The 118,436-nt window shown below is 49.0% G+C and overlaps 2 protein-coding genes across 5 annotated transcripts; both read right to left on the reverse strand.

Moving 5' to 3' along the window:
- Positions 1–658: 658 nt before the first annotated feature.
- Positions 659–43,086, reverse strand: GOLGA3 (golgin A3). 2 transcript variants are annotated; one of them, XM_082853203.1, is made up of 24 exons: positions 43,033–43,086; positions 37,344–37,656; positions 35,106–35,228; positions 32,186–32,298; positions 27,202–27,860; positions 26,432–26,543; positions 24,266–24,572; positions 21,854–22,056; positions 19,142–19,279; positions 17,514–17,675; positions 16,876–17,244; positions 16,034–16,111; positions 15,022–15,285; positions 13,936–14,030; positions 13,005–13,221; positions 10,387–10,530; positions 9,545–9,742; positions 8,560–8,676; positions 6,534–6,673; positions 5,649–5,781; positions 5,304–5,426; positions 3,780–3,944; positions 2,239–2,402; positions 659–1,723 (listed from the first exon to the last, which is right to left on the reverse strand). In XM_082853203.1, the coding sequence occupies exons 2-24, from the start codon at positions 37,474–37,476 to the stop codon at positions 1,507–1,509; spliced, it is 4,374 nt and encodes a 1,457-aa protein (XP_082709329.1). In that variant the 5' UTR covers positions 37,477–37,656; positions 43,033–43,086; the 3' UTR covers positions 659–1,506. The 2 variants fall into 2 exon arrangements, with proteins under 2 accessions (XP_082709329.1, XP_082709328.1); XM_082853202.1 differs by having other exon boundaries at positions 34,986–35,228.
- Positions 43,087–50,250: 7,164 nt separating this feature from the next.
- CHFR (checkpoint with forkhead and ring finger domains) lies at positions 50,251–72,604 on the reverse strand. 3 transcript variants are annotated; one of them, XM_082853257.1, is made up of 17 exons: positions 72,525–72,604; positions 72,225–72,368; positions 68,728–68,827; positions 66,304–66,413; positions 65,358–65,417; positions 65,013–65,231; positions 64,464–64,631; positions 61,948–62,101; positions 60,836–61,153; positions 58,198–58,340; positions 57,036–57,152; positions 56,404–56,487; positions 55,890–55,960; positions 54,861–54,948; positions 53,025–53,132; positions 52,501–52,573; positions 50,251–51,345 (listed from the first exon to the last, which is right to left on the reverse strand). In XM_082853257.1, exons 2-17 carry the CDS (start codon positions 72,355–72,357, stop codon positions 51,303–51,305), a joined length of 1,989 nt encoding a protein of 662 aa, XP_082709383.1. In that variant the 5' UTR covers positions 72,358–72,368; positions 72,525–72,604; the 3' UTR covers positions 50,251–51,302. The 3 variants fall into 3 exon arrangements, 2 of the variants coding, with proteins under 2 accessions (XP_082709383.1, XP_082709382.1); XR_014326699.1 differs by lacking the exon at positions 72,525–72,604 and having other exon boundaries at positions 50,267–50,361; positions 51,043–51,345; positions 72,225–72,382; XM_082853256.1 differs by lacking the exon at positions 72,525–72,604 and having other exon boundaries at positions 52,521–52,573; positions 72,225–72,382.
- Positions 72,605–118,436: the final 45,832 nt, after the last annotated feature.

The following is a 118,436-nucleotide window of genomic DNA, read 5'->3' on the forward strand; positions in this document are numbered from 1 at the left end:
TGTACAAATGATATACATATTTTAGACGTTCCAATACTTGCTGGGGAATTTTTTTAAACACTAAACATCTTTGTGATTAATGTTACTTTAATATTATCAATTAACCTTCTAACAGCATATTGTGAGAGAACACAAGCAGGTTAAAAACACCACGCTGTCTTCTCCACAAGAGAGACCCAGGTGATGCGGTGATACGAGCATGTCTGGCCTGATCAGTAACACCGCACACTTCATCTTCAGACCAGCCGACCTGCACAGGGGGCCACACAGACCCGTTCTCTCTCTCTTCTCTAACTTGGAACAATAAACATTATTTTAGATCATCTTAGCAAACTAGGGGCAAGCTTACAAACCTCGAGTCTCACAGTCACTCTAGGCGGGACCTCGCACACTTGGGGTGTCTGATTTCAGGTAAACCTCGGGAGACCCTCTCATGCTGACCTGCCCCTTTCGCTGCTTTCCAGATGAGAGGGTCAAGGGCCTTCTCCCCCTTCTGAAGGCTGTCACCACACAGAGGCCAGCATATCTCTTGACGACCACACAGGCGCTGGTGGACGTTGCCACACAGGGCAAAGTGCTCCCTGGTCTGGAGCCCGCGGAAGCCCTGGCCCTGCCCCTCCTCCTTGCTCCCCCCCCCCACCTCTTGAGGCCTCTCCCCATGCCTCATGCATCAAGTCAGCGTGTGCTGACCGTGGTGTCTATGTGGGCGTTCTGGTGGCCATCAGGCCTGCCCGGGGGTTGGCCAAGGTGAGCGAGGCCATGCAGGGCCGGGGGTCAAACAGGTGGGCATTGTGCACTCATGGCAAGGAAAGACCCTCAAAATTAAGTGAAACTAAAATAACAAAGAACTTCTGCCTAAGAATATTTGGCTTTAGAAGGTAAATAAAATAATTACATTTCTTAAAACATAATTTTCTGACATTCCTAAATCCTACACATACGTTACTTCCTAACTGCAGATTTTCAAAAGGCAATCAATAAAAAGACAATTCAGGTCATTCTTAAATAATACGAGCATATACTTTTTAAAGATCAGATGATGATTTCCGGTATTTATATATACGTTCTACGGAGAGATGGCTATTGAAAACAAAACAAAATAAAATAAAAACCAAAGGTGCAAACGAGGTCTCACTCCTGCAGGGAGGAAAGCTCTTTCTGAATCAGACAGGAAAGTGAGAAGCCGGACGCAGCCACGCAACGCCTCCGCCAGCGGCCGTCCGAGAGCAGCGTCTGCAGTCAGGCCTAAGATGCCTCCTTCCGCAGATAACCCTTCAGACACATGCAAAATGTCTCGCTGAGCCCTAGGTGAGGTTTTTAAGATTTGGTCACTGCGTGGGAAAAGCTGGCTGCGACCTGCAAATGACTGTCATCAACTCTCGACTCTCGCTTTGTTACTTTACTCCTTGTAACGGCCAATGCAAAACTTAACTTCCATCTCTTAGAAAGACAATAGAGCACACAGTCAAATAAATAGCACGGAGGAGAGAGCATTCCTGCAGTCAGCTACAGACACTCGGGGTGGGGATGCTCGGCGGTCACCGCTCCAAAGTGCTCTCTCGTGGCCCCGCTCTGCCCGTGTTGCTCCGTGTCTCCTCTGGGGTTGGCGTGATCGCCCAGGCGGGAGGGGCTGGCGGGGTCCCCCTGCGTCCACGAGGACAACGACTGGTGCACAGTGACCGCATGAGCCTCCATCTGGCGCTGCAGGCTGTCCATCTCCTGCCTGGGGAGACAGGGGAGGTGCGCGGTCAGACGACAGCCGGGGGCGCTGTCCCCCCCAGAGACAGCTGGCCACCTCGGACCCGGCCCTGACGGCAGGTCGCTCACGCACACCCTCGGGGGCCCGTCGAGCCTCTCTCCTGGAACAGCACGGAAGAGACTCTGGCCATTTTCCTGTGCACCACACAGAGGCCGACAGGCCGATTGGGGAGAACGTGGGAAACACAGAGCCGAGGGTCTGTCCTGCAGGGCGTCCGCTCACAGGGCCAGAGCCACACCTGCCCTTGCCTCAGACACGGGCCTCCCACTGCCCGGTGTGCAGGGTCATTTAGCCCCGGGCAGCTCCCACCTTGGAGATGGAGGGAGAGGCACGGGACCAGCCCACCGCCAAGAGACACTACGGAGCCGCTCGCCAAGCGAGCGCACCACGATGCGGTGCTGGCAACAGGGAAGATTCTTCCAACTGAGACCTGCAGCTTATTTGTAGACTACGAGACGGAGCCCAGAGCAGAGTCATACTTGAGTTGCTGCAGGCAGCTGTTGAGGTTCTTGAGGGGCCCCTTGCTCACGGCAGGCGGGGGCCGCAGCAGCTCCTCCAAAAGTGAGGCTGGCACGGGGCAGTCAGGGATCTTCACCGGCGTCACGGGGCTGGAAGAGTTGGCTTCTCCCTTCGGCTCCTTTCTCTGTTTTTAAAAGCACACGGTTAGGTGCTTCCCCGGTGGCACAGTGATTAAGAGTCCGCCTGCCAATGCAGGGGACACGGGTTCGAGCCCTGGTCCGGGAAGATCCCACATGCCACGGAGCAACTAAGCCCGTGCGCCACAACTACTGAGCCTGCGCTCTAGAGCCCGCAAGCCACAACTACCGAGCCCATGTACCACAACTACTGAAGCCCATGAGCCACATCTACTGAGCCTGCACGCCACAACTATTGAGCCTGCACTCTAGAGTCTGCGAGCCACAACTACTGAGCCCGCGTGCCACAACTACTGAAGCCAGCACACCTAGAGCCCGTGCTCCGCAACAAGAGAAACCACCGCAATAAGAAGCCCGCGCGCTGCAACGAAGAGTAGCCCCCGCTCACCGGAAACTGGAGAAAGCCCGCGCAGCAACGAAGACCCAACATGGCCAAAATAAATAAATAAAATAAAAAATGAACAAATTTATTAAAAAAGAAAAAAGACACACAGTTAGCTCTCCCACTCGGAGGCTGACGCCCCTGCCCCTTCCCCGAGGGTCTCCGCCATCACACGTGGTCTTCGAGGTGCCTCCCCAGCTCCCCTTGGGCCTCTGGGGAAGCACTTTCCACTCGTTCTAAATCGGCAGAGCTGGCAGCCACGGGGGTTCAAGAAATGTTGGCTGAATAGAAAACCTTCTTCCTAACGCATGAAGCAACACTACAATCCTGGCTCCTCAGGAAGCCGGAGCTGCCGAGAGCCCCCTAATGAGAGCTCACGGTGGGAGTTTCCAGAGAGACCATGGCCTTGCCTCTGAGTTTCCCTAAGAAATTAAGTCAATTTTCCAACTCATAAGACTCCCCTTCCTAGGACTTCAAACTTTTTCCACAGATAAACAAACCGTGCTAAATAAACCTCTGAATCTAAGCGACTTCTTTGCACCTGCAAAATATTTACACAGACTGGTAGAAAAACAGACGGTGGGTAAACAGGTAACCTGAACAGAGCTCATGACGGCTGCTTCGGGCTCCCCAGGCCCCTGAGCCTGTTCTGGTAGCTGTTGTGTCCCAGCTGGTCTCGCCTAGAGGCCCAGGGGCTCTTGTTAACACAAGCAAACCATGCCCTCATTTGCTTTATAAAGCATAGTACAATAAAATGGCATCTAAATTCATAGAAAGAGGCAAACACTCTGTTGGAAAAAGCTCTGAATTAAAAAGATTTGGCCTGTGGTCCGAGGAGAACACCCCATCGTCATCTATCTTCACACAACCGTCACTCAGTGTTGGTTAATGTAACTCTGTGATTGGCTGACCGACTGGAAAGCCTGCCAGCCTCCCGCCAGCACATCCCCGGAGCCCCACCAGCCGCCCGGTGGCCCAGTACCGTCTTGGCTGCTCCCCGCCGCAGGTCCAGCTTGAGCTGCTGGTTTTGCTGGAGCAGTGTCTTCATGTTGCTCTTCAGTTCCGACACTTTAGCTTGAAGCATGAATTTATCTTTCTGGGTCAGGGACAGATCTTCCCGTACCATCTCCAGCTCAGATTTAATACTCTAAAGAAAGTAAAAAAGTCATAGATTTTTAAAACTGAAAGGTCTTGGGCTTCCCTGGTGGCGCAGTGGTTAAGAATCTGCCTGCCAATGCAGGGGACACGTGGTTCGAGCCCTGGTCCGGGAAGATCCCACATGCTGCAGAGCAACTAAGCCCGTGCACCACAACTACTGAGCCTGCGAGCCACAACTACTGAAGCCCGCAAGTCTAGAGCCTGTGTTCTGCAACCCACCACAGTGAGAAGCCCGCGCACCACAATGAAGAGTAGCCCCGGGCTTCCCTGGTGGCGCAGTGGTTGAGAGTCCGCCTGCCGATGCAGGGGACACGGGTTTGTGCCCTGGTCCGGGAAGATCCCACATGCCGGCGGAGCGGCTGCGCCCGTGAGCCATGGCCGCTGAGCCTGTGCGTCCGGAGCCTGTGCTCCGCAACGGGAGAGGCCACAACAGTGAGAGGCCCGTGTACCGCAAAAAAAAAAAAAAAAAAAAAAAAGAGTAGCCCCACCTCGCCACAACTAGAGAAAGCCCGCGCACAGCAACAAAGACCCAATGCAGCCAAAAATAAATAAACTAAATAATTTGTTTTTAAAAAGTGGTAAATGTATAACTCACATTAGTTTAAAAAAAAAACTGAAAGGTCTTAAACACACTGCACAAATCTTAGTTCGTACATCACAATTCCAAGGGGCTGGAACTCTCAGCCTTCATGAGTCGCTCCCCTTCCCCTGCCACTCCTCTCCAAGGGTCTACACTGCGGAGAATCTGGTTACAGTCCTGTCCTCAACGTTCCCATCCACACTTCAGAGCCTCTGCCGAGGGGCCGGTAACATTCCCATGTCCACATCTGACAGTGAACCCAACCCTTGTTTAAACTCCAAGATCAGCTACTAGAATAAGCCTAACTGTTCCTAAGACAGAATACAAGTCAGTTCTGGTTATCTCAAGCTGTCCACCTACAAGCAGGAATCCCAGTCAGAGTCACATTCCCGACCCTTTCCTCGAGCAGTCAAGACTGTGCCTAGATTTCTTCGTAGAGAAGCTTATCACAGATTGGCGAATGGAACCGTCTCATTTTTTGGACTTAATGAGATCCCGTTTCTGGGACACACCGCACAGCTCAGCCCAGGGTGGGGCCCTGGGGCTCTGGTCTCTGCTCAGCGTCCCTCAGCTGCCTGACCTGGGCTTCTCTCTGAAATGGGATAATGTCTGCAGAATGGTTTGGTGGGAGCATTCAAGCCATTGAGAACTGCTGCTGCGCACCTAGCACGCTGCCTGGCACAGTCCAGGGAGGAGCTGCTGCAGTGCTGCCAGGGGCTCGTACACGCTCCATACACAGCCCGTACACGCCCTGTACACACCCCGTACCTGCATTGACTGCTGTATCCCATCCAACTCCTGTTTACTCTGCCGCTCAGTCACGTCCAGCTGCTGCTTCAAGGACTGGATTTCTCTCTCCTTCTGATCCACCTCCCATTTGAGATTTTCCATCTAGAGAAGGGAAAAAGTCACACAACCAAAAGAATTTTAAAATGGCTTTCTTGCATTATAACATTGCTCTAACTATATCTCTGCGTATCATTTAATATCATACTTAGAAAACATAAATATCCCTTTCCAAGAAGGCAGAGAATGGAGTGAATGTGTCAACCAGCAGAGTCTAGCTCTGTAAGTCCTGTTAACTGGAGATGTAAAGCCGCCCCGGCGGGTCACCTCTTGGTTTCCTACAGGCTCTTTGCTCAGCTGCTCATCCAGCTGCTTCTGCAGGAGCTGGAGCTGGGTCCGGGCCTCTGCCAGCTCTGCCTGGAACTGTGCTATTTCCTGGGAATGTTTCCCCTCCTGAATCCTAGCATAAAAAACAAGGAAGAGTGAAATTACAGCGTTCTTCCAATTACCTTCCCACTCAAAAATGTTGTCAGTTGAACGTTACATGTCCTGGGTGGACACGCATCATGACAAAAACTCCCATACTGCTCACCCTGGGCAGGAACTGTTCTAGGAGCTCTGCAATGCACTAGCTCAACGAATCCTCACAACCCCCGGGGAGGGACGCTTTGTGAGCCCAGTTCACGGATTATGGTGGCAGGGACCGATGCACGTGCAGTGCCCAACACATGTGCCTGCACGGGTGCGAGCCAAGGCCACTCCAACGGGAGCCGCGCACCACAACGAAGGGAAGCCCGAGGGGAGCTGGGGAGGCGCCTCGAAGACCACGTGTGACGGCGGGGACCCTCAGGGAAGGGGCGGGGGCATTAGCCTCCGAGTGGGAGAGCTGTGTGCCTTTTTTAAATAAATTTATTCATTGTTTATTTTTTTTAATTTATTTTTGTCTGCGCTGGGTCTTCTCTGAGAAGAGGGCTCAAGATCTCTTCTCAGAGAAGAACCAGCAGGGCACAGAGTGGGAGCACACGGCATCAAGGCCAAAGCTTCAGACGGAAGCTGCGGCATCCTGAGACAGCAATCGGATCTCTCTCTCCTTCTCAGATCTGCCTGCAGAGTACTCAGCGATCTGCCAGGACACCGGGGCCCTGGTGCGCTGAAGGCACTAACTGGAGATGGAGAGGGTGGTGGCGCCCGGCCCCGCCCTCTCGCACTCACTGGAGCCCATCTGCCTCCGCCTGCAGCCTCTGCACCTCCCGCTCCTTGGCCTGCAGCTCCTTCTTCACCTCGCTCAGCTCTAGGGTGGCGGCCTTAAAATGGCGGCGGTTGTGCCCCGCTTCCCCCTGGGCGGCAGCAACCTGGGAAGAAGAACACGGCGTCACCGAGGACAGAGGCGCAGCCTCACAGGACATGCCCGGGTTCGTGGAGGCCGCCGCCCAACCCCTTGCATCCTAGCTGCTCTTGCAGGCCTTGCTTCCAAAGCCTTCCAAGGTCCCCATCAAGGATGAAAGTACTGAACACACGCTTGGCCCTCAAGCATGCAACGTGGTAGCAGCACCTGCTGAGCGAACAAATGTGCCCAACTTTCTTGGTCTGAGCAGTGGTTACAGTCTTCCTCAAGTATATCTGCATGTTTCTCGTTACATGCATTCACAATTCATGTATCTGGGAGGAACCCGCCTCTCCATCACATACCATCTAATAACTGTAAGAAAGCTATTGCTCGTCATCCATTAGGACGCAGCTAGCTTTCTGCATAGTTAACGACAGTTTATCTCAAGGTTTCTGAGAAAACAAGCAAATTCTCAGAATGTGACGAAATTTTCCATTTTCCTTTCCAACAGTTTAGTTTTCTTGCCTAATTGCACTAGCAAGCACTTCATTTCAAAGAAGTTTAGTAAAAATATTTATAGTATATTACAGATGAATATAGAAAGAACTCATACATGAATGGAAAAAAAAACTCCAATAGAAGACATTAGCCGTGGTTGTCACTAGGTAGAGATTCAAGATGATCTGTACTTTAATCTCCGTGCACACTAAAAATTTTTACTACGTGTACTATTTTTACAATCAAGACAATCAGACCAAACGCACTCAGAGGAATAAATAAGCATCATTTACAATTACTGCCCTTAAAAAAAGAAATCAAAGTGAAATATACATTATCCCTCCAGCACCTTTAGTTAAAAATCTCCTAGTTATGTCTTTAAGGTGAGAATAAAACTATTAAGTGATACCTGAGTACAGAGCAAAAGATAGGAAGGTGGGGATAGAAAAGTAGGGAGTGTTGCTGACTCAGTTCGGAACCACAAGACGTGCAGCAACTCCACGCAAGGATAAAATGTCAGCTGCAGGCGAGGCAAACGTGGGTCAAGAACAAGCCAATAATTGTTCATGTTAAAATATTCTTAACGTATCTTAAAACTAGTCCTACTTTAAAAGAATGTCTTACTGTCTCACCCAGGAAATAAAGAACTATCTCCTTCTATCTCTAGTGTACTTTCGTGGAGAAATTTTTAAAGAATGTGGCAAAGCCCAGGTCACATGCACCTACACACGCATGAATGCACCAATGACAAACATGTTCTGAGCATCTGCTCTGTGCAGGCACTGGGGACGTGAGGGTAAACAAGCCGCAGACCTCGTCCCAGGAAGCTGACAGTCTAACAAGGAAAGAGCTTTACAGAAGCCACAGACGAGGCATCACGACAGTAAAAATTTTCAAGTGCACGGTCTGAGGCCCACTCTAGCTCGCAGGGTGGCCAGGGCAGGGCCCTCTGCGGGATGAGCCACCTGATGCACTGGTGAACACATGAGCCAGGGAGACTGCTCCAAATGCAGAACATGGCCATGGGTCTCCAGAACCACCTATCTGGGTTGCATTTTTAACACAAATAAACATATACTACTCTGCAGTTTGCTTTTTAACTCCACACTACGTGCAGGGCATCTTTCCCCAGCAAAATACGTAGCTACGGAGCTCTGTGCACATATCTTAGAGCCGCACGACGGCACACACTCTTTCACTGATGAGCACAGGGAGGGGGCCCTCTCCAGCCTCGCTGTCGCCAACCCCATGACGATACCCTGTCCTTGGACACGTCAGTAAAGGTATTCACACGCTAAGTTCCTGGAAGGGAACTCATGTCAAGGGTACTAATACTCCGTTTTCAGACATTTAAAAATTACATTCCAGAGGCTCTATGAGGCTGCAATCTGGAGCCGGTTGGAAGACACACACCTGCTCCTTGAGGCTGTGCACCGTCACCCTTTCCTTCTGTAGCGCGGCCTGCAAGGCCTGGACGAGCTGCTTCATCTGGCGGTCCTCCTCCTCTTTGCGCTGCAAAACTGCCTGCACCTACAGCACATTCCAAGAGTGGTAAGGAAGGAAGGACGTCAAATTTCCAAAGCCTGAAGAGCCCTGGGAACAAGCAGGGGCCACTCTGATCAGTGCCAATGGAGATGGAGGGGGTGGTGGCGCCCGGGGAGTCTAGCGTCACGGGGGCTCAAGACATCATGACATGTTGCCAACAAGGGTACAAGCCAGGAAAGGAGTGAGAATCCCATCTCTGGAGAACGCTGTGTGCAAAACCGAAATCTCAGATCACAGGAGTATCATCAATCGTATGATCATATTCAAGCATCTCGTTAGGAACCCAAAAGATGCATATAAACCCAGGGTTATCAACGCAATCGCCTCCGTAGCAAGGCTGCCAGGGGCAGGAGTGGTGGGAACTAAGGAAGCGCTCTAAAATCTGGTGAATTCAAGGCATGGGCTGGGCTGGGCTGTTGAACACCATTTGAAGACTTCCCTGAAACGCCCAGAGGGGCTGCAGAGAGGAGGAGCTAACAACGGGGTCTGCAGGGAGAGCCCCGCTGGGATTTGAACCCCGGTGCTGAATCACAGGAGGCCCTCGGGTCAGAGTCCGTTACGCACAGCATGACTGCCTTGAGCTGGGAAAGGTACCCTCTACCCTCCGGGAGTCACCCACCCACAAGGAACCTCATGGGCTGAGCCTAGTCCCTCCACAGCTCAGCTGCGGGGAGACACAGGCTCCCCGGATCCACCCCCGCCTCAGGGCTGGCAGAGGGGCTGCGACTCCAGCAGATTCTCTGGCCTTTACCCTGCAGGTGGCTATGATGACCAAGTGCAGACCACACAGCCGAAGCCCTCGGAGGGCTGCCCCGCCTGCAGCAAGTCTCCTGCTGCAAAGGAGTTTCCATACCTGCAGGTTCAGCTGGACCAGGTCTGCTTCCCTCTTGGCTAAAGCTGTCTCTAAGATGCCGTTGTGTTCCCTCAGAGCCGCGCTGGACTGTCCAAGGCCCATAAGCTTCCCTCTCTCATGCTCTAAGTCCAGAGCCAACTTCTTATTCGACTCCTCAAGGCACTTTATCTTCCTCCTGAAGCCTCTGGACTCTTGCAGCTGAAACAAACCAAAGTCACCGTGACATCAGGGAGTTGCCCATTCTGGCTCGTGGAGCGCTCGCACATCAGGAACTGAACAGCTAACACCACCAGCAAGAACGCACAGGCGAGCACTGCCCCGGACATGAGGGCCCTCGTCTCACAGCTGGGAAGGTTGCCGCGGCCACGCCCCTTCTCTCGTGGACCCACAGCCGACAGCCCAGCCCTCCCCCGGGGACCGTGGGCTTGCAGAGAAGCATACCCAGGGTCGGAGCCCAGGCGGGCCCGGACTGAGAGTGAGAGACAACTGTCAACGGTGCACACAGCCCCGCAGCTCCCGACAGCCACCTTGGGACCCTGTGCAGAGCCCTAGGTGACACCACCACGCTGCTCGTGTGGCACCACCCATGACCGTCTGGGACTGAGAGTTACGTGGAGTTCCTCTAAAGGGTCGAGCCCCTTTGAGCCGGGTGTCTCGTCTGCCACACCAGAGAGGCAGCGGGCACAGCGGGCCCCGCTGCAGCGCGTGCATGCGCGGCTCCAGCAGGGCGGGTGCTCAGAGACCCGGGCAAGCGGCCGATGGCCCCGGAAACGCAGGGCAGAGGCCGAGCGCCCCGGCCAGCAGTACCGCCCTGCACGTGGGGCCGCGCAGCGCCCGCCTACCTCGTCCTCCAGCTCCAGCACCCTCTCCCGCTGCTCCTCCAGCTGCTGGCTGGTCAGCGCGATGACCTCCTGCAGCTCCCCCTCCAGCATCCTCTTGCTGTGGCCCACAGCCTGCAGCTCCGCCTCCAGGGCCTGGACCCGCTCCTGAGGGCCGGGACGGAAGGTGGGTTTGGTCACGGGTCCCAGCACGTAGCCTGGCTCGGACTGACCGCGCAAGGGTGCAACCAAGGTGATCGGCTCTCTGCAGCCTTCCCTCTCCCTTACAGGACGCAGTCAGCTACCGGGTAGCCACACAGTAATGACTCACAAACTCACTTTTTCACTTAATGCTTTGAAAACACAGAAAGGTAAGAGCTACCAATTACCGTCTGTGGCAACTAAGCTGTACCAGGCACGATGTAACCAATGCCACACGCGTGTGCACACACACGCGCTCACACACACACACAAATGCACACGCACACACACTCTTCCTGCTGCTGCTGTGGGGCAGGCGCTGATCTAAGCACCTCACAGGTGTCTCTCCACAGAGCCGTCCTAATGAGGGAGGCTCTACCATTTACCTCATTTCGGCCTCATTTTTTTTTTTTTAATAAATTTATTTATTTTTGGCCGAGTTGGGTCTTCGTTGCTGCGCACGGGCTTTCTCTAGTTGCGGCGAGCGGGCTTCTCATTGCGTTGGCTTTCCTTGTTGAGGAGCACGGGCTCTAGGCACGCGGGCTTCAGTAGTTGTGGCACGTGGGCTCAGCAGTTGTGGCTCACGGACTCTAGAGCGCAGGCTCAGTAGTTGTGGCGCACGGGGTTAGTTGCTCTGAGGCATGTGGGATCTTCCCGGACCAGGGCTCGAACCCGTGTCCCCTGCACTGGCAGGTGGATTCTCAACCACTGCGCCACCAAGGAAGCCCCATCGGCCTCATTTTTTTTTTTTTTTTTTTTTTGCTTTTTAGTTTATACTGGAGTAGAGTTGATCAACAATGTTGTGTTAGTTTCGGGTGTACAGCAAAGTGATTCAGTTACATATACCTGTATCTATCCTTTTTCAAATTCTTTTCCCATTTAGGTTGTTACAGAATATTGAGCAGAGTTCCCTGTGCTGCACAGTAGGTCCTTGTTGGTTCTCCTCGGCCTCCGTTTTACTGAGGATCAGCAAGGTGAGTGAGCTGCCAGAGACCCCACCTCACCAGGGCCGAAGCACAGGCTGAGCCAGGATTTTGGCTCCCAGGCTGTGCTTCTGCCCAGCTGCCACCGGCTGTGCAGCAAGGGGGTGACAGACTGCATGGCAGTGACACCCACTGCTGGTACCATGTAAGTCAAAGAATTGAACAGTGAGAGATTTTAAAGTAAAAAAGGAAATTGCAATTGAGTAAGTTCTCCCCCTCCCAATGTAAAAAGTAAGCATGTGACAGGGAATACTGAATTTATGTATTTTACAAGAGACCACGCTATGCTACAGTGTCCTCCAACTTACGAATTCTTAAACTGAGAGGAGAGAGGAACAAAGATGAGAAAAAAATACGATTACTAAGCATAAGGGAAATGACTCAAATCGGTGGGTGATAAACAAAACACAGAATTTTATACCCACTAGCCAAAGTAAAAGGAGGTGGTCAGATCCAGACTGCAGGGATCTGGGGACCAGGACACTCGTGACTGACAGAGTGACAGTGTGACGCCCAGAGGAGACCTGAGAGCCTCCACCACGTGCATACACCCCCTCCACACACACACACACACACACACACACACACACACACACACACACACACACACACACAAGCGTGCCCACCCTGCTGCCGGTCCCCCACCCTAAACAATAACCCAAAGCAAAAGGCTCTCTCTCGCCTCAGGACGCCATGGGGGAAGAGCAGTTCCCGCGGCTCTCAGCCCTCACCGCGTGCAGGTCCCTCTTCCTCCTGGACCCGAGCGTTTCACAGGCACTTCCCTCCACTACGTCGCACATGCTGTCCACCTCAAGGGCCGTCTGTCGCAGAGCCATCAGCAACCCGCCCCGCCTTGGTGCTGGCCTCCGAGACGCCTCCCACCGCCTCCTGCACTTGGCTCCCATCACCTCAGCTACCGTCGCAGCCTCTCCTGGCCTTAGGTCGTCCCGACAGGATGGTGGCCAGGTCTCGGCTCGCTCTCTGTCACACGGAAGCTCCACTCCAAACCCCCCGACCCCGGCTCCCAGCCCCTCCAGCCAGACCCCTACTTGGCCCCGTGCCCCCAGACCCAGCACACAGGAGCAGCGCTCTGCTGAGATGCCCACCGTCGCGCAAGACCATTTCAGACGCCACCTGTCCAAAAGGCTGTCCTGGACCCCTCGACCCTCACCCCAAGCCCTCTCACACCCCACGCATGGCGCTCACAGAACCTCCTCCCCAGACATGAGGAGGGCCGGGGCCAGCAGGGCGAGCGCCCCGCACGCGTTCGCAGGGGTCAAACGCAGCGTCAGAGCCCCCGGTCACATTGCTACCGCGAGGTATTCTGAAGAAACGCCCACACACCTCCTTTCTTGACCCTCCTAGAAGGGTTTCGGAGGGGAGGTGCCTGTACACGTCATGCCCCCGCAGCCCCCTGCACCGATTCTCCGCAACCAGCGGAGTAAGCAGGTTACCCACGTGCAGGGTGTGGTCACTGCCGCCACCGGCCACCCGGGCTCTCAGCTGGCTCAGCTCGGCCTCGGCCGCCTCCTTGGCCGCGAGGGCCTCCTGCAGGCGGCGGCTGAGGATGCCCACGGCGTTCTCGTAGGCCTTGTGCTTGGTCTTCATCTCCTTCTGTGCGCTGCTCAGGTCTGAGCCCAGCTGCTTCATCTTCTGCTTCTGTTCGGTGATGGCCCTGGGGCGTGGCAGAGACAGAAGGAAGTCTCAGCTCACCTATGACCCACTTGCCACACCAAGCAAAGGCCAAGTGCGTTTCCATCCAAGCTCCACCCTCATCTGCCCCCAGCGCCACCCTCTCCAGCACTGCCCTGCCCAGAACCCAGCTCCCCAGGATGCGGTCGGTGGGTATCCCCTACAGAGCCCATCACCGTGCTTTCGTCTGTCCTGCTCCCCTCTCGGAGCTGCTTAAACCACTTTGTGGAGACAGAGAAGACTCCTCTCCTACCAGATGGAAGCTTCCAGCGCTCTTCCTGACCAGCAGCAAGGAACCCAACACTCAGGCTCACAGTACATCAGCGGCTGACAGAGCAGAGCGGTGTGGGACACGCAATGGGAGTGAAAGGCCTGGCGCGGGCCGGGTGAGGACGGGCACAGGTGTCCACCCTGGGTAGTGCACTGGGGGTGCGAAGGGCGCTGCCACAGGCGCTTGACACGAAAAGTCAAATGAAAACAAAAACAAATGGGGAGTGTTTGTGAAAGGATGTGTTAGCACATCCACGTGTAACCGTCAGATCACGACGGAATCACTTTTCCAGCTTTAAACGTGGACTCTGACTTCCTAGGCCACCTGTTGTAGACCGGCAAGGGCTGGACAGACAGTGCTGGGGGGCCCGCACGGCTCACAGCCACCGCCCGGCGTCCCGCCAGCACGCGCCCCGCGCCCGCGTACCTTGCGGCTTCTTGCTGCAGCTCTTCTATTTGTTTCTTGAGCACCTCGTTGGCCTCCGTAAGAGCAGCCATCTGCTCTTTATCGAACTGCAAAGACTTCAAATAAAGGGAGGACGAGACAAAATGAGGAGTGCCAAGCCTTCCACCTGAAGCCCAAATGTGGGACTGGCTTCCTCTCAAGGCCGCCTTGCAGGGCACGGGCTTTGAGGAAGACCCTGGCCAAGGACCCCGCGATAAGCGGTCATTGCACGGAGGCCGAGGGTCCTGCACCACCCGTGTCAAGGCCGCTGGTGGGATAGGCGGGAAGAGCTGCCAACGAGAACGCCTCAGGAGACGGCTCCCGCCCGGTCCCCTCCCCAGCTTCTCCCAGTACCTCGGGGTAGCCTCACGCCCCCCTCCTGGACTTGCCCGCTGCCCCGTCTCCCCCTGTGCAATGAGCACCGTCCCCCCAGGACCGGCTCGGCCCTCGCAGCCGCGAGCCCTGCGTCCCACAGCTGCAGGGGTCCCACCAGCCCCTGGCTCCCCACAGCCTCCGGGCCCTCTTGTCCTGCCTGCACTCTCATGGCTCTCAGCTGCGGCCTCCAGCCTACCTGCCTCCCTGGACCCTGCCCGGCCCTCCGTGGGACTTCTGACACGTCACACGTTAAGATGCAGCCCTCAGTCTGACACCCTGCCATAGCTCTCCCCAGGTCTACCGCCTGCCTCAGAAACACTCCTCAGCTGCAGGCATCCGGCCTGAGGTCTCCCTCTCCCTGGCCCCGTGCCAGACACCCTCAGCAGCACAGCCACCACTGTCTCTCACAGACTCCACCGGCCATGGGGGCCCTGGTGCGTGCACAGCAAATCTGGCCCCACCGCCCTTAAAGCCCGGAGCCCAAAGCAGCTGCTGCAGGCGGCCTGGCCCACGTCCCCGTGCCCCCTGCTGCCTCTCTCCAGCGCCCACTCAAACGCCCGCTCGGACCATCTCAGGAACCCCCCCCCACAGCTCTCCTCCGCCTGGATCTGAGCTCCACAGGCCCCGCCCCACCCACCGTACAGCCCCAGGCCCGTTCGGCTGAACCTTCACAAGTCAAAGGCGTCCCCAGACCTGTAAGTGCGTCTCCATCTCGTCGCGCTCCCTCTGCGTGGACTGGAGATGCCCTTCAAGATCCACCACCTGCTGACGGGCCTGCGACGCCTCCCTCTGCAGGTGCAAGCGCTGCACCTCCGCGGCCCTCTTCTCCCCCTGAAGTCTGACGGCCTCCTGCCGCTGCTCCTTCACCTCCGAGTCCAGCCTCCTCTTTGCGGCCTTCAGCTCGCCGATGAGCTGGTCTTTGGAGGTGGCGTCCCGGCGGTAGGCCTCCACCATCACCTGCCCAACAGGCCGGAAGCTGCAGCCCGCGGGGCGGGTCTTCCAAGGGGTCAAGCCGTTTAAACAAAAATGCTCACCACTTATCTATATAACTTTCTGGGGCTGAAGATATATATTTCACCAAATCCGTGATACCACTCGCTGAGACACACACCTAAACAGGACTGGGTAATGGACAGGGGAGCCATGCCAGCCGCTGGGGGCCTGACTGCTTCACTTCCTCGGGGGAATGCGGCCACTCCTTCCCACTCCACTTGCCCTGCCTGGCTTCTGACAGGCACTCCGCTCGCATCTCAAGTGATAAAACCCACCACCGCTTACAACGTCCTCGGCTGCCCCTTCCTCAGACCCTTGGTGGTGCTCTGCACTCATTCCTCAGACAGCAGAACCAGCTTCACTAATGTGAAGAGCCTTATTTCAGTGCTGGGTCGTGGTGCGACATTTTTCAAAGCAACATTACGCAGGAGCCCCGGCCGCTGTGGAAGCAGCACGCACTCACTCTGATGTCCCAGCAGGGCATGTCCGCGTGATCCGGATGCCAACCCCACCCTGAAAATGCACCTGACTTCAGAAGCATAACAACGGGAGGGGTGAGGAGTGATCTCAGAATCAGTGAGGTCTCTTAAAAAAGCTGGAGTCTAGCTGTTACCTTCCTCTTGAATTGTTTCCTTCCAGTGAAGAGATTAAACGTACAGGATTTTCTTCATGCACTTGTTTCACAGAAAGCAAGCTAACCCCACGTTCTCACCTTCTGTTGAAGAAACTGCTCCTTTGTCTTCTGTGCCTGCTTTTTCAGGGAGGCAGCTTCTTGTTGCAGGTGCTCCACCTGTGAGGGACACGTGTGCAGACATTACACGGATGGCTCCGGGAGGGCCCTGTGCCTCAGGGGGACACGGGTGCACAGACCTGCCTCTGTGCCTCCTGTCCTAGAAGGGTACAGACGGGTCAGCACCTGCAGAGAAATCGCACCTACTTCCTGGAGGGAAAACGTGCCGACTTCCTCTTGTCCTCGACGCTCATGGAGCTGGATTCGAAGACAAAACCACTCCCGACACTAACTCTACTTCCTCCACACCCTGCAGCTTTCTCGTTCCGTCTGTATTTGTTTACTGTTCACCCACATCATAGCATGGCAGCTCCCGGGTGTGGCGTGCTAGGTCACGTGCGCACACACCCGGACCCTCGGCCGTCTCCCACCCTCACCCACCGTCATGCCGACACGTCCAGGGCGTTGCACTGGGTCAGGCAGTCAGGAAGGAAAGAACCAAAGCCCCACGCTGCTTCTCCCAGGTCTGAGCTCCTCCTCACAGGTGCACTGAAGCTGGTGTTTCTTGGCAGATTACTTTCAAAGCCCCAAACAACTCGGTTCCCAGTTCCCAGCCAGGTATCTACACACCCAGCCACTAACCTAGGACTGGAAGTACCCCATCAGCTGCTGTGGGCCCCTTCCCCAGCTGAGCCCTGGGCCCACCCCCCCGGAAGCGTTCTTCCATGTTTCAAAAAAAGAACAAAACAAAGGACCAAACAATCAGCGTTACTTCTTGTATATGTGATTTCCACACGTAAAAAAGTGACAGCAAACTGCATTACCTGGCTGGACTTGATGGCTAATTCCTGTGTCAACTGCTCTAAAGTTTCTGACGTGTCCTGGGCACCCTCCTCCAGGCATTTTGCCTCTCTATCAAACTCCTCCCTGCCGCTCTGGGCTGCCTGCACAGCCACCTCCAAGACGATCTTCTCGTTCTGCAGGAAACGGATGGCGTCGTCCCTTGCGGCGGCCTCCCCCCGCAGCTCATCCAGCCTGGCCTGCAGCTCGTCGTGGTGTAGCTGCAGGTCCCCGAGGGCCTGCTCCCTGCTCTGCAAAGTCTCCTGCGTCGAGGTGAACTGCTTCAACAGGTCCAGGTGCTCCTGCTGCAAAGCCTCAAGCTGCTGGTCTCGCTGATGCAAAGTCAGCTTCACCTAGGAAAAAAGGAACCGTAGTCAATGTAACCGCGCTTGAACGAAAACACCGCGTGTCCCAAGAGTTTGTACTTCTTCCGTGCTTGGGTTTTAAACAGTCTGGACGATGCTCTGGAGGCAGCCTTCTGCGTAAAGCTGCGGCACAGAAGACCACGAGCTGAAGTGAACCCCCGCCGGGTCTGACGACGTGGCGGACAGACCAGCGCCAACGAGCCCCGTGAGGCTGGCCGCGGCCCCAGGGCAGCGACAAGAGCGCCCGAGGGGCTTGCCTGCTCCAGCTGCTGCTCCAGGGCCGCCGCCGAGGCCGCCGTCGTCTGCAGCTGCTGTTTCTCATCTTCGAACTCCTCCAGCCTCCTCTGCAGGTCCTCCTCCACCATCGTCTTCGCCTCCTGAATCTGCACAAAGGCAGCTTCCTGGTCCAACATGTCAGCCTGGGCCCAGAAGACAGAGCATTTTTTAAAAAGCAGGATAACCTGTAGCTACAGCCTCGGCGGGCAAGCCCACCACCCTGGAGAGAGGCCATCGTCCCCATCACCATCCTGTCCATGACCCACAGAGAGAGGGCCCGAGGGGACGGGGGCAGAAAGCTGGTGCCCTCCCACTGCCAAGACAGGCCACCAGCCGATTCCTCCACCCGTGGCTCCCCTGCTGACCCTCGGGCCTGGCTGAAGAGAGAAGCAAGCAGACAGCCCAGTTTTAAGAACTGGGATAAAGTGGTGAATGAAACTCCACAGCCGCCACCGCCGCCACCTGCGTGAAGACAGGCTGTTCGGGGTGATGCACGGCACATTCTCTTTCACAAGATTACTTCCTTTTTTTTTTTTTTTAAAAGATTATTTATTTATTTTTGGCTGCATCGGGTCTTAGTCGTGGCATGCAGGATCTTTCGTTGCGACACGCAGGCTCTCTAGTTGAGGCGTGCGAGCTCAGTAGCTGTGGTGCGCAGGCTTAGTTGCCCCACGGCATGTGGAATCTTAGTTCTGTCACCAGGGATAGAACCCGGGTCCTCTGCACTGGAAGGCGGATTCTTTACCACTGGACCACCAGGGAAGTCCCACAAGATTACTTCCGGATGCCACTTGGTAAGACTAGAGACCAGGGGCCGTGGGGCAAATATGGCATTCCTTACGTCCTGACTATGTAGATAAGACGCAACATCTAGGAGTTTTCTTAGGGAAAAAACATTAGCTTATACCTTAGAATTTTTTTAGTTCTTTGACACTGAGCCCTTGAAGCATGTGTTTGACACAACACGACTGTCTTTCATCATCCACGTCATCCGTGAGGACAAAGGAGCACGTGCAGATAAGTGGGGATATGGGAGACCACAGTCACAGAACACCAACCTTCTGTGTGACCGTGAGGTTCTCGGTACACAATGCCAGGATGCCGTGTACCCCTTTTCTTCTTTACTTTTCCCAACAAGCCTATTAAGTAGGTATTATTATCCATATTTAATGAAAAGGGAACAAAGCCCAGAGAGTTAAGATATTAAGTCCAGGGTCTCACAGCTGACAAAGACCACAGGTCAAAGCCACGGCATCTCCCTACCCTGGGATAATCCACAGAGGAGGCTGGACACGGTCCTAACCAGTCCACGTGGCTGTTGGAGCGTAAAATGGTAACACAGGCTGAGGCCGGAACTAGGCAGTTCAGAGGAAGGCCCAGGTTACCTCTGAGCGTGCAGAGATGAGGGAGGGGGGATGAGCATACAGGGAACACGAGGAACAGAATCCCGAAACCTTAGATCACTGCACATGGCTCAAAGGAGTATTTTTAAAGATATGCATACGTACGCACGTATGTAGTACTAATGTTTACGTATAAAAAAAAAACCCCAAACCCCCAAACCCCATGACAACACTGACACCCCGCAGCCCCAGAAGCACGGCCCCACCTCGATGCCCTGGAGCTGGGCGGCAATGCGCTCCTTCTCCTTGATCGACCTCTGCTGGGTCTCCGTCAGCTGGTGGGACAGGGACACATTCTCAAGCTTCAGGTGCTCCAGGAGGCCCGCCTGGCTCATCTGTCCAATCTTCAAAGAAAAACACCACAAGTCGAAGGTTGCTAGACTCCAAGCACAAGCACAGCCCAGCCAGTCCCTGAGGCCACCAGGCTGAGGGTCTCTGTACAGCGCTGGCCCCTGGGAGGGCCGCTCCCCAGGACCACCGCCCCCGCAGGGCCTCCCTGCCCACCCTCCTGGCAGCCACCATGACACTCAGGCCATCTGTGTTCTGTGTACTTAAGAGGAGCCAGCCAGCAGCCCAAAAGTCAGCGCTCATCACCCCCACGATGGTGCGGTCTGTTGTAAGACCTACGTGACAGTTCCCACTGAAGGGGCATCCCTGAGTCCGGAGGTTAGGGGCCTCAGCTGGGCGGCAGGGACAGCCAGGAATCTGCCCATCAGATAAACTGACCCACGGCCAGACACACCTTAGGCCCTGCCCTCTCAGTCCCCGACTGTCCTGGTCACGCACCAGGCTGACCCTGGCCACTCCCAGGAAGTGGCACTGGCATCCGCCCCGGTCTGACCCAGGCCATGCAGACCTGCGAGCACGTCCCTTCCAGAGCCGACGCGAACGTTCCTAGACCTACAGGTGCCCAATGCGACCAGAAGCTGTGAGCTTCAGGGTCTAAGATGGAAGCTGCCCAGAGCAAGGAAAGGCGTCATTCGCCGGGACTTCATCTCAAGGCAACAAAAGAATAAAGACTACCCTGCGTTCTTCTCCAACCTGAACGTTCCTGGGACGCTTCCATGTTACTGGAGAAAGAGAGTGAAAATGTACCACACACGGTAATTAAGGAACGCTGACCTGGATTAAGGAACGCTGACCTGGGTGTCAAAGGAATTTGAAAAAAGCAGTTATGGTTCTCAAACTGCCATTCCCTTGGACTCTTTCTCCACTTCTGTCTTCCAAATGCCATTTCTGACTTAGCTCAGGATATAAATCTGGATTCTTTAAATATTTCATGCCTCAAATAAATGCACGACAGCTTCAAAATTGCATTGACTTGCAATTATTTCCAAGCACATGGTAAGTAGAACAAACGCTTATTTATGCTAAGGACGTATTTAAGCCAGGTCCTCTAGCTTAAAAAATACACAACATAAGGACTTCCCTGGTGGCGCAGTGCTTAAGAATCCGCCTGCCAATGCAGGGGACATGGGTTAGAGCCCTGGTCCGGGAAGATCCCACACGCCGTGGGGCAACTAAGTCCGTGCACCACAACTACTGAGCCTGCGCTCGGGAGCCCGTGAGCCACAACTACTGAAGCCTGCGTGCCTAGAGCTCGTGCTCCGCAACAAGAGAAGCCACCGCAATGAGAAGCCCATGCACTGCAACGAAGAGTAGCCCCAGATCACCGCAACTAGAGAAAGCCTGCATGCAGCAACGAAGACCCAACGTAGCCAAAAATAAATAAATTTATTTTAAAAATAGATACAACAAATTTTTTTTAATTCTTTTTTTTTTTTTTTTTTTTTTGCGTTATGCGGGCCTCTCACTGTCGTGGCCTCTCTCGTTGCGGAGCACAGGCTCCGGACGTGCTGGCTCAGCGGCCATGGCTTATGGGCCTAGCCGCTCCGCGGCATGTGGGATCTTCCCGGACCGGGGCACGAACCCGTGTCCCCTGCATCGGCAGGTGGACTCTCAACCACTGCGCCACCAGGGAAGCCCTAAAATTCTATTTTGTATATTTGTAGACTTTAGATTTCTTTAAAAAGGAGGATTTGGTGGAGTTAGTACTTTACATCCTCTACTTGAGAAGTAAAGTTTCGATGTTTTGAATATTGTAACAAAAAAGGTACAATATTTTACTTGGATAAAAAAAAAAGTGGGGAGATAAAATAAAACCCACAGCAAAATTCAAAAAGAAGACAGGCTGACCAAGGCACCATCAGCACCCTCACAATCGGTCCAATTAGTCCAAACACTGAGATTTGGAGCAAAGTGCATTTCAGCATCTTGCCTACTGCTCCCGAGAGCATGCCTCGGCCCCGGTCACCCTGCAGACCTGGACTCACACCTGTTCCCACTCACGCAGAATTAGAGGCTGACACTCTGGTACCCTAACAACACAGGAAGAAAACGAGGATATGGGAAATGAGTGTTCTCTGGGAGGATCTGGTGACCAGGCAGCTGGAGAGCTCTGCCAGGAGGTGGCGTGTGCCGCGCTCTGTGCACGTAAGAAACGCACCACAGGAGGCAGTGACGGCGCAGGAGAGCCGGGGAGCAAGCGGCCCGAGACCCCCGCAGGTGTGGATTTGACAGCTGGGTTCCAACGACAAAAGGCGACCCCAGAGAGGGGACGGGATGTACGACTCGGAGCGAGGAACACAGGACGTCCCAGAGAGGGGGATTTTAGTATTTAAAATCCCTAAGCAGAAGCTGTGAAACTCCCTGTGTCAGAAGGTCATAGAAGGCGGTGACCCCTCCCCGCAGGGCCTCCCTGCCCACGTGGTGGGGTGTGGGCTAGACGGGTGCTCAGCAGATTTTCAAACAACCTATGGGTGAAGTCTAAACTCAGAAAAGTCGCTTCAATTTAGGGAAAAAGCAAGTGTTCACACCAGATGTGCAGCATGAGCCGCTGGCCACGGCAGGGGCTGTACCTGGATGTGGGCCATCTCGCCCTGCAGCCGGACCCGGGCCTCCTGGGCCAGAGCAAGCTGCTGCTGGTACCACTGCCGGACACTCTGCAGGGACGCAATCTCGGCCTGGGACGCCTTCAGCTTGCTGGTCAGCGTAGTGCGCTCCAGCTGCACCTGCTGCAGTTGGCTCTGCAAGGCTGTCATCTGCTGCCGCAGGTCATGCACTGAAACAAGCAAGCAGAGACGCTCAGGGGAGCCCGGCCGCGCCAAAGGTCCCGTCAAGCCGGCTCCGCAGACAGCGGCGCACGCTGGGTCCCCTCCTCCTCGGCACGACGCCTTACACGCAACCTCAAGCGCCGAGCCACAGGTCCCGGGCATCCCGGCTAGGGTCTGGTCACTGCTTATCAACTGATCAACACACAGCCTTGTTTTGCGTGTGCTTCTGCTGAAAGACACCTTGCTCCACTTGCTTTTGATTCATTAACACTGAACTGACAGTCGACAGCGCTGTGCCTCGTGCCTGTGCAAAGCTTGTCTATCACCCATGCTTTCTCCACAAAGCACATCACGGCCTTCCTGCACTTAGGAACACCACACAGTGTTTGGGGTTAATCGTAAAGAGCAAAACCACCCCAAAAAGCACAAAAATGTAAAAAACGTGGCACTAAATCGACCATTAAAGGACACTTGTGGTACAAGAGCTGAACCGAGAAGGCTGAGACTTTTTGCACATCAGGTGACCGCAACCCTTCTCTGCTCTGCACCTATCTGCAAATGACCAGAAAGAGCTGTGAGTACTGGTGGGGGTACAAATACATTTAGTGAATCGGAGAATTCACAATTAGCAAATCTACAAACAATGAGATCGACTGTGTGTCCACAACGTTGCCATGGGAGCTTTCTGGCTCAAGACTTCGGCATGATGACGTCTGTGAGTCATCAACAAGCTCAGGAATGGTATACACACTAAACCCTGCTGGTCTGCTGATATGGTCAACACTGTTGAGGGCAGGGCAGGAAGGGGAGCAGACAGGAAATCATAGCAGAAACCCAAATCATAGTACAAACAAAACCAGTCAATTATTTAAAAAATAAATTACACCAGGTATTTAAGAAAACACTTATGATTCTAATGATAGTTTCCAAAATTTTAAAACAGAACAAAAAAACACGATAGGATCCATGACCCCTGATGTGAAATCCTTGGGGATAGATGTGCCTCAGAGCAGTGGGGCTTTAGGATGGCAACAGGAACATCTCCCCCGCATCCCCAAATCCCCCAGCCAGCAGACACACCGACAGCAAGGCGTGGGGAGGCTGGCACTGCGCTGGGTGCGGGTCAGTCTGATGCCTGCCGAGCTCTGGTCTGGCCATGCCTTGCAACCCAGAGCAATACAGAACTTCTTGGATTTTATAATTTTCTTAAGGGATTGGGTACCATAAAATGCTCAGAGACTAAAGTCAGTTGGCTGTTTTATTTCTCAGCTGGTGCTTTCCCCGCCCAGGATCCGGATAAAGTTTTTGCCACAGCGGTTTGTCACTTTTCCTTTATTTCATCAGACCTGAAACCTCGTCTCACAAGTCTTACGGCCAAGACTCCATGTCGGCAGACACCGTGGTCCTTCACAGAAGCCCCGCCGCACCCCGCTCACGTCGCTCAGACGCCCAGACCTTGGGGACAAGAACGTCATCTCTGCAGCCTGCACTGGAGGACCAGGGTCTGGGCTGACACGTCCTGGGCTCTGAGCGCTATTCTCCCACCCCCTCTCCCCCTCCTCCCGTCAGCATAGTGAGATGTCGTGAGCCCACAGACCACACTTCTTGGCGCCGGCCGTGTGTGGAGCGTGGGCTCTGGGAATGAAGTACGCGCCCCCAGGATGAGCAGAAAGCACGAGGGAAGGACACACAGGTCCGCTGTGCCTGGCCCACCAGCAATGTTCCCTGACTCCACTGTTCCATCTGTCTATCGTTCCAGAGGGGGTTCCCACGGGGATCCAGCTAGACCCAAAACCTGAACTTATGGAAGGGAAAATAAAGATCTACTACTCAAGTGATGCTTTTAAATATTTTAAATGGCGCCTGCAATTCTGGAATAAGCAGGCAGATCTAGCCCCCAAACACCAATGGACTGAGAAGGCAGAAGAGTGGAAACGATTACTTCTGACAGTCAGGGGTCCACAGTCCATTTCTAAGACCTAAGCCGCCCCCCGATGCGCATGCAAAAACGTGCAGAATTCCTCAAGCTGAACCAAAAACAACACTACTTTAGGCAAGTGGACACTTCATGTATAAATCAGAAGGGAGGATAACCCCCAGCACACTGATGTGACAAAGGTCAGTCCTCAGAGCAGACGAGACAACCCCTACCAGGGGCACAGCCCCTGGGAGCCTGCGCGCGACTGAGGGACAGACGTGCAGACGCAGGATGCTCACCTGTGTTGTCCTTGCTGAGGATGCTCCTCTGCATCTCCTCCACTTTGGCCATGAGTCTCTGGTACTGCCCCTCTGCCAACCGCAGGTCACTGTTGGAGGAGGCCAGGCTAGCATTCTTGGCTTCCAGCATGTTCTGCAGAGCGCTCATTGCCTGCTCGAGGTCCCAGCAAGACTGCTTTAAGGTGTCCACCTCCGAACTGAGCGAGTCCTGCCTCTGCTGGCTGCTGTGGCTGTGCTCCAGCTGTGCCCGCAGCTTCGTGTGCAGGGCGGCCAGCTGCGCTTGCAGCTCGGCCTTTTCTTTAAGTGCCTGGAAAGACCCAAACACAGCCACGCTGACATTCAGGAAAATAAGTTGCTTCCACCCTGCGTATTAAGAGGGCTGCCAAAACACAGCCAATGAGACAGAGAAACGTGTCCAACAGGTGAACTTTACAGGAAAGCACCATGTTTTCCAAAACATTCAGTCTCCTCTAGCATTAGTTATCCAAAAAGAAGGGGTTTCTCCAAACAGGCGCAAGAGGTAGGAGGGGTGAATACAGAGTCTGCCTGTTTTCCACACGGTGGCACCTGGGCAGGACAGCACGTGGGAAAAGCTCTGCAAGCACCCACTCACCCACAAGGAGGCTGGAAAACATATTTGTCCAAAAAACAAAAAAGCGCACAAGCATGCACAAACACACAGTGTAAGAATGCCCGGAGTGCTGAGGGGTCTCTAAAAGATGAAGAGCAGCCAGATTCAGATCTGGGGAAAACAAAATCCACAGAACACGTCTGTGGGGAAAGGGTGCCATTACATAGGAGAGGCTCGGAGGGGCTGCGGCCAGGGCTGCCGGGCACGGAGCAGCCTGAGGCACAGTCTGTTCTACGTGGCAGGGCCGCGGGGACCACTGTCCGCGGCACCCAGCAGGGAGAGGAGAGGTGGGGCCTCGAGAAGCCCTAGGCCCCAGGGGCAGCTGAGAACAGACACTGAGCAAAGGGCACGACCCCTATCCACTCATCAGCACCTCCCACCCACCCTGAAGTCAGCCTATCAGGGTATGTACAGCAATTTCAAAATGCAAAGAAGAGCAGACAGCTGCACGTCAACACGCAATAGCAGAAGACCAATGTCGTGAAGACGATAAATTCAACAAACGGAAGAATACCCAAAAAAGAGAGTTAACTGAGCAAACGCAGTAAGATTTTGTAATAAGTATAATCAGCATATTCACAGAAATACCAAAAAGTTTTGCACCCGTAACAATCCACAAAGATCTTGGCTTGGACACACTGAAGAGCAAATCAAATCCCAGGAGGATAAGGAGGTAAAGTAAAAGCCAGCTAAGGTGCTTCGACTGTTCAGGGCGTCAAACTCAGGGGAGGTGGACATGCACTTGCTGAGGTCACGTTCTATAGGAGGACAAAGTGAAAATCGTGTGCAACTAAAATTAACCCTGACACCTCGGTAATCACCTCTTCAGTTTAGAGGTTTATGTACAGAGTCTGCGTCCCAGGACTGTGTGAACAAAAAAGTCATCAGACGTGAGAAGCACATTCAGCAGAGCAAGCACTCTCGTGTGCACGGCTCCCCCGCCTGCACAGCGCAGGCTCCTGAGGGGAAGGGAGAGCCCCCTGCCTCGACCTCACACCCCCCAGTGCTGTGTGCTCTCCCCCGTCTCCGTGCCAAGTGCAGAGGATCAAAGGCAGCTGAACTGAGTTACTCTAATTGTTGATCGGAAAGCTGAAAATTAAGGGATGGAAAATGATTCTTTAGGCATATGCTAACCAGACAAAGCAAAATTCGTATCAGAAAAAGTAAAGAAGTACTAAAGGGGCAAAGATGACAATTTCACCAGGCCAGAAAAAGGTGAAATCCACCCCAAAGATTTCATTGCCATGGACTGTTAGGTCTCTGACAGCAGAGCTAGGAAGCCTCCCAGGCAGATCCTGACGGAGATACAAGGAGAAACCACACAGAGCGGAAAACCAGCACACCTCTTTCTGTGGCTGACAAATCAAGTGGACAAAAATGTACAGCTACAGAAGACGAAGCTGCTGCGCTGCTGCTGCTGCTGCTGCTGCTGAAGCTTATTCCTAAAGACACGTGTAAAGCTGTACGCACGAACAGGAGCTGCACATTCTTCTCAAAGACATGGCACATTGATACATCCATCAAATCTCCATTACCTGACTAGCCTCTAATGATAAAGCTTCCAGCTGTCCTTCGAGTCTCATTTTTTCTTTAAGAACCTGCAACATTTCATCATGAGTTTCAGCAACAGAGCTTTCCATGGACACGCTGGAGGATAAAGGCACAAAGGATCAGGCAGTGGGAAGATGACCGATCATTGTCTTTCCTTTACACCATCCATACTCTCCAAATTCCACACCCCTCTGCTCCTCTCCCCCAATTAAAAAAAAATAAGTAAAAAAGATTTAGCGGCTTCCCTGGTGGCGCCGTGGTTGAGAGTCCGCCTGTCGATGCAGGGGACACGGGTTCGTGCCCCGGTCCGGGAAGATCCCACATGCCGCGGAGCGGCTGGGCCCGTGGGCCATGGCCGCTGAGCCTGTGCGTCCGGAGCCTGTGCTCCGCAACGGGAGAGGACACAGCAGTGAGAGGCCCGCGTACCGCAAAAAAAAAAACAAAAAAAGATTTAGGTAGCGAGCCAAAGCTCTTAGGAATGCTACCGATACACCCCCGCCCACAGCATGGCCTTTTCAGCCACCACATGGCCAGAATGTCCTCATGGAGACATGAGCCCCCATCACATCTGTGCAGTTTTAGAGACAGGTCTACACAGATCCTGGAAGGCAGAATATCTTAACACTGCAGGTGATTACTCATTCGACCCAATTCCACTTCTTACAAAGAGACAGAGTGCATATAAATGAAGCATTAAAGACCAAGGGGGGACTCGGAGAGGAAGGCAGCGCCTCGCAGGCCCGGCGTCACCCACCTGCTGCAGATGCTGTCAGCCCGGCGCCGCGTCTCCCCGTTGACCTTCTGCCTCTGCTCTTGGCGCTCGGCGGCTGCGGCCTGGAGGACATCCGAGATGGAGGGCAGCTGGCCCAGGGCGCTGGCGGCGATCTCCTGGCTGCTGACCCCACAGGGGGCCTGGCGCACGCCCCCCGTGTTCACTGGAAGGCCGGCCGTCCCTCTGGCGGAGACGCTGCTATAGGAGGAGCTGTCACTCTCGGTCCCGTCAGCCTCGGACACATTGTCCCCCGTCAGGGACGCATCCTCCAGGCGGTCATCGGCCTCGGGACACAGGCTGAGCTCAGACACCACTGACGTCCCACTGCCTCGGTTCTGCTCCAGGGAGGCCCTGGCAGAGTCCGGAGCCGGAACATTTCCACCAGAATTCCAAGCGTCTGAATCTTCAGTTCTGTAATCAGCCAGAGACCGAATTTTGCTTGATTTGAAACTTTTTTTCTCCTTAGGATGTGCCAGGAGCCCTAAGCTGCCCACCTTCGGCCCCCGAGGGACGCTGGTGCGCAGGAAGGAATATTCTTTGGTCATAGCCACGGCACTGGCCCTCGGTAAGGTTTCTGGGTTCAACATGAGTTCAGGATCAAGTGTGCTAAAAAGTCTCGTTTTAGTTACAGGTTGACTTGACTGAGAAGGAAAAGAAAGTACAAAAATTATGTTTAAAATTGACAAGCAGCATTCAGAAATCGCCATCCAGAGAGGCCACGCCGATTACGCAACGAGGGCTCCCTGCACGCGGCCGCGGCACGGGCGTCCCGTGCTCTCTGACTCGCTGCCTCCACGGGGCCCCGGGTGAGAGCCAAGCGCACGCCTGACTCTGACCCGACGGCGTTTCCAAACACCCACCAGAGCACGTCCTTCCTCCTCACATCTGCTTCACACAATATTCCTGGCTATCCTCCCATGATAATTCTTTTACATAAACCTTGAAATTTTTCTTCAAGTTAAGAAAAAAGTCCTGTTGAATTAGAACTACCTTAAATTTATAATTACTGAGGGGATAATGAGCCACTTCCCCCCATTTATTTATATCTGTTGCCTGACCCTCGACAGAGGAAGTTATGTAGTGTTTTAGAGTCTAAACCATTTTTGTTGTCATTTAAATTTAATACTTAGATATTTTGTTATTTTGTTGATATTATAAATATTATCTTTTCCCACTAATTTCATAACTGGTGATACTAGGACAACTTGATTTTTCATATTTGTATTTGAAACTGACAATTTCTAAACCCCAATTATTTTAATAATTTTATATTTTTATAAATTTATAATGACAGCAATTTTTCAGTTGATTCTCCAGCATTTTTCCAAGGTGTTACCAACACCTGCAAATAACATTTCTCCTATTTTTTCAATATTTATATCTCTTACTTCTTTTTCTCATATCTTCATGTTAGCTAGAACTTCCCAAGTGGCCTTGAATGAGGCTGGAGATGAGGGGAGACACCATTCCTTGGCGCTGAATCAACATGACTTTCTCTTACGATTAATATTCTATGTTACTCTACAAAGTTAGTGCAATCCCAAAGTGGCAAGGAACAAGGTGGGCGAGGAGCATCTCAAAACGATGCTGGGATACAAGAGGAAGGATAAATGAGCCAGAGCAGCAAGGAAGAGTTAGGGGCGTGGTGCGTTGGACATGCCAGGCCTCCCAGATGGTAACACACACTATAAAGCTGCCATGATTAGATCCACTGAGAATGAGAAAAGAGTAGGTGGGCTGATGACACAGAACACAGCCCAGGAACTGGTCCAAGCATAGGTGGGGTCTATAGATATTTAAGAAGCACCACAATAAGGTAGCATTCCAACCAGTGGGGAAAAGAGAGACTACAAAATAAGCAATTTGAGATAACTGGCCAGCTGTCCACAAAGAGGCTCACTCCCACCTCTCACCTCCATCCAAAACATTGCAAGTGGATTAGATTTACACAGAAAAAACCACAACTTTTTTTTTTTTTTAAAACCACAACTTTTTAATACTTTTTATACTATCTCTTACTTATAGCATAAGAAGAAAACAGAGGTGAATTTACTTATATTCTTCAAACGGGGAGATCCTCTCAAATATGACATGAACCCCAAAAGAAGTAACAGCAAATACTGAAAGTTCTGACTGTAAACATTCAAATCTGATGTGCAGGGAATTCCCTGGCGGTCCAGTGGTTAAAACTGCACTTCCGGGACTTCCCTGGGGGTCCAGTGGTTAAGACTCCGCACTCCCAATGGAGGGGGCCCGGGTTCAATCCCTGGTCAGGGAACTAGGTCCTGCATGCTGCAACTCAGAGCCCACATACCACAACTAAAGAGCCCACGTTCGGCAACTAAAGATCCCGCATGCCACAACGAAGAGCCTGCACTCAGCAATGAAGACCCCATGTGCCGCAACTAAGACCTGGCACAGCCAAATAAATAAATATTTTTTAAATTGAATTAAAAAAAAAAAGACTGTGCTTCCACTGCAGTGGGCACGGGTTCGATCCCTGGTCAGGGAACTAAGATCCTGCAAGCTGCGCGACACAGCCAAAAACAAACAAACAAAAAAACTGATGTGCAGCAAAAAGTATGCCAGAAAAGAAGTCACGGCGAACTAAGAAAAAACTGTTTGCAAAAATACTAGAAGGGGATAACTTCCTCATATACAGTACCAACATAACAAAAAGACAACCAACAGAAAAACAGACAAAGACCGACAAAGACACCCAAACAGCCAACACGCAAAGAGGCGCTGACTGTTAGGAAGTACTGGGTTTTTTCACCTATCAGAGGACGAACATTCAATTTTCATTATTTCTAATGCTACCAAGGATCTTACAGACTGCTAACCGGAATGTAAACCAGTCCATCCTACGTGGAGGGCAATATATATCAACTAACATAAAGCCTTTTACCCAATAATTTGACAGTTAAGGATTTACCCACAAAAGTATACCAAGACACAAAATATTCCCTGCAACATTGTTTGCAATTTCAAAAAATTAGAAACCACCTAAAGTCAATCACTATGGCTTGGTTAATGCAATGCTGGTACATACACATGGTCACGAAGGATGAGGAGGGCCTCCACTGTGTTGATGGAGAAGGAGCTAAGGACAGGGGAGTGAGAAAGGTCATGTGAAGAGCAGTGCAGAGAGGGGGCTCCCCCGCATAAAAATTATCACCACCTCTACGTGAAGGCACATGCGTGGAGATGCTCTCAAACAGGGGAGGACTTTCATCCATCATGTCTACCATTTAAACATGAGGTTTGAACTACATTCCTAAATAAGTATCTTTCTACTCCTAGTTTGTTTTTGCTTGCCTGTTTTGCATTTTTTGAATCGAGAATTCTGAGTTTTATCAAATACCTTTTCAGCACCTACTGAGATGGTCATTAAGTCTTGCCACATGGAACGACCATTATGATGAGTTCTATCAACAGATTCTCCCATTTTGAACTAACCTGTACTCTTAAAGAAAACCTCACTCGGTTTATGCTACTCCATGAACCGACAGGCCATGCTGATGGGTCACAAGCACAGCAGTGGAGAGCACAGCTCTGTGCTCAGATAGGCAGGTTCAAGTCCCAGCTCAGCCGGGGGCACTGGCGGTCACTTCAGCTCTGAGCTCCCCTGGGTCATGGGGAGAACCCACCCAGATGCCGATCTGCATGAGGACAGCACCTGCCAGGCTGCACTCTCCTCAGCCGGCCCTGCCCCGAGGGTCTCCAGAGCTGGGGACAGGTGGGGGCCAAAGTAGCCGGCATCTTGCTGCCTGCCTTCCTTAGTGCGGCGCGGGGCGGGGAAGGCAGGTGACCAAGCAAGTGGGCCTGTCAGGTTGCTCAGACCAGTGTGTGATGAGCCCAGCAGCTGGACAGAAGTTATCTTACTGAGGCTAAGGTTTTATACACATATATGCATACATATAATTTTTAAAGATGGGAAATGATGTGAAACTTCACACTGAACTCCTGACACACTGCCTAACGTTGGATGACCCAGGCAGAGCTTGACTTGTGGTGCAAACCCCTGGGAGGCAAGCTGTGGACAAGCTCGGCACAGACACTGTCTGGTCTGTATCTTGGCTCTGCTACTTTACCGCAAGCTCCTTACCTGTCCGAGCCCACTATAACGTCCGTAGGGAATTTAACACAGTGCCTAGCACACGTAATTACTACTGACTATTGACCATCATTGTAATGTTTTCTGGCAGGCCATCTGGACAGATCCCTAGAAGCCCCTGACCGGGTGGGAGCCGCTGTCAGTGCAGAGCCTGGTGCTGTCCCTTCCAGTCCGCTTACATTGGCTTCAGAGCCCCGACGCTCGAAAAGCCAAGGTTCTCTCTTGGGAAAACAAATGGCCAACCTTGATGAGGACCCGTCACTACTAAATCAATCCCCAAAAGCGTTTTTTAAGTTTGTTTAGTTTTAAATTCCTTTAATTTGACATTTTTCAAGTCCACAGAAAACTTGGATGAAGAGTGAAATGAACCTTCATACCCCCCTTTCTTAGAGTCACTCGATGTGATTAAAAAGACTGCTTTCATTGGTATCCTAACGAGAGTTTCATACCTGAACAAAACTGATTTTAGCAAAGCATATGGACATACTTATCATATGTGTGGGACGTGGCACATATTCTAACACTGTACAGCAAAGTTCAGTAGAAACTGTGCCACTTATACAGTAAACAAGCCAAACCCAGGACTGGCCGCTCAAGCACAGACAGCAGTTCTGCCCAAGTATTTGTTGCCCCTGCTTTTCTAAAGGCAGCCTTAGAGGCAAGAAGGACCAGACGGGGTGGGAACCAAAGGGTGGGAACTACATGACAAAAATGATCCTTGCAGAGAAGCACAGAAGCCCACCCCCCCAGAGAGAGAAATAAACAGCAGATCCTGGAATTATGTCTGACAAATTGCTGTTTTTCACACGTGAGGTTTTCCACTAGCTCGTCCGAGAGAGGGAGACTCACTCTTTCCTGCTGGCGCTTCGCCCTGTACTGTCTGAGCTGCTCTTCCAGCTGCTTCCGAGCCTGCAGTCGGACCTGCTGTTCCTTCTCCAGGGGCACTGGAGCCTCTGTTGAGCCTGAGGTGGGGAAATGGCCATTTAGAAACTCACAATGCACCAGGGTACAGAGGACCAATCAGAACGGCAGCCTGGCTGTTTTGTGTTTTATTACCGATACGATTTAGCTTTGAACGACACACGGCTGTCTAGTTTGAAAGAAGTGTTTGCAGATGGAGAGAAAACTGCGAGCCTTGGACACTGACCACAGAGAGGACCCACCTGGTGGCAGACACACTGGCCAAGCACAGGGGCCGTGCTCGTGCCACGAGTGCATCGCCCCCTATGGGCACCCGGCTGGTAAAACAGGACACGCGCGGGGCTTTCCTGGTGGTGCAGTGGTTGAGAATCTGCCTGCTAATGCAGGGAACAAGGGTTCGAGCCCTGGTCTGGGAGGATCCCACATGCCGCGGAGCAGCTAGGCCCGTGAGCCACAACTACTGAGCCTGCGCGTCTGGAGCCTGTGCTCCGCAACAAGAGAGGCCGCGATAGTGAGAGGCCCATGCACCGCGATGAAGAGTGGCCCCCACTTGCCACAGCTAGAGGAAGCCCTCGCACAGAAACGAAGACCCAACACAGCAAAAATAAATAAAATTAATTAATATATATTTAGCCTGAAATTAAAAAAAATAAAACAGGACACGGGCAACCTGTGCCTTTTAGTAACAAAAGAACTGAACTTGAAATTGGTGCCAGTGTGAGTGTTCTGAGGTTCTCACCAAGCTCCAAGTCCGCTCCCTGACAGTACAGAGGAACGTGAGAAGCAATCCTGACTGGACAACGGCCGCTGAACTCGCCTTCTTCATGCAGTTATGTCTGGGCCCCTCACCTCAGTTTCCTGCCTGAGGCGACTCCAGTCCAGGGTCTCTGCTCAAGGACAGGAGGGGAACTACTCTGACAACTTTCTGGCTAATAACAAAATTTTAAATATCTAAAATCCAAACCTTTCACTTTGGGTAAGAAAAGGGCCGAACAGCGAGTGAAAGGGAGGAGAGCCCCAGGTCTCCCCAGGGGGGTCAGACAGCAGGCTGACGGGAGCAGAGTAACGCCGTAACTGAGCCCCTTTATGGGCGGAAGCATCTTCAACTGTGGATCCTAGGAGGTAAGTAGCTGCTGCTGAATTTCACTAGGAATTCAGCAGTGTTGTCACTAACTGTGCACTCATCACTCAAGAGGTCTCTCATACTTTTCACAACGCTGAGTGGTCCAGACAGCAGAGACCTAGGAGCTGTGGCCTCAGGCAGGGAACCCAAATCAGCAAGTGCAGCACCAGAGACATGGCCTCGGGGCTGGGCTGGGGGCAGGCGAGCCGGGTGGGTACCTCGGGCCAGAGCTAACATACCCCTCAGGTCAGGACCCAGGATTTCACACAACATCTTGGCTGACATGCTAACAGTTAGTTTACAGAGATGTTTAAAGTACGCTGTGGCCCTAACAAAATAATGCCTGTGAAGAACCCTCTAGTAACCAGGGAAGTGGGAGCTGCAAGTGAAACTATCAAGGCAGCATCACAGCACACCCATCAGACTGGTAGACTCAGAGGAAACAGCCTCTGTGTCCTCTCACAGGGCGTCAGCGCCCTGGCAATGTGACCACACATGATGGAGGTAAACACAGCTGTTGCTTCTGACCATGAATTCTGCTTCTGGGGTGGAGCCCACAGAAACGAAAGCACCAATGCTGCAAACATGCATGGGGAGATGCTCACTGCAGTACTGGTCACGTGGCTCTTACCGGCCACACGCGGGGCTCCTACCAGCCTTAAGAGAATAGATACGGAGTTGCATCAGCTGATCAGCTGATGTGGGGCAATATCCACGTGATAAAGCTAGGTGAGGAAAGCACACAATAATGTGAGGGACATTAACCCCATTTTAAAAAACAATGACCCCCAAACCTGGCTGTTTCCAGACGCCTGTAAAGGACTATGTGAGAACGTGGCTGACCTGGACGGGAGGGGAGGGGAAGAGGCACTAAAGGGAGGATGAGGCTTAAAAACAGCACGTGTGAAATGATCCCATTAAGTAAAATCACACAAGTCTGTGTATGAAAACCTACATGTTAGAAAAAGGCCTGGAGGTTTCTAGGGCTCAGAGGCTGCCAGTTTGCAACTGGTTCACCCATGAATCCCCAGGGATTGCACAAAATGTACACTGATTAAAGTAACTCATAAAAGAAAGCCTTCAAAGTGTAACTGTCGGGCTTCCCTGGTGGCGCAGTGGTTGAGAGTCCGCCTGCCGATGCAGGGGACACAGGTTCGTGCCCCGGTCCGGGAAGATCCCACATGCCGCGGCCGCGGAGCGGCTGGGCCCGTGGGCCATGGCCGCTGGGCCTGCGCGTCCGGAGCCTGTGCTGCGCAACAGGAGAGGCCACAGCAGTGAGAGGCCCGCGCACCGCAAAAAAAAAAAAAAAAAAAGTGTAACTGTCAAGATCAAAACCCCACTGGCTGCTTGCACACCACCCAGGGTGACAAAAGACACGCATGCACAGGCCCTTCAAACTTGGGCCTCAAGCCCAAGTCACCATCAGGCCATGATGAAGTGTATCTTGTCTCTGAAATGGAGCTAACTGTTAAATGTACGACCCACCACAGTGATAAAACAGCAAATGGAAGGGGGGTGCAGGGCCTGTGCCTCTGAAGGATGGTGGGTGACAAGGGCCCTGGGGTGGGGGGAGAGGGGGGAAGAGCCCAGTGGGAAGATGCTTACACAGTTGCGTTTCTTGCATAGGAAGACTGAGTCTGAGGGACTGCAAAGCTTCTTTTCTAACACTGCCCTCAGCACTAGTCCCCTGAGACTTCCTTAGGTTGTCATGGAAATCAGCCACACCTGGAGAGGCTTCAGGACCCACTGACAGCGGAGGGTCTGGGAACTGTGGCGCCGGCCCATTCAGACAGGTGTCCCCTTGGCTTCCTCCTTCATCTGAAGCTCTGTCTACCTCGACACCGGCACCTGGAAAAGAGGGTGTGCTGGGCCATCACGGTTTTAACAACTCAAGCAGGACAAGAGGGGATCTAGATACGTGAGCAATCTCCACATGCCATGGATCTGTTCACTCTGAGAGGACAGCAGGATCGCCCCCTCCTGTGGGCGGTGAGGTGGGACAAGTCACTCGGCCTCGCAGAGCCTGACACACTCACCTGCAGGACGCCCTCCTCACCCTCCGCGCTACGGCTGTGGAATTTAAGCAGTAATGTTTCCTTTGCATTTAAACAAGACCAACAAGAAATCTTACGAAAGTCTGTTTTTTAAAAAATAGCAAAAAAAACCTTACACATGCTTAAAACACAGCTGCCGATGTTTCTAACAGGCGTTGTTAACAGCAGTGCTAACCCGTGTCGCAGCCTCACGTTTTCAACGGGCTGACTCCAAATGAGAAATCAGAGGCAGAGTCAGCATAGCTGCTGAGAACGATCATGGCAAAGCTGAGCGCAGAACCTAGAGTCCGTGCTCATGGCTGACAAGCACCTGACGGGCACAAAGCCAAGTTGGCCAGTGGTGACTATACATGGCTACCAAGCTCGCTCTCCTCCACTAACACTGTTACGAGTAGACTTGTTTATGCTCTAACTGAAACCTATTTCTGTGCCAAAAGGAAACTAGAAAGAAAGCACTCTCCCCGTGACAGACCGGCCAGTTGGCAGCCAAAGAGCCAGGGAGACGTGTGGCGGGGCTTCCAGGCAGGTGCCAGGGCCCCAGCACTGCAATGCCCCAGCCTCGCACAGGGTCAGCATCACTTGGCTCTCATGACGTACCCAGTATGCATCCAGGAAGTTCTCTCTGTGCCCAAGCAAATTTAAAATGGGTTTCTGTCACTTGAAATGTGACTCCCAACTAACATAGCTACTGTCATGCCTCTCTGAAAGGAAAACCAGAATATAAACGGGGCACCCCAGACACAAAGCAGAGCGGGGAGACCCACCACCACCCTGAAACAACCATCTGTTGTTTTACACAAACAGCCCTTCAGTCTCCTGCTGGGGTCAGGGTCGGGGTTGGGGGAGGAATCCTGCATCTCAGATCCAAGTTAATCGGGTCAGTTCTGCTTTCTGACAGGCTTACTTACGGATCTAGGAGAGTCTCTAAACCTTCCTGTTTACAAAACAAAGTCATTTTTTGAGCATCATATTGCACTTTAAAAGAAACCTAAGAGAAGGCCCAATAAATAATAAGACTTGATTGTTTCCAAACACAAGGCTAATTATGGATAAACAAATAACGATGACGACACACACACGGCCAGCACCACTTCCCGGGTGCTTCCCAGGTGCTTGCATTTCACATGGGCCCTCACGACCATCCCGAGATGCAGGTACCATTCATCTTTCCGTTTTCTCAAGAGGAGAGTGAGACTGAGATAAATCAAGGATCTTGCTTGAGGGCTCCTTGCTGTTAGTGGCAGACCTAGGAGCCGTCCCACTGTAGAGCTCTTGGTCTCGGGCCGAGCCACACTGGCCTCACCTGGCGTATAAGGAGCAGTAACCAGCAAAGCCATTTCAGGTGCTTGAGCACTGTTTTACAAGAACAGGAATGCAGTTTCTGCTAGTAAATCAGTAAATACACATGGTAACGATTTTCAAGCACACACCGACCAGGAAGGGGCATGGAATGGAGTGGGTAATTCACCCTGTACTTCCGATGCACAAATAACACATCAGCTAACATGCAAATGTGATCCAATAATCCTCAGATCACTAGTGGACCATTTCTGGATCCCAGTTAGTAAAATTCTGGCAACCAACCAAAAAGGTAGAATGTTAGGGCACAATGATGTGTCAGTGAAGACCTACAGAAGCCTTAACGGTAACCATGCTGCTCTGTCCTGCTGGAGCAGAAAGTTCCACAAAGTTCCCGTTCTATTTAACACGCGTGGTGCTTGATTCAAGGTTGGCATCAACTAAAAAACAAAACCAAACCCTCATCTGATTACTAAAAACACACTCTGAATGAATTAAAAAGTTCATTACGGTCTTAGACACCACAGGCTTCCTCCAAAATGCACGCTGACCCACGTTCTCCTGTTTGAAGGCAGAAAGTCAGCAGCACACAGAGTAACTGGTGACTTACACTGGGCTTCATCCCACTGGTCCAGTGATGTCAGGGAGCCAGTGGGCTCTGGGGGGGCCTCGGGGCGAGCTGAGATCCCACTGCCGGGTCTGTCCTCCAGCAGGCCTTCCTGTACGGCCGCTGCACCGTCCATGGCTAGGGTGACACGGGCTGGGCTGACAGTCAGGGGCTGCAAGTGAACTGCGAGCGAGCTTGGTTTCTGCCATCAGCAACGGCCGAGAGCTCCTGGGATGGGCCGCACCAGGGCTGCCATTTTCGGAAGATTTAAAGTCTCACAAATGGCCTGAAATCAAACCAAGTAATATCATGATACCTGACAGGAGAAAAAAGAGAAAAAAGGTATTATGAAACTTCGTTTGCCAGACTTGAAGTAACAATTCCAAGACTAACATTTGGTTCCCAATTTGCATCTGTATAATAAACAAATATAGATTTATTCATTCAACAAATAATCCTTGAGCACCTACAACATCCTAGATTTTGAGGATAAAATGCTGAACCAGCTCCACCTGGGCCCATCCCTACAGGGCGCCTGCACTGGCGCCGGCTAAAGACCGTCCCGCCAGGGTGAGAAGCTCCACAGTCGGCGCTAGAATCGGCAGAGGTGGCCACGGAGCTGGGGGTGGGCCTTGGGTGACTGACGAGCTGAGTCTGTATTTATTTAAATTTAACTAATTTGTGTGTAAATAGCAACATGTGGCCAGTGGCTTCTGTACTGGACACACAGGCCCAAGAGCTCCCAGGGCCCAAAGGGCAAGCCCCTGCCCCAGGAGACCTGGCATGTCAGTGCCCAGGCCACAGCTCAGATCCAGAGGGCAACATGGAAGACGTGATGGCGTGGGACATGGTAAACTGGACACTGTTGGAGGAAAGCACAGGGGGTGAGGACAGAGGGAAGTAGCCGTCCCGGGATGGGGGCAGAGACAGCATGTCACAGCAGGTAACCAACGCATCCTTCATTTCTCGCAGGATCTGCTATCTTTCAGCCCATCCTGCCAGGCTGAGTTTAAGGTGGCAAAACTTTGCCCGAAGTCTGGCAACTGGTTATCACATTTGACGTGTAATGAGGATACTATCGCAGGTTTCAGGACAAAAATTTACATGACTTTCCTCCCCAGCTTACAAATCCCATATAGACATTTCTGAAGAGCCTAAGCAGGAGCCGACTCTCACTGGACAGGCAGGCGCGCCTGCTTCTCCACAGTCCTCTGTCACCCTGTCACCCACGAACACACAGCCTGGGGCTGGCACAACCTGGTCTACCCCGTGGTGAGGCCCAGCGACGGGAACCCAGTGGTGTTTGGCCCACAGCTCCCATCATCCACACGTTCCCCGCTGCAACCCAGCGCCCGACAGGCCAGCGATACCATGGATCAATAACAGTGCTGTTACGAATATAAAAAGGCTATGGCCAATTTTTTTTTTTTGTGGCCACACCTCTCGGCTTGCAGGATCTTAGTTCCTGGGCCCTCGGCAGGGAAGGCGCAGTCCTAACCGCTGGACAAGCAGGGGATTCCCTATGTCTACTATTAAGTGTAGAGCTAGTTCTAAGGGTTTGTACTTGAGAGGACCACGGATAGAAATGTGTGAAAACATGGGTAACTGTTGCCAATGCCCTTCTCTCCTTGACTCCAGGCAAATACCCATGGACCCTTCCATGTCTACCATCAGGCACTGCTCTCAAGTCCCTCCTGGGCCTCAGGTAAAGCACATGGCCCACTCGCTTCTGCCATCACGATACCCCCTGCAAGCATATCACATCGCAGTGTGTGTGTGCCTATCTCTTCCATCACGCTGTAAGATCCTGGATGCAGAAATCACGACTCCAAGTCTGCCCCTACCCCCTGGAACATCCCCTGCACAGAGCGGTGCTCAGCACAGGCTACTGACTTAAATCTCTGCCTCACCAAGTTCCACCCCTTAACAACCAAGCTAGTGGTTCCAAAACAAAACGATGACAGTATTTGCATCCTTGGTCATCCACAATGCCTTGTCAAATACAGAATAAGTCTGTTTCTACTAAACGCAGGTGGGAGCCGCAGTTCTAGTAAGGGCAAAGAACACCCTGGGAGGTATAAACTGGGAGAGCTGTACGTGAATGGTCACAGGCAGATAAGCAGTGACAGTGACCAGGAAGAGCGCGACAGCCAGTGGGACTGGACTTACCTACGGAAGACGGAACATGCCAACCAAAGGAGGGAGGGCACAGGGGCGGCCAAGGAGCCACAGAGAATGCGCCACCGAGGCAAGCGGTGACCACACCTGACCCCGACACTGTGCGGGAAAGAGGAACGCTGGCCTAGATGTTCACGTCCACTGAGGAAGGCAGGCCAAAGACAAATGAATCAGGCCGTCTGAGCCCAGTGCCAACACACACTCCGCTCACTGGCTTCCCTTTATTTGGATTTCTTACTAAACAAGAAGCCTTCTGATTCCCAAGGAGCCCTACCCCCTCCAGAGATGGATGGTGCAGCCGCCGAGAGTTCGAGACCCTATGACTGTGACTTGTTCTGGTAACTTATGAAGGTGGCTCCTGTTCACATGCAGCTCTTCCTGAAGCCAGACAAGAGATGGAATTCACAGACCACCAGAAGCAGCCCCTGGTGAAGGGACACTTCTCCCTGTCCATAATACCCTGGCATTCTCCGTGTATCCTCAGCCTCCTGTGAATTTTACTTAGCATGATTCAGTTGTCCAGGGCCTCATTATCTCAGACGGCTGACAAACACAGGGCAAGGAGGGTCAGACAGCTGGGAGCACATCACAAGGAAGCTGTTAGTAGTAACATGCACACTCCATTTTGTGATTAAAAAGCAGAGATCAGCCTAATCACAGTACTGTTTTTGACCACGTGCATTCTGCTGTTTCCCAGAGGGAAGAGATGAGGCAAACCGTCACTTAGAACTTCGCGAAGTGCGTGTAACTCTAGGTCCATCACTGTCTGACATCAAGAGACTTCAGATCAAGAAATTACCATCTCAGGCACCTATGTGACTTCCAGCTTCCCCAGACAGAAGATTACATGGATTTGGTATATGCACATTAACAGCTCCATCTACCCCATCTTCTTTAAGATGTCCCTATCAGCAATCAGAAACAACAGAGCATGGGAATTCCCTGGTGGTCCAGTGGTTAGGACTCTGGACCACCAGCACATGCACTGCCGATGGCATGGGTTCGACCCCTGGTGGGGGAACTAAGATCCTGCAAGCCACGTGGGGCAGCCAAAAAGAAAAGAAAAACAACAGAGCATGGCCAAAGTGAAAACCCGGAAAGCCTAATGTCACCATATAGCAGTGTAATGTAAAGGACAGACTCAGGTATCAGACATCTTGGCTGCAGATCCTGACTCCCCGACCCTCACCTGTGAGATCATGGGCAGATTTCTTAACCACTCTTAGCTGGCGATCTCATCAGTAAGATGATGAGAAAAGGAATAAAAAATCTGTGCCAGGATTAACTGCACACGTCCCATGAGCTCAATAAATAGCAGCTATTATTATTAGTGTTATTTTCCCTTCAATTGCTGCTTGTCAAAATCAATAGGTAAAAGCCAACTGAATATATTCTCATTCAAGAAAGTATACTGGGCTTCCCTGGTGGCGCAGTGGTTGAGAGTCCACCTGCCGATGCAGGGAACACGGGTTTGTGCCCCGGTCCGGGAAGATCCCACATGCCGTGGAGCGGCTGGGCCCGCGAGCCATGGCCGCTGAGCCTGTGCGTCTGGAGCCTGTGCTCCGCAACGGGAGAGGCCACAGCAGTGAGAGGCCCGCTTACTGCAAAAAAAAAAAAAAAGAAAAGAAAAGAAAAAAGAAACTATGCTGCTTTGATAAAGAAGATATGGTACACACACACACGCCAGAATATTACTCAGTCATAAAAAAAGAACAAAATTTTGCCACTTGCGACAACATGGATAGACCTGGAAGGCATTATGCTTAGTGAAATAAGTCAGACAGAGGAAGATAAATACTGTATGTTATCACTATGGAATCTAAAAAGAAAGCAAATGAACAAATATAACAAAACAGAAACAGACTCACAGATACAGAGAACAAACTAGTGGTTACCAGAGAGGTGAAGGGAAGGGAGAGGGGCAAAGTAGGTGAAGGGGATTACGAGGTACAAACTACTAGGTATAAAATAAATAAGTTACAAGGATGCAATGCACAGCACAAAGAATATAACCAATATTTTATAATAACTTTGTATGGAGTCTAATTTATAAAAACATCAGGGCCTTCCCTGGCAGTCCAGTAATTAAGACTCTGTGCTCCCACTGCAGGGGGCATGGGTTCGATCCCTGGTTGGGGAATTAGGATCCCGCATGCTGCACGGCATGGCCAAAAAAACAAAAAACAACCCATCAAATTACTATGTTGTACTCCTGAAACTAACATAATATTGTAAGTTTAGTTAAATTTAAAAATTATACTGCTGCTTAAGGCAACTGGCTAAAAAGAAAAAAAAGGTTACTTTTGAATCTGAGTAATGTCAGATGACTTTTATTTCCTTTTCTTGCCATTCAAGGTCCACTGGAACTGAAGGCTATCACTCCAATAAAAAGTTATATTTGCAATATTTAAGGGACAATTTAAAATGTAAAAAAAAGAAAAATCCACGAGTCACCTGTAAATGGCTTACAACGTCCCAGTGGTTTTCAATCACACTGACAATCAAATCTAAGCCTCTCACCACGAACTAGGATGCTGCATACCATCTGACCCCTCCCTACATTGCATCCTTGTTCCCTATCATTTTCTTCCTTTTTCATTACATACTTGCCATACTTCTCTACCTCAAAACACCAAACGTACTCCTCCCTCAGGGTCATCACACTTGCTCTTCATTCTGCCCGAAACACTCTTATCCCACAGTTTTGCATGGCTAGTTTCTTGTCACAGGCCTTGGCTCAAAAGTCACCTCCGCCGACGGGGTCTCCTACAGACCCACCCCAAGCACCGCCCAATACTCTCTCAGCAATGACCTCATTTATCCTCCGCATCCCTCCACGACAGCGTGAGCTCAGTGAGGGCAGGGACCCTGACACGACTTCGGCTCTGGATCCCAGCACCTACAATGAACAGTGCCGCTCACACGACCGACACTCAACAAACAGTTGCTGAATGAAGGCCGAGCTGTTCACCTGCATCACCTGCAGACTAGTGACTACGCCTGACCCCACTGCCTCTGGAAGGTATCACTGCACCAGTGAAACGCCTCTAAGCACCCAGAATCGAGATGGAATCGAGGTGGACTGAGAGGCTGAGAGCACATGGGCTCTTTAAACCAGGCTTCACACTGACCACCCGACACCATGTCACACATGTCATCTTGACAGAAGTTCTGCAAAAGAACAAGACCAACAGCAGTTGTGGGCACCTCTGAACAGATCACTCCCCGGCACGGGTAGACAGCGCTCCGGAAGGGCTCGAATGTATGTATATTTATGAAGCCAGTTCCCTAACAGCTACACAGGCCGGCTTCCAGGCCCGGAGGCTACCAACGGTGAGAAGCCGGACTAGCGCGGGGCGTTGTCGCTCTAGGCGGAGCCGCAGCCGGCCCTCCGCGTCCGCCCCGGTACCGCCGCCCTTCGCCCGGCCCCCACTCCGACCGCGCCGCGGTTCCCTAGCTCCCCGCGCCCTCCCCGGCCGGAGGCCCTGCCCAGGAGCCACCCCGCGACCCTCACCCCGGCGCTGAGGAAGCCGCTGCAAACGCCCCGCCCGGCCGCTCAGGCGGAGACGTGGCCCCGCGCGAGGCGGAGCGCGGCGCGGCGACGGAGTCCGGCCCCCCGGAAACAGCCAGTGCGCGCAGCCTCCGTTCCGGAAGAGATAAGGTCCTCTTCTGCTAGCCAGCAGCCGCCCTCGGGGCGGGACTGCTCCAGCTGCAGTGTCGAGATCCAGCCCACTCACAATTGGCCCGAGGCCGATTTGAAAGAGTGAGTTTGGGGCTCTTTCCCTTGTCAGAAACGCAGCTCCCGGACCTGCCGGACCAACTCCAACAGGAAGCCGGGCAATTGAGCTTCCGGCGGAAGTGGCGTGCCTAAGCTCTGATCCCCGCCCCCGCCCCGCCCCAGCTGTCAGTGTATGGGCGTCCTGGCCCCGCCCCTACCGTGTTGGGGGCGTGGCTAGTAAGCACCCGGGGCGGGGGCTGGGTCCGTGTGGCTCGGAGGTGGCGCTGGCCCCTGGCCTTGGCCCCTGAGCACCTAACCTTCTACCGCGCTAGTCCTTGTCTTTCAGGTACAAATGCAAAAGTGACTCCTGCCTTGGAGCCGTAGCAATGTTTATTTATATATGTGTGTGTGTGTATATATATATATATATATATGTATTTTTTTTCAATCTTTAGAAAGAAAATTGTTGGCATAGGGCATGAGGTTTAGATGAAGATATTTTTCTTTCTTTTTCGTCTACTGGTATCAAATTGTTCCAGCACTGTTTATTGAAAAGTCTATTCTTCCTCCATTAACTTGCTTTTGTACATTTGTCAAATCAGTTGGCTGCTTGTTGGCTGTTTCTGGGATCTCTGCACCGTTCCGTTGATCACCATGCCTATCCCTCTGCCAACAGCACAGTCTTCACCGCGGTAGCTTTACAGCAAGCCATAATATCAGGTTAGATGATTCCTCCCACTTTACTCTTTTTCATGACTGTTCTAACTATTCTGGGGTCCATGTCCTTCTAGATAAATTTTAGAATAAACTTGTCTGTGTCCACAAATATCCTTTGTTGGATTTTGATAGGAATTGCATTAAAACTATAAATCAATTTGGGGAAAATTGGCATCTTTACTATGTTGAGTCTTTCAATCCGTGAACATGGTATGTCTCTCCATTTATTAAGATCTTTGATTTCTTTCTCAGCATTTTGTAATTTTCAGCATACAGATCCTGTACATGTTCTGTTAAAGTTTATACCTAAGTATTTCATTTTCTTTGGAGTGACTGTAAATGATATTGTGTTTTAAATTTTGGTTTCCACATGTTCACTGTCAGTATATGGAAATGTGATGGACTTCTGTGTGTTGATCTTGTATCCTGAGACCTTGCTGAACTCATTTATTAGTTCTAGGAGATTTTTGATTGTAAATTCCTTGGAATTTTCTACATAGCTTATCATGTCATCTGCAAATGCAAATTTTAACTCAAAATGATCATGGACTTAAGTGTAAAAATGTGTGAAACTATAAAACTTTTACAGAAGAAAAAATAGAAAATTTTCAGGACTGAGGGCTTGGTGAAGAGTTCTTAGACATGACGCCAAAAGCACAATCCACAAAAGAAAGAAATCAATAAATTGGCCTAATCAAAGTTAAACATTTTCGTTTTGAGACTCTATTAAGAGGATGAAAAGACAAGCCACAGACTGCAAGAAGATATTTACAAACTACATGAAGGACTGGTACCTAAAATATTTTAAGAACTCTCAAAACATAAAATTAAAAAAAATGATTAGAATATAAGCAAATATATGAAGACATGTTTCACCAAAAAGGATATATGGATGGCAAATAAGCTTGCTTGTGAAAGAGGTTCAACATCACTAGCCATTACAGAAATGCAAATTAAGATCACCTTGATATATTACTTCACACCTATCAGAGCAGCCAAAATAAAATAGCGGCAATACCAAATGCTGGCAATGATGTGGAGAAACTAGATCTCTTATCTATGTTGCTGATGGGAATGTACAGTGGCACAGCCACTCTGGAATAGAGCTTGGCAATTTCTCTAAAAATGAAACATATACTTAATTATATGACCCAGCAACTGCACTCTTGGGTATTTATCTCAGAGAAATGAAACTTATGTCCACACAAAAGCCTGTGTGGACATAAGTTTCCACTCATGAAGAAAGTAAGAAAAGGCGTCATGCAGGTAATTGTGGGACAGCAAGGAGAGCCACGGGTTTGGTTTTTTGTTTTTTTTTGTTTTTTTTTTTTGCGGTACGCGGGCCTCTCACTGTTGTGGCCTCTCCCGTTGCGGAGCACAGGCTCCGGACGCGCAGGCTCAGCCGCCATGGGTCACGGGCCCAGCCGCTCCGCAGCATGTGGGAAGAGCATGTGGGATCTTCCCAGACCGGGGCACGAACCCGTGTCCCCTGCATCGGCAGGCGGACTCTCAACCACTGTGCCACCAGGGAAGCCCTGTTTTTTAACTTTATTTTTTAAAAAAGTGAAGTGTAGTTAATTTGCAATGTTGTGTTAGTTTCTGGTGTACTGCAAAGTGATTCAGTTATATATATATATATATATATATATATATATATATATATATACTCTTTTTCAGATTCTTTTCCCTTATAGGTTATTACAAGATATTGAGTACAGTTCCCTGTGCTGTACAGTAGGTCCTTGTTGTTTACCTATTTTGTATATACTGGTGTGTATATGTTAATCCCAAACTTCAGTGTTTTCTTTGAGGAAGTCGTATTTGAGCTGACTTTGCGTGACGAGGAGGCCGGCGCGTGCCGGAGCTTTACAAGGGAAGGAATCACACGTCCAGAGCAGGAGGGGTCCGAGATGAGGCGGGATGGCAGCAAGCCACACAGGGTCCATCAGAGTGGGGAAGCCACTGGCACCTTTCAAGCAGGGGTGACATCTGCCTGGTGTTTGAAGAGGTGGCTCAGGCAGTGTGGACGTGGGTTGCGGGCACCTTGAGACTGTGGCCCTGCTGGCCGGGGCAGAGGCTCAGCCCCGTCCTGCAACGGATCAACTAGCTGAGGTGTCGCTGGGGGCTCAGGTGAGAGAGAATTCTCCAGCCCCTCCTGCAAAGCCTCGGCAAACACTGGACCCTTCCTAAAGACTGAAAACCAAAGGAGAAGACGGTGAGGGTGTGTCTTAGCTTCCTGTGGCCGCTATAACAAGCCACACCAAACAACACGGACTCACCCTCTCGCACTTCTGGAGGTCAGACGTCCAGAATCATGGGGTTGCTCCTTCCCCACACTCTGGGAGGAGCTGTTTCCTTTGCCTCTTCCAGCTCCCACAGCCTATCTTGGCTTGCGGCTCTCCCTCTGCCTTCAAACCGTCACTCCAGCCTCTGGTTCTGTCACATCTCTTTTTGCCTGCCCTTCTTGCCTCCCTTGCAATTGCACTGAGGACCCACAGAACAATCCAGAGGTGTCTCACCTTAAGGTCCTTAACTTGCAAAGTCCCTTCTGCTAGATACGGTAACACTCACAGGGGCCAGGGGTCAGGACACGGATGTCTTTGGAGACAGGGGCAGAGGGCATTATTCAGCCTGCCACGGGGTGTTAATAGTATATAGGGTGTGGGGTTTGCCTAAAGGAAACCCACCTGACTTTATAAAACCCTGTGGTGTTTGATGTCTGATGACAAAGTGTTATGGGCTGAACTGTGTCTGCCTCTGCCACCCTAAATTCACATGTTGAAGCCCTAACCCTGAGGACCTCAGAATGTGACTGTGTGCGGAAATAGGGACTCTAAGTGGGTGACTGAGGTAAAATGAGGCCATATGCGTGGGCCCCAACCCAATGTGACTGGTGTCCTTATAAGAGGAGGAGATCAGGGCACACACACACAGGGACTACCACATGGGGACACGGGGAGAAGACAGCCGTCTACACGCCCAGGAGAGAGGCCTCAGGGGGAACCAGCCCTGCAACACCTATCTCCAGAACTGTGAGACCGGAAATGTCTGTTGTTTAGGCCTCCCCATCTGTGGTGCATGTTATGCAGGCCCCAGGGACCAGCACACAGAGCTGCTACTGAGAGCAGCGCCGCCCACAGCAGCACGTACGGTTGGGTCAGCACTCAACATGGCTTCCCACACTCGTCCTGCCAGGCTGCTCCGTGTGGGTGGGGGAGAACCAGAGATGAGGATACATGTCAGGATCACCATCTCCAGAAGGAAACACACAGAAAACAAAATGAGAGAACACACTAGGCTCAACAGAGAGGAGAAGAGCCTCAGGAGAGGGGTGCAAAGCAAGGTCTTTGTGAGCACCCGACTGCCAGCGGTCAGCAGACGCTTCAGCCAAGTTTACACCAGCGGAGCAGCCAGGAAGCGTCCTGCTCTGAATTGTGAAGGGGAGATAAATAGTAAGGAAACGTTTCCTTTCCAATGGTCGGCACCAGGAAGAAAGCCAGACAGGCTGATGCTAGAATGGCTGGTTGGGAGGCCCCTCCAGGGAGCGGGTCTGGGCCAAGCCCTGAGTGGGGAGGAGACATCGCCAGGCAGCCCGGGCGAGGGCCCAGGTTTGGGTCTAGCTACGGAAGACCCTGGGGAGGTTTGCTGAGGGAGGGGAGGGGGCCACCCAGTGCTGGGCCTTTGTGGGCCGTGGTAGCACCATTCATTCCTATGTAACAAGCCAACCCAAACCGCAGTGGCTTCAAACAACTATTATTTCTCACGATTATACTGGTTGGGGGCAGTAGCATGCTGGTGTTTAACAACCTTCTCTCCAGAAAACAACAAAATGACCCTGATTTGCAGCAATTACCCATTTCCATGGTGTAAATACTCCTAGTGGGGCCAGTTTCAAGCTACCAACAGTGAGGTCCACAGACCGGATCAAAGGCAGCGCCGCAGAGAACCTACAGGTACAGTCGTAGACGCCCTCGGGAGCAGAGGGAACAGCCAGATGCGCACGTTTATCAAGAAGGGCTGAGTCCTGAGTGCTTATTACCTTTGTTTAATCATAACTTGAGAATTCCAAGTTTATACAATTTTCTGAAGGGCTGTGTTTCAGTTACCAGTGGGAGTCATTCCTGAGATGGTGACAGTTGTCCCCTGGGAGCTGGCCACGAGGTCCTTCTGCAGGTCAGGACTTTCAGCTGGCAGATCCGCGGGGCTGGGCCTCCCTCCAGCTTCCCAGCTCCACTGGGACCCAGGGCAGAGGCTAAGAGTGGGAAGGAACGCGCACAGCTCATCTCTGCTGCATTTGCTTTGCCAGCGTCCCGAGGAACAGGATGGAAAGGATGTCCATTTGCAACAGAGAAATGAACCAGCACGTGGCACGCCCAAGGGAGCGCTGGACGGCTCGACTGGGGGGTCCTCAGCACCCCTCACGGTGTGTACTTCATGGCTTCCATCTCAGAGGAGCCGGGAAGGGGTGGGAATGAGGAGACAGAGCCACAGAGGCCGAATTGGGTGGCAGCCCTGTGTGCTGAGGGCCTCGGACTTAATTCTGCAGGGAGCTACGAATGCCACTGCAGGCCGGCACTTCCGGGGGAGTAACCGAGACCCAGCAGCACGGTTCCCGTCACCGTCAGGCCTGGGACGGGCTGAGCTCTAGCGGGCTGCCTGGCCCAGCAGTCAGTCTGCTTTTTCGCTGGTGACACTGGAGCATGCCTTCCCCCAGCCCCACCTGCTTACGGGGTGCTGGCGGCTAGAAGGCGGTGAGAGGCTTGGGTCCCGCTGCTCATCAGCTTGGGGGTCAGGGACAGGCTTCTGTTCGAACTGGTGGGGAGGCCACCAGTTCACCTGTGTCAGCTTGGAGGAAGGCTGAGGTCTGGGAAGCAGCCACCACACACAGGAAGAGAAGGGTCTCGCATCCAGCCGCGCTGGAAGTCAGGCTCACTCTGGACTTTCAAACCCAATCCATCCCCCATTTTCTCTTCCTTCCTCCAGAGCACAGGTCAGCTGCTTGGTGCTGGGCTGCTGGTGCCCTCTGCAGCAGCAATCCTGATTCAGAACCTGAGCTTTCCTGGGCGTCTTCTCTGCTGGCTGCATGAAGACTGGTCTGGCTGCAGTGCCCCCACTGATAGAGGCCTGGCTCAGAATCCACTCTCTCTGTTTGGGCACTTCCCTGGGGCAAGATCCACCGATGTCATGCTGGGGCTCTCAGATCTGGGCCTGTGATTCCAATCCTGTTAGCTATGAGGTATTTAAGATGACCTGCTGGGTCCTTGGTCACACCAGGAGCGCTGACAGAGGCTGGCCCGAAGAGGACTCCAGGTGGTTGCCTGGGAGCTTGAACCCACAGGCCAGGAAGGGCAAGTGTGCAACCCCTGGAGGATGCCCAGCAGATGGGAAGCGCAGGCAGGGCCAGCCCGTCTGACGGGGGCACCAGGAGCCCAAGAGGGACACGGGTCTGGGGATGGGCTGAGCAAGGCTGTACGAGGACGCGGGCTGGGCCCAAGGAGCCGGCCACAAGCACACGGGAGTCATCGGGCACGAGCTGAGCCACCAGGACACGAGCACACAGCAGGCTCCAACCCACTGTGGGCTGGATGCGGCAGGGGGCGGGGGTGTGTGTGTCACGGAACAGGAAGTAGAGAAAAGTCGCAGAAACACCGCACGGTGCGCCCTGTAAAACAGCTTGTCAGCAAGCCTGGAGAACCACCACCCCGGCCCGGGCTCCTGCCTCAGGTCAGAGCTGACAAGCTCCGTTCTGACCCCGGTGTGCTTGTCAGAAGTGGGGAACAAGTTCCACTGCAGTCGGGCCGGCACCGGGGACCAGCAGTCTGACGTGGTGCATGCCCTGCCCTTCGCTGACGGATCCAGCGTAGCCCACGGAAGGCTGCGTGTTTAAGCCTTGGCCAAGAGCGCTGCTACATCTGCTACGGGGCCTGCGTCTCTGTTCTTAGTCTGAGGGAGGGGTCAGGGTCAGAAGTGAAGGGGGTGATGAGTCAAGGTCCTAAGCATGGAGGGCAGCTTCATGCCCGCACGAGCCAGGCCGGGGCTTAGACACAAAGCCGTGCCTTCAACCTGGGACCAAGTCGGGGTTGGTGGATCCAAGGGAACCCGTGCCTTTTCCCAAATGCTCAGACCCGGGCCCTGACCCCAGGTCACACGCGCCTGCAGGGCCTGCGAGGCTAATCCAAGTAGAGCCCCCCGGGTGGACTCTTTGTTAGTCAGCAGGTAACCAGTGACGCCTGCATCCGGTCCCACCGTGACAGGAGGGAGCACATCACAACCAGCACACGAACGAACGTGCCGGGGAGAGAAACAGACACGGCTTGTTTATTAGAACGCAGGAAGGAGGCCTTCTTCCACGGAGCGCTGCTTCTCAGAGTCTGTATCAAGAGCAACACAAAGTTGAAAATCGTATTCCTGAGAAGAAGCAAAAAAGGTACAATTTTGCAAACAAACGTTAACGGGTGATTTCAACAACTGATAAAAAACTTTTTTTTTTTAAACAATAAAATTTCAAGTATTATTCCAGATGACACGGCAAACCCATAGCAGGCGGAAAGGGCAAGGACTTGTGGAAGCTCTCGGTGGGAAGAAGCTGCTACTGGCAGGCCGGGGCACCACCAGGGACAACCTGCACCCCAGGTCCCTGGGCCACCCCGGCCCCGGCCGCAGGGGAGGAGTGAAGAAGGCGGGACAGGTTGGCAGGGCTGCAGTTGTGCTGAGGAGCCCGGCGTGGCAGTGACCCAATCATGCCCTTGGAGCTGGGGTCCCTGGACGTCTGATGATTTTTCTTTTATAAACAGAAACATATGCTTATTCTTTCAAATATCATACTATCTCCCATTTTAGTCAACTTGTAAATTATAAGTTATATCATTTGTGCTACAGTTTGCGATATTTAAGTCTTATTAGGAGATGAGCACCAAACCTATGAAAGTGCACAGGTCAGCCGCTGTGTGCGCCCCAGCTGGAAACTTTGTTCCCTTCCCTCAAACAGCACAGCATTTCTGACAAATTCCCCTTCTTCTCCCAGGGCACTTTTCTTGAAGAGAGACGTCTGCTTTGACCGTGGCTGTGCGAAAGGTACAGAGAGCAAACCTTGTGGTCGTCTTCAACAGGAGGGGACGGCTGACAGCTCCTGCTCTGGCCCAGGGCTCTGGGCGCCACTGGTAGGGGTTCTCGCCGAGAGGGTCTCACTCCACAAGAGAAAGGTCGCACCAGAGTGCCCGAAGCAGAGACCCCCGGCGTCCCCTGAGGGGCACTGTGAAATGCTCTTAAAGCGTCTGTATTCAGTATTTTCTGAGACACTGTCATTGACCGGCAATACTCCCAAGCCATTGTGCTGCCTCCCTGGATGTTTAGTTCTTGAACCTGGTCTGTTCACAGATGTGATTGAATTTCCTGCAGGGAGACAACGGTGAAATACACAAGAGGGCATCAGAGACACGTTCAACAAAGGAATTCTGAATTGCGCCTGGGGGAGCTACAGGAGAAGCAACCCTGTGCTTGGGGGTTTGCAAGGGCTTGTCTCTCATACCATCAAAGAAACTAGCCCCAAACGCAGCCTCTTTTCTCCTTTTTTAAATTTTAAAATGTAAGTGGAACATTTAGGTAATTCCCAGAGACTCAAAGCATCCCCAAGCCACTGCGGGTGACCTGGCGGGGCTGACGCCACCTCCTCTCCAAGAAGACGACTGTATCTTTGCTGCCCTGACCCAAGTGTTTACTGAGAAAGGTTAGCCTGTTACTGCTGAAATCTCTTTTCTTAGAATAAAATGGTCTCTTCCACACAGTTAATGCTCGCATACAAAGCAAGCCTTTTATTCCGCCAAATCGCTCCCTCAGAGGCAGCCGCCTTTCCGGAGCCCTCATGATGACTCCTAAGCCAGGGGCGCTCTCTCAAGTACTTCCACTTGAGCCTCAAGTGGCTGTCTGGGGTTACAGTTGCCCCACACAGCATGCATCCTCAGGACTCATTTATGTGATTGCTTCCCTTACGGTTTGAAAGCGTAGGCGAGCCTGCTCCCATGGGCCACCGCGCGTGGCAGCGTGCACGTCAACGTGAACAGCCTCTAAAGACCCCATGGGACACTCCCAGCGAGAGCCTGCGAGCCATCACGGCACCAAAGGTAGACCCAGGTGCACGGCGGCGTGGCTCGGGATGGGAGTTCTCAGTGACCTCAGCCATGGATTCGGAAAGTGCTAAACCTTGAACATGTGGGCTGGGGATGGCCGCCTGTGCGCTGGGCACATAGAGGTGGAGGAGGAGGTGAACGTTTGTATGCCAACGTTTCATGAAATGAGATAACAGAAAAGCAGAGTGTCTAAGTGATGATTTTTTATTGATATATACTATGTGACTTTATAAAAGCATGACAACTAAATTAGTTTATAAGTAGAGAGCTGACTAGTTCACGCACATCCCTAAAAGCTGCGATATCAACTTGGCCAAAACGCTTAAAGAAGAGCACCTTCCTGTAGGGAAAGCGTGGGTTTGCCTCTCTGCAGGGGACTCCTTCAGCCCCGGCCCGGCCCCCGCCCCCGTGCCGCACTCACATTGCGTGGTGGGCCTTCACCTGAGTGCGGCAGTTGCGGCCCCAGTAGCAATCAGGACGGGACGTTACGGCCACTAGGGAGAGAAAAAAGTGAACACGTGTGACACACATACCACACTCACAGACTCAGCCTAGTGAATTTAAGCCAAGGCCAAAGAGACACTGCAGCTCAAATGCACAGCGCTTCGTCATACTTCACAGCTCGTTTCCTTGCACTGTTCTCCAGGAATGGAAAAAAAGGTTCAACTGAAAACCCAGGTTAGAAATGAGATGACTCCGGTTGCCCATAGGACGTTTTTTGGGCATCTTGTTTTAGCAACCTGCTTCAGAGACCCAGAGCCTGAGCAGGCACCAGGCAGGGACGGCCCTGAGACCCGCCCGTGTCCCTGGCCGACGCAGACGTCCGCTAAGAACACAGAGCAAAGGCCCACACAGGCTATCTAGCTATTGCAAAGGAGAGTAGGAGCCAATGCAAAGAGAACTGAGCTGTGGGCCAGGTGGGGGTAGGGGCGGGGGTCTCCTTACCCGGCAGCTCAGAAGCAGGGATGTTCTGCCGATACTGGTAGGTCAGCTCGCGGAAGCTCCGCAGGCCACAGCAGTAGCACAGCACGGTGTTCCCGGTGATTCTGTAATCTAGAAGGAACACAGCCTCTTACAAGCACGGCGGCAAAATAGACGCAGCCTTGCAAACTGCTGGGGGACCAGTGCATGATCCACAGACTGGCCGGAGACAAAGGGCTGGACGTTTGGAACACGAGAACAAAACCAACCTAGATACCAACTTACTTCCTTATGGCAAAATAATTCCACCTGGATTAAAAATTCAAATATTCAAAAAAATCTAGAAAAGTACTAAGAGGAATGAATGTTCTTCTCTTGAGCTATTTCCAACTACAACATGAAAACCAAACGGCACAGAGGAAAGGATTTGTAAATGTGACTGCCTACAGTTTAAACATCACAATGGAAACACGTACAACAAAAACGAAATACTAATGAAACAGCAGAGAACGTATTTTCAGCACAAATGACAATGTGTTGTACCCTTAATTAACAAAGATATCACACAAATCCATACCTCTCAAGTTCAAATAGCCTAACATAAACATGGACCAAGGACACAGACAAGCAAATGGCCCGTAAAACAAAAAGATCTTCAATTTCATTAATAATCAAATATGGCAGATAAAACAATGATACCTCACCATTTGCCTCTTTCATATTTACAAGGCCTCGAAGGCAAACACGCAGCTGACGGGCTCAGGGGATGCTGGCCCTCAGGCCCCAGGCACACCTCAACCGTGCCTCCAGCAGCCCTGTTTATTATCCTAAGGGTACAACTGTTAAACCTACAGGACTGCATGCTTGGCAGCTTCAGTGTTGTTTCACACAGTGAAAAGCTGGAAACAACTGAAATATCCTTTGCTAACGAACTGGCTACATGAACGACGGTATCAGGATGCTAACTAACAATCACGGTATAGATCTTTAGTGACATAGGAAGGATCCAAGATATATTGGTGAGTGAATAGCTTATTAAAAGCATATCCGATAGGATTTCATTCATACAAATTATACACACACATGGGTACATGTACTTGGAAGGGTGATCGTGAAAGTATTATCACTGGGTATATTTTTAGGCGATGGGATTTCTAATGATTTTCACTTTATCCTTCAGACTTCCTTGTACCACTTACATTTTCTTTGTGAACCACGTCATTCTTATAAAAATCGCCATTAAAAAGCACAAGGACTTAAGACCCAACCACACAGAGCCGTCGCAGCAGAGAAAACCCAAGACATTCACTAGAATGTGTCCAAAAACAGCTTAGAAGGGTTCCCAGCAAACCTCTCAAGTCTTTCATAATAATTCATGTCTTAGGAAAAAAAAAAATCACTTGCTGATTTTTCTGCACCCTCCCTTAGTGACAAAAATTCACATTTCACAATGCACTGGGTGTCCCTGGGAGAGGGGGTGAGCCTTCACTGAGTCAGCCACGCACTGAGGGACAGGCACCAAGGACCGCGAGGGTTTGGGAACAACAAGCCCCAGGATGTCAAGGCTGACAAGCGGTAGGGCCAACACCTCTCCAGCTGTGCCCCTTCCCTCCCCTGTGCGAGAAAAGATTCCAGAATATGTCATGTCGACTCAAACCCAACATAAAGAAAGAAACCCAAGAGTAGTAGGACCTTTGTGTGTGTCTGCCAGGGTGGGCGGAGGTCTCAGGTGTGTGCGTGGGAAGCCGACAAGCAGTACTGCTGGCGTGCGGCCTGGCGGGTGTGGCTGGTTCACCAGAGGCAGAGCTGCCCTGGGAAGCACCACTGTCGGTGCGGGAGAGCAGGCACAACGCGGCTTACCAGACAGCAGGAACGCTCCCCTCTGCAGAGCCCCGAGGCTCTCAGTCAACATGTTTTTCCACGTCAAACCCCTGGTGGCCAGATAATTCTGTAACAGGGAAACGGGCAAGAGAAGAAACACAAGCTTGGAGAAAGAAACACTAAAATGGCAAAAAGGATTGACATTTCATAAAAGGCCCTGGAAGGTGGGTAAAGCCAAGCACCTAAACGTGGTGGGCACTTGCAGAGGGCGAGCACTGCGTGCAGTTAGGGGGCCTGCTTCCAGGACCACAGCCTGGACGGCCCAGGTAGCCTCGCGGACCAGGAGGCCTGGGACAGACGTGGTATCACATCCACACACTACTGCACAAGATTTTTGTCCAAGGTGCTTCTTCTGAGTCTCAAAAGGCAGGCTAGCTTTACAACCTCGAGCGTAAGAGGTAACACACTCTCTCTGAAATTCTGCAAAGACATTCCTAGCACAGGAGCAGCGAGACACCTAACCTTGGCCGGAGTGGCCACAGTGCAGAACAGGCCCATGACCACATGACAAGGAAGCCAGGGTCTGGATCTGTGCTCTGCCCTCAAGACACGTGGAGCTGCTTGGCTCCTTCTGTGCAAACCTACAAGAAAGGCCCTGTGGACATCTAGCCTGAGTACCGCCGTGCTGAGGTGCCTGCCATTCACCCTGCAGCCGATGCCGCACATGATCCAGGTGAAGGCAAGGCTCCTGGCAAGGGACTGATGTGCACGTTAAGCACTGAAGTTCTAAAACCCGGCTGCCCCCTGCAACGCGGGAAGAGAGCGAGGGGCAGTCCTGGTTCCACCCGAGGGCCGGCCGCGCCCTGCCCCACTCCGCGCAGGCCGAGCAGGAGCTGGAACTGTGGGACACAATTCCTGTGGCTTCCTGTGTGGCGGGTGTGAAGGAATACCTATTTGGGGGGAATATAGGGATAAGCAGATACAGTGGCAGCACTAGTCAGAAGTGCAGGGTCATGAGGTCACTGGCGGGTCCTGGAAGGCCTCCCGCTGGCCTCACCGCGCCTGTACCTTCAGGACATCCGACTCGTAGTTGTTGTTGCTCAGCACCCCGTCCAGACACCGGTCGCCCAGGTTGAGTTCTGTCAGGACGGAGGGAAGCAGTGTTATCCGTTTCATACACACTTTACGAAAGCACCGTTCACCCAACAGTTAAGATAACCAAATTTCCTTCATTATGGAGTCTACAAAGAATAAAAAGTTCCATGACAAAATACAACTTCAAACAGAGAAAAAGTAAAAGGACTTCCATTCCACTCCCCCCAGAAACAGCCAGTCTGTGCAGCCCCTGGTCTGGGGTCGTGAAGTCCGGACACGATTTTTTAGTGGGGGTGGTCCTCGTGCATGACTCAGCGTCCCCCTCACTGACGCTCGCAAACCTACGCAGACCACCAGGGAAAGGGGCCAACTCATGGTGACCAACGTGGCCTCTCCCTCCTCGGGCACACGGCCAGCCCAGCACTGGCCTCAAGTGCACGAGAGAACAGGGGAAGGTGGCAGCGATCGACGGCAGGGCCAGCATTACCGCAGAACGGGGCCAGGCAGCCGAGGCAGCCGGTCCGGGCGCAGCCCCAGTACAGGTGGCAGAAGGGCTGCAGGCAGATGGCACCTGCGGACACAGAGCACAAGCACCGGTCACGCCATCCAGCGAGGAGAAGGCTCAAGGGACTGGTAAATAAATGACAAGCCCGATTTTCATAGTGATCCAAAGACTGTAAATTAAAGCACCACGTAGTTAATCCGTTAGACTTTAAAGTGACACCTTGGACCCGGGTTCAATCCCTAGTCAGGGATCTGCGGTCCAGAAATCCACACAGTGAACAGAATAGAATGGAATAGAATAGAATAAAATGACACATTGGAGAACTACTGTGGGGACACACGTCAGATACAAGATCCAGAAAGAGAGCCCCCCGTGTGTGTAAACTTAGTGTATGACGGGGGCGGGGTTATCAACCGGTGGGAAAAGATAGATTATTCAACATGGTCCCGCAGAGACACCTGACGACGCAGGTGGAAACAGAGCTGCGCCCTTACTTCACACCACACAGAGAAGTCCACGACACTCTTGAAACCTGAGCTGGAAGGACACACAGGAGCGGCTCCGAGGTGGGGAGGGGCACCGGGGAGACGGCGCACACCCACACCCTCACTCACACTGCTGGGGGGCGATGCGGGGGTCCCGCTCGCGCTCCGCCCTCCGGTCGGGCATGGGCTGGAAGCAGCAGGTGCATATGGCGTGGCTTCCTTGCAGGGCACACACGTAGTCCTGGGCTGTGGAACAGATAGGACGCTCAGGCTGGTGCTGCCAGCACACGGGCAGCAAGAGTGGCTCAGACCACACCTAGAGGGGCAGCTGTAAGGTATGCACGAGGACACAGACCTACAAGAAAACCCGGACAGAACTCAGGCCTATTTTCCTACAGCCAAGTGACGGTCTACCACTCAAACTAAGAAGTTTAAATAGATTGAAAAATGACCGAAGTTATCTCCTGGTTCAGTAGTTGTAGCAAGATTCCAAAGATCACATGAAGGTTTTTTACCATTTCCCATAAAGGAAGGACAGCCCAGAGAACAGTAAAGTGATTTCTCTAGTCCCTGCTGGCTGACCCTGGACCAGGAGCTGTGTCCACGTGGCCCGGCCCCCTGTCACTCACGCACCGCACGAGGCTCTGCCTGTGCACACTGCATTACGGTCCCAGTGGGGCCTTCCACACGCTGCCCCAGCCATCCCTACCTGAGGGGCCTACAAGGAAGCCCCCAAGAGCCATGGCACAGCATCGTGGAAGATGGTTAAGAACGCGGCTCTGGGTCGCAATCCTTAGGTCAGTGGCCTCTTGACAGGCTCAGGCTGACGGTGGCAGAGAGGCCAGGCCCTACAACGCAGGACCACAAACCACAGTCCACGTGTCCACCTTCCCTTTCTCGAGGGCACCTGGGGACCTGCCCACTGAAACGGGCATCGAACAGATAGCTCAGGGCGGCTCTGGTAACATCATGTCCTGTTGCTGGAAAGAGGCCAGTCCCTCACTGGAGGGGCCTGTGTGTGATGGTCCTTTTGGCTTTGGTGTGAGCACCACGGGGGATGCCGACTGCCCTGAGGTAGTGGGCTGGGCGGGGTGGGGAGTAAGTGTTAGAATCAGGACTGAATCCCTGGGTGTGTCCAGGAGCCGAGGCCCACAAATGAAGTTAATTATCGGGTTTCTTAGCTCCAAACAGGTTATGAGAAGCAACGAGCCATTCGAGCAGAGAGGAGCCCGCAGAAGTGCCACCCGCTTCCCGAATGGTCGGGACAGCATGGAAGGTGTGGCTGTCTCACCTGTCGTGATGCTGGCGGACGTCGATGGTGCATCCCCAGGGGCCTGTGGTGCCCCTGGCTCACTGCCGGGCCCTGGGCAGGGAAGGGGCCGCCCCGCCTGCCTGCGGTACTCGGGGCACTGTCTGCACACGATGTACGGCTGACTGCAAGGGAAGAAAACCCGGAGCTTGGAGGAAAGAGGAGACACCTGCTCTGGCCGTGTGTAAGGGTGGTGGCAACGACGGCCCAGCCCTGGTGACGGGACAAGACCCAGATACTCGCTCACCGGCCTTGTCCTGCCTGCATGCCTCAGCTCTGCACCAGGTGCTGCACCCAGTGTGTGCAGAAGGGAAGGATGGCTCGGCGCACATCCTGCACAGCAGCAGTCGGCAGGCTCTCCTCCCCGCCACCTCCCAGCCCCCCTTTCCCGCACGTTCCCAGAGCCCTCGGCCATTCCTGGGGTACTGAGATGTCTTCTCCCTGCCCCTCGCCCCACTGAGCCATCCCTGGGGGCAAAGCCACCCTGTCTCCACACTGGGCAGGACGCACTCTCACAGGTTTGATCCCCGCCCAGTGCACACCCTTCCTTTTGTTAAAATCTGAGCAGAACACGCCAGGGCTGGATGCCGCTGTCAGCAGGGGCTTTCACCCAGCTGTACGCACTTCAGCTGAGCTTTCAAATCTGCAGATGGTAAAACAGAATCTGCAGGAAAGGGACGCACGGACTCTCCCCTCATCTCAGTCAGAGGACGCCTGCCCAAGCCTGCCACCAATGGGAAGGACAGGCGAGACCTGACTAGAAAATGCAGAAACACTGAAGACATTCAGCCTCATATGTAAGAAAATCATATAAATGGGAATAAGATACCTGTTTGTCCCATTACTCTGAGTGTCGCAGGCATCACTGCTGTCCCTCTGCATACCCTGTGGGGCACCAACACCAGGACTCTCTGACAGGCATTTCATGACAGATGCCAGAAGTCCAGCAAGGCGTCCCCTCAGTGAGACTACTGACCTGAGCATCCTACTTCCATGTACTTATCTCCAAGAAATGACTGGACACGTGCACTGAACTGTAAATGCACGCCATGCACTGCAGCTTTGTTCGGAATTCAAAATATTACAAAGAAATGTTTTAAACGGTAAAAATATAAGTATGTATGACTACACGTATGTATGGCCAGATAAATACGTAATAAAATGTTCACACAAACCAAAAGTGATTTTTGGTTTTCTTTTTGCTTGACCATTATGTGCTAAATTTGGGGGAAAGAAACAAAGATAATAAACTGAGGAGCGGGGTAGCTGTTTTGTCTTTGTAAATTTTATGGCCTCAACACAAAAATTCATACCCTGGACTTCCAAGTCTGGAAACATCAACATTCTACAGCAGAGGGCTTCCCTGGTGGTGCAGTGGTTAAGAATCCGCCTGCCAATGCAGGGGACATGGGTTCGAGCCCTGGTCCGGGAAGATCCCACGTGCCGTGAAGCAACTAAGCCCGTGCGCCACAACTACTGAGCGTGCGCTCTAGAGCCCGCAAGCCACAAATACTGAGACTGCGTGCCACAACTACTGAAGCCTGCGCTCTAGAGCCCGCGAGCCACAACTACTGAGGCCATGCGCCACAACTACTGAGCCTGCGCTCTACAGCCCTCAAGCCACAACTACTGAGCCCATGCGCCACAACTACTGAGCCTGTGCTCTAGAGCCTGTGAGCCACAACTACTGAACCCGTGGGCCTAGAGCCTGTGCTCCGCAACAAGAGAAGCCACCTCAATGAGATGCCCGCACACTGCAATGAAGAGTAGCCCCAGCTCGCCACAACTAGAGAATGCCTGTGTGCAGCAACGAAGACCCAACGCAGCCAAAAAATAAATAAAATAAATAAATTTATGAAAAAAACCCCAACATTCTACAGCAGATAAAATAAGGTCTCCTAGGGCTTCCCTGGTGGTGCAGTGGTTGAGAGTCCGCCTGCAGATGCAGCGGACCCGGGTTCGTGCCCCGGTCCGGGAAGATCCCACATGCCACGGAGCGGCTGGACCCGTGAGCCACGGCTGCTGAGCCTGTGCGTCCAGAGCCTGTGCTCCGCAACAGGAGAGGCCACAACAGTGAGAGGCCTGCGTACCGGAAAAAAAAAAAAAAAAAAAAAAAATGTCTCCTAGGATTGCACCCTCTGCCAGGTGACTGTGGCTTTTCTACAATAACATCCTAACAGATGATAAATACTGCAACTTACGGTGCAGGACATACGATCACTAGACAAGCTACAGAGATGAGTGTGCTTCTGCGGAGTCTGTCTCAGCCTGTGAATCAAGGCACTTGATGATGACTCAGCAAACAGAAGGGTGTCACTTACTGTGGTGATCCTCTCATAGTAATTAAGCCAAAGCACTACGCCGTCCACCCTGAACTTACATAGTGCGGTATGTTAGTTATATCGTAATAAACTAGAAAAAATATACAGATAAGCAACAAAATAATAGAATAAATATTCCACATATACCAAAAAAAAGGGGCTGCCGCAGGAGCAGGGCCGTGAGCAAGCCTCACCACAGTCACCTGGGCCACAGCGTCGCACCTCAGCAGCGGCCCAGACCAGCAGGTCCTGGGGAGCGGTCAGACCCGCCCCGCCCGCCCCGCCCCCACGAGGCTCACCTGACATCCGAGGACTCGCTGTCCACGTCCGACAGCTCCAGCAGGTCCTCGGAGCTCCCCTCCTCGTCGGAGAAGGCCCTCCTGACCTTGGGCTGCAGCATGTCCTGCGTGATCCTGTTCCTGGCGGCCATGCTGCGCACGTCCTCCTCGCTGCGCCTCTTGTCCGGGTGCTGCAGCAGATATGCCTCCACCAGGTTGTTGAGGATGTGGTTTTTACAGATCCGCTCCACTGGACAGCGGCAGGTGGGGCACAGGGCAGAGCGCTCCATCCAGCCCGAGTAGCAGGCAGCGCAGAAGGTGTGCATACAGGGCTGCAGGCTGAGGGCACAGGACGGGCACTGGGTGTGAGAAGCAGGGACCCAGAGTCATGCTGCCTCTTTCCCCGAAGGAGGACGTGGCCCTGCTCAGACTGAGGTTCGGGTAAAAACAGAAGACTGGGCCAACTGCCCCCCGCCTCCCGTCCCCCGATCTTTCGACTCCGCAGGGCCTCAGGCCTGTGCTCTGGGGCGCCCCACCCACGCCGTGGTGGGGCCTGTGGCTGGCGGGGCTGCACCTCGGCTCACGCATGGGCACGCCGCCTGCCTTCCACGACCCTCCTGAGAAGCAGTCCCTGCGCAAAAACACGGCGTTCGGCTACAACTGCTTCATCTGTGCGCTTGCCAGTTACAAGAGACCGGGGCCACGTGGCAATCTGTGCTCCAGGAGGGCCAGGGACCACTGGGGGCCAGGGCCACCAGGAACGGGAAGAGCGGAGACACTGGGTGTGGGTGGCAAAGACCCGCGTTTATGCCGAACTGCGGACAAATTCTTAAGTTCCCACAGAGAAGCAAAGAGAGATCTTTGTTCTGGCACCTTCGCTCCACCTTAACTACCGTGTTTCCTTAACCACGAGATGCTGGCCACTCGGTACAGCTCCCCTGTTCTAGCTGAGGTGGACCTGGCGTCACTGAGGTCAGAGCCACTGCACGCATCTCACAGGCTCCTGTGCAGCGTCAGTCACCGGGCCCGGCTTTCAGCTCGTCAGCCGCACAAGGAGAACGGCTACGGTAACCTCGGCGGGCCTGACGCAGAGGCCAGCCCCGTCTGCGGCCCCGCGGGCCCTGTGCCCGCACCTCACACAGTCGTGCAGCAGGTCCTGGCAGATGATGCAAGTGAGAGTCTCCTCCATCTTGTCTGGCTTCACGGTCACAGCTCTGACGTCGAGAGTACTGTGGGGGTCTCCGCCCGGGTCCGTGACCAGGGGCAGGTTCAGGGCGGGCTCCCCGTCTGCAAGGGAAAGGAACACGTTCTCAACATCATGACCATGGAGGAAGTGCACTCCATCTCTTGGTTTTACAGATGTCTTAACCTGTGGACAGGAGACCCAGTCCTCCCTGTATTTTTTTTTTAATCTTTAAATTTTACTTATTTATTTACTAGCCACGCTGCGGGGCATGTGAGATCTTAGTTCCCCGACCAGGGATCGAACCCACGCCCCCTGCAATGGAAGCTCGGAGTTGTAACCACTGGACCACCAGGGAAGTCCCCTCACTGTACTTGTTTTTTTAACATCTTTATTGGAGTATAATTGCTTTACAATGGTGTGTTAGTTTCTGCTTTATAACAAAGTGAATCAGCTACATGTATACATATAACCCCGTATCTCCTCCCTCCTGCTTCTCCCTCCAACCCTCCCTATTCCATCCCTCTACGTGGTCACAAAGCACTGAGCTGATCTCCCTGTGCTATGCGGCTGCTTCCCACTAGCTATTTTACATTTGGTAGTGTATATACGTCCATGCCACTCTCTCACTTCGTTCCAGCTTACCCTTCCCCCTCCCCGTGTCCTCAAGTCCATTCTCTAAGTCTGCATCTTTATTCCTGTCCTGCCCCTAGGTTCTTCAGGACTTTTTTTTTTAAGATTCCATATATATGTGTTAGCATATGGTATTCATTTTTCCCTTTCTGACTTACTTCACTCTGTATGACAGACTCTAGGTCCATCCACCTCACTACAAATAACTCAATTTCGTTTCTTTTTATGGCTGAGAAATATTCCATTGTATATATGTGCCACATCTTCTTTATTCATCTGTCGATGGACACTTAGGATGCTCCCATGTCCTGGCTATTGTAAACAGAGCTGCAATGAACATTTTGGTACATGACTCTTTTTGAATTACGGTTTTCTCAGGGTATATGCCCAGTAGAGGGATTGCTAGGTCGTATGGTAGTTCTATTTGTAGTTTTTTAAGGAACCTCCATACTGTTCTCCATAGTGTCTGTATCAATTCACATTCCCACCAGCAGTGTAGGAGGGCTCCTTTTCTCCACACCCTCTCCAGCATTTATTGTTTGTACATTTTTTGATGATGGCCATTCCCTCACTGTATTTTAAAGGGCATTTTTACAAAGGTTCAAAGTAAGTCTCATAATCCAGTATGTTTAAGTTTTGCTTTATAATAGTTAACAGCATAAAAAAGACACTCAGGATACACGGGTGAGAGATAAAGGCCAGGTGTCAAATAGCATTTGTGTGTAAAGTCATTTTTGTTTAAACAAACAAAAAATGTGACCCATATGCACACAGGAAAGTGCTGGAAAATACAGACCCTCAAATGTTACCAGGAGCTTAAATTTTTTTTTTTTCTGCCAGTGTGTTTTACTTTTTTTATAATCAGAGATTAAATTTATTTTTAATTAAAAAAATACTTACAATTTAAAAAGTCAAATATTTAAAAGAAAACCAAAGCAGCAGCCCTCTGCTCCAGCCTGTCCTCAGCTTCACCCTCCCTCCTTTGGGGAAACAACTTTCATGTCTTCTGTTTCTTCTGGTCCGGACCTCTGTGTTTCTGAATTGTCATGCTACGTTTAGGCTGATGGATTTTAGACATCATCTCCTGACATCCATTAAAGCAGAGAAGGACTCTGCCCCTCTGGGTCTCCTTCCCAATATTATTCTAACACAATTATTTGTTCAGTATATTGTATTTATATTATTATGCTTAAATATTCACTGCTCACACAGTATAATTTTCTTCCTTATACAATTTTTCATTTCTCATAGAGTTAAAAGTGGCTCCATTTTCATACTTATGTTTTTGTACCTGTTGCTGACTCATCCCACACCTCCCCAGGCCAATCAACTCAATTTTCCACTCAATACATCAGATAATGCAGTTTCTTTCCGAGGCCCTCCCTCCTGTCACACTGCCCCAATCCAGGGGAAGCTCTCAGGCCTGCCTCACAGCTACTGTCCTCCCAACAACATTCCCAAAAGTTTTTACAATCTTTTTAACTTTGACTTTTAAAGTATAGATTTTTCTCAAAATCACCTTTAACGTGAAGGTTCAAACTATCACTTAAAGATAATATACTCTTAAAAACTGGCTGCTGTATCAGAACAGAGCTGCAACCCCAGACTGTGGTCTCCAGACCAAGAGCATATCCTGACAGTAAACACAGTTCAATCCCGACGGTGCAGACAGGAAAGAAAAGGCCCAGATTGCCATCTGGAAGATGCTGAGGTACCACAGGTGTCAGCTGAAGACAGGGTCCTCCGACTTCTGCAGATGGTGGGGCCCCAACAGGCTCAGATGGGACGGTGCTGCCGGGGCGCCAAGGCTACACGCAACCACTGGACTCTGACCTGCTTTTACTCTCTTCTTAACGGGCTCCAAGTCCTCCTGGTCCTTGGGTTCCGACAGAGAAAAGGACGCCCCCTCTCTTGCTGGGAGAGCCAAAGGGAAGATGACGACTTCATCACTTGCCACAGATGGACCACACCCTTTTGGGGAGACGTCTGCACCTCTCGAGCCTGTGAGAGGGACAAACAAGAGACATCCTGATTCACCTGCCTCAGAAGAAGAGACAGCAGTTCAAAGCGTCACTGATTCAAACCAGGCGCAGGTAATCCAAGATGTCGTTAAAAAACAAACGGAAGGGTTCACTTTGTGTGATTTTTACAGTATATGAATTATAACCTGTGAAGAATACCACAGTATTGTAGTCCCTGGCCTTCAGCCTGTCTCTTGGGGATGGAACAAGACATTTACTCCTACAGAAATCTTACTACTGACAGCCTGATGCCTGACACCACCTCTGAACTCCTCCGTGGCTTGTCTGTCTCCGTAACAATGCAAGGCAGGATTAGCGAACAAAGGGCAACGCAGCTACCACCCTGAGATCCCCATCTCACCGGAGCTGGAGGGAGGCCCTCGCCCTGCAGAGGTGGGCTCCATGGAAGAGGTAGAGGCCGTGGGGAAGAGGTCCGATGTGGACGTTGATGGCTGTGGTTCCTCAAAGCACACCTGAGTGGCGGGTGGCGATGGCAGGACCTGGGGATCCTGGGGGTCGTCGCCTCGCCCTGCACCTGAGGTATCTTTGGTCACGTGGAACACGTTTTCTTTATTAGCTTCTATAAGCACAAAGAAGCAGGAGCATAACACAGTCGGGGCGCAGGGGGAGCCGCTGCGTCAGGAATACATTCCAGCGGATGAAGAGTCAACGCATGCACCCGCTCCTTTGCGAAAATCTCACTTACCGAAGGAGTCTTGCGTTACGCCTTGCTTTTCATGGAAGGATTCGTAGAGGTATGCCACATCTGAAGGAAATTAACCGAACCGGAGTGGCGTTTGCCACACGTCAAGAGAGCCCATCTTTCTCTTCTGCTCCCTCCCATCACCTCACGGTCACTTTGCCCTTGTTGACTAGTTCGACTTATCAGCTAGTAACCACATCCCCTGGTTTAAGGGATTTTTAAAGCAAGTGATCCAAAACATCTGAACCAAACTTAAAATAAATAAGCCTCAGAAAACCATCCGGTGTCAGGAGGCAGACTAAGGCAAGCAAAGCGATGAGGAGGAGTGAGCCTGTGTCTTGTCATTTCAAACCACCAGGACCGGACACAAGATCCTTCCCTGTGGCCGGGGGCTGGCTTTGACTGCTGAGGACAGTCTAGGGGATACCCGCCCTCTTCTTCCTATTTCCGGGGTAACCTTCGAAGGACTCCCCTAACTCTCCGTGTCCTGCATCATTCTTCTCCCGCCAACACAGGCGCAGATGCTCAGAGCTGGAAAAGCCCTCACGGAATATCCCATCTAACCTTTGCTGTTTCCCGTAAAGCCTCCCAAAGCAGAGCTGTCCGTGGCCTCCAGCCCCCATTCTAGGCCTTATTCTCCTCACTCAGGTGCCCTCCTCAGCGCCCCCCCCGCACCCCGTCTCCCTGGCTACCATATCGAGACCGTGGCTCATGGCCACAGTGGCATTTCTTAATGGCTGGGGCTCAGTCCACGAGGTCAACACTCCCATTCTTCAACAGACGCTACCCACACCAAGAATGTACATGAACGAAAAAGGGGACGCAGCTAGCACTAACATTCCTTCAGGAAATGCCTGCTTCAACAGCCTCTTCCCACAATGCTTCCCCGCTGTGGCAGGTCCCTGCTGCACCACCCGTGAGTCCAGCCCAGGAACCGCCCCTCCCTTACTGTGTTCTGGCTCATTCTTCCTGTACACCAAGTAGATGACGTCCCCAGTCTGTAAAGGGCAAGTCTGCTTCTTAACAACCTTCAGCTTGTTAATTACTGTTCCGTTGGTGCTGTAGGGACAACAAAAATCCAATTTATCCTACTTAAAACAACTTGGAGTTAAAATTTTCCTTTTCTACAGCCAGTAGGAAAGCAGTTCAATACTACCACTTTGCAAATGACAGAACGCTCATAGGAATGATGTAAATACTCGTGCCACCTTACAATTCTCTTGAGAAGAACCTTGCCTGTTGCCCCCTCACTCACAGCCCAATGGTGTGTCAAGTGTTTTAACGCCTCCGCTGTGCCAGCCCCACGTTCTGCTCCTGGTGGAGCCCTGGACGCCCACCAGCAGCACGTGCTCTGATTCCCAGCTTCTCTCTTGCTTCTGCACCACGCTCTGTCGACAGGCCTAACCCTGCTCCGGCAGCCGCGGCCCAGCTCAGTTCACTCCTCACATGAGCACTGACCCTCCTACGACATGGGCTCTGGACAAAAGCAAATCGACGCAGGGCTACCGAGCAGAAGATAGCGCGGTCCCTGCTGCTGGGAAGTCACTCCAGTTAATCAGGGACCACAGTGCCTGATGGGAAGGCACGGCCAGGAGACACCGGGACCTCGGTCAGGCGGGACAGGAGGCACCTCCCTGAGGAGTGGCTCCCGCAGGCAAGGGGAAGAACGCACCAGACAAAAGCCAAACTCGGCAACTGAGCAAGCCCTCCCCGCCCCTTTCCAATTTCAGGCACTCAGCCCACATGGGCCCCAACTCCACGGCCCCACTCCTAAGGCCCCCAGTGCTGAAGAGGTGTCGTCACCTTTCCCTCTGAGCAGACTGCCACTACTTTAGACTTCTGTAAAGGGCCAGGCAGGAAATAGTTCAGGCTGCGCGGTCAGGCTGTCGCCGTCCCAACTCCTGCAACCAACAGGTGGCAGGTCCCTGGAGGGCTGGGCTGCCTTCCCAGTAAAGCCCCACTTACAGAGACCAGCAGAGCTGCTGCAGCACTGCCGCGGCCTCTGCTGCCAGGCTCTCCCCACGACCTATCCTCAAGCTCTTTCTAACCCAGAAGTCTGATTTCACTTTTCCGTTTAAACCCCTCGGTGTCTCTTCACTGCTCTCAGGCTAACGTCCAGTCTCTCCAGCGTGGACGTCGGGGTCTTCCTGATTGCACCTCGGGGCCTCTGCACCTGCGGCTCCTCCCACCTGGAACACCCCTGCCCCTCCAGCCACCTCGGCCAAGGAAGGCAGCAGCCTCTAGAAGCTGGAAAGGACAGAGGATGGCTTCTCCCCTAGAGCCCCCATAAGGAGCTGACGCCAATGAGACCTGAGATGGACTTTGACCACCCAGGCCTATAAGATCACAGATTTGTGCTGTTTTAGCCACTGAGCCTGTGGTAATCGTTACAGCAGCCTTGGGAAGCACATACTATCCTGTGGCCAGGGTGGGAGAGCCAGGGCCTGAGGCAGAAAGAAGACTCTGGAACCAGCACTGTTACTGTACATTGTGCTGAGAAATACAGGACTTGACCTGCTACCTATCAGAGGAGGAAAAGCAGCATCCGTTCTTCCTAATAAAACCAAATTCCTGGTCTTCTATCCCTCAAACTGCTACTTACCAAAGAATCTCATAGCACTTGACCTTCACAACAATAAAAAAAATCACCTTGTGGGAAAGGCGTGTTCTCAACACACTGCTGGATGGCCGTCCGCCACTCACACCTTCCACCCAGCATTCCTTCCCATAAACTTACCCCAGGAAAATCATCAGACATGAATGGAAAGAGTTTTGGAGGAGAGTCACTGCAGGGTCATTTATAATAAGAAAAAGTCAAAATAATAACTTTCCATCAGTAAGGGAGCTGACAAGTTATTATATAATAATGAAAAAGACGAGATGGACCTAGACATACGGACATGATGAGCACTCTGCAAACATTCCAAGTAAAACAGATACACAGTATAACAGTATAATCTCATTAATACAAAATAAATATGTATGTATTGTGTGGGTGAGTGGAATTTTGGAAAGCTTTTCACTTTCACGTACTACTTATGTGGTATAATAATAATAAAAAAAAAGAAAGACTTCTTGATTTGGGGAAGTCTAACTTGAATAGGTTTGCAAGAACCCAAAATGTATCACTGCCTTTTAAGTCTTATTTCTGAGCTATTTTTGCTTTAACCTGAATACATTTAAGAACGGTCACAGACACCAAAGTGTCACTAAGTAGCCCATCCTGGAAACCAGAAAATACATCTTCCAATACCCGGAGACCCTATCGGACTACTGAGCTATAGAAAGCAGGCCCTTGTCTCTTCTCTGCACTCACTGGCTTCAAGTTGGCTTCCTGAAGCTACAAGAGGAAAGAAGTTCAGAAAGAGCTTACCTGGTATCTTCCAGCGACACCTGACCAGATTTTTCATCCACTATAATTTTACAGTGATCTCCAGAGACCAGTTTATTGCCGGGGAATGAAAGGTCACAACCTAAAACAGTGAGGGGGGCGTGCTGGATACGACCGTGGGTACCGGGCATAATACCGCCCTTTGCTTAAACAAAGCATGCGGCTGGAAGTCAAGACCCATGTTGTACCCACTTACGGAGACAGCACTTAATCAAGTACAAAGAAACTTTTAAAAAAGCATTCAAGTGTTAATCCAAAGTAAGGGACAGGGACTATGTCTTGAACCTTTCTGACTCCTCCTTACCTAGAGGATATGCACCATCAACACCTCCAGCTACACATCAGCTGCTTCTTGGTGACATTTTTACAATATGCACGCATGTGCAGATAGCCTGATAAGTATTACAGAACTTTAAAAAAACTATGGGGCTTATTAAATATCTTCAGTATCTTAGTCCTTAATTTCTTCTGTGTAACCTAAGGTTTCATAAATCATCACAAAATTAAAGCAATGACAGAGTCACAGAAAATATGAATGAGTAAATTATCATAGGCACATGTAAGTGTTTAAGAAAATTTAAAACAGAAGGGGGATGCATCTATAGCTCAATACAATTGTTATACCCTCATCAAATCCAAGAGGAAAACCCTCAAATGCTTTGTTCTCTCCTTAAATCAAAAGAATAAAAGCGGGCTTCCCTGGTGGCGCAGTGGTTGAGAGTCCGCCTGCCGTTGCAGGAGACACGGGTTCATGCCCTGGTCCGGGAAGGTCCCACATGCCGCGGGGCGGCTGGGCCTGTGAGCCATGGCCGCTGAGCCTGCGCATCCGGAGCCTGTGCTCCGCAACGGGAGAGGCCACAACAGTGAGAGGCCCGCGTACGGCAAAAAAAAAAAAAAAAAAAAGAATAAAAGCTTTCAGGAGTGTTTTAATACTGAGTCACTAATCTCCTTATAACAGGTTTGCACCATAGCTACTAAGGTTTATAGTACCTTTATTTTATTTTGGGCCGCGCCCCGCAGCTTGCAGGATCTTAGTTACCTGACCAGGGATTGAACCCACGCCCTCGGCAGTGAAAGTGCAAAGTCCTAACCACTGGACCGCCAGGTAATTCCCTACAGTATCTTTATTTTTTAATAACCAAACGTGGGAAGCAGTACTGGTACCCGTCAACTGGTGGTGAATTAATAAACACACTGCAGAACATCACCCAGCAACAAAAAGGAACAAACTACTGATATATGTAACTGCCAAGGATGAACCTCAAAAGCACCAACCAAGGGAAGGCAGCCAGACCCAAAGACTGTGCTGCAATACAGTGTGATTCCCCTTAGACGGCATTCTTAGATGGTCTCCTTGCAGCCCCAGACCCAGGCTGGTCACCAGGCTTTGTCACCGGAGTGGGGTTTTACTAGGCTTCTCCACACCTGAACATCTGCATTCCAACTGAGAACTGAAATACCTTTGCTAAAGTTCTACTGTTGGTATTTGCCCTGCTTGTCGTTCAGTTGGTTACTCTCTCCATGGTTGGTACACATCACTGCCACTCCCCGAGAATGGGAAGCTCTTTGGGAAGGCGAGAACCCCTGCATCCTTCCACACACGTCAACTCAGCTCTCCCTTTTCCTCAAAATAAGGCCTTGTATATAGCAGGCGTGCAATAGTTTTAAAATAAATCTAGTTCTACAACCTGAGACCCTATCCCCCAAAGTGACTGTATTTAGAAAGAAGGCCTGTAAATGATAAAAGTTAAATGACATCATTAGGGTGGGGCCTTAATCTGATAGGGCTGAGGCATTTATAAGAGGGAGACGCCAAAGATCTTTTGGTCCAGCAGGCCAGGACACAGCGAGAAGGCAGCTGCCTGCAATCCAGGAAGAGGGTTCTCACCAGGAAACAAACTGACTGTCACCGTGATCTTGGACTTCCTAGACTCCAGAACTGTGAGAAATATACTTCTGCTGTTTAAGCTTCGTGATCTGTGGTATTTTGTTATGGCAGCCCAGGCAAACTACGTTTTGCTGGAAAGGTTAATATATTCAAGGAAAGGACTTCCATTAAGAATCAACTCAACAACACATTTTTGCTCCTTGTATTAGCATGTAAAATGATACTACAGTGTTGTGTTATAACAACAATGGCTAACATTAAGTGCTAACTCTTAGGCAGGCTCCTTCTAAGCACTTCACTCACGATCTCCTTTAATCTTCACAGTGACCCCATGAAGTAGCTACAAAGGCACCAGAAGGTAAATTGGCCCAAGCAGGTTATGCGGTGGTGGTGATGCTGGTGGCCTAGGGGGCATGAGGGTGGTGGTCTCCAGGCTTCTGCTCTTCACCAAACTTCCATTCACACCAAGTAAAGACAATACATCTTGAAAAGTTTCTAATGATATGTAAATATTTTTAAAGTTGTAAAAACAACAAAAAAAATTAACTTGATATTGGGATTTAAGACTGCCTCCCCAAAAAACCCCAACCAAAAACAGGTACAGGTGCATGATGATGGATAAAATGAAACCAAAGAACATTTGCTTTTAAACACTAATCTTTCTCATTATCTCTTGCTTAAAGTATAAAGTCAGTGTGACAACTTATTAATTTGCAGAAAAACGAAATATTTTTGTTGGCCTGATCAGTGCACTTCACTCCCAGTAGGAAAGCTACAAGGGAGGTTAAATCACCAGATGGCCGCTAGGAGTTTAGAGGCAGCAAGCGTGGTGGGGGGGGGGGGCTCTTCCTCTCACTAGTTACAGGACTTTCTTCAAGGCCGTAGCTTCCCACGTTCATTACATCAACAAATATTTGAGCAGCTCTATTCTAGGAGCTGGGACTTGAGATCTTTTTTTTTAAATGTAGCTGCCTACGGCTATAAATTTCCCTCTGAGCACTGCTTACCTGCATCCTCTAAGTTTTGGTACATTAAATTTTTATTTATCTCAAAGTATTTTCTAATTTCCCCTTTGATTTCCTCTTAGACCCACTGGTGGATTAAGAGTGTTATTTAATTTCCACATATCTGTGGATTTTCCGGTGTTCCTTCTGCTAACTTATTTCTAATTTCACTCCATTAAGGTCAGAGAAGATGCTTTGGATAGTAATACCCTTGAGAAAACCGCATTCCAGGAGATAAATTATTGCACCTACTTCATAACGTTGCAGTGAAAATTAAATAACCTGCATGAAACACGCAGAAGTAACTGGGCCGACCAATACGTGAATAAACGGCAGTTGTTACACGACGGCCCATTCCACCGGAAAAACCGGGCAGCAGAACGCGCCGCGCCCAGGAGCCTCCCACAGCCCAGTGCGCCCGGTCTCGCCCAGCCCCCGCCCTCAGGTCCCGGCTCCAGTCCCCCAGCACTGGGACCCCGTCGCCCGCCCCCATCCCGGGTCCCCGGTCCCCACCGCCGTGCCCGGACCCGTCCCCGGCTCGCCCCCAGTCCGTCCCACGTCCCCCATGCCCGCTCCCCGCCCCGCACCTCTTCTCCGCCCGATGGTCCACTCCCGTTTCCTCAGGAGGACGTGCGGCTCGCCCTCCTCGGCGCCCAGGCGGAGAAGTCTCCCCCACGGCTGCTGCTGCGGCGGCTGCTCGCCTTCCCCCGGCCGCTCCATCGGCTTCACATCTGACGAGACCCGGAAACGTCGGGTGAGACCCGGCCCGCGAAGGCAGAGGCTGCGGCCCGCCGCTCCTCCTCGGCGCCCGCGCCACGCCGCCGCGGCCCGCGCCGCCAGCCCCCCAACCGGGTCCCGACGGCCGCCCGCGCCCGCCGCCCTCTTACCCCCCGCCCCGCGCCGAACCCGGAACCGGCCGCGCGGCCGCCGCCGCCGCTGCTGTCAACGGACATCTCGGATCCCTCAGCTGATCCGTGAGGCGGGGCCAGCGGCGTCCGGGCCCTGCGATTGGCTGGTGGTGGCAACCACCGAGCGCGGCGGCTAGAGCGGAACCTGGCGGACTGCCTTCGAGAGTGGACGCGTGGAGGCGAGCAGAGCGTGCGCAGACTGGAGGCTGCGGGCCTGGACGCCCTCTTTGATGCTGGCCGGGACGATTTGGTGTTCCAGGATCTCGGAAGTAGCTGCGGTCAGCGCCATGTTAAGTCGGGGCAAAAGGGACGGAGTGATTTGGGCGTTGGGCCCCGAAGCAAATTCCCAAAGCGGTGTTGGAAGTGCAGAGGGCGTTTAGATATGCAAAGGGACGACCCGCCTTACAGATGACGAGGTAAACGCAAGTCGAAACTTTCGGGTGCCAGTTTCCCCGCGATCGGAAAGTTGGTAGTGCCCTGGGAGAGCTCTGGAGAGCGCGAGCATCTCGGTTGCGGGTCTGCACCTCTTGGAGGGGGTGGTGCTGTCTTTCGGTTTTAAACACGCGTTTCGGTGGCTCAGCGATTCCGCTTCCTGGGGTGTAGCGGCGTTGCGGTGTGTGTGCCCGGGGAGGATGCCCTGGGGTCGTCCGTGCCGGGCGCGTGGGAGTGGAGGTGCGGGTCGGCCAGATGCCGAGTCGCGGGGGGGCGCCGTGCGGCCCCGGGCTGCGCGGTTCAGAGCAACAAGGCCATGCCTGACCGACGGGGACCTCGAGGTGGAAGTAGAAAGGACAGATGTGTTCGTGCGCTCATAAAAATAATGTGAAAGGACAGAAAATAGCAGTGGCTGCCTCGTGAGAGAGCAGAAGTCAAGGGAGTGAGGGAGACATCTTTCGCTCTGTACTCCTTTGTGTAACTTCAACATCATTTGTAATTTTTACCTTTTTTTCTTCAGATAAAAAAATGTAACCATTCTTTCTCTGAGGCTGTTTTTCAGTATTGTTTCGTGGGGGACTGAGGTTATTGCACTTGCTTTCTGAACCAGGGCCTAGCCTGGCATCAGGAGTGTTTGGAGGGCCTGTGTTAGTCTACACAAGGCCGACCTGCTGCGGAACCAGGATGACATTGAGCCGAAGGAACAGCCCAGGCTTCTTGGGTGACAGGCTTCCAGACCTCGGGGACAGTGAGCTAACTCAGGCCAGAGGCCCATGTCAACTTAGTCTTAAAAAAGCGCATCTCTCCTGTCCGTCTCAGATTCAGGACACAGGAAAGGCCAGAATTTAAAATTCCTCCGAAGAAATTTGGTTTAGGGGAAAAAGAAGCGAATCACAGCACCCTAGCAGACTCTTTGGGTGTTGGGGGCAGTAGGTGCCTGGCTAATCAGGCCTTTCTGTTCAAATGGAAGCCCTGTTCTTGGGATCACAGCTGGTGTAGCCCCAGCAGCAGCTCAGCTTTACAAGAACTGGCAGCTACTCTCTGGTTGAAACATTATCCTCTCTGCCCCTCTCCGTCACCTCAGGCACATTCACTGGGTCAGTAGGGTCCTTGCTTCACAGATGTTCCCTTAAAGGCTGGGCTTAACTCACTAATGGTTTGGCTTCGGTGTCCAGCAGGCCACAGTGGCTCTCCAGGTATGTAGATACGAGAGCAGACGTAGTCTCCTCAGTGGACAGAACTGAGGCCGTTCTCATAGCTCTGGCCAACACTCACTTTGATCTTTTGGCCCTTGAATTGCCGCCAGTGGTCTAGCTGTCTGGTCTGTCACTTTGAAGAGTGCTGACTGACAGATTAAAGACGTTATTCTTTGGGGCTGCAGACTGTAAAAACAAATTGTGGCTGCCTATCAGACTGTCTAGGTCAGTTGCATAGACGCCCATCTTTGATGGAAACAAACAGAATTAAGCTATGAAGCCTGCCTCTCCCTGATCACTGACTACCACCTGCAGTAGTCATCACAATGGAAATTCCAATGTATCCCCCATCATGGACTGGCAGAAGTGGAGGATTTTACGCTCCTGATGTAGAAGCCAGCAGGTAACTTGGAGGTGGCAAACCTTATGCCTAGTCCACTGAGGGAGCCTTGTACCTCCTGCCAAAAGTTGGCCCCTTGGGGACTTCCCTGGTGGTCCAGTGGTTAAGACTTCGTGCTTCCACTGCAGGAGGCGCAGGTTCGATCCCTGGTCAGGGAACTAAGATCCCACGTGAGACATGGTGTAGCAAAAAAAAAAAAAAAAAAGTTGGCCCCTTGGTTTTGTGTTAAAAGAGGACACATTATTTGGGGCATTGATCCCCTTACTCCTGGAAAACTATATCTGTCCTTTGACCCCTTCCCAGGGCTACCAGTGACGTCTCACCACTGCTGACATGTTTTCAGAACGTGTTACCAGCTAATTCTGGACACATTGACTTGGGCCTTGAAATGAAACGAAACTAAGCTCTCATCATGTTTTTGATTGTCTGGCCCATTTGCCACCTAACAGTGGTCCATCTTTTGTAACAAAGTCTATACAACAATGACTTACAGTCAAGGTAATCAAGGGGCCTGCCAAACTCCATCATTTCCTGTTCTACTCACCTGAGTTGGGTTGTTTGGTTACTCTATTAGTTTCCCATTACTGCTGTAACTAATTACTGCAAATTAGTGGCTTAAAACAACACAAATTTAACAGTTCTGGAGGCTAGAAGTCCAAAATGGGTCTCATTGGGCTAAAATCAAGGTATTGGCAGAATGGGTTCCTTCTGAAGGCTCTCGGGGAGAATCCGTTTCCTAGTGTTTTCCAGCATTCCTTGGCTTATGGCCTCTTCGTCCATCTTCAAAGCCAGCAGTGCCCCGCTGAGTCTTTCTTACCAGGCTGTATCTCTGTTACTGTCTAGTACCTCCATCTTTCGCTTATAAGGATCCTTGTGATTAAATTGTACCCACCTGGATAATCCAGAGTGATCTCCCTATTTAAAGGTTCATAATTTAGTCACGTATGAAGAGTCACTTTTGCCATGTACGTTCCGGAGAATAGGAAGTGGACATAGTTGGAGGCCACTATTCTGTCTACCCCAGTTACCGAACTCTGCTGTTTCTAAATAGGGATCATCTCCATTTGCCTGATTCCTGGATAATGTTCAAGAAAAAGTGGTAGGGAGATATGTGAGGTTATACAGACTATTTTAAAAACTTGGGTATCCACCTTGACCACTCCTGGGCAGGGTGCTTCCTTGTGTCACCCTCGAGCAACAGCGGGCAAGCCCGAGTGTCACTCCTTGCAGGTGGCTGTCCGGAAGGAATCATAAGGGATGAAAATAAAATTTAATTCTGGTTCGTTCAGCTGAATTTTCTTGTTGCAGTGACACAATCTTGAATCGTGAGAATAATAATCACTTGGCTGGGTACACTGCTTTCTGATTTCCCTTTCACTGGCCCACATAGGGCAAAGTGGGAGATACAGTGAGTCTCTGAAATTTTTGGAAAAATGCCTTTGTCCCAATCCACACCTTCATGTGAAAAGTCTGGGCATGAATTTGGGTTAATTGTTGAAAAGATAAAGTTGTAACTTCTGAATACACTGATTGTGTAGCAGTGAGAGAGAGCAACAACATTGGTGATTTGGAGCAGGGTGGCCCTTAGACCCTGGGAGGTACAGGGAGTTCATGGGGCAGCCAGTGCTCTTTTTGCCCCCTCATCCAGCACTGATTCAACAGCTGTAGCTGGCAATCTGACCTGCAGGCAAACTTGTCATGCCCACCCATATCCTATCAAAACAAAAAACTGACTCCCAGATTCCAGTCCAAGGTGTAAGTAGCTTCAAGTTATCTCTCCCAGCCTCACAACAAGAAAAAAGCTGAAGAAGCTGGAAATCAACAGCTCTTCTCAGATCTAACAGATAATTGACCCCAAAATTGTAGAGACAGAAAAATACAGGGAATCAAAACTTACCGGAGCAGAAGCCACTACTGGAGCCAGTACCAGGATATTAAAACTTACACGTTAATTGGAAAATGGCCAGAGGCTCAGTGTGGACAAGCTTGAAAGTTAAAAACTCCAGGGGTGCCAGTCTTAGAGGGGTCCTCACACTTTTGTTAATTTTACTCCCAGCAACCAAACACCCCCTTGTGCTCCTGGTAGGGGCAGGAGAAAAGTAAAAAATTTTGAATATACCCAGAGTATTCTGTTCTCCTTCACAAAAGTCTGCCCTCAAGGGAAACTATTCCACCAGAACCTAACCTACTGGGGTTTTATTGGAGCCTACTTGACAGAGGGGAAGGAGAGAACCCAACTCAGCCTCCTCCAGCCTGCCTGCCACACATGGGAAGGGCAATACCCAACTCCAGTCTTCTCTAGCCTTCCTGTCTCACCTGAGGTGGGGGAGCTTGGAATAGAACAATCTGAGAAGCACTGTAAAGGTCACAGCCCAGGAGTACAGATTAAATAAATACTGAGACCTAATCATAAGCGGATAGACTGCTTCCCCGGCCCCACACATTAACAATACATCAATAGGGACGTTGTATAATAAGAGGGGGTACAGCTGCAAGAACTGCAGAGCTCAGACCTTACTTAAGAAGTAGTCTCTTGGGCTTCCCTGGTGGTGCAGTGGTTGAGAGTCCGCCTGCCGATGCAGGGGATGCAGGTTTGTGCCCCGGTCTGGGAAGATCCCACATGCCATGAAGCAGCTGGGCCCGTGAGCCGTGGCCGCTGGGCCTGCGCGTCTGGAGCCTGTGCTCCGCAACGGGAGAGGCCACAACAGTGAGAGGCCCGCGTACTGCAAAAAAAAAAGAAAAAAAGAAAAAAAAGAAGTAGTCTCTAGGGAAACCCAAGGACAACAGGGGAGACAAAAACAAATACACCAAAGAGGAAATTTTAGCCTCTATCATCACCTACACCTATAGGAAACAATAAGCAACCTGCCTCCTAGCCAGGTAAACATGAAACCTCACACTAAAAGCCTATGTACCTCAATTCCTTTTACCCAATGCATCATGTTACACTTTCAACCAGAAGTCTACAAGGAAGACTAAAAGACAAAAACACAGTTTGAAGAGAGTAAGTGTCAGAATCGGACTCAGACACGGCAGAGATTTTGGAATTTTAAGGGCCCTCATGGAAAAAGTGGACAACATGCAATAACAAATGGGTAATATAAACAGAGAAATGGAAATTCTAAGGAAGAATCAAAATGAAGTGCTGGAGATAAACATTAACAGAAATCAAGAATGCCTTTGATGGGCTCATCAACAGACTGTACACATCCAAGGAGAGAATCAGTGAGCCTGAAAAAATATGCCAACAGAAACTTCCAATGCAGAAATGCAAAGAGAAAAAATGTTTTAAATGAAAGAGAATGTCAAAGAACTTTGATGGACTAACATGTAAAGGGAATATCAACAGGAGGAAAAAGAGAAAAAAACAGAAAAAAATATTTGAAATAATAATGGCCGAGAATTTTCCAAAATAATGACACCAAACCACAGGAATCTCAAAGAACACCAAGCAGGATAAGTACCAAAAAAATTATAACTAGACGTGTCATATATGCAGAAAACAGAACAATAAAAGAAAATCCTGAGGTGAGTAAGAGGAAAAGAAACAAAAGCCAAAAACACCTCACCTATTGAGAATCAGCATAAAAATTACATCAGGTTTCTCTTCAAAAACCACACAAGGAAGAAGAGAGTGGAGTGAAATATTGAAAGTATTGAAAGAAAAAAAAAACCAAACACTGAACTAGAATTCCATACCCTGCAAGGTTATTCTTTAAAAGTGAAGGAGAAATAAAGACTTTTTCAGACAAACAAAAATTGAGAGAATTTGTTGCCAGTCATCCTGCCTTGCAAGAAATGTTAAAACAAGTTCTTTAGAGAGAAAGAAAAGGATAAAGGTTAGAAACTCTGATCTACATGAAGAGTTAGAGAAGGAATAAGTGAAGGTAAAACAAAAACCTTTATTTTTCTATTCTTCAAAGAGGTAACAGTTCAAAGAAAGAGCAACAATGTAGTCAGTAATTATAGCTGTAATAAGAGCTAGGAAGAAGGAATTGGGAATATTCTGTTATAAGATTCTTGTGTTACCATGAAGCAGTACAGTGTTATTTGAAAATGAACTTGGATTAGTTGTAAATGTTTGTTGCAAACTCTAGGGCAACCATTACAAAAAAAATTTTTTTAAGTATAATTGATATGCTAAGAGAGGAGAAAAATGGAATCTTATAAAATGCTCTATTAAAATAAAAAAGGCAGAAAAGAATATGATAAGTAAGGAAAATATAAGGGCGATGCATAGAAAACAGTAACAAACATGTAACAGTAACAGTAACAAACATTCTACAAATATGGTAGATATTTACCTAACTATATCAATAATCACTTTGTTAATGGTCTAACTACATCAATTAAAAGACAGAGACTGTCCTTGTGAATTAAAAACAAAACAAAACAAACAAAAAACCATGAAGCAGTACAGAAAACCAGAAAAACCCAAGACCTAACTCTGTGTCAACTACAAGAAACCTTTCAATATAAAGACACAGATATATTAATGGTAAATGAATGGAGAAAGTTATACTATGCTAACACTAATCAAAAGGAAGTGAGAGTAGTTACATAAATTTCAGACAAAGGAGACTTCAGAGCAAGGCAAATTATCAGAGATAATAAGAGGCATTACATGGTGCTAAAGGATTCAAACCTCCAAGAAGATATAGCAATCCTTAACGTATATACACTAACAACACAGCATCAACATCTGTGAGGGAAAAACTGATAGAACTGCAAGGACAAATAGATTAATCCAGTATTATATCTGGAGATTTCAACACTGCATATCAGTAATGGGCAGATCCAGGAAGGGCATAGTTGAACTGAACAGCACCATCAATCAACTGGACTTAATAGACATTTACAGACTACATCATCCAATCAGGGCAGAAATCACATTCTTCTCAAGTTTATCTGGAACATTCACCAAGATATGCCACATTCTGGGCAATAAAACAGTCGAACACATTTAAAAGAAAGTAAATCATACAAAATATGTTCTCAGACCACAATGGAATTAAACTAGAAATTTTCCAACAGATAGTTGGAAAATCTCCAAACACTTGGCGATTAAACAACACAATTCTAAATAACAAGCAAAACAATTTCTAAATAACAAATGGGTCAAAGAAGAACTCTCTCAAGAGAAATTTTTAAATATTTCAAACTAAATGAAAGTGAAAGTACAACTTAAAAGAGGAGATATATATATATATATATATATATAGCTGATTCGCTTTGCTGTACAGCAGAAACTAACACAACATTGTAAAGCAACTATACCCCAATTAAATATATATATTATATATATATATAAAAGTATGCTATTTTTCAGCTGCTGAACCTGATATAAAAATTAACAACAACAACAAATTTATGAGATGCAGTGAAAGCAGTGCTTAGAAGGAAATTTATAGTATTGAATGAATATATTAGAAAAGAAAAAAGATCCAAAATCATTAAGATACCACCTTAGGCAACTAGAAAATGAAGAGCAAACAATAAATGCTGGAGAGGGTGTGGAGACAAGGGAACCCTCTTGCACTGTTGGTGGGAATGTAAATTGATACAGCCACTATGGAGAACAGTATGGAGGTTCCTTAAAAAACTAAAAATAGAATTACCATATGACCCAGCAATCCCACTACTGGGCATATACCCAGAGAAAACCATAATTCAAAAAGGGTCATGTACCACAGTGTTCACTGCAGCTCTATTTCCAATAGCCAGGACATGGAAGCAACCTAAGTGTCCATCGACAGATGAATGGATAAAGAAGATGTGGTACATAATATACAATGGAGTATTACTCAGCCATGAAAAGGAACAAAATTGGGTCATTTGTAGAGACCCAATGGTGGATGGACCTAGAGTCTGTCATACAGAGTGAAGTAAGTCAGAAAGAGAAAAACAAATATCGTATATTAACACATATATGTAGAATCTAGAAAAATGATACAGATTAACTTATTTCCAGGGAAGAAATAGGGACGTAGACATAGACAATGGACTTGTGGACACGGGGGAAGGGGAGGGTTGGACAAATTGGGAGATGAGGAATGACATATATACACTACCATGTGTAAAATAGATAGCTAGTGGGAACCTGCTGTATAGCACAGGGAGCTCAGTTGGTGACCTAGCTGGGTGGCGTCGGGGGGTGGGAGGCAGGCCCAAGAGGGAGGGGATATATGTGTAAATATAGTTGATTCACTTCGTTGTACAGCAGAAGCTAACACAACATTGTAAAGCAACTATACCCCAATAAAATTTTTTTTTTAATATTTTCATGGGTATATACATATGTAAAATTCAACAAATTGTAGGTTTAACCTAAGTTCAGTATCTGTGTATCACTTAAAGGTCAACACAGCAGTAGAAAAAAAACCTGACTCAAACTGTAAGGGCTTTTAACTTTCTTGACAAAAAAATAATAGCTTTCTAAAACAGAATTAAGCTTATGAATTTATAAGCCAACTTACAATTGGGCATAAAAATGAACCCATAATTTACATACTAATGAATCTGGTGTTTCATTAGTAAATTTGCAGACTGCTTGGCTTAAGGCCATTGGAAAATATCTAAATGCATTCAGCATGGATGGGAAACGCACACTGTCTGAAAGGAAGCAGTGGCTCTTGCAGATGTGGGCCAAACACACACAAAGGCAGAGCCATCCTGTCACTAACTGGTCATTTCTACATCGGGCAACTGGATGCCGATACCTAGATTAGATTAGACTGGGCCGAGGAAACCATGCCTCCGGTGATTAATATCTGACAGTCTAAGAAATTAAAAAAAAAAACTGCAGAATGAAAACTAAGAGTTATTTTGAAGGCTATACAGGGTGAAATTAAAATTCACTCATGTATAAGACTTACAAAGTGAGAGGCTTGACTGAGAAAAAATACTTTTCCTTCTGAGGAAAAGTTTAATGAGAGAGAATCTGGAAGACGGAAAAAATCAGAGACACCTCGAGGAAGGAGACATTTATCTTTGTCTACTCTTTGTCACTGAGACCAGGGTTCATAGCCAACTCCATGTTTACCCATAGGGTGGTTTCAGCATGGCTATAATCTCACAAAGAATCATAGGCCATCAACACCAGATGTTGTATGTAGGTCCCACCACCTGGTAAAATCAATGGTCAAGTTTACCTCTATGCATCATCCCCACCAAGGAATTATTCATTTGAGAAAACAAGCCAAATACTCTGCTTTTACAGAAGACACTCTGCATGAGTGGTCGTCAGGAAGCTGTGCTACCAGGAAGGCAGGACAGTGGACAAGATGCTGTTGTTCCCCACAGAGCCTGTGACTTTACGGGAGAGGCCAAGCCATGTGCACACAGCAACCGCAACTCAGGCAGTGGGAACAGAGGCCTCGGGGGCACCCAAGACAGCAGAGACTCCTGGATGGTCCTGAGGCTGTGAGACCCCAGAGTGGGGAGGGTAAGAGTTGGCCTCAAGAATGGTCAACTGCACTTGAGGTCAGACATGGCCGTAAGCAAGGTAGGAAATGCCAGACAGGTAGGAAATACCTACTCTAGTGCTCAGAGCTGAGGCAGGAGAGCTCCCACTCTATGAGTAATGCACCCTCGCTCCAAGGAAGAGTTCCAGTTTTAAAGATTATCTAAAAATTGCCTCCTTATTCTGCAGAGGTGCTTATTGTATTAGTGCAGTCATCTGCTCTAGAAGGCCACTCCCATCATAACTAGTGAACACAATATGTTATCTCTGATCAGTTCAATGAAAACACATATTTCAGAAGCCAATTTCCCAAATACACCAAGCTTTAACTTTCACCAACACCACTGACTTACCAAAATCTTACTATTAATAATACATACAGGGCGTCCCTGGTGGCCCAGTGGCTGAGAGTCCGCCTGCCGATGCAGGGGACATGGGTTCATGTCCCAGTCTGAGAAGATCCCACATGCTGCGGAGCGGCTGGGCCCGTGAGCCATGGCCGCTGAGCCTGCGCGTCCAGAGCCTGTGCTCCGCGACGGGAGAGGCCCACATACCGCCAAAAAAAAAAAAAAAAAATACATACAGGGCTTCCCTGGTGGTGCAGTGGTTGAGAGTCCACCTGCCGATGCAGGGGACACGGGTTCGTGCCCCAGTCTGGGAAGATCCCACATGCCGCGGAGCGGCTGGGCCCGTGAGCCATGGCCGCTGAGCCCGTGAGCCATGGCCGCTGAGCCTGCACATCCGGAGCCTGTGATCCACGACGGGAGAGGCCACAACAGTGAGAGGCCCGTGTACCGCAAATAAAATAAAATAATAATACATACATACATTTTGAGACTTCCCTGTTGGTCCAGTGGTTAAGATTACACGCTTCCCAATGCAGGGGGCCTGGGTTGGATCCCTGGTCAGGGAACTAGATCCTGCATGCCGCAACTAAAGATCCCACATGCCGCAACGAAGATCTCACATGCCACAACAAAGACTCAGTGCAGCCAAGTAAATAAATATTTTTTAAAAAAAGCATACATTTTAAGGCAATTCATATTTGGATGGGATGGTTTTTAACATTATTTGAGGATAGCTAGGAAGTTTTAGTTGAAGAGATTCTGTTTAATTTTAATGGAACCATTAAAAAGATTGTTACCTGTTTACTGTCAGGGTGGTTTAGTATTCTAATGAATATAATATTTACTTACAAGTGTATACTTTGTCATTTGTATCCCAAATCTAATTATAAATTGAGGTGGAAAATGAGATAAAATCACAAAAGTAACCCAAATCAGGAAAACATTGACCTACCTGTGAAAATAGAATCAGGAAACTCCTGGGAAAATACTGCTGTAACGGAGAGGAAAGTGTCCCCATTCCAGAGAAGTCCCTGTGAATGTCCAAGAGTTAAGGAAAACAAGAAACTCTGCGTGACCAGAGACATTGAGGGAGAATCCAGAGACTACAAAATCAGGCAAACAGGATTCAGATAAATTCCAGATACCATGGCAACACAGACTCCTTAATCTTAAAGGGAAGCCACAGGTAAATGGTATTTCACTGAGTTCAATAATTACTGATGTATATTCCACTTCTACTAGTGATTCTTAACTATTCTTTTTATAAAAGCCGTTTTGGGAATGTACACATGCCACTTCCCACCTCGAACCTCCTCTACCCCAGCCCTACCCAGTCTCTGAGAAAAGCCCAGCCATCCTACAAGAAGCACAAAAGCTTTTCTTTAAGTGACAATAGGTGATGAAATATAGGTGAGAAAAATTTAGAAGTAAGTAAATCAATTCCTGTAAGAAAAAATGTACAAATTGTGTCAAATGCCCTCTAGAAATGAAAATCTGCCAATTTGCTATACCATGAATTGAGAGACAATATATTAAAAAAATTTGTAGGTGAGAATAATAATAAATAAAATTTCAATATACATCAGTGATAATTTTTAATTTGGTGGCATATGTTCCTACATGTCAATTGCAAGCTGAGGAAGAAAATGGGGCAAAAATCACAAAATAAACAGGGAAAACAAAGCCAAGAAGACAAATGACCCATCTGTTAGATCAGGCAGAGGAAGGAAGCCACCCAGGAACGGACTTGGCCTGACACAGGAATTTCCATCATAGGTGGCTAGAAGTACAAAAGACCCTGCAAACCCCGAGGGGCCAGGGAAGTGGCGGAAGGATTCCTATCTTTAAGGAAGTGGGCAACAGACCCTGCTGGGGCCGGGGGGAGGGGCCATGCAGGCCGACACCCGCCCCAGCCCGAGCCCTGCTGCGCAGACCCTCGCGGTGCGGCGTCAGCGCTGGGAAGGGCTGCCGCCCCGAGCCCGGGACAACGGCGGACCCCCGCTGCGGGGCCCAGGTGCCAGCCCGAAGCCGCCCCCGGGGCGCCCACACGGCGGACCCTGCAGATCCTCCGCCCTCCGCGCCGCCAGCTCTCCACCCCTTGGGACCCGGGACGGGGACTGAGGCAAAGCGCGGCAGGGGAGCCGCCTCCGCAGCGGGAACCGCCCCAGCCAACCTCAGCACCTAGGCCAACGGCAATTGTCCGCCTCCCGTTGCTGGGCAGGATGCTGTCTCCCGGCAACACAGAGGCGCGGAATTGGCCAACAGACGGACAAGGATTTTAGCCAATGGCGACTTGCGCCAGTGGGCCGTGGGCGCCCTGGCCAATGGAAAACGTGATCGGTCAGTTACTAAGCTGAAACCGGTCTCTACGTAGCGCGCCTGCGGAGGATGGAACCCAGAAGGCACTAGCTGAGCGTTGATAAAGAGAAAGAAAATATTCTCTGTGAGCCAGATTTAAAAGTTTTGCTTGCCTTCCTAAACCCACTAGGCTTTCAGTGTTGTTCAGCCTCGCTCATGTACTGCTGTCGATCTGGCAGCCGCTCTGCCCCAGGCCACCCCCATCCAGACCCGGGTTTATCCCCGAAGAGCCCCGAGGACCGGGATGCCAAGGGATCACTGCACAGAGAAGGCAGGAGCAGCGACCTCCCAGGAACACTGAAATCAGTGCTTTTATTTATTTCTGCTTTAATTTTACTTTTAATTATGTTCTTGGGAAAGAAGTGCTGCATTCCCACGGGCTGGAATTTAAGTGGGTGGTCGGTAAGCTCAGTGACAGAAACCTGGCTGGCTGTGATGAGATTCCTTGGGCTCACAAGATGGGGACAGGGGTGTCAGAGAGGTGAGCTCTATCAGCCAGTGATGGGTCTGGTTTGAAATAGTGGAAAGATAAAAGGAAGAGTAACTCATCTGAGTATACATTTTGGACAGCTGTGATTTGGGAACTTTTTATATATTCAATAATAAAATAAACAAGGTTGGGCTTAAAACATTTAAAATTGAATACAAAGATAAGGGCATGGACTTCACTGTGTTTCAAATGAACACTACAGTCACACAGGAGAAGTAAAAAGAACCAGGCCAAGTAGATTGAAATATCAATACGATACTTTTGTTATATGTGCTTAGGCCAAAGACAGAAATAACTGCAAAGAATTCTGAAAGCTACTAGTAGGTTGTTTTTTGCAGTAGTATGGTGTAGAATTCTAGAATTATTTTTGTATTATGTAACTGAATACATGATTAAATAACTGAGCAGTGATTAGTATTATTGGGACCCACAGTTTTCCCCACTGGAGAAAGGAGATACAGACACTGAGGAGGGAAGGGGAGAGCAGTTGCAAGAGGTTAGATTAGAATTAGTTATAGCAGGGATTTATAATGGTCACATATACGAGGTTATGTGTGTCTGTTTCCTAGCTCTGTCCATTAAAACAGCCTAGCTCTAATGATACCTCAGTAGCAACGAGCACACCAGCCTCCATATTGAGATTGATGAATCCCATTCGCCCCTGATAGGAACCAGCCTCCCTTGGAGAGGGGTTGGCTGAAGCAGGGAACACACAAGACTGACGTGAGGGCAGGCTCAGCGCGGCACAGCTGCCCGACACGGTGGCCACACCCCTCAGATGTTTTTCTGTGGCCTTTGCTCTGCGGCCCTCAACCAGTCACTCCCTCTCCGGGCCCTACTTCCTCCCTAAGAGAACAAAGGATTGTATCCTGGCAGCCTGGGGTCTCTTTTGCCCCCTTTGCTCCCATACCTACCTGTGACCCTGTGGTCTTTCTCCAGCACCAGTCTGAACAGTGGAAGTGGGGTGTAAACAGGCTGTGAAGCCACAAAGCTGAGGCCCCACCCTCGCTCTGGGACGTCTAAATGGCCCTTCTGCTCTCGTTTCACGGGAGCTGCAGCCTGAGGGTCTCAGCACTGCGCTGGGGCTGGGCAAGAAGGGGAAGCTTCTCCAGACTCGGCGCACGGCTCGCAACCGGCCGGGTGGGAGAGATGGCACGGGGTGGGGTCCGCAGCCTCTCACTGCTCCAGTGGGGCCCGCAAGACGTTGCACGCGGGCCCCCGGCGTGTGTGCTAGAGGGACTGGCGGTGGCAGCTTCGTGGGCTAGTGCTGGCCTCCAGTTCTTCACGTGTGGCGACCACAGCCTGCAGGTCTCACTGTGAGGGCTCGTCTTCCGACTTCTAACCCACTGCGGGTTGGGGGCCACGCCCACCCTGAGCCCGAGCTGAGTCGCTGTGAACGCCCAGACCACGCACTGGAGGCCCTGCTCCGCGACAGCAGAGGCAAGGGGACCGGAGACCCCTGCCTCCCAGCCCCCCAAGCCTGTGCGCGCAGACTGCAGGGACTCCACTCCCTTCCTCATTCCCCGGAGTGCAGCTGGGGCTGGTGGCAGGCGCCAGCAGGGGCAGCCATCTCGTGACCCCTGTGCTGAGCTGCTTCCCCGAGGGAGAAGCAGGGCGGGCAGTGCCACAGTCACTTGCCCGTGGCCTTCAGCCTCTGCCTCAGCACAGCTGGAGGCTGAGTGGCAAGCCCGAGAGCATCCCTGGCAGGAGGACACTTGCCCCGGGGGGCCAAGGAGGCCTCAGCAGCAGGGCCCCCTGCCCAGCCAGAGGTCCCTTGACAGCCCACCGCAGTCCCGTGGATGAGGAGGCGGTTCTGACCCTCTCGAGGGACCAGCAGCCACCCCGACCCCCGCCCTGGTGCTGGCTGTCGTGTAGCCCTACAGCCTCGGGCTTGGGTAGCTGTCGGCCCTGCAGCCGGGGTTCCTCCTGCCCGTTCAGTGTCAGCCCTCACTGGGGCTTCAACACAGACTCTTAAGAACGTTCTTAAGAACGTTTAAAACGTGAGCACACAGAGCAAGGTTTGGACGGTAAACTGTTGTGGATATGATTAGATGCATATAGACGTACTGTTTTACGTAGACATGCTAGGGGCCCCCAGGAAAGTCAGGCTCAGGGTACCAGCTCCTGCATTTCAATGGCAGCTTTTCTCCTTCTCCCACGCTTCAATGAAAAGTAGGGGCAGGAAGTGAGGTGGGGACCTGCAGCCCATCCGCTGCCATTGTCGTGCTGTCCGCTCTTAAATCTGGTACTGGGGAGAAGCAGGAGGGGAGGAAACACCTGTCAGAAAATCCTGGAGGGACTTCCCTGGTGGCGCAGTGGTTAAGAATCCGCCTGCCAATGTGGGGGACACGGGTTCAAGCCCTGGTCCAGGAGGATCCCACATGCCGCGGAGCAACTAAGCCCGTGAGCCACAACTACTGAGCCCGTGTGCCACAACTACTGAGCCTGTGCTCTAGAGCCCGTGAGCCACAACTACTGAGCCTGCAAGCCACAACTGCTGAGCCCGTGTGCCACAACTACTGAAGCCTGCGCACCCTAGAACCCGTGCTCCACAAGAGAAGCCACCACAATGAGAAGCCCGTGCACCACAACGAAGAGTAGCCCCCGCTCCCCGCAACTAGAGAAAGTCCGCGTGCAGCAACAAAGACCCAATGCAGCCAAAAATAAATAAATTTTTTTAAAAAAAGAAAGAAAATCCTGGAGCCACAGGGAGCTCGACCGGGGGATGAGGAGACCCTGGGTTGGTGGTATGTGGGATCTTCAGCTGAGGTAGGGTCAGTGTCCAGGCAGCCAGGGAGCCCTGGCTTCAGGCCCCTCCCCGTTGTCTCCTGCTTTCTGACCCTGACCCTCCCCTCCATAGGAACAGATGTCACTGCTTAAATGTCAGTCCCACGGGGCTCGGGGCTGGGAAGTGCCGAGCCTCCCTCAAGGCCAGATGCCAACTTGGAGAGGCCAAGGGCAGGAAGGACTGGCGTCAGCGCCCGAGAGCTTGTTCACGTCGCATTGGAGAACACCCAGGAGGATGGGAGACGGACACAAAATGGGAATTTCAAACATGACAAGCATGTTATACGAAATGTTCACAGCACGGGAAAAGCAGCTTAACTCAGAACAAAGTGACTTTGGCTCTGACCCTGACAATGAGTGAGCAAAGCACGTGTGACACCTCGCCCACCTGTGCCCACCTGCGCCCCAGGTTGTTCTCACCTGAGCGCCCTGGGCTTGCGGTCTGGGGAAAAAATTCTCTCTGGGTTTACACTTCGTCTTCAGAAAGCCACCTCTCATCTTCCGGAACTTTTTTGGAACTGAGGGTTTTTCTCGCCCTCCGGAGGTCCCACATTCTTTGTTTCCCAGAATTTCTTCTCTATCTCTTTGATGTTACTTAACAAGAAGGATAACATGAAAGAGGGATTAGTGATCACTAATCCCTGGGGATGATCCCTCTAGCAGTAAACTGGTACATGGTTCTAACCGGTTCTATTACTAGTGCTGTTAAATATGAATTACTAAAATTTAAAACAATATTATATCAAAAGCTGATTTTAGAATAATTCTATTACAGCTCAAACTGTAGAGAACCAGGCAAATGGAACAAAAGTATAAATGTATTTCTTGCTTTCTGTTGACTTACATTGCCGTTTCAAGGGAAAATGGGAGTATTCACATGCCTTGCCATACAGAGGAAGAAAACATATTTTAAATTCTAATTCAGAGGCTGTTGTCCTGCAGCTCTTCACATACTATAGAACAATATCTCCTCTTTGGCAAGTAAGGTAAAGAGGCTAATTTGTGACTGGATATTTGTGGCCAACAAAGTCAGGTGATACATCACTGCACAGGGGTGGAAGATGGGGGTGGGAGGTGGGCATCTGCTGTTGCCCCGAAGAGACCGAACCCAACCAAGAGCGAGGTCAAATCAATGACCTTGACACACCTGCACAGTCGTACTGCTCCTGACCAATTCATCATCCAACTTTATAAAACTGTTATACGGTCACCAGCTTATCAACTGCATAGCAGAATTTCTTCGTCCAATTTTTGTGATAAGAATTAAGGGAACGGTCATAAAGGGTCTAACTGGATAAGCACATGTGTAGAGACATTTTTCCAAAATAATTAACACTGCACAGTTCTGTGAAAGGAAGAGTGTACACTGAAATGTAACACACCATTTAAAACTTGAAAATCAATAGTGTTAACACTTGTCAACATTTTCTAAGATGCAAGCCACGTTTTAGATTTAAAACGTTTGGTAGATACTAACCAAACTTTAGTATTTAGTAGCTAAAATAATCAAGTATTTTTTAACCAGGGACAAATATATTTTTGGTATGCAATTAATTATGTGAACTACTTGAAATTTGAAAATGAGGACTTAAATATTGAAAAATTCTTCATAAATATAGGGTACATAAAATGTATTTTTATTTTGTGGAAATGAAAGGATATTAAAACATACCTTGAACGCATCCATCCTTTTTCAAATGTTCACTCATTTACTTCATCAGAAAAAATTGAATATTGTAGACTAATATGGCCTAACGTAGCATAAAATTGTCTGTGATTTCTAGATGTGCCCACTGTGTCCAGCAGAGCAAACCCAGGCAGAACGGCTGATTTCAGAAGGCTGTGAATGTCTTGATGCCCCATTTTTGTTCTAAATTCTCTATACTTACATGCAATTTGAGTGTGTCATTTTTTATATATAAATTTTTACTTTAGCTGCTAATATCAACTATTCACATGCAGTCTAGTGCATATAAAATATAATGACCAAGGGACTTCCCTGGTGGTGCAGTGGTTAAGAATCTGCCCGCCAATGCAGGGGACATGGGTTCGAGCCCTGGGCCGGGAAGGTCCCATATGCCGTGGAGCAACTAAGCCCAGGTGCCACAACTACTGAGCCTGCGCTCTAGAGCCCGTGAGCCACAACTACTGAGCCCACGTGCCACAACTACTGAAGCCCATGCTCCTAGAGCCTGTGCTCCGCAACAAGAGAAGCCACTGCAATGAGAAGCCCGCACACTGCAACAAACAGCAGCCCTTGCTCACCACAACTAGAGAAAGCCCATGCGCAGCAATGAAGACCCAATGCAGCCAAAAATAAAATAAATATATAAATTTAAAAATATATATAATGACCAAACAAAATGTTGTGAAATTCAGTGAATAGCTCTGAAATATTTTCATGCACTTAATTATAAACATGATAATTACCTGTGGGTTATTAAAAGATGCCTTCCTAGTCTCTCTTCCCAAAGGACACAGATTAAAACAATTACCAAAAACTGGTGAATGATTTTACTCTCTAGAAATCTGTAAATGTGAGACTCTTTCCATTCTTATTGTGAGGACTGATTTTTAAAGCTATCTTACTGGTGGCTTTCAGGAGGCTAGTGCTACATTATGATTTCTAACAAATGCAGAAGTATCATATGCCAAACAACTTTGAATGTTCCTACTGTATACATGAAAATACTAATGTGGCTGTGAATTACAATGAAACAACCTATGAATCATTTTTTTAAAATTTGGGCATCCAACAGAATGTAAAAAATTTATTATTCCCATATAATTTTAATTATTAGTAATATTCATGATGAAATATTTTAATTCTTTAAGTGTAATAGTACACTATTGATCTTTATTTTATTTATGTATAACATATATAATTTATTTATTTATATATGTGTACGTATATATCTTAAAGAACATAACGTATATGTATATATATCAGACACAAACACGCGGAGTGACATATTTAGGTGAATTATGTTTTTTTGTTTGTTTTTTTGGCCACACCACATGGCTTGTGGGATCCTAGTTCCCTGACCAGGGGTCAAACCTGGGCCCTGGCAGTGAAAGTGTGGAGTCCTAACCACTGGACCACCAGGGAATTCCCTAGATGAATTAAAACAAGGAAAACTGTGAAACAAAAAATAGCTCTCAAAATAGAATCAAATCTTTAGCCATCACCCACATTTTATACTAACATTTTAACTGAAGAATTTCTCATGTGTTTTTACAATATTTAATTAAGCTTATTTCTATCCAGGCAACGTAATTGTAAACCTTCTTCAGAAGAGCAATCTCTCAAATTAACATCGTACATTGCACTGACACTAGAATACAACTTGTAGGTCACGGCATGACAGGAAAGGTTTTTTTGGAAAACAAAGATTAAAGCTAGTGTATTTTCCAAGTAGTCATAAAGCTATAAACCATATTTATCAGTTCATTTTGTCCCATGTATTAATTTCTGTTGATCTGGATGAAGTCATCAGGTTTTCCACTAGAGTTTTGTCATCAGGTTTTCCATTAGAGTTTTGTCATTAAAGCAGTTTATTTGAACTGCTACCCAGTTCAGTGGTATTATCTAGAGGCTATCAGAAACTTATATTTGTTTAAAAAAAATCTGTTTTATGAGTCTTCTTGAAGATCTTCATTTTGTAAAAGCATCAGTGTAAAATAATGATGGTCTTTAAAGGACAAAACTTAAAATAGCATGGTTAAAGATTTGAGTACAATGCAATTGGCAAGAAACTTGGATAGTTCTGTGACATATAACATTGTAGGATAATAACTAGACTTATGACTGATAACATTATATCAGGGCATATCAGATGTTAGGAATTCCATATAAAATTTGGGATATCTATATTAATGGCATTTATCCATATACTGTAACCTAAGGTTCATCTCCAGTCTCTTGACAATGCTTCTCAAGTATTTTAACGTAACGAATAAATTTAATGAGTTTAGCATTTCTCTCTGAGATGTTTCAGGGTTCCTTCAAAGCATCCCAGAGTCAGTTGGAGGCTGAAAGTTAGATTTTGATATTTGGGAAATTTGTTAAAAATATCAAAAAGGTTTTAAAACACAACAGGATCATAGGTCTCTATGAAGCAATACTTATTCATTTAACCAAAATCACAAAAAGATTTAAAAAACAAATACAGGTCACTTAAGGGGACAGAAACTCACACAATCTGTTATCAAAAAGGAGCACTCTAAGAAACTTCGTTCAAATTCCAGTCTTGTACTAGCTTACTTAACAACAAAATCCATTTACTTAACTTCATTCTAAATTTAATTAATCCTGATCATGCATAAAACCTTTTTTTCCCCCTTCAGGGTTCCTTTCCACAATCTTTCATCACTTTCTGTTTCCATATTAGTTCATCCCTTATTTTCCCATCCAAAACCAACCAGCTCTAAGACATACTTTCTTTTTTTCCCCCAATAAAGTGTAATTCCATTCCTCATACCTTCTTTACTGAAAACATGCATTCTACTTTCCTACTGTATACTAAAATGCTTCCTACTGAAGAGGGATGTAGAGGGGTTTAGGGTCCCTCCTCTTGCTGGCTGTCATGTCAGGTCTCTGTCCACTTGTCCTGGGGGGTTGATCCAAAGGTCCCATGTAGAATGAAGTCATTCTTGAGTGTTGGTGAGCTGATATCCTTGGCTGAGGACCATCTGAAATTTCATTGCCTGAAGGCAAGAGGAGGGAAATTTAGTTAGGAAGTTTAGTAGGCAAGGCCAGAACAGGAGCAAAAGGAAGATGGAAGCATGGGGCCCCAGAAAAGGAAGGAGCCAGGACAGCCAAGACCATGTTTTTTTCGTTTGTTTGGTTTGGTTTTTTTTTAGTGAAACTCTTGGGAGGCTCTATCCTTGAGGCTGGTTTTGTGATTGGAACAAGTATTGGTAAACAGCCTCGGGGATCTGGACAGAAGGGCACTTGTGTACAACATAGTCTAAGTTGGCTGAGGTTAAAGCCTGTCCCCAAGGTGTTGTCAGATATGCGGATCCACGTCCCCCGACAGATTTGTCAAGGCATAGCCAACAGTAGCTGGAATATGTAGAACTGGCTGCCACAAGAAAGTGCTGTGCCTCTTGAGAAGCCCCGGTAGGGGTCTGTGTCAGCGAACTCGGGGCCGGCAGGAACTGAGAAGCGAGGCAGAAGTTAAAAATGACAACTTGGGGTCTATTCTTGAGGAAGACAGAGAAGTCAAATTACAAATATGAGAAGTCCTATTGTCAGGCAGCAGCCCAGTACTGGAGCCCAGCTATGTTGTGTTAAGAGGGTTTTAAGAGGAGCTACTTACCTGTTTGTTTTTTAAAGAGGAGCCTCACGTTCTCCAGGGGCTTACAAGTGTAGTTGTCTGGAGGATCCTTGGAGGGCTTCTCCTCAGCAGTTGCCACCCGTGGCTTGACCCCGTGTGATGGATCCAGCTAGCAATGCCAGGTACCTTGATAGGGGTTTTTTGTCTCCGGGCAGTTTGTCTTCCAGTGTCCTGGTTTCCCGCAGCGATGCCAGTTGCCGGGGGAGTTGGGGTGGTGGTGAGGGGGAAGCCTCCTGGGGGCAACCAGGAGTTGGCTGCTGGACCTGTAATGCTGCCACTAGTTGGGCCTGCCTCTCAGCCTTGCGTTTTTCTTCCTCTTTTCCCTCTCCTCCTCTCTCTCCTGGTTGTAGAAGACAGAGGAGGCAGCCCTAAGGAGTTCTGAGACAGGAGTGCTAGGTCCTAGGGCCACCGTTTGTATTTTCCTCCTTATGTCTTGGGCAGCTTAAGTGTTGCAACGGTCATTTAAAACCAGTTTCCCTGCCTCTGAGTCTGGGTCTAAGTGTTTTATAAAGACTTCCCTCAGCCACTCACAGAAGGCAGTGGGATTTTCCTGTCATCCTTGCCCATAATGAACAGGTTTTAGTTTACATTGTTTCTTTCCCTCAACCAGGCAGAAGAGGGAGTGGTCCCTGGCTGCCAGCCCTACTGAAGTATTATAGTCCCAATTGGGTTCCGTCTGGGGAACGGCCAGCCACAGTTCCCCTGGGAAATTGTTGGGGGTTTGTCACGTGGTAGCCGTCTCCCAGCTGAGTGGTGGCTTCGTATATGGTTGTTCTTTCTGACTGAGAGAGTGTCCGGGCAAGGATGATATAAACATCCCTCCAAGTTAACTCAAAGGTCATAGTTAGATGCCTAAACTTATCTAGATTTTTTTCAGGGTCATCTGAAAACTTTCCTAGATCTTGTTTTATCTGACTGAGACCCTGCATAGAAAAAGGAACTTTGATCCTTATGGGAAATTCGGAGGGCCCTATTACCTCCTGAAGTGGGCAAAGTTTTGAGTTATGGGGCCCCGGGTAAGGGGCCAAAGCTTCGGCGCGGGGTCGGGGTGGGGGGCGTCCAGCGTTGGGTACAGTGGGGAAGAGGCCGTTTGTGTAAGAGGCTCCTTCTTTTCCCCAGAAGAGGGCGCCAATGGACAGGGCTTATTGTCGGCTAAGGCTTAGTATCACCAGGAGAGGGGGAGGAGGTTTGGTAAGCAAATTAAGCATTGCCAAGTCAGCAGAGTCTACCCAGCAAGTCCTGTAAAGTTCGGGGTTTTCCCTCAAGGCAAAGATGACTTGGACATAAGGGACCTCGCTCCACTTTCGACAAAAAAGGTCACGCTGGAGAATGGTATTGGAGTTTAAACTCCCATATTCAGGCCAAATTTCTCCCCCTCCTAGCTTGTACTGTGGACATGCCATGTTGCAAAAGAAAATTAATTGCTTCTTCCCCAAGGTTTGGGGATCAAACTTAGCCCAATTCTTTAGGATACATCCTAAGGGTGAATCTTGAGGATGGATGGTCAGTTGCCCATCTGATGAGGCTGTTCAGAACTCAAGGGTCTCCAGTTTCTGGAGGGACCAGGCAGAGAGAAAAGAAAGTGTTTTAATTTTACCCACAGGTGTAAATTACCATATTGTAAACCATAAGTAGCTTGAGCAGAAGGGCTTCTCCATATCTTGGCAGCAATCTGAGTCACGGCACCAAAACGTTATAGGCAGAACAGCAATTCCTCAGGGCTTGTCCTCCCAAAGGAAAGCATTCAATCAAGAGACATATAGAAGTTTTAAGCAGCAAGTGTTTTATTAAGCAAAGTGAAAGTACACTCCGGAGAGAAGGGGAGCAGACTGTCTGGAAACCAGAAGCAGCCTCTATTAGTTTTAATTACATATTTAAATTAGAATCCTCAGCTCTTAAAAACCTGAAATTCTAGTGAAAACTAAGAAATAAGCAATTATGAACTTTTACATTAGGATTCTGTAGATTGGTGAACATAAATGTCAGTGATAATTTCGAAAAACATTTGTTTTCTTATAGACAACATCTCAGTGCGGCACCAAACATATTCATTAATAGTCCTAAATACCTTTAGTTTCTCTGTTTAGTAACTGATGTTTTAGTATCTTATTTTTTGTGTGAATAACCTAGCTATTCAATAAACTTCCATCACTTAACTTTTTTTTTTTTTAATTTATTTTTGGCTGTGTTGGGTCTTTGTTGCTGCACGCGGGCTTTCTCTAATTGCGGCGAGCGGGGGCTTCTCTTCGTTGCAGTGAGTGGGCTTCTCATTGTGGTGGCCTCTCTTTGTTGCAGAGCATGGGCTCTAGGAGCACGGGCTCAGTGTAAATGTTTTTTTCTTCAGCCCTTTAAATATACTGGGGTAAACAGAGTGGACTTGTTTGGCTTTTAATGTTGAGGACCAGTAGGGATGCCTTTTGGCCCATTTAGTGGTAGTGTAATATCAAAACATTGTTTTTTAATCACATAAGTGTCTGTTTTATTTATCCCATTTTAAATAACCATCTAAAGATTTCTTTATTCATTTGAGAGAAGTCCTTTTTAAAATTTCTATCTTGCTGGAAAAAGTATCTAGACTTTTCTTACAGGGTTTTTTTCCTGGTAACATTAATTATTCTAATGTTTTTATTAGCATTTGTAAGACCCACTGAGGGGAAGCAAAGACCACAAATAAGGCTTCCCAAACTGGTTTTTCTTGGTTTTAAACTAAAGATGTTCTTTTTAAAAAAATTTAAAAAGTATATTTATTTATTATTTGTTTTCTTTATTTTGGCATGTGGGCTCACCTTGGGCAGTGGCTGTAGAGTCTGATGCTGCTAGATGGCAGGTGTTCTTCGCTTCCTTCCTGAGTGCCCTCAGGGCTCACTGCTCACCTTTGGAGGGCTGCAATTGCTATTGACTATGACATCATTTATTTACTGATATGGCAGGCAATATTTTATTTCTCAAGTAAAAATAATGTTAATGAAGTGGCTCATAGGAAAGGGAGTCTTGTAAGTTTGGTGGAGTGCTCTTCTCAGATCTTGGAGTCGGGTAAACTTTAAGCAATTGGAAAAGCATTTTCCCTCAATATAAATGATGATATCAGTTTTAAAACCAGAACACTGGGCCTTGAGCCAGTACTAAAATTGCTGAACCTTAGATTCACACAATAAACCAGGATTCCAAAAGGGGGTAGGAAGGGTCCCAGGTAGTAGGTAGCTCCCCCTGGACTTTAGCAGAATCAAATACAAGTTGTCTCTGGAAGAAAATGTTCCCCAATTCATTCAGTCAGGAGTCCTCCAGCTTAAAATTAAACACATGTTATTGACAGTTCACAAACAAAGATCACCAAACCCACATGAAAACGAAGCCATTATGAGGGAAAAGATCACCCAAATGATAAGCAACAGATTTAGGCCCAAAATACATCAGATATTACAATGATCAGATACAGACTATAAAAGGATTAGATGAAATGTTTAAATAAATAAATTAGGGAATCACAAAAGTAAATAAGCAAAAAGAGACTATAAAAATGACCAGGCAGGGCTTCCCTGGTGGCGCAGTGGTTGAGAGTCTGCCTGCCGATGCAGGGGACACGGGTTCGTGCCCCAGTCTGGGAAGATCCCACATGCCGCGGAGCGGCTGGGCCCGTGAGCCATGGCCGCTGAGCCTGCGCGTCCAGAGCCTGTGCTCCATAACAGGAGAGGCCACAGCAGTGAGAGGCCCGCGTACCGCAAAAAACAAACAAACAAACAAAAAAAAAACAGACCCAAAGAATGTACAGAGAATGCAGCATAGAGGTTGGGAATATGAACTAGCAGATATTGGGCACAGAGACAAAATGAGACAGTGCAATAGTCACCTCAAAAGGAATTGCCAAAGAAAAAACAGAAACTGGGAAAGAGGAAATATTCCAAGGTAAAACAACTGAGAAGTGATGAAAGACGTGAGTTTCAGGAATCATAACATTTCAACAAAAGGATAAAGGCATGATATCCCACAGGAAGTTAAAGAGAAAGATATATTACCCATAAAGTAATGACAATTAAACCGACAGATTTCTTAACAGCAATATGAGAAGCCGTAAGACGGTAAAACAGTTTCTTTAAAGCACTGAGAGAAAATGACTGTCAACCAAGAATTTTATACCGATCCAAAGAGTCATCTAAGACTGGAGACAGAATTAACACGTAGAAAGATACAAAAGGCCCTTGCTCCCATGAACCTGGACACTCATTATACTTTTCTATAGGGCCAGCGGAGACATATGGATACAAGGAAGTTTTGAGGAATTCAGTTTCAGAGAGTAGCAAGCTCTCTATAGGTTATCAGAGAACTGTGGCAGATTCTATACTTGGGGACAGGTGTCTGTTCTGGATATGGTCAGTCAGAGGAGAAGGTGCCATAAGCCAGAGGGACTTAACAAGAATGAGGAGAAATTAACCAAGTTTAGACATGGGTGAGGACTGATAGGAAAAGCTGGAATCTGGAAGAGTCCCTAACAGGAATAAATGGTTTACCCAACAGGTTTTCATGGCATTCTTCTGGAATTTTGCCAAGAAAGTGCAGAGGTAAAAGAGTGGTGTTTCAGGGGTCCCCAAGGCCACCCGCACACTCGGTAATTCACTAGGGGGACTCGCAAGACTTGGCACAGTTGTACTCATGGCTAAGATGGATTATAGCAACACAGCAGGGACACACAGCAGATCAGTGAGGAAAGAGAAAGAGGCAGGTGCTGGAGGAGCCTGTGTGCACGGTACCTGTGCTCTCTCCCTCCTATGAGGGGCCACACAGAGCACACTACACCCCAGCAAAGAGAATGCAGCAACTTCTGTTTGATGTTTCTGCCCAGGAAAGACCAGTAGAGACTCAGCATGCAAGATGTGTCATGGAGGCTGGTCACACAGCAGCTTCCAAAAGGAAAGCAGGTGTCCACCATACACCATGCTGTTTATACAGTACAGGCAGACCTCGTTTTATTGTGCTTTGCTTTACAGCCCCTCACAGATACTGTGTTTTTCACAAATTGAAGCTTTGTGGCAACGCTGTATCGTGCAAGTCTACTGGTGCCATTTCTCCAACAGCATTTGCTCACATTGGGTCTGTGTCACATTTTGGTAATTCTCGCAATGTTTCAAACTTTTTCATTATTATTATATTTGTTATGGTGATCTTTGATCAGTGATCTTTGATGTGATTATTGCAAAAAATTACGATTTGCTGAAGGCTCAGATGATGGCTGGCATTTTTTGGCAATAAAGGATTTTTAAATTAAAGTATGTACATTGTTTTTTGAGACATAATGCCACTGCACACTTAATAGACTACAGTAGAGAGTAAACATAACTTTCATACGCATTGGAAACCAAAAAATTCGTGTTTTGGTCTTGCTTCACTGCAATGCTTGCCTTAGTGAGGTGGTCTGGAACCTCGGAGAAGGCCTCTGTGGGCCCACTGGCACCCCTTTATCAGTCAGGGAGCCTGTCACGGCAGTGCAGCGAACTCTCCACAAGCTGACTTGCCAGAGGCCTGCCTTGCAAACACCCTTTCAAAGACAGCAGTCTCAGGCCTACTATGTTAACCTTTTTGTTTTTTTCAACAGGTGGAAAGAGAAAATTTGCACAGTCCTACATATTTTTGCAATGTTTGGATTCCAAGAGTCTTCCAGAGTTGAATACACAGGTGAACCAAAATTAACTGAAACTGCAGTCCAACTCCCTCTCAGTTCAAATACTGAAAAGATCAAAAGGCAGTGTAAGTGGAAGCAGCTACGGGTGGGCTAATCATAGGTGAACCTAAGCTAATTTAAATTGTGAACTCACTGTAATTCAACTCAACTCTAGAAAAAACCTGAATGATAAACCTCCACTCTAATTTCTAAAGGAAAAAGTTTGTATGCTCTGGAAAATGAACAAAACAAAAAATGGCACATTAGGGGCTTCCCTGGTGGCACGGTGGTTAAGAATCCACCTGCCAATGCAGGGGACATGGGTTTGAGCCCTGGCCAGGGAAGATCCCACATGCTGCGGAGCAACTAAGCCCCTGTGCCATAACCACTGAGCCCGTGCTCTAGAGCCCGTGAGCCACAACTCCTGAAGCCCGCATGCCTAGAGCCCGTGCTCCGCAACAAGAGAAGCCACTGCGATCAGAAACCCGCACACTGCAACGAAGAGTAGCCCTTGCTTGCCGCAACTAGAGAAAGTCCGCACACAGCAATGAAGACCCAAGGCAGCCAAAATTAATTAATTAATTAATTAATTAATTAATTAAAAATGGCACATTAGTTTCCACTGTGCCATTTCAAAAAAAAAAAATTAGACTGTGGCTACACAAGTAGATGATTGCAGAACCCTCTAAACTTACTAAAAAGTATTAAATTGTTCACTTTAAATGGGTGAATTGTATGAAACCACAATTGAGGAATAAATAAATAAGTTACTCACCTGGGACGTGGTCATTTTTTGCTACTCTTGGGAAACGGCCAGCAAATCTAGGCTCTGCCCTATCACGTGAATCTTCTGGACTCTGTCATAATGCTCAAGTTAGAGGGCTCTGGCCAGGACTCTTCACCAAGGATGAATCCCTGGTCCTGGGCGTCCTCCATCTCACATAAGCCGATTAGTTCATGGAAACTGGAATCTGTTGAATCAGTAGCAAATTAAATTCTCTTTAGTTGAGGCATACTCTTTGGCATCTAAATCTCCCTATCTTGCTGGAAATTGACCTTCATTTAAAGCCCAGACTGGGTTTTCTATAGACTCTAAACAGAGCTAACAAGGACTGGAGTATGCAGAGGGTACCCCACAGCATTAATAGCAGTGCCTTTTTTTTTTTAATTTTTGGCTGTGTTGGGTCTTCGTTGCTGAGAGCAGGCTTTCTCTAGTTGCGTCGAGCGGGGGCTACTCTTCGTTGTGGTGCGCGGGCTTCTCATTGCGGTGGCTTATCTTGTTGCAGAGCATGGGACCTAGGCGCATCGGCTTCAGTAGTTGTGGCATGTGGGCTCAGTAGTTGTGGCGCACGGGCTTAGTTGCTCCACGGCCTGTGGGATCTTCCTGGACCTGGGCTCGAACCCGTGTCCCCTGCACTGGCAGGCAGATTCTTAACCACTGCACCACCAGGGAAGTCCCAGTAGCAGTGTTTAACCCAAGAACTCTGCAAAAACTCCAAAAAGCCCTGTGAATTCCATGATCATCTGTGAGACTTAACAGGTCCTCTACAAATATCTCAAGACCCCTTGGTACAAAACATTTAATTAGGTGCTTGGGAGTGAATGTGTTTCAGGCAAAGAACATGAGATATGGAATAAAACAAATAAGGTTCAGTCTGAGCTTTGTCTCTTGCTGGCCATGTGACTTTAAGCAAGGCACTTCACTTCACTAAGCCTGGTGTGTTTTGTTTTGTTTTAAATGGTGATGGAAACACAGACCACGTGGGATGCTTATAAGAATTAAAGGTGATATGGACACGAAAGTGCCCACTAAGGACCCTTAAGATAAGAAGTGGAAAACAGAATGATTATGAGAAGGGTTTCTGGAGCTTGAATGTGTACATCAGAATCTTGTCTTTGCCTTGGAGTCCCCATCAACTCTTCAGCTCGAAGGGGCCCACATTCCCTTCTTTCTGTGCTGGAGAGGATTCGGGCCCTCTGGCCTGGCCTGTCCTTACGTGGGAGCAAGAGAAGAAGCACGGTCCAAACACAGGACTGCACGTGGGTGGAGGGAGGGGTGAGCGCAAGTGTGCATGGTCTCTGAAAGGCTGCCTCTGAATTCCAGAACACTTGTCTCACACAGGCTTCCACAGCACAGCACTCTGGAAGGTTGGAAGAATGTGATTTTCTTCACAAGGGTGGGTGGCCTGGAAAATTGGGCATTTTCCATCATTCTCTCTGAAAGTAAGTAAGTGAGGAAGAGAGACGAAGAATGTGTGTGTGTGTAACATATAGCAAATGGGAAAGGAGAACATCAATTTCACTTTTAAAGGCATGAATAAAAGAGGAAATTGAATCCAACAATTCATTAAGTGAATAATTTGCATCAGTTTCTCCTCAAAATACAACAGAGTTCATTTTAACCTCATAATGTTCTTGGGTGTTCTAAATTAGTTAATACGTGTAAAAAGCTTAGAACTGAGACTGGCACACAAACATTTTATAAATGCTAGTTAGTGCTCTTATTATTGCATAATACGATTATAGAGAAATCAGAAAATACATGTAAGCTAAATAAAGAAACAATTACCCATAATCCCGCTACTTCAAGGTAAGTAGTTTCTCAAAGGGTGGTAGAAACAAAAACGTGATCTTATAGTCTTTCTAACTTTGTGAACTGGCTTTAATGCTATATAGTGAAAACATATTTTTATATACATATTTTTTTTCAGTCCAATAAATACACCCATAGACCTGTTGTTTTGGCCTATCAGAGGCCACCCAATCAGTCTCAGTCACTAACCCCCAAATGATACCTAACCCCTCACCCTGAGCCCCTGCCATGCATTACCTCCCCAGGTCCCCCAGCCATCAGCTCCCAGAAGGTCTCCCTAAACATGAGCTGCCGAGGCCCTTCAATGATTCACGCCCACAGGCTCCCCCCACCCCTTTCTCTCCATAGTCCATTCACTAGCCCCCAGACCAACCAACACGCGATATCCAGGTGTCCATGTCTCCAATCACTGATTCGAGGCCACCCAATCATTACCCTCAAAGACCCCTCGCTCAATCCCACACCCTGGGCAAACACTCGTAAGGCCCTCATCACTTACTCCACCAAGGCCGCCCCCAACCAGCCCTGCGACTCCTACTCAAACCCACGTGGCCCATCCCGGCCCTCCCACAGCCCTACCTCGTATATCAACAGCTCCCATCACCGACTCTCAAAATCATCCACCCCCACAGGCTTCTTCATGTTTTTGTAAAAATTATTTGTTTATTTATTTGTTTGTTATTAGTATTTTTTTAAATTTTATTTATTTATTTATTTTTGGCTGTGTTGGGTCTTCTTTTCTGTGCGAGGGCTTTCTCTAGTTGTGGCAAGCGGGGGCCACTCTTAATCGCAGTGCGCGGGCCTCTCATTATTGCGGCCTCTCTTGTTGCGGAGCACAGGCTCCAGACGCGCAGGCTCAGTAGTTGTGGCTCACGGGCCCAGTTGCTCCACGGAATGTGGGATCCTCCCAGACCAGGGCTCGAACCCGTGTCCCCTGCACTAGCAGGCAGACCCTCAACCACTGCGCCACCTGGGAAGTCCTATTATTATTATTACTTGGCTGCTTCAGGTCTTAGTTGCAGCACGCGGGATCTTCTTTGAGGCACGCGGGATCTTTCACTGTGGCACTCGGGCTTCTCTCCAGGTGTGGCGCGTGCCAGTTTTCTCTCTCTAGTTGTGGCGTGTGGGCTTAGTTGCCCCGCGGCATGTGGGATCTTAGTTCCTCGACCAGGGATAAGATAAGCTTCCTCCACGAGCCTATAATTTACACACACCGCACTCCCCGCCCCAGCACTGACCCCCATAGGGCCCCCAACCCACTCGTCCCTACGGCACAGTAATAAGCTACTGAGAAAAATTCTCCCCCCAACAATGAGATCCGGTCTCCTCATTCACAGAGCTCTCACAAACCCCAGCCATCCCCAAACCATACAGAACCCCAATCATTCACCCCACAAACATTAAAGGTCATGGTTCCTCCAAACGGCAAGTTCGTCGCCCTCTGCCGACCCCAGCAGGCACCCAGTTTCTGCTCTCCACACAGGCCGCCGTCACCGACCTCCAGAAGGCACCCCAGGTCCAGGTGCCGCATCACTGACGCCTTCGGACCGACTCAGGTAACCTTCAAGCACCAGTACTGCGCACCCCACATCATTTATCACTACAGCCGTCCAGTCACTGTCTGCGGACCCACGGATCCCCACACACCGGCCCTCGCACGTCCGCAATCACTTAAAACCCCTTCCCCACGCCAGCTCGTCCCAATCACCCACCCCCGCAGCCCCGGTACTCGCCTCCCCAAGCCCGCACGGCGCCCGACGCAGCTGTCACGCTCCAGGCCCGCGACCTGCGGGCCCGAATCACCCAGTCTCCGCAGTCCTCAGCCACTCACCCCAAGAACCCCCGGATCCGACCCTCACTGGCCGCCTCACTCGGCCGCACGGCTATGCTGCGGGCCCGCAGCGGGACCCCCGCAAACGCGGACGCCGCCCCCCACACCTGACCTCTCCCCCGGGGCGCGACGCTGACGCCGCAGGGCCGCGCAAGTGTCCGCTCAGAACTACATTTCCCATAGCGCTGCTCGCTCTAGAACTACATTTCCCAGAGGGCTCCGCGGCGCATCTGGCCGGGAGCTCCCACCGCCTCCTCTGCGCGGGTGGGCGGGCTGCGATGATGGATGTCTGGACCTGGCGTCAGACGCCGGGGGTCTTGAGATGGAGCTGACCTGAAGCACAGAGAGTGACGGTGGTGGGGGGAAACTAAGAGGAAACACCCTCCTAAGTGTATTGTTGCAAGAATTTTAGATCACATAGTGCAAAGTGGAGTATCCCACTACTTTAACAGGAAAACGTGGAAATAAATGAATTAGGCAGTAAAGACATTGGGAAGAAACAAAATAGACGTCTGGGAAGCAGAAGAAATAAATGTGTGAAAGAAAGATATTGCCTGCCATAACAGTAAACAAAGGATGTTGCTGCCATCAAGCCATCACATTGCAGCTGCCCCCATGGTGAGCCCTGAGGGAACTCAGGCCAGAAACAGGATGCCCCCCATCTAGCAGTCACCTGCTGCAGCCACCCCCCACCCCTGACAGTGCACCCTGAGGGGACTCAGGATGGGAAAACACAGGACACTGGCCCCAGAGAGCTGAGGTGCACATCAAAGGAATGACTTCAGTGACCTCAGACTCTTGCATCCTCCCATACATAGAAAAGCACTAAATCCCTTAACTTGAAGTATCTGGTTTTCTTTAATCAACAGTAATCTTTTGATGTTCCATCTACCTGGTCTTTGTTGCAAAAACTCCTATGTATCTTGGCGCCCCCCACCTCGCCTCTTCAGAGCAGTCTCTCACAGTTACTATCTGACATGCTGTGTCTTGGGCTTGAAGTTCTCAGAATGTCCACCAAATAAAACATAACTCTCAACTTTTAGGTTGTGCATTTTTTTCAGTCGACGATGCAGCACATAAATCAGTCCTTATGTATCACATAAATCTAGTTCTTTGAAAATTTAGCAGCAGCATGGATGGACCTAGAGATTATCATTCTAAGTGAAGTAGACAGAGAAAGACAAACATCATATAGCACTCATATGTGGAATCTAAAAAATGATACAAATAAACTTATTTACAAAACAGAAACAGACTCACAGACATAGAAAACAAACTTATGGTTACCAAAGGGGAAAGATGGGGGGGGGATAAATTAGGAGTTGAAGGGCTTGTTAAAATTCCCCGAGCCCACCCCCTGGAGAGTCTGAAATAGTGGGTAAGCCTGAAATCTGTATTGCCAAAAGCACCCCACGGGCTTCCCTGGTGGCGCAGTGGTTGAGAGTCCGCTTGCCAATGCAGGGGACACGGGTTCGTGCCCCGGTCCGGGAAGATCCCACATGCCGCGGAGTGGCTGGGCCCGTGAGCCATGGCCGCTGAGCCTGTGCATCCGGAGCCTGTACTCCGCAACGGGAGAGGCCACAACAGTGAGAGGCCCGCGTACCGCAAAAAAAAAAAAAAAAAAAAAAAAAAACAAAAGAAAGAAAACATCGTTATCAGCTATTCATTAGCCCCAGTACATCAGTCCCACTCCCTTTAGCCATCCCTCCCAGCCCAAGGAGAGACGGCTCTAATTCATCCTGCGTCTTTCTACTCAGAGCATCTATAGCTTTACTAAACAGACTACATGTAGTGATGTTGTCTTAATCCATTTGGGCTGCTATAACAAAATGCCGTGGACTGGGTGGCTTGTAAACAACAGAAGTATATTCCTCACAGTTCTGGAGGTTGGGAAGTCCAAGATCAAGGCACCAGCAGATTCAGTGTCTCCTTGGGGCCCCAGTGCTGGCTCACAGACGGCCATCTTTTCTCTGTGCCCTCACATGGCAGAAAGCGCAAGGGAGATCCCTGGGGTCTCTTTGTAAGGGCACCAATCGCATTCACAAGGGCTCCCCCTCATGACCTGATGGCCTTCCAAAGGCCCCCACCTCCAAACACCATCACACTGAGGAGTAGGTTTCAACTTATGAATTTCAAGGGGACACATCAGTCAGTCTACAGCAGATACTTTGTTTTATTTATTTTTTGTTTTATTTTTAATTCATATGAATGATAGGTAAGATGTAACACTGTTTTAATTCATTTTTTTTTAACTCAACGTTAGGTTTTACCTATATGGATGAACATAGATACGGCTCATTCATTAAAACTATGGTATACTGTTCAGTTTATGAATACACCATAATTTATGCTGATTGTTAGATATTTGGTGCTTTTTTTTGTTTTTAGTTTTGAGTTTTGTTTGGTTTTACTATTCCTAGCCTACTCAGCCTAGAGACTTTATCCCTCACCAGGTGCACATCTGTAGTTCAACAACGTTCGATTTATTGACTCATTGCAACGAGGGAAAGTAAACGCCTGAGAAAGCATATGGATCATCAGTCCAAAGGAAGAGATCAATAATGAAAGTATTTAGGTGAAAGGTAAATTTGGGTGAACTTTACATGAAGCAGTGTTTTGATAGCACAACAAGGCTGTGTGTAAAGGGAAAAATATCAGGTCCAGAATGCCAAGTGGGTCCAGGGTCTGGTTTCCTAAGAAACTACAAAGATAAGATGACTGTGGAAGGCTGTGTCCGGACACCCCTTACCTGAAGCTCTGCCCCTGGGTTGGAAAAGAGTTTGCTTCTCTGAGTCAAAGTCATTTAGATCCCCCAGGCAAGAGTGAGATATTTCATTTTTACTGATATATTTTCAAAGGGCACAGTTTACGATGATTTATGATTTTAGAGATAAAGTTTTCTCGGTGAGGAAGAAAGCAGCAATCACTGTAAGAGGGCTTCTTGATGAAAATTTACAGCTTGTCCTAGGGAGAAACATTGTTTCCTGTTAACTTTGCAGGTGCCTTAATTTATGTCTGTCCTTCCAGCCTAATGAGGGGCAGTGTTTACTTCTTTTTTTTTTTTTTGGCGGTACGCGAGCCTCTCACTGCTGTGGCCTCTCCCGTTGCGGTGCACAGGCTCCGGACGCGCAGGCTCAATGGCCATGGCTCACGGGCCCAGCCGCTCCGTGGCATGTGGGATCTTCCCGGACCAGGGCACGAACCCGCGTCCCCTGCATCGGCAGGCGGACTCTCAACCACTGCGCCACCAGGGAAACCCAGTGTTTACTTTCTTGATCCAAAGTAATTTTTACTTTTGCAACTGATTCAGCATTACTTCAAGGAACAATTCTACACATATTTCCTTGTCCTCCTGTGGACGCGTATCTACCAGTAATGGATGAGGGCTCCCATTACTCCCCTGTTCACATGTTCTGTGAAAAGCTTTTGCCTATTTAGTTTTCTGACTTTTGCTTATAGATTTATAGGAGGTCTTTATTTAATGTATTCTGGATACTAATTCCCTGTAATTATTGTTAAGCTCCTTCTGACGTGATGCTAGTCTTTCTATTTTGCTTATGGTGATTTTTTTGTTGTACAGCAAATTTGAATTTTAATATATTTACATTTGTTAATCACTTTTTATTGTGAACAATACTTTTTCTGACTTGCACAGGAAATTCTTCTCAAGAGTGTTGAACAGAAGCAGTGCTACCAGGCAGATTTGATTTTTTCCTGACTGGAAAGGCTGTATCTTAGAATGGTATGTATTGCAAGCTTTTAGTACAAATACCTTTTCAGGTTAAGGAAGTTCCTTTCTACTCCTACTTTGAAAAATAATTTTCTTTCCTTTTCATTTTTTAACATTGAATATCAAAAGTTTTAGGATGTTATTTTCTGCATCTATTAAGAGGGTTATACAGTTCTTGTCTATTTTATAATTTGTTGATTTGGTGAATTATGTTAAAAGATTTCCTAATGTCCAGTTGCCTATGTAGTACTGGGATAAACCCAAATGATCAAATGTAAGTCCATAAAAATATGTCTATTGTGTACATATAAAAACACATATTTATAGATACATGTATATTGCCTGATTCACTTTTGTTCTTTTTTTTTTTTTTTTTTTTTTTTTTTTTGCGGTACGCGGGCCTCTCACTGTTGTGGCCTCTCCCGTTGCGGAGAGTACAGGCTCCGGATGCACAGGCTCAGCGGCCATGGCTCACGGGCCCAGCCGCTCCACCACATGTGGGATCTTCCCGGACCGGGGCACGAACCCGTGTCCCCTGCATCAACCACTGCACCACCAGGGAAGCCCCACTTTTGTTCACATTTAATTGAGGGTTTAAAAATCTATATCCATGAGTAAGACCAACTTGTAAAATTTTTTTTTTATGGCCCATGTTCAGTTTTGGTTTTTTTAAAATAGACCATTTTTTTTTAGAGCAGTGTCAGTTTTACATAAAAATGGATTGTAAAGTACAGAGAGTTCTCTTATACTCCATTCCCCCATCTGCAGACAGTTTTCCCTATATTTACATCTTATATTACTGGGGTATATTCGTTACAATTGATGCACTAATATCGATACATTATGATTATTATTAAAGTCCATAGTTTACCCCAGGATTCACTTTTTGTGTTTTACATTCCCCGAGTTTTGACAAAGTTGTATCCACCATTACAGTCTCATGATTAGTTTTACTGCCCTAAAAATCTCCCATGCTCTACCTATTTGCACCTCTCTCCATAACTAGAACCGCCCCCCCAAATCTCAGCAACCACTCAGCAACCACCCCCCCAAATCTCAGCCCCCCCAAATCTCAGCAACTGTCTCCACAGTTTCACCTTTTCTAGAGTGTCATATAGTTGAAATCATATAGTTGAAATCATATGGTAGCCTTTTCACATTGGCTCCGTTCACTTAGCAATGTGCTTTCAAGATTCCTCCATGTCGTTTTACAGCTCATTTTAAAATTTCTGAATAATATTCCATTATATAGATGCACACAGTTTGTTTATATATTTACCAGTTGAAGGACATCTCGATTGCTTCCAAGTTTCAGTACTCATGAAAAAAGCTGCTATAAATATTCATGTGTAGGTTTTCATGTGGATATGAAATATTCATGAAATTTCATTTGGACATATTTATTTGGATAAATACCAAGGGGCACGACTTCTAGATTACATGGTAAGAGTATGTTTAATTTTGTTAAAACACATGCCAAACTGTCTTCCAAAGTGGCTGCACCATTTTGCATCCCCACCAGCACTGATGAGAGTTCCTGTTGCTCCTCATCCTCGCCAGCATTTAGTGTTCTCAGTGTTTTGGATTTTAGCCATTCTATATGTACCTGGTGGTATCTCATTGTTGTTTTCATTTGCACTTCCTTAGTGACGTATGATACTGAGCAGCTTTTCATATGCTTATTTGCCATCTCTATATCATCTTTGGTGATGTGTCTGTTCAGGTCTCTTGCCCATTTTTAAACTGGGTTGAGTATTAGAGAAACAGAGAAACAGAACCAATAAGATATATCTAGATTTATCTCTGTGTACATATTTTTGTTTGTTATTGGGTCATTTGACGAAATATGAACATGGACAATAGATTAACAGAATTGTATCACTATTAAAAGTTGATAACTGTAAGGGGGTTATGTAAGAAAATATCCTTTTCTTAGGAAATACACATTGAAGTATTTAAGGGTAAAGGTACATTTATGCAATTCTCAAATAACATCACACACACATACACATATGGGAGAAAGAAAGAGAATACATAACACAATAATGCAAAAGTGGGGGTGAATTGTTTACAATAGGTGAATCTGGGTAAAGGATATTCAGATGTTCTATGTACTGTTCTCACTCCTACAACTTTTCTGTAAGTTTGAAATTATTTCCAAACAAAATGGGTTTTTTTCCCCAAAAAAGAAAAAAGTTGGTCAAAACAAATGCATATCATTGAGAAAAACCAGAACACTGGGCACAAAATCAAAATCTAATGGGCTTGCAGGAAGAAAAAGGTCACATACAAATGATTAGGAATCAGAAAAGCTTCCTGCTGGAAGCAAGATCATGGAGCAATGCATTCAAACTCATAAGAAAATGTGCTTACAGAATCACAGTGTATCAATGCTGAATATTGCCCTGACCACAGTGACAAGGTACTACTTTGGAAGCACGAGGACGTGGGAAGAGTGTGCACTTGTGGAAGCCAACCCCTCACCCCGATAACAAACCTATGGCTGGTGCCTCATCACAGAAGCAGGATGGACAGCAGAGGTAAAGCATGTTGTCCCATAACTGACATGGTGATCTCCTCCATAAACCAAGTGCATGATGTGTCTTTGTCAGCTTGGGCTGCTGTAACAAAATGCCATAGAATGAGTGGCTTAGACAAGAAAACTGATCTTCTCACTGTTCTGGAGGCTCGGAGTCTCAGATCAGGGTTCCAGCCAGGGTGGTTGGGTCCTGGTCGGCAGATGGCTGCTTTCTCACTGTGTCCTCACGGGGAAGAGAGAGAGCTCAAGCCCTCCGGTGCCTTTTCTTAGAAGGGCACAAATCCCATCATGAGGGCCCCGCCTTCTTGATTTCATACCACCTTACCTCCAAAGGCCCTGCCTCAAATAACATCGCTTTGGGGCTTAGGGCTTCAACACATGAATTTGGGTGGTGGGGGGCATAGACATTCAGTGCATAACAGCATGCGTATGTTTGATGAACATAAAAACTTAAAGCCACGGTGATAGTTCTTGTCTTGTTTAAATTTTTTAACTAAAGGGATTTTAAATAGGTTAGGTTTCTTCACTGAGTTTGACATCTGATGAGCACCAAACGCCAGATTGGGAGCAGATTTAGGGAGCTCCTTTCTATCCCAAGCATTTTTTTTCCTAAAGAAAGAATTGGAATTGAATTTTATCACATACTTCTTCTATTTCTTATCTTTAAATCTATTCATCTGAATGTGTTAATTAGTAGTAATAGATTTTTCCAAAGTTAACTGTTTCAATCCTAGTGTGAACTTACTTGTCACTGTTGTTTTTAATATATTGCTAGACTCAGTTTGCTAAAGTTATTTTGGATTTCTTTATTGATGTTCAAAGTGAGTTTGATCTCTTCTCTATATTTTCTGAAAAAAGTGTTTGATCTAAATTTTCATATTTTGTAGTTTCCTCTAATAATTTTTCAAAACTCTTTTTTCATTAGATGCTGTTTACTTTTTATTTTTCTCAACCTTTTTGAGAGATTCATCATTTAATTGGCATTTTCAAAGAATGTTAATAATTTTGTTGATAATCTCTATTACATGTTTATTTTTCTATATCAGTGATTTTTCTCTCTGTTCTTCTCATTTAGCTAATTTAATTAATGTGCTGTTTAAAAATATTTCAAAGCCTGTGGGCAAAATCTTCAACACCCACTACTAGTAGCTTCAGCCTTCCCTTCCACCACTAGTTCCTGTCTCTCCGTTTCTTCCAGAGCCTGAATCAGCACCTTACTGTCCCCGTGTGGCCTCACCTACTAGCCCCAGGACTCCAGCTTCTGTTCAACCCTCTCCTTGGCCCTGGCTGCTCCTTTTAGGGTAAGTGTGAATGAATTCAGTTGTTCTAATTGCACCTTTTCATTGAGCACTTTTGTTTTCCAGTGATTAAGAACAAGGAGAATTATTTAATTGTTAACAAAATGATTGTTTTTCAAATTATAACAAGATGTGATCATGGTTCATCATGTAGAAAATAGACACATACAAAAAAGAAAGTAATTGCCTTTAATCACACTCCTCTAGGACAAGCAGTTGAAATCATATTACATCCACTGCACTGGTACAGTTGGCTAACCACACTCCAAATGATAGGAATACCACTAGGTATTTTCTAAGTAAAGATTTATTGAGATATAATTTATATAAACTAAAAGTCACTCTTTTTATATCAACATGTGTACGTTTTGACAAATGCGTAATTACATACCTACCACCATAATAAAACTCACTAGCTTTTAATATTATTTGAAACTTCTAATTACATTTACCAAAGCTTTGAAAAATTCACCCACATAACGGCCTATGGGGATGAACCAAATGACTGCTGTTTATTGTCCTAAAGCAGGAGGGTTAAAAAGGAGGAAACAAGTTAACAGGCGTGGAGGACCCCAAAGGAAAGGCTGTGGCCAGGACCAGGCTTACATCCCCACTGCAGGTAAACACACCAGATGGGAAACTAGGAGAGAAAAAAGCTGCCCCAGGTGTGAGAGTCTGATGTGGAGCCTCAGTCAGAGATCACTAAGGGCTGAGAAGGGAGGGAGAGATTCCCAGGGAATGGCCCTAAGGTGGGACTTGAAAGCTGGGAAAGGTTTAAATTAGAAGAGAGTAGATTTGCAAGTAGGGGCGCTGGGGACTGACTGAGCAGGAGATTAATACCAACAGTAACCTGGCTGGGAAAAGTCTATGCCAGCTGTGGCTGAGTAGACAGCAGAGCGGCAGTCTGGATGGTCTTACTCCATTCAGGCTGCTGTAACACCAAGACTGCGTGGCTTATAAACAGCATGAGTTATTGCTGACAGTTCTGGAGGCTGGAAGGTGAAGACCAGAGTGCCAGCATGGTCGGGTTCTGCTGAGAGCCCCCCCGCCCCCGCAGGTCGCTGACTTCTCGTGTACCCTCACCTGGGGGAAGACATGAGCTAGCTTTCTCGGGTCTTTTATGAGGGCACTGGTTCCAATCAGGAGGGCTCCGCCCTCATGACCTAAACACCTCCAAAGCCCCAGCTCCTAATGCCTTCACTTTGGGGTTTAGGATTTCAACATATGAATTTGGGGGAAACACAAATATTCAGATCATAGTAGAAAGCAAGTTACAATAAGGTAGTAAAAGTTGGGACTGAAGACCAGGTATGATTCTAGAGGCGCAACTGAAAGGTCCATGTGGGGGACACGGCAGAGCACAGGCGGGCACTGGGACGCAAGGTTCACGTCCTGGCTCCCCAGTGACATCTGTTACCACCTCTGTTTCCTACCTACATAACAGCAAGATTAAACTGGATGGCCCTAAGAGGCCCTTCTGACTCATTCAGGACTAGGGGAAACGGGCAGTAGCAATAAGGCTCATTAATAACGGTATTTATTGGGCCCTCACTATATACAAGGCTTTCCACTTCCTATTGCATTCAGCCCTCCTAACAATCATACGTAGCATGTACTATTATGATCATCCTCATGTGTTAGGAAACCGAGGAGCTGAGAAGGCATGTCTGAGGTTATATGTTGAGTGACGTGGCCAGGACCTGAGCCCAGGCAGACCAGCCATCTGAACCACCACCCTCTGTTAGCCCTGCTCCTTAGGTGACAGCAACTGTACACGAGTGAATTATTAGAGGGAGTGGGAGAGGGAATGCACATGAAATTAAACACGATGTACTGAAACAAGAACAGGACTTGGTTCCAGACTATACATCAGGGAACAAGAATAAGGAAAAGGCTGAGATTTCTAGAATGGGAGACTGGAGGAATGTTGTTACCAGTGACAGAAGGATTTGCAGCTTGGGAAAGGCAGAGAACGTGTATTTCAGAATGATGAGAGGCCTATGTATTCAAAAAATTTAAAACAGAATTACCACATGATCCCGTAATTCCACTTCTGGGAATAACTAAATAATTAAAAGCAGGGTCTCAAAGAGACGTTTGTACACCCATGTTCACAGTGACATCATTCACAACAGCTAAAATGTGGAAAACAGCCCAAGTGTCCATCAATGGATGAAAGGATAAGCAAAATGTGATGTATATATACAATGGAATGTTATTCAGCCTTAAAAGGAAGGAAATTCTGACACCTGCTACAACATGGATAAACCTTGAGGACATTATGCTCAGTGAAATAAGCCAGTCACATAAGGACAGATACTGTAGGATCCCACTTGTATGAGGTACAGACAGAAAGTAGAAAGCTGGTAACCAGAGGCTGGTGGAGGGGCTTCAGGGAGTTTAATGGGTACAGAATTTTAGTGCTGCAAGATGAAAAGAGCTATTGAGATGGATGATGGTAATATATTCACAATATTATGAATATATTTAACACACTGGAGTGCACACTTAAGATAGTTAGGGTGGTATATTTTATGTTATATGCATGTTAGCACAGTGTTTAAAAATGAATAAAAAGAGGCCTATGCATTATTTATTTCTTACTTTGATCTTATGAAGAATCTTGCAAATAGCTAAGGCAGGCGTAATACCTACTTTAGTCAAAACTCTTTTTATTGCAAGAGACAGAATGCAACTAAAGCAGAAGATTAGGAGACAGAGAATTTGAGAGTGTAGCTACCTCAGGGACGAGTGGGTCCAAACCCCAGATGACATCACTGGGACCTTCCTAGTCATGTCTCTGCTTCATTTTAAGTCTAGAACCCTCCACCCCGGCTGAAGATCGGGTTCTCCAGGTAGGGAGGATGCACAGAGCAGCTCCACCCTCCAAGGGAGGCCACCACTTGGCACCCGTTTATAGGGTCTTGGTAAATACAACTTCTTGACTCACATGCCCAAAACCTGGGCCGTCACTGGCCAACAGGACAGAATATGGCCGCGGTCAGGCAGGCCAGAGCAGTGCATTTGCAGTGAAGGGGGGGGGGGCCAGGATTCCGGCCCCCAGCACAGGATGAATGGACTGGCCAGACACCGCAAGACCACATAACCCCATTTTAGTTGTACAGATTGGAAACTGGAGCTCAAAAAAGTTTAATTTGTCAAAACCTATGCAATAGTAAAATGGCTAATAATGCAAATGAGGTATGCCTTTTGTGATCCTAATTCTTTCAGACCCCCAGTCTTTCCAGCTTTAGTTTGTGACAAATGCCGGTAAGGATTTTGAGATATCTAAAGAAATTAGCTGATTTATACAGTGATGAAAACAGCATAATTAACAGCAGTGCAACAAAGAGCACTTCATTTCTAGGGAGATAGAGGGGTTCAAACCCAGCCCTGCCACCTGGTGGGACCCTGGTACCAAAGTAGCTTAGAGTGAGCGTGGAGCTAAACACTAAGCAAACAGTAAGAGAAACACGGGAAGCGCCAGGCACAGAGCTCACCTGCCACCAGCACTGCGCTGACCGCGCCCGGGGGCTTCTCATTCCTTCCATCGGGAAGCCTCTCAACAAGGCGAACTCGTGAGACTTAACACCCACACTCAGGCATGAGTCAAAGACGGGACCTGATTGACGCTAGTGGGCCATCGAGGCAGGACAGGGGCCGAGGACTGTTGTCTCTCACAGTGACAGCCCGGACGTGGGGTGTGGGATCGAGGCCTGGCTGTGTCTGCTCTGGCAGCACTGCCCCTGTGTTTCGTGGGGACGTGCATTTGGTGCCTGATGGAGTTTCCAACATGAACTGTCTACGGCCCTGCCCAGACCCTCCTCTTCAGAAGGCGCAGGGCAGGTGTGGGTAAACCGTCTTGGACTCTGTGTCTCATCTCTATTTTTCTTGAAAGTTATGCTCTTGGTACAGCTATGAGTATCCTACTCTTTTAAACCTCAGAGGATTAGGGGTTAATCCCCTTCCCCCAGCTTTTTGTGAGTCTGAGCTTGATGTGTTTTTTAATGAATGATTTTAACGACTCTAGTGCTTTGAGAACTTCAAATTACAAATGTCACCTGTGTTTCTCTCATTTCACCAGTGACTGCTTCATAGCTACATTCTCTTTGCTGGGCACCTTTAACTATTTAGGTATTGTTAAATACCTAAATAAAATGATTTAGGCATTTAGGTATTAAATAAATTTGGTGTTCCTGGTTTATTTCATCTTAGCATTCTGAAAATAAGAGTCTCAATGACAAGGTGTCAAGACTACCCAGATGAATTGTGTAACAACTGTGAAACAAGCTGTAAAGAGCCCGCAAAGAAAATACAGAATACATGGTATCACTAAATCTGCAGAGTTGGCCCCAGAACAAATCCACTACTAAGGTGAGTTGATGTGGCGATGGGGTGTGTGGTGTTGGGAAGGATCTGTGCTGTGTGGAAGAAAAGCTTACTTTAACTTAGTTAAATTTCATTCTTTTGAGCTGATCATGACATGTTACGTTGCCTGCTTCTAAGTTGCAGACAGACATCAGGAGACAAATGAAATTTTCTAAGATTATCAGAGTGAGGATGGCTTTTCCCTTCACCATGTGGCAAATAAGGGCCCAGGGGAGAATTCCGATGGTGGAAGCCACTTTACATCATAAACAGAACACAGAGAAACTATTACAGGTAACTCACAATGCTCTTTTCCAATTATGCCGAAACCTCAAAAGATTTATTTCATTCACTAGCTATTTCCATAAAGACAGGACCAGAGTGATATACAAGTTTATTAACACAATCTGCATTGTGAACAGTACCTCCTGGAGTTATATGAAATGGAAAACCTGCAGGAAGAGCTTCTTCAAAATGCAGATTGACATGCAAATCCAACCGTTAGAGAAAATGCCGCTGTGTAGCCTGACGGCAATTATTTCCCTTCAAGTGAGGTTTGCATGTCAGCAGGAGAGAAAGACGGGGGAAGAGAGGATGTCTGATAAATGACAGGGGAGTGTGCTCCACACCGGGCCTCTCTAACAGTCTACTTCCACCTAATTTATTAGGCTTCATGAGGTTATACCTGAAGCACCTCTGTTTTAATCTTAGAAAAGCTGATATTCAATTTGGCATGGTGTTTGTGATGGGAACTGGTGTGGAGACTTTGAAGAGCTTCTCTGGGGTGATTCTGACTCCTGAGATGGGAAATCTTGTCTACGGGTGACAGATTACGTGAATTATAATAAAAACAGCAGAATATTGAATAAGAGTATTTTAATTGTGCAGCACAAGTTTTTAAACTGAGAGTACACGGAAGTACAGTACATCATTCCTTTCTTCACTCAGTAATGGGATACCTTTTTCTTGTCTGTACACATTTAACATAAATAACAACGCTTTCTTGTAAGGCGTTCAGCTAACCCAGAGGCAGCATAAAGACCTCATAAACATTTCGGTTTCTATCAGTGAAGAAAGTCTAGTAATAACTGCAAGACCACTGGCATATGGAGCAGATGGTAATGATCTCCAGAGCCATTTACGTTTGCAGCAAAACAAAACAAAAACCACAAAGAACTCTGTTATAATTTCTACTGAATTATTAAAACACAAAGAGAAAACACTGATGTTGAGTGTGAAAAATCTTTTTTTTTTTTTTTTTTTTTTTGCGGTACGCGGGCCTCTCACTGTTGTGGCCTCTCCCATTGTGGAGCAATGGCTCCGGACGCGCAGGCTCAGCGGCCATGGCTCACGGGCGCAGCCGCTCCATGGCATGTGGGATCTTCCCGGACCGGGGCACGAACCCGTGTCCCCTGCATCGGCAGGTGCAGGAAGCCCAAAAGTGTGAGAAATCTTGACAGATGTCAGTCTATGCCCCGTGGACCAGTAACTGATACTCAAAATTTGGTCAAACGTTCATCATTTAACACATCACAGAAAACAAATGTTACACTCAAATTATTAACTCAGGAACATTTAATAAAGGGACTATTTACAGATTTGTGTTCACAATTAAGAAAACCAACCAGGAGGGATGGTGAAGCCCCCAGAAGCAGTTAACACCCTTACATCTGACGAGCAGGGAGCTGCAGCCATCTGGGTGTCTGTAGACCAGCAGGAGGGAGGGAGGGCTGACACATACCTCCCTGTGTGAACCTGAGCAGAAACCTTAGGAAGCAGTTGTGCACTTCCTCTGGGCATGCAGAGCAGAAAAAGGAGAATGGGTGTGGCGACGTGCACAGATCCGTAACACAGACAGCTTCCATCGTGCAGTTGCTACAAACACAAGTCATCCCGAGCCCGTCTCAGACGACACAGTCTGTTCAACTATTTTTACAGATTCACACTTAAGTGCTATCGTAGTCATACACTTTACTTCTAAATAGATCATAACCCCAAGTATGTTGTCATTACTTTGGTTTTAAGCAGTCCATTAACTTTTTGAAAGATTTTTAAATGAGAAAAAAAATCTTTCATATTCATCCACACATTCACCATTTCCAGAGTGTTCTTTTCTTGCTGACCCCAAACTTTCTTCAGTGTTTCCTCATGGCAGGAACTCTCTCTGATTTTGTTTCTTTGAAGTCTTTTTTGCTTTCACTTTTGGAAGATGTTTTCGACAGGCAACCGAACTCCAGGTTGCAGGGGTTTCTTTTATATCTTTCATAATTTAATGATGTCACTCTGCTGTCTTTTAGTTTGCATAGTTTCTGACCAGAAGTATGTTGTTATTCTTTGTTCTGTGAACGTGTTGTGTCTTTTTCTCCAGACATTTTACAATCGTTCTCTTTAACACCGGTTTTCATCAATTTGACGATGATGTCCATTGGCATCTTTATGTTTCTTAGGTGTTGGGTCCTTTGAGCTTATTGAATATGTCGAGTTATACTTTTCATCATATGTGGATATTTTTCAGCCATCGTTTATCCAAATCCTTTTTCTCCCTCCTGTCTTTCTGGACCTCCCATTCCATGTGTGTTACGCCACAGTAACTAATTCCCTGTTCTCCTTTCCCCCCAGTCTTTTTCTCTCTGTGTGTATCATTCACCTGGATAATTTTTATACTTACTGTTCAAATTCATTGTTTTCCTTCTTCTATGTCTAATATGTTCTTAATTCCATCCAGTTTTTTTTAAATTTACAGATGTTGTTTTCATCCTGAGAAGTTCCATTTGAGCTTTTAAAAATATATCTTCCACTCATGTGTCATCAAATTCATGTTTTCCTCTACTTTATACTTACAATAGCTATTTGAACATCCTTGTCTACTAATTCCAATCACTTCAGTCTTTTCTCTTTCTACTGCCTGATTTTCCTCCTGGTTACAAGTCATATGTTCCTGCCCCTTGGCATGCCAGGTAAGTGTTTGGACGTCAGTCACTGTGGGTAGAGTAGCTTTTAATCTAGGGTTAGTTACCCTCCCCACCAAGACAATATTGTTCTGGGAACTCTCTTGATGCCCACGTGCT

This window comes from Leucopleurus acutus, assembly GCF_964270905.1.
Source record: "Leucopleurus acutus genome assembly, chromosome: 13".
NCBI classification, from domain to species: domain Eukaryota; kingdom Metazoa; phylum Chordata; class Mammalia; order Artiodactyla; family Delphinidae; genus Leucopleurus; species Leucopleurus acutus.

Excerpts from the sequence above, each read along its gene's own strand:
- GOLGA3 (XM_082853202.1), bottom strand. The coding sequence starts at position 37,476 with ATGGACGGTGCAGCGGCCGTACAGGAAGGCCTGCTGGAGGACAGACCC. Across the intron at positions 17,676-19,141 it reads CCCAGCTCCAGGGCATCGAG|GCTGACATGTTGGACCAGGA; the intron begins GTGGGGCCGTGC and ends TTCTGGGCCCAG. Across the intron at positions 5,427-5,648 it reads AGCCTGTAGGAAACCAAGAG|ATGGAAAATCTCAAATGGGA; the intron begins GTGACCCGCCGG and ends TCCCTTCTCTAG.
- CHFR (XM_082853257.1), bottom strand. The coding sequence starts at position 72,357 with ATGGAGCGGCCGGGGGAAGGCGAGCAGCCGCCGCAGCAGCAGCCGTGG. Across the intron at positions 65,232-65,357 it reads CGTAACGCAAGACTCCTTCG|AAGCTAATAAAGAAAACGTG; the intron begins GTAAGTGAGATT and ends TTGTGCTTATAG. Across the intron at positions 58,341-60,835 it reads AGCGAGTCCTCGGATGTCAG|TCAGCCGTACATCGTGTGCA; the intron begins GTGAGCCTCGTG and ends CTTCCCTTGCAG.